Source organism: Oncorhynchus clarkii, chromosome 10, assembly GCF_045791955.1.
Source record: "Oncorhynchus clarkii lewisi isolate Uvic-CL-2024 chromosome 10, UVic_Ocla_1.0, whole genome shotgun sequence".
Classification (NCBI taxonomy): Eukaryota; Metazoa; Chordata; class Actinopteri; order Salmoniformes; family Salmonidae; genus Oncorhynchus; species Oncorhynchus clarkii.
In genome coordinates this window covers 22,657,239-22,801,417 of record NC_092156.1, presented here as the reverse complement: position 1 = coordinate 22,801,417, position 144,179 = coordinate 22,657,239, and the positions used below count along the sequence as shown (strand labels likewise).

At 42.5% G+C, this 144,179-nt stretch overlaps 3 protein-coding genes across 6 annotated transcripts; 2 read left to right on the top strand and 1 right to left on the bottom strand.

Annotated features, from left to right (window-relative positions):
* Positions 1-36,508: 36,508 nt before the first annotated feature.
* On the top strand, positions 36,509-81,165 carry LOC139418154 (junctional adhesion molecule 3B-like). Its single transcript, XM_071167386.1, has 9 exons — positions 36,509-36,629; positions 75,190-75,258; positions 75,408-75,521; positions 75,737-75,889; positions 76,619-76,821; positions 77,819-77,918; positions 78,449-78,578; positions 78,800-78,854; positions 78,933-81,165. The coding sequence occupies exons 1-9, from the start codon at positions 36,545-36,547 to the stop codon at positions 78,966-78,968; spliced, it is 945 nt and encodes a 314-aa protein (XP_071023487.1). The 5' UTR covers positions 36,509-36,544; the 3' UTR covers positions 78,969-81,165.
* LOC139418153 (non-SMC condensin II complex, subunit D3) lies at positions 80,087-117,330 on the bottom strand. Of its 2 annotated transcripts, XM_071167384.1 has the most exons (35): positions 117,257-117,330; positions 107,701-107,867; positions 106,703-106,865; positions 106,375-106,541; positions 106,078-106,242; positions 105,901-105,962; positions 105,712-105,799; positions 105,454-105,587; positions 101,850-101,922; positions 101,118-101,243; positions 100,789-101,041; positions 100,647-100,685; positions 100,471-100,563; positions 100,288-100,361; positions 97,927-98,061; positions 97,371-97,591; positions 96,920-97,111; positions 96,526-96,623; positions 95,611-95,720; positions 95,394-95,501; positions 95,121-95,235; positions 94,816-94,911; positions 94,315-94,553; positions 93,948-94,027; positions 93,695-93,832; positions 90,640-90,773; positions 90,269-90,474; positions 89,819-89,929; positions 87,737-87,898; positions 87,291-87,406; positions 83,379-83,467; positions 83,206-83,253; positions 81,523-81,585; positions 81,379-81,433; positions 80,087-81,292 (listed from the first exon to the last, which is right to left on the bottom strand). In XM_071167384.1, exons 1-35 carry the CDS (start codon positions 117,306-117,308, stop codon positions 81,220-81,222), a joined length of 4,245 nt encoding a protein of 1,414 aa, XP_071023485.1. In that variant the 5' UTR covers positions 117,309-117,330; the 3' UTR covers positions 80,087-81,219. The 2 variants fall into 2 exon arrangements, with proteins under 2 accessions (XP_071023485.1, XP_071023486.1); XM_071167385.1 differs by lacking the exons at positions 107,701-107,867; positions 117,257-117,330 and having other exon boundaries at positions 81,057-81,292; positions 106,375-106,537; positions 106,703-106,739.
* Positions 117,331-117,408: 78 nt separating this feature from the next.
* Positions 117,409-125,770, top strand: LOC139418152 (vacuolar protein sorting-associated protein 26B-like). Of its 3 annotated transcripts, none has more exons than XR_011635278.1 (7): positions 117,409-118,445; positions 119,179-119,335; positions 120,034-120,198; positions 121,525-121,700; positions 121,974-122,116; positions 123,284-124,530; positions 124,575-125,262. XR_011635278.1 is itself a non-coding variant. In XM_071167383.1 (6 exons), the coding sequence occupies exons 1-6, from the start codon at positions 118,223-118,225 to the stop codon at positions 123,422-123,424; spliced, it is 1,005 nt and encodes a 334-aa protein (XP_071023484.1). In that variant the 5' UTR covers positions 117,983-118,222; the 3' UTR covers positions 123,425-125,770. The 3 variants fall into 3 exon arrangements, 1 of the variants encoding a protein (XP_071023484.1); XR_011635279.1 differs by having other exon boundaries at positions 117,993-118,445; positions 124,597-125,770; XM_071167383.1 differs by having other exon boundaries at positions 117,983-118,445; positions 123,284-125,770.
* Positions 125,771-144,179: the final 18,409 nt, after the last annotated feature.

The window sequence follows — 144,179 nt, the reverse complement described above, 5'->3', positions numbered from 1 at the left end:
ATCCCACTTTTTCAGAATGAATATTAACTATATACTTTGTCAGCAGAGTAAATATAATGACAAACTGCAATATCGGCCACAATGTCATACAACTGCACAACAAATAGAGGGTTAATTTATCTTCAAAGTATAGTCAAACTATTCAGGACAATGAACTTACTGTTTTACCTAATCCACAATGATTTAAAATATGATTACTTTGCAACAAACAACTAGGGTATGGATTCTAAAGTTGTGTCGACCAGAAAGCAACACCATTTCTCAGTCTCTTACATGCTCTTACTAGCCCTATAGCGTACACGTTTCCTCCCAAATGTTACGCATACATTTATAACTAGACAGGCTGAATTTATGACAAAAAATTGCTTTCCAAGAACCAGAGGAGCATACCTGGCTAACAAGCAGTCGATCGCAGTGGTTTTGCACGTTTGGGGTTTATTTACAAAGAGGTGAATCAATTTTAATAAATTGTGGAGGGTCATGGTACACATTCAATTTACAGCAAAACACAACAAATGAATTAGTGAAATTAGAAATGCTGTTTAAATATAGTCATTTCAAATGCTTTTACGTTTTCGTTGGATAAGAGTGCTATTTCATGGAAAAGCTTTATGATAATGTATCAGAGCAAAGCATAGCAAACGCTTCTTAACTATGGTCTCAGCTAGAGTCTTAAAAAATAAGAGAATAAAACCTTTCACTTTATTAGCTATATTTGTCATCCAAGGCCTCTGCTATCTATTCTACAGTACACCTCCTACAAGACAATGATTGAAAACAACATACCCATGCTATATTCTCATCAGCATGAGAAACCAGACAATTTATGTCCTGAAATGTCTATGAAACGATAGTCTTGGACAATGTGTCATTTACAGTGGATGGGATGATTGAGTGAGCCACTCACAATCCTAATCCACATGAGATCGAGGCGATCTAAAATATATCCATGATAATTAGCATTAGCTCAGCAGGTCTCTCGCCATGGGTAAGCAAAGAGGGGGATGGGGAAAGGGATAATGCAATGGAGCAGACCCAAGTGGTACTGTAGCCTAACATACTGTACTGGAGCATCTGCAAGCATGGCAGGGGGCCAGTGCCTATCTCTCTCGCTCAAGCCGACTCGCCTCTCCGTGCAGATGTCAGCACGTCACATGCCCTGGATATGAGAGGAGGCGAGGGAGGGAGGAGGGCTGCCCGAAATCTGTCTCTGCGCCACCAGGGGAGTGGAAAGGGTACACTGACTACACACCATCGTTCTGATACAGGACACTCCCTCCCGACCAATGGCAGCCTTCCCTCCTCGGCCAGACTGGCCAAGTGCACGCCTGGCATGCTGGGGTGGTGGAGAGGGGGACAACAGCTGTGGGCGGTGGGAGAGACAGTCGCTCAGTCCTGGCAGGCCGGGAGGGACAGGTGGGCTGTGCTCATCCGAACGATCACTCGCATGTGTGAGGGGTTGAGCGGATCACCCTGGTCAGAGCCTCGCTCTTACATCACCTGCCAGAAATCCCAGGCATGGCAGCAGCTCTGGCTACTTGATAATCTACTTGTAACTAATGCCTGAAAGCGAGTAAAGTCAGATGGTTGGAAGATAGGCACTTGGGGCTTATAGATAAAGGAATTTGCAGGAAGTCCCCCTTTGACAGAAAAAATATAATCCTGTATGACAGTGTCTGAATGTTTGTTTCAAGTGATACTGTGAAATTGGGGGAAAATAAAGGTAAACTGGGATTAAACAACTGCCAAAAATAAAGAGTTCTACATTTTCCATGTGCCAAAGAATCTTTTTTCTACTGCTCCGTCTCCTTCAAGAAGAACACATGAGGACAGACTACTGAGACATTTGTCTTTCCTTCTTTTATTGAAAATAAAATCCCTATCAATCCCTGCTTCACCATAAGAGCTTTAAGATGAAAGGTGTAAGAGGTTTAGGCCTTTAATTCCCTGGAGAAAGCTCCTCTTATGTCCTTGGATATTACTACCTAAGAGCCTTGGTGTCTCCTCCATGTCACAAAGCACAGAGCATCCGATTGAATCAGCTCCCTTTAATCCTGCTTAATTTAGGTACGTAAACCACAAGGGTTTAACATTCCTATGACCCTGCCACCCAAATGAATTAAGGAATTGATTCTCTCCTTGTTGGCCTTCAACTAGATTCGGCTAAGACTGCATTGAGACACTTCGCTCTTGAATATTAGATGAAGGAAGTCATAATATTACGCTCATAAGGTTCTTCTCATCAATTTCTCCCTTTCTCAGTCACTCTTTAAATTTCTCCCTCCTCCCCTTTCTCACTTTGGCTCAATATCTGTCACAATAGCCACCTCACTCTGATATTAACTTATTTCTCTCTGTGCTTCATTTTCTCGATAGCCTTCTCTGTATTTGATTTTTGATCCACATCTTACCTCCCCTATCCTCCCTGAGGGGTTTTGAGGTACGGGGGTGAGAGCCAGCCGCAGCTGCCTCTTTCTTCCTCTGGCTGGGTCTCGGCCTGGGTGTGGAGGCATGCTGTCAGCTCCCATTACCTAATTGGAATTGAGATGCAGCTGGCCAGGGTTTCTGCCTGCACTGCACTCCTGGTGGAGAAGCTCAGGGCTCCAGCGCCCACTTTGCCTCAGATTCACCTCACACATGGGGGGAGTCAGGGGTGCATCCCCTGGGCTGTGTGGTTGAAAAGCAGCCAAGGCCAGTAGATGGAGGGAGAGAGTTCAGACCACCAGCTAGCTATATCTAAGAAGGTCAGCACTGTTTAATTGATATGCTTGGTCACGGTGCACTGGCAGAATGTATACATACTAGCTTACTTTATGAAACACTCTAGGGGCTTATTGTTGAATCTATACTGAACAAAAATATAAACGCAACATGCACAATTTCAAAAGTTACAGTTCATACAATGCCTTGCAAATGTATTCACCCCCCTTGGCATTTTTCCTATTTTGTTGCATTACAACATGTAATTTAAATCGATTTTCATTTGGATTTCACGCAATGGAAATACACAAAATAGTCCAAATTGTTGAAGTGAAATAAAAAAAATAAAAACGGAAAAGTGGTGAGTGAATATGTATTCACCCCCTTTGCTATGAAGGCCCTAAATAAGATCTGGTGCAACCAATTACCTTCAGAAGTAGCACAATTAGTTAGATTGCACACAGGTGGACTTTATTTAAGTGTCACATGATCTGTCACATGATCCCGAGAAAACCATACCCACAGTGAAGCATGGTGGTGGCAGCATCATGATGTGGGGATGTTTTTTATCGGCAGGGACTGGAAAACTGGTCAGGATTGAAGGAATGATGGATAGCACTAAATACAGGGAAATTCTTGAGGGAAACCTGTTTCAGTCTTCAAGACATTTGAGACTGGGATGGAGGTTCACCTTCCAGCAGGACAATGACCCTAAGCATACTGCTAAAGCAACACTCGAGTGGTTTAAGGGGAAACATTTAAATGTCTTGGAATGGCCTAGTCAAAGCCCAGACCTCAATCCAATTGAGAATTTGTAGTATGACTTAAAGATTGCTGTACACCAGCGGAACCCATCCAACTTGAAGAAGCTGGAGCAATTTTGCCTTGAAGAATGGGCAAAAAACCCAGTGGATAGATGTGCCAACCTTATAGAGATATACCCCAAGATACTTTCTGCTGTAATTGCTGCAAAAGGTGGCTCTACAAAGTATAGAATTTGAGGGGGTGAATAGTTATGCAAACTCAAGTTTTCTGTTTTTTTTGTCTTATTTCTTGTTTGTATCACAACAAAAAATATTTTGCATCTTCAAAGTGGTAGGCATGTTGTGTAAATCAAATGATACAAACCCCCCAAAAATCTATTTTAATTCTAGGTTGTAAGGCAACAAAATATGAAAAATACCAAGGGGGGTGAATATTTTCACATGCCGCTGTATAAGGAAATCAGTCAATTGAAATACATTCATTAGGCCCTAATCTATGGATTTCACATAACTAGGAATACAGATATGTATCTGTTGGTCACAGATAACTTTTTTTTAAAGGTAGAGGTGTGGATCAGAAAACCAGTCAATATCTGGTGTGACCACCAGTTATGCAGAACAACACATCTCCTTCACATAGAGTTGATCAGGTGGTTGATTGTGGCCTGTGGAATATTGTCCCAGTCCTCTTCAATGGCTGTGCGAAGTTGCTGGATATTAGCGGGAAGAGGAACACGCTGTTGTACACGTCAATCCAGAGCATCCCAAACAAGCTCAATTGGTGACATGTCTGGTGAATATGCAGGCCATGGAAGAACTGGGACATTTTCAGCTTCCATGATACATGTACAATTCCTTGCAACATGGGGCCATGCAATATCATGCTGAAACATGAGGTGATGGCGGCAGATGAATGTCATGACAATGGGACTCGGGATCTCGTCACTGTATCTCTGTGCCTTCAAATTGCCATCGATAAAATGCAATTGCGTTCGTTGTTCGTAGCTTATGCCTGTCCATACCATAACCCCACTACCCCCCATGGCACAACGTTGACATCTTTAAACCGCTTGCCCACACGCCATCATACACGTGGTCTGCGTTTGTGAGGCTGGTTGGACGTACTTCCAAAATCTCTAAAAGTACGTTGGTGGTGGCTTAAGATAGAGAAATTAACATTTAATTATCTGGCAACAGCTCTGGTGAGACATCTATGGCATTGTATTGTGTGACAAAACTGCACATTTTAGAGTGGCCTTATATTGTCCCCAGCACATGGTGTATCTGTGTAATGGTCATGCTGTTTAATCAGCTTCTTGATATGCCACACCTGTCAGGTGGATGGATTGTCTTGGCAAAGGAGAAATGCTCACTAACAGGGATGTAAACAAATTTGTGCACAACATTTGAGAGAAATAACCTTTTTCTGCGTATGGAACATTTCTGGAATCTTTTATTTCAGCTCATGAAACATGGGACCAACACTTTACATGTTGCGTTTATATATTTGATTGTGCAAATATCGTTGCCCGTACTCACCCAGCAATTTTTTTAAATTGTCACATACACCGAAGAGGTGCAATAAAATGTGTTGTTTTCCATAGTTGTATGGCGCTCCTGTAAAGCTTGAGGTATATTCTCTGGGTGACCTAAATATTGACTGGCTTTCATCAAGCTGTCCACTCAAGAAAAAGCTTGAAACTGTAACCAGTGCCTGCAACCTGGTTCAGATTATCAATCAACATACCAGGGTATTTACAAACGATTGAAATCCATCACATCTTTACTAATGCTTCAGAAATCTGCTCTAAAACAGTATCCACATCCATCGGATGTAGTGACCATAATAGAGTAGCCATGTCTAGGAAAATCAAAGTTACAACGGCTGGGCCTAATATAGTGTATAAGAGATCATACAATAGGTTTTGTAGTGATTCATATGTTGAAGATGTAAAGAATATTTGCTGGTCTGTGGTGTGTAATGAGGAGCAACCAGACGCTGCACTTGACACATTTATGAAATTGCTTAGTCCAGTTACTAATAAGCGTGCACCCATTAAGAATATGACAGTAAATACTGTTAAATCCCTGTGGATTTAATTGGAATTTAAACATTTTATGGTTGAGAGGGACGAGGCAAAAGGAATGGCAGATAAGTCTGACTGCACAGCTGATCGGCAAACGTACTGTAAACTGAGAAATCATGTGAATTTACTAAACAACAATAAGAAAAAAACATGAAAAACATAGAAATTATATAAAGAATGATAGTAAAACGCTTTGGAGGACCTTAAATTACATTTTGGCCAAAAACGTGAGCTCAGCTCCATCAGTCATTGAATCGGATTGTTCATTCATCACAAAACCATCTGAACTGATATTGCCAACTACTTGAATTATTTATTCATTGGCAATATTAGCAAAGTTAAGCTTAACATGCCAACAACACATTTTTAACCTACATCCATGCATAACTGACCCAATTGTGAAAGACAAGCATTGTAATTTTGAGTGTGGAAGAATTGAAAAAAGTATTGTTGTCTATCAACAATAACAAGCCACCTGGGTCTGACATCTTGGATGGAAAATTACTAAGGATGATAGTGGACTATATTGCCACTCCTATTTGCCATCTATTCAATCTAAGCCTACAGGAAAGTGTGTGCACTCAGGCCTAAAGGGAAGCAAAAGTCATTCCGCTATCCAAGAATAGCAAAGCACCCTTTACTGGCTCAAACAGCCGACCAATCAGCCTGCTACCAACTCTTAGTAACCTTTTGGATAACATTTTTTGGACCAGATACAAAGCCATTTCACAAATGATCAACTGACTTGCAGCGCTTATAGGGAAGGGCACTCAACATGTACAGCACTTACAAAAATGACTGATGATTAGCTGAAAGAAATTGATGAGAAGATTGTTCTAGATGATTTGTTAGACTTCAGTGCAGCTTTTGACATTATCGTTCATAATCTGCTACTGGAAAAATGAATGTGTTATAACTTTACATCCCCTGCTATAGTGTGGATCGAGAGTTATCTGTCTAAAAGAACACAGAGGGTAGAGTCGGGCATTCTCCAGGGCAGCTGTCTGGGCCCCTTACTTTTTTCAATCTTTACTATTGACCTGCCACTGGCACTGAGTAAAGCCTGTATACATGTATGCTGATGACTCAATAAAATACACTTAGTGTAAAAAACATTAGGAACACCCTAATCGAGGCAAAAGCTATGATCCCTTTTTGATGTCACTTGTTAAATCCACTTCAATCACTGTACAGTTGAAGTTGGAAGTTTACATACAGTTTACATACGCCAAATACATTTAAACTCAGTTTTTCACAATGCCTGACATTTAATCCAAGTAAAAATTCCCTGTCTTGGGTTAGTTAGGATCACCACTTGTCAGAATAATAGTAGAGAGAATTATTTATTCAGCTTATATTTCTTTCATCACATTCCCAGTGGGTCAGAAGTTTACATACGCTCAATTAGTATTTGGTAGCATTGCCTTGAAATTGTTTAACATGGGTCAAACGTTTCGGGTAGCCATCCACAAGCTTCCCACAATAAGTTGGGTGAATTTTGGCCCATTCCTCCTGACAGAGCTGGTTTAACTGAGTCAGGTTTGTAGGCGTCTTTGCTCGCACACGCTTTTTCACTTCTGCCCACAAATTTTCTATAGGATTGAGGTCAGCCATTTTGACTCAACTTTGGAAGTATGCTTGGGGTCATTGTCCATTTGGAAGACCCATAGCCTACCCAACTACAAGCTTTAACTTGCTGACTGATGTCTTGAGATGTTGCTTCAATATATCCACATAATTTTTTTCCCCCATGATGCCATCTATTTTGTGAAGTGTACCAGTCCCTCCTGCAGCAAAGCACACCCACAACATGATGCTGCCACCCACGTGCTTCACGGTTGGGATGGTGTTCTTCGGCTTGCAAGCCTCCCCCTTTTCCTCCAAACATAACAATGGTCATTATGTTCTATTTTTTTTTCATCAGACCAGAGGACATTTCTCCAAAAAGTACAAGCTTTGTCCCCATGTGCAGTTGCAAACCGTAGTCTGGCTTTTTTATGGCGGTTTTTGAGCAGTGGCTCTTGGAAGCTTCTTGGAAGAAGCCACTGCTCAAAAACCGCTATAAAAAAGCCAGCGTCCGTTCAGGTTACGTCGATATAGGACTGTGGATAGAGATACTTTTGTACCTGTTCCCTCCACAAGGTCCTTTGCTGTTGTTCTGGGGTTGATTTGCACTTTTCACACCAAAGTACGTTCATATCTAGGAGACAGAACATGTCTCTTTCCTGAGCGATATGACAGCTGCATAGTCCCATGGTGTTTAGACTTGCGTACTATTGTTTGTACTGATGAACGTGTTGCCTTCAGGCGCTTGGAAATTGCTCCCAAGGATGAACCAGACTTCTGGAGGTCTACAATTGTTTTTCTGAGGTCTTGGCTAATTTCTTTAGATTTTCCCATAATGTCAAGCAAAGAGGCACTGAGTTTGAAGGTAGAACTTGAAATACATCCACCTTCCGGCGCCGACAGAGATGGCCGCCTCGCTTCGCGTTCCTAGGAAACTATGCAGTTTTTTGTTTTTTTACGTGTTATTTCTTACATTATTACCCCAGGTCATCTTAGGTTTCATTACATACGGTCGAGAAGAACTACTGAATATAAGATCAGCGTCAATCATTCTTCTTGCCAATGTCCAGTCTCTTGACAACAAGGTTGATGAAATCCGAGCAAGGGTAGCATTCCAGAGGGACATCAGAGACTGTAACGTCCTTTGCTTCACTGAAACATGGCTCACTGGAGAGACTCTATCCGAAGCGGTGCAGCCAACGGGTTTCTCCACGCATCGCGCTGACAGAAACAAACATCTTTCTGGTAAGAAGAGGGGCGGGGGCGTATGCCTCATGGCCAACGTGACATGGTGTGATGAAAGAAACATACAGGAACTCAAATCCTTCTGTTCACCTGATTTAGAATTCCTCACAATCAAATGTAGACCGCATTATCTACCAAGAGAATTCTCTTCGATTATAATCACAGCCGTATATATCCCCCCCAAGCAGACACATCGATGGCTCTGAACGAACTTTATTTAACTCTCTGCAAACTGGAAACGATTTATCCGGAGGCTGCATTCATTGTAGCTGGGGATTTTAACAAGGCTAATCTGAAAACAAGACTCCCTAAATTTTATCAGCATATCGATTGCGCAACCAGGGGTGGAAAGACCTTGGATCATTGTTTCTCTAACTTCCGCGACGCATATAAGGCCCTGCCCCGCCCCCCTTTCGGAAAAGCTGACCACGACTCCATTTTGTTGATCCCTGCCTACAGACAGAAACTAAAACAAGAGGCTCCCACGCTGAGGTCTGTCCAACGCTGGTCCGACCAAGCTGACTCCACACTCCAAGACTGCTTCCATCACGTGGACTGGGAGATGTTTCGTATTGCGTCAGATAACAACATTGACGAATACGCTGATTCGGTGTGCGAGTTCATTAGAACGTGCGTTGAAGATGTCGTTCCCATAGCAACGATTAAAACATTCCCTAACCAGAAACCGTGGATTGATGGCAGCATTCGTGTGAAACTGAAAGCGCGAACCACTGCTATTAATCAGGGCAAGGTGTCTGGTAACATGACCGAATACAAACAGTGCAGCTATTCCCTCCGCAAGGCTATCAAACAAGCTAAGCGCCAGTACAGAGACAAAGTAGAATCTCAATTCAACGGCTCAGACACAAGAGGCATGTGGCAGGGTCTACAGTCAATCACGGACTACAGGAAGAAATCCAGCCCAGTCACGGACCAGGATGTCTTGCTCCCAGGCAGACTAAATAACTTTTTTGCCCGCTTTGAGGACAATACAGTGCCACTGACACGGCCTGCAACGAAAACATGCGGTCTCTCCTTCACTGCAGCCGAGGTGAGTAAGACATTTAAACGTGTTAACCCTCGCAAGGCTGCAGGCCCAGACGGCATCTCCAGCCGCGCCCTCAGAGCATGCGCAGACCAGCTGGCCGGTGTGTTTACGGACATATTCAATCAATCCCTATACCAGTCTGCTGTTCCCACATGCTTCAAGAGGGCCACCATTGTTCCTGTTCCCAAGAAAGCTAAGGTAACTGAGCTAAACGACTACCGCCCCGTAGCACTCACATCCGTCATCATGAAGTGCTTTGAGAGACTAGTCAAGGACCATATCACCTCCACCCTACCTGACACCCTAGACCCACTCCAATTTGCTTACCGCCCAAATAGGTCCACAGACGATGCAATCTCAACCACACTGCACACTGCCCTAACCCATCTGGACAAGAGGAATACCTATGTGAGAATGCTGTTCATCGACTACAGCTCGGCATTCAACACCATAGTACCCTCCAAGCTCGTCATCAAGCTCGAGACCCTGGGTCTCGACCCCGCCCTGTGCAACTGGGTACTGGACTTCCTGACGGGCCGCCCCCAGGTGGTGAGGGTAGGCAACAACATCTCCTCCCCGCTGATCCTCAACACTGGGGCCCCACAAGGGTGCGTTCTGAGCCCTCTCCTGTACTCCCTGTTCACCCACGACTGCGTGGCCACGCACGCCTCCAACTCAATCATCAAGTTTGCGGACGACACAACAGTGGTAGGCTTGATTACCAACAACGACGAGACGGCCTACAGGGAGGAGGTGAGGGCCCTCGGAGTGTGGTGTCAGGAAAATAACCTCACACTCAACATCAACAAAACTAAGGAGATGATTGTGGACTTCAGTAAACAGCAGAGGGAACACCCCCCTATCCACATCGATGGAACAGTAGTGGAGAGGGTAGCAAGTTTTAAGTTCCTCGGCATACACATCACAGACAAACTGAATTGGTCCACTCACACAGACAGCATCGTGAAGAAGGCGCAGCAGCGCCTCTTCAACCTCAGGAGGCTGAAGAAATTCGGCTTGTCACCAAAAGCACTCACAAACTTCTACAGATGCACAATCGAGAGCATCCTGGCGGGCTGTATCACCGCCTGGTATGGCAACTGCACCGCCCTCAACCGTAAGGCTCTCCAGAGGGTAGTGAGGTCTGCACAACGCATCACCGGGGGCAAACTACCTGCCCTGCCACCTACACCACCCGATGTCACAGGAAGGCCATAAAGATCATCAAGGACATCAACCACCCGAGCCACTGCCTGTTCACCCCGCTATCATCCAGAAGGCGAGGTCAGTACAGGTGCATCAAAGCTGGGACCGAGAGACTGAAAAACAGCTTCTATCTCAAGGCCATCAGACTGTTAAACAGCCACCACTAACACTGAGTGGCTGCTGCCAACACACTGACACTGACTCAACTCCAGCCACTTTAATAATGGGAATTGATGGGAAATGATGTAAATATATCACTAGCCACTAAACAATGCTACCTTATATAATGTTACTTACCCTACATTATTCATCTCATATGCATACGTATATACTGTACTCTATATCATCGACTGTATCCTTATGTAATACATGTATCACTAGACACTTTAAACTATGCCACTTTGTTTACATACTCATCTCATTTGTACATACTGTACTCGATACCATCTACTGTATCTTGCCTATGCTGCTCTGTACCATCACTCATTCATATATCCTTATGTACATATTCTTTATCCCCTTACACTGTGTACAAGACAGTAGTTTTGGAATTGTTAGTTAGATTACTTGCATTGTCGGAACTAGAAGCACAAGCATTTCGCTACACTCGCATTAACATCTGCTAACCATGTGTATGTGACAAATAAAATTTGATTTGATTTGATTTGAGGTACACCTCCAATTGACTCAAATGATGTCAATTAGCCTATCAGAAGCTTTTAAAGCCAAAACATCATTTTCTGGAATCTTCCAAGCTGTTTAAAGGCACAGTCAATTGAGCGTATGTAAACTTCTGACCGACTGGAATTGTGATACAGTGAATTTTAAGTGAAATAATCTGTCTGTAAACAATTGTTTACAATTGAAAAATTGAAAAATGACGTGTCATGCACAAAGTGTCCTAACTGACTTGGCAAAACTATAGTTTGTTAACAAGAAATTTGTGGAGTGGTTGAAAAATTAGTTTTAATGACTCCAACCTAAGTGTATGTAAACTTCCGACTTCAACTGTAGATGACTGGGGATGAGACAGGTTAAATAAGTATTTTTAAGCCTTGAGACAACTGAGACATGGAATCTGTATGTGTGCCATTCAGAGGGTGAATGGGCAAGACAAAATATTTAAGTGCCTTTGAATGGGGTAGGGTACTAAGTGCCATGTGCACTGGTTTGAGTGTGTCAAGAACTGCAACGCTCCTGGATTTTTCAGATTTTTTACAGTGTGTATAAAGAATGGTCCACCACCCAAAGACGATCCAACAAACTTGAAGAGACTAAACTGCTTGCTGTAACCTTGGATTGTAAAGTGTCATGGTCAAAACATATTTATGCAACGGTAGCTAAGATGAGGAGAGGTCTGTCCGTAATAAAGCGATGCTCTTCAACCGATCGCTGCCAGCACCTGCCCGCCTGACTAGCATCACTACTCTGGACGGTTCTGACTTAGAATATATGAACAACTACAAATACCTAGGTGTCTGGTTAGACTGTAAACTCTCATTCCAGACTCACAATTAAGCATCTCCAATCCAAAATTAAATTGAGAATCGGCGTCCTATTTCGCAACAAAGCATCCTTCACTCATGATGCCAAACATACCCTAGTAAAACTGACTCTCCTACCAATCCTTGACTTCGGCAATGTCATTTACAAAATAGCCTCCAACACTCTAATCAGCAAATTGGATGTAGTCTATCAGTGCCATCCATTTTGTCACCAAAGCCCCATGTACTACCCACCACTGTGACCTGTATGCTCTCGTTGGCTGGCCTTTGCTTCATATTCATCGCCAAACACACTGGCTCCAGGTCATCTATAAGGGTTTGCTAGGTAAAGCCCCACCTTATCTCAGCTCACTGGTCACCATAGCAACAACCACCGGGAGCACGCGCTCCAGCAGGTATTATTCTCTGGTCATCCCCAAAGCCAACTCCTACTTTGTCCACCTTTCCTACCAGTTCTCTGCTGCCAATGACTGGAACGAATTGCAAAAATCACTGAAGCTGGAGTCTTATATCTCCCTCACTAACTTTAAGCAACAGCTGTCAGATCAGCTTACCGATCATTGCACCTGTACACAGCCCATCTGTAAATAGCCTACCCAGCTACCTCATCCCCATACTGTATTTATTTATCTTGCTCTTTTGCACCCCAGTATCTCTACTTGCACATTCATCGTCTGCACTTTCACTCCAGTGTTAATGCTAAATTGTAATTATTTCGCCACTATGGCCTATTTATTGCCTTACTACATTTGCATACACTCTATATAGATTTTTCTATTGTGTTATTGATGGTATGTTTGTTTGTCCCATGTGTAACTCTGTGTTGTTTGAGTCGCACTGCTTTGCTTTATCTTGGCCAGGTCGCAGTTGTAAATGAGAACTTGTTCTCAACTGGCCAACCTGGTTAAATAAAGGTGAAATAAAATATATATATTTTTTAAAAGCCTGGAGGAATGGGCCCACTCCAGGACCATTGAGCGGACAGCGTCAGGCAAAATCATCCAGTTGTCTGGGCCCCCCCAGGGTTCGGCTGGGTCCGCTGCACCTCCAGGATCTGTTTCCCTATACCCCAGCTGAGTGCCGTCACCAGGCACGAGGTGAGAAGGATGGTCTCTGGCTCCGGGTGGTAACCGTGGGGTTATAGCGGCGAGACAGGGCATCCGGTTGACGTTCTTGGACCCTGGCCGGTAGGAAAGGGAAAAGTTGAACCGGGTAAACAGCAGGGCCCATTTCGCTTGCTTGGAGCTGAGGCACTTGGCGGTGCAGAGAATCTCCAGGTTTTTGTGGTCAGTCCACACAATGAATGGATGTATCACCCTTTCTAGCCAGTGCCTCCATTCCTCTAATGCCATCTTCACCGCGAGAAGCTCCCGATTCCCCACATTGTAGTTCCTCTCCATGGCGTTGAGGCGGTGGGAGAAGAAGGCACAGGGATGCAGCTTAAGTGCCAGGGTAGAACAGCCCCCACTCCGACATCATCCCAGGCATCGTCCTCCACCACAAACTGACAGGAAGGGTCAGGATGAACCAGGATAGAAGCAGTGGTGAAGCGGTGTTTAAAGTCCCGGAACGCCCGGTCAGCGGCAGAGCACCACCTGAGGTGGCTGAGGTGAGTGCAGACTGGGGAGGATGTAGGCTGAGGGAAATCCACCACCGCTCTCACCATCTCGGGATCCATCTGGACACTCTCAGCAGAGATGATGTTGCCCAGAAAGGCAATGTTGGAGCGATGGAACTCGCACTTTTCCACCTTAACAAACAACTGGTTCTCCAGAAGACGTGGGGCATGTGTTCTTGGGGGGAGTGGGAGAAGACGAGGATGTCATCAATGTAGATAAAGATGAACCGGTTCAGCATGTTGCAGAGAACATTGTTCACCAGAGCCTGGAACACGGCAGGGGTATAGTGAGGCCAAAGGGCAGATATTCATAGTGGCTGCTGGCCGTGTTGAAGGCGGTCTTCCACTCATCCCCCTCTCATATCCGCACCAGGTGGTAGGCGTTTCATAGATCAAGGATGGAGAAAACAATGGCCCCCTGGAGCGGTTCGAAGGCTGAGGAAATGAGTGGTAGCGGATAACATTTCTTCACAGAAATGTCATTGATTCCCCGGTAGGCAATGCACGGGCAAATGCACGGGTGTCCTTTTCTCCAAAAATAAGAAACCTGCGCCAGCGGGAGAGGAAGAGGGAAGAGGAAGTCCCCAATGTAGGTCTCCATAGCCTTGGTCTCTGGTCCCGGCAGAGAGTACAGATGTCCCAGAGGCGGCGTGGTGCTAGGGAGAAGGTCAAAACCACGGGAGATTTGATGAGCAGGAATTGAATGGTCTCGCTGTGATTCCCTGACACACGTAGGTTGATGGGAGTGGTGTTATAGGTGACCCGACCTATAGAGCGCTCGTCCAGCGCTCTAAAATCCATGGGAATGGAGAGAGGCAGAGTGGAGATGTTCGGCTCGGAAGCCAGTGCGGCGTCCAAAAAGCTCTCATTGGACAGATTTGGATTGGTTACCCACAGCAGAAGGACATGAAAAGGGGTGTGTGTAAGGGAAGCAGAAAAGTTCTCCATATGGCCCACAAGGGTACTCGGTCCAACCGGTGAGACGAGTCTTTTAACGGGCAAGAGGACACAAAATTACCAAAAGTCCCGCAATACAGACAGCTCCTTGTGTTGATCCTGTGTTGCCGTTCCGCTGGCGACAGCCCAGCTCTGCCTATTTGCAAAGGCTCGGGAAACAGTGCCACGGCCATCTTCGGTGACTCTCAAGGAAGGTTGGGAAATCTCGGGAGCTCTCGGAAACAGGACCGTCAAGGACTTCCAGGATGACTCGGAGGTGAGGTGGAATCCCTGGACGTGGGAGCGAAATCGAATTTCCACTCCATCCGTTGTTCCTGCAATCGCCCATCGATGCGGATGGTCAAAGCGATGAGGGATTCAAGATCTGTGGGTAACTCCCAAGCAGCAAGCTTGTCCTTAGCCTCCTCCGAGACGCCGTGCAGGACCATATCGAATAGTGCTTCCAGGTTCCACGCACTCTCTGCTGCCAATGTGCGGAAATCCACTGCATAGTCGGCCACTCTGCTGGCTTCCTGCCAGAGCTGGATTAGTTTCCGGGCAGCTTCTCTCTCAGAGAACAGGGCATCAAAGACCTTCCTCAGCTCTCCCACGAACCCCTCCAGACTCATGCACATGGCCGGCTGTTGTTCCCATACGGCGGTAGCCCAGGTGGTAGCCCAGACAACCCGTGTAATTGCTCCAGCAGCATGTCCAACGCCCGGTCATGGCGCACAGCCAACATTTGGACCCCCTCCATAAGACCACGAAGTGATTCCTCGTGCCTACCAATGGAGGCTTCTTGGAAGGAGATGGTGTTGCGCTGCTGGCCCGGGTCTGCTGGGTCAGTCATGGCCAGTTCGTACTATCAGGTATGAAGTTAAGACCCAGATGCAGACACGGTCGAATTAACAATGGTTTAATAATCCAACAGGGGCAGGCAATAGACAGGTCAAGGCAGGCAGGGTAAACCAGAGGTGGGGCAACGGTACCGGACGGCAGGCAGGCTCAGGGTCAGTGTAGGCAGAGGTCAATAATCCAGAGGTTGGACAACGGTACAGGTTGGCAGGCAAGTGCAGGCTCATGGTCAAGGGAAGGCAGGCTCAGAGTCAGGACAGGCAAGGTGTCAAAGCCAGGAGGTGAGAAAAAGACAGACTGGGAAAAGCAGGAGCTGAGACACGAAAACGCTGGTTGACTTGACAAACAAGACAAACTGGCAACAGACAAACAGAGAACATAGGTTTAAATACACAGGGGTTAATTGGGAAGATGGGCAACACCTGGAGGGGGTTGGAGACAATCACAAATACAGGTGAAACAGATCAGGATGTGACAGGTAGATGGGTAAATGTTTAAAAAGCATGCATTAAATATCCCTTTGAGCATGGTGAAGTTAGGAATATAACTCTGGACTTCACCAAAGGTGACTTTAAAACAATTACAGAGTTTAATGGCTGTGATAGAAAAAAACTGACGATTGATCAACAACATTGTAGTTACTCCACAATACTAACCTAATTGACAGATCAAAAAGAAGGAAACCTGTACAGAATAAAATATTACAAAATGTGCATCCTATTTGCTACAAGGCACTGAAGTAATACTGTAAAAAATGTGGCAAAGCAATTTACATTTTGTCCTGATTACAAAGTATTATGTTTGGGGCAAATCCAATACAACAATTTACTGAGTACCACACTCCATATTTTCAAGCATAGAGGTGGCTGAATAATGTTATGGGTATTTTTTATATTTTTTATTATTTCACCTTTATTTAACCAGGTAGGCCAGTTGAAAACAAGTTCTCATTTACAACTGTGACCTGGCCAAGATAAAGCAAAGCAGTGCGACACCCACAACACAGAGTTACACATGGGATAAACAAACGTACAGTCAATAACACAATAGAAAAGTATATTTACAGTGTGTGCAAATGAAGTAAGATTAGGGAGGTAAGGCAATAAATAGGCCATAGTGGCTAAATAATTACAATTTAGCAATTAAACACTGGAGTGATAGATGAGCAGAAGATGAATGTGTAAGTAGAGATACTGGGTGCAAAGAAGCAAAAAAATAATTAACAATATGGGGATGAGGTAGTTGGGTGGTGTCAAGGGTCGATGTGCAGCAAGTGGGATGGAGTCGGGCGCAGGACACAGAGGATGAGTAAAAACTGACTTTACTCAATACGACAACAAAAATAATTTCCACGCAGGGAAAACCATCCAGCTCACACAATGTAGCGACAGCTTAACACAGAACAAACACGCACAAAACCATGGGGGGAACCAGAGGGTTAAATAAGGAACATAATTATGGGAATGGAAACCAGGTGTGTACAATGAAGACCAAACAAATGGAAAATTAAAAGTGGATCGGTGGCGGCTAGAAAACCGGTGACGTCGACCGCCGAACGCCGCCCGAACAAGGAGAGGGTCTGACTTCGGCGGAAGTCGTGACAGATGGGCTATTTACAGATGTTCTATGTACAGGTGCAATTATCAATAAGCTGCTCTGACAGCTGATGCTTAAAGTTAGTGAGGGAGATATAAGACTCCAGCTTCAGTGATTTTTGAAATTTGTTCCAGTCATTGGCAGCAGAGAACTGGAAAGAAAGGCGGCCAAAGAAGCAGTTGGCTTTGGGGGTGACCAGTGAATATACCTGCTGAAGCGTGAGCTACGGGTGGGTGCTGCTATGGTGACCAGCGAGCTGAGATAAGGCAGGGCTTTACCTAGCAAAGACATATAGACATACCCCCATAGAGAGTGCCAGAGGTCCGGACAACAGGCCCTCCGATTTGACACACTGAACTCTATCTGAGAAATACAGTGGGGAGAACAAGTATTTGATACACTGCCTACTTACAAAGCATGTAGAGGTCTGTCATTTTTGTCATAGGTACACTTCAACTGTAAGAGACGGAATCTAAAACAAAAATCCAGAAAATCACATTGTATGATTTTTAAGTAATTAATTTGCATTTTATTGCATGACATAAGTATTTGATCACCTACCGACCAGTAAGAATTCCAGCTCTCACAGACCTGTTAGTTTTTTTAAAGAATCCCTCCTGTTCTCCACTCATTACCTGTATTAACTGAACCTGTTTGAACTCGTTACCTGTATAAAAGACACCTGCTCACACACTCAATCAAACAGACTCCAACCTCTCCACAATGGCCAAGACCAGATCAATCACCCTCGGTCTGGGGCTCCATGCAAGATCTCACCTCGTGGGGCATCAATGATCATGAGGAAGGTGAGGGATCAGCCCAGAACTACACGGCAGGACCTGAAGAGAGCTGGGACCACAGTCTCAAAGAAAACCATTAGTAACACACTACGCCGTCATGGAATAAAATCCTGCAGCGCACGCAAGGTCCCCCTGCTCAAGTCAGTGCATGTCCAGGCCCGTCTGAAGTTTGCCAGTGACCATCTGGATGATCCAGAGGAATGGGAGAAGGTCATGTGGTCTGATGAGACAAAAATAGAGCTTTTTGGTCTAAACTCCACTCGCCGTGTTTGGAGGAAAAAGAAGGATGAGTACAACCCCAAGAAAACCATTCCAACCGTGAAGCATGGAGGTGGAAACATCATTCTTTGGGGATGCTTTTCTGCAAAGGGGACAGGACGACTGCACCGTATTGAGGGGAGGATGGATGGGGCCATGTATTGTGAGATCTTGGCCAACAACCTCCTTCCCTCAGTAAGAGCATTGAAGATGGGTCGTGGCTGGGTCTTCCAGCATGACAACGACCCGAAACACACAGCCAGGGCAACTAAGGAGTGGCTCCGTAAGAAGCATCTCAAGGTCCTTGAGTGGCATAGCCAGTCTCCAGACCTGAACCCAATAGAAAATATTTGGAGGGAGCTGAAAGTCCGTATTGCCCAGCGACAGCCCCGAAACCTGAAGGATCTGGAGGTCTGTATGGAGGAGTGGGCCAAAATCCCTGCTGCAGTGTTTGCAAACCTGAAGAACTACAGGAAATGTATGATCTCTGTAATTGCAAACAAAGGTTTCTGTACCAAATATTAAGTTCTGCTTTTCTGATGCATCCAATACTTATGTCATGCAATAAAATGCAAATGAATGACTTAAAAATCATACAATGTGATTTTCTGGATTTTTGTTTTAGAATCCGTCTTTCACAGTTGAAGTGTACCTATGATTAAAAAAATACAGACCTCTCCATGTTTTGTAAGTAGGAAAACCTGCAAAATCGGCAGTGTATCAAATACTTGTTCTCCCCACTGTAGAGGCAGTCATTTGAGACACCAAGCCTGTTGAGTCTGCCGATAAGAATGCAGTGATTGACAGAGTCGAAAGCCTTGGGCGGTTATGATATTGTTTAGGACATTGAGCATGGCTTTCCAATCTTTAGGGATCTCAGACGATACGAAAGAGAGTTGAACAGGCTAGTAATAGGGGTTGCAACAATTGCGGCGGATAATTTTAGAAATAGAGGGTCCAGATTGTCTAGCCCAGCTGATGTGTAGGGGTATGCTTATCATCGTTAAGGACTAGGGAGTTTTTCAGTATACAAATTAAACGGAATGGAGCTAAGTACAGGTGAAATCCTAGAGGAAAACCTAGTTCTGTCTGCTTTCCACCAGACACTGGGAAATTAATTAACCTTTTATCAGAACAACAACCTAATATAAAAAGCCAAATCTACACTAGAGTTGCTTACCAAGAAGGCAGTGAATGTTCCTGAGTGGCTGAGTTACAGTTTTAACTTAAATTTGTTTTGAAAATGTATGGCAAGACCTGAAAATTGTTGTTTAGCAATGATCACTGGTGGGATTAGAAATGTTGTATTTTAGATATGTAGTGGTTTAATAGTGGTGTTTTTGCCTTAATTTGGTTGGACCCCAGGAAAAGTAGCTGCTGTCTTGGGTTTCCTAAATAAATATAAATATAGTGCCTTGCGAAAGTATTCGGCCCCCTTGAACTTTGCGACCTTTTGCCACATTTCAGGCTTCAAACATAAAGATATAAAACTGTATTTTTTTGTGAAGAATCAACAACAAGTGGGACACAATCATGAAGTGAAACGACATTTATTGGATATTTTAAACTTTTTTAACAAATCAAAAACTGAAAAATTGGGCGTGCAAAATTATTCAGCCCCTTTACTTTCAGTGCAGCAAACTCTCTCCAGAAGTTCAGTGAGGATCTCTGAATGATCCAATGTTGACCTAAATGACTAATGATGATAAATACAATCCACCTGTGTGTAATCAAGTCTCCGTATAAATGCACCTGCACTGTGATAGTCTCAGAGGTCCGTTAAAAGCTCAGAGAGCATCATGAAGAACAAGAAACACACCAGGCAGGTCCGAGATACTGTTGTGAAGAAGTTTAAAGCCGGATTTGGATACAAAAATATTTCCCAAGCTTTAAACATCCCAAGGAGCACTGTGCAAGCGATAATATTGAAATGGAAGGAGTATCAGACCACTGCAAATCTACCAAGACCTGGCCGTCCCTCTAAACTTTCAGCTTATACAAGGAGAAGATTGATCAGAGATGCAGCCAAGAGGCCCATGATCACTCTGGATGAACTGCAGAGATCTACAGCTGAGGTGGGAGACTCTGTCCATAGGACAACAATCAGTCGTATATTGCACAAATCTGGCCTTTATGAATGAGTGGCAAGAAGATAGCCATTTCTTAAAGATATCCATAAAAAGTGTCGTTTAAAGTTTGCCACAAGCCACCTGGGAGACACACCAAACATGTGGAAGAAGGTGCTCTGGTCAGATGAAACCAAAATTGAACTTTTTGGCAACAATGCAAAACGTTATGTTTGGCGTAAAAGCAACACAGCTGAACACACCATCCCCACTGTCAAACATGGTGGTGGCAGCATCATGGTTTGGGCCTGCTTTTCTTCAGCAGGGACAGGGAAGATGGTTAAAATTGATGGGAAGATGGATGGAGCCAAATACAGGACCATTCTGGAAGAAGACCTGATGGAGTCTGCAAAAGACCTGAGACTGGGACGGAGATTTGTCTTCCAACAAGACAATGATCCAAAACATAAAGCAAAATCTACAATGGTTCAAAAATAAACATATCCAGGTGTTAGAATGGCCAAGTCAAAGTCCAGACCTGAATCCAATCGAGAATCTGTGGAAAGAACTGAAAACTGCTGTTCACAAATGCTCTCCATCCAACCTCACTGAGCTCGAGCTGTTTTGCAAGGAGGAATGGGAAAAAATGTCAGTCTCTCGATGTGCAAAACTGATAGAGACATACCCCAAGCGACTTACAGCTGTAATCGCAGCAAAAGGTGGCGCTACAAAGTATTCACTTAAGGGGGCTGAATAATTTTGCACGCCCAATTTTTCAGTTTTTGATTTGTTAAAAAAGTTTGAAATATGCAATAAATGTCGTTCCACTTCATTATTTGTGTCCCACTTGTTGTTGATTCTTCACAAAAAAATACAGTTTTATATCTTTATGTTTGAAGCCTGAAATGTGGCAAAAGGTCGCAAAGTTCAAGGGGGCCGAATACTTTCGCAAGGCACTGTATATACGTTTTATGTTTTTCTGCATGACAAAATACATACATTTCCCAAATTTTGCTTTGATCATGTACAAGATGTGCCAGGGGAAAGGCAACCTCACTGTGTCTCTTTCTCCCACCCTTCAAACTCCAAACTGAATGCAAGGCATTGACATGACATGACTTGGCTTAAAAAATGTATTGGCTAGAAAAAAGTAATGGGATAGGCAGGAGGATAGAACAGAGCTCACTCCTGCCTGTGGACGTCACACATTATCTGCCCCCTTTTGGTGATTACCTTTGTTTTATTGTTAGCTAAGGTAAGCTGATCAGGATGGCTAACATACTGCATCTGAAACTGTTTTCAAAGTTTGATTTTCTAGCGAAACATGGTAATAGGAGATGGAAGACCAACACCTGAGCTTAGGGACCTACACCAAAGGAAGGGACATAAAATAACATAATCATTTCAATCTGATTGGCTCTGTGGCTGTGCTGCTAGCAGCCAACTCTACTGCTTCCCCTGCTTGTTGTTCTCCACCAGTGACAGCGTGTGGACAAGATTCTGTGACTGTGCCTAGAACAACTTGCCTATAGCACTCAACAAGCATGACAAATATGTGTCTCACATCCAAAGCCAGATAGCTCTTAAAACATTTGGCAGCTCATGGATCGATCTGACATTGAATGAACAATGGAGAATGAACATCAGCATGCACAATGCAAATATAAAAGAAAACTGTGAGATTTTGAAAGACCTACATTGTAGCTAGTTAATGCTACATCATGCTACCTAGGTAAACAGGAGTTGGCATTTCATGGCAACAATGAGAGTTCCAGCTCATCAACCAGGCCCAGGGGCACATATTAGTGATATCGTATTGTTTTGACAATATTGCAATATTATTTTTGCACTAGTTTGCTATATCTGCACCAAAAAGTATTTGTTCATCTTAGCTTGTTCTCCATCTTATTTTTAAATAGGGAGCCAGTTTGTTTTCAGCACTTTTATTTCCATGAATGGTCAAAACTAGTTCTCATGGCTCTCTTGTCCCTCTGCTGCAGACATATGGTGTGCAACATGTTCAGGACATCAAATCGCAATAAAATCACAGTATGGAATCGCAATACATATAGAACCGTGAGAATTGCAATGTATCGTATAGGCACCTTTTGTTCCGTTACAGCCTTATTCTAAAATGTATAAAATTACTTTCATCTAAAATTCAAAATGCACTCGCACATCTGAGCAAACTTTTTGTAGGTGCATGGCAACAGTTGAACAAGATGAATGAAAAAGGAAACCGCACACTGCTCTTGACAGTATCACTGATCTTTAACAAGCTTACGTATCGGCCTCACGGCCTTCGTCAGAGCTTATTAAAGATCAATGAAACTATCAAGAGCAGTGTGCGGTTTCCTTTTTCATTCATCTTCATCATCAATCTATACACAATACCTCATAAGGACAAAGCAAAAACAGTTTTTTAGATTTTTTTACACATTTACACAAAATAAAAATCAGAAATACCTTATTTACATAAGTATGCAGACCATTTGCTATGAGACTCGAAATTGAGCTCAGGTGCATCCTGTTTCCATTGATCATCCTTGAGCTATTTCTACAACTTGATTGGAGTCTACTTGTGGTAAATTCAATTGATTGGACATGATTTGGAAAGGCACACACCTGTCTATATAAGGTCCCACAGTTGACAGTGCATGTCAGAGCAAAAACCAAGCCATGAGGTCAAAGGAATTGTCCATAGAGCTCCGAGACAGGATTGTGTCAAGGCACAGATCTAGGGAAGGTTACCCAAAAAATTCTGCAGCATTGAAGGTCCCCGAGTAGACAATGGTCTCCATCATGCTTAAATAGACGTTTGGAGCCACCAAGAGACTTCCTAGAGCTGGCCACCCGACCAAACTGAGCAATCAGGGGAGTAGGGCCTAGGTCAGGGAGGTGACCAAGAACCTGATGGTCACTCTGACAGAGGTCCAGAGTACCTCTGTGGAGATGGGAGAAACTTCCAGAAGGACAGCATCTCTGCAGCAATCCACCAATCAGGCCTTTATTGTAGAGTGGACAGACAGAAGCCACTTCATTTATGAAACGAATTATTCCACTTACTAACAATCACACATCCATTAAGAGAATTACTTTAAAAACTGTAAAATTCCCTTGGATTGATGAGGAATTGAAAAATTGTATGGTTGAAAGGGATGAGGCAAAAGGTATAGCAATTAATTCTGGCAGCCCAAAAGTACTGAAAATTAAGAAATCGTGTGACTAAACTAAATATAAAGAAACTACACTATGAAACAAAGATAAATAATATAACGAATGATAGTAAAAAGTTTTGGGGAAAAAAGCCAACTCGGCTCCTTCATTCATTGAATCTGATTCATCACAAAGTCCACTGATATTGCAAACTACTTTAATTACTTTTTCATTGGCAAGATAAGCAAACTTAGGGATGACATGCCACTGACACTGCACATCCAAGTATATCGGACCAAATTATGAAAGACAAGAATTGTACTTTTGAATTACGTAAAGTCAGTGTGGAAGAGGTGAAAGAATTATTGTTGTCTATCAACAATGACAAGCCACCGGGGTCTGACAATCTGGATGTAAAATTACTGAGGATAATAGCAGATGATATTGCCACTCGTATTTGCTACATCTTCAATTTAAGCCTACTTGAAAGTGTGTACCCTCAGGCCTGGAAGGAAGCTAAAGTCTTTCCGTTAATCAAGAATAGTAAAGCCCCCTTTACTGGCTCAAATAGCTGACCAATCAGCCTGTTACCAACCCTTAGTAAACTTTTGGAAACAGATTTTCAGCATGCTTATAGGGATGGACACTCAATAAGCACAGCACTTACACAAATGACTGATGATTGGCTGAGAGAAATTGATGATACAATTATTGTGGGTGCTGTCTTGTTAGACTTAAGTGCCACTTTTGACATTATCGATCATAGTCTGCTGCTGGAAAAAAACATATATGTTATGGCTTTACACCCCCTGCTATCATGTGGATAAAGAGTTACTTGTCTAACAGATCACATATTGTGTTCTTTAATGGAAGCCTTAATGAATGCCCCAGGGTACCTGTTCAGACCCCTTGCTTTTTAATTTTTTTACTAACGACATGCCACTGACTTTGAGTAAAGCTAGAGTGTCTATGTATGCGGATGACTCAACACTATACACGTCAGCTGCTACAGTGACTGAAATGACTGCAACACTCAACAAATAGCTGCATGTAGTTTCAGAGTGGGTGGCAAGGAATAAGTTAGCCCTAAACTATAAGCATTGTATTTGGAACAAAACATTCACTAAACCTAAACCTCAACTAAATCTTGTAATAAATCATGTGGAAATTGAGCAAATTGAGATGACTAAACTGTTTGGAGTAATACTAGATTGTAAACTGTCATGGTCAAAATATATTGATGCAGTAGTAGCTAAGATGGGGAAAAGTCTGTCTATAATAAAGCGATGCTCTGCCTTCTTAACAGCACTATATCAACAAGGCAGGTCCTACAGGCCCTAGTTTTGTCACTCCTTGACTATTGTTTCGTCTTGCGGTCAGGTGCCACAAAAAAGGACTTAGGAAAATTGCAATTGGCTCAGAACAGGGCAGCACGGCTGGCCCTTGGATGTACACAGAGAGCTAATATGAATAATATGAAAGCCAATCTCTCCTGACTGAAAGTGGAGGAGAGATTGACTTCATCACTACTTTTATTTATGAGAGGTATTGACATGTTGAATGCACCAAGCTGTCTGTCGAAACTACTGGCACACAGCTTGGACACCCATGCATACCCCACAAAACATGCCACAAGAGGCCCCTTCACAGTCCCCAAGTCCAGAACAGACTATGAGAGGCGCACAGTACTACATAGAGCCATGACTACATGGAACTCTATTCCACATCAAGTAACTGACGCAAGCAGTAAAATTTGATTTAAAAAACAGATTAAAAAACACCTTATGGAACAGCGGGAGTGTGAAGCAACACAAACATTGGCACACACACACACACAATAACATACGCACTATACATACACATGAATTTAGTACTGTAGATTTGTGGTAGTGATGGAGTAGGGGCCTGAGGGCACACAGGGTGTTGTGAAATCTGTGAATGTATTGTAATGTTTTTAAAATTGTATAAACTGTCTTAATTTTGCTGGACCCCACGAAGAGTAGCTGCTGCTTTGGCAGCATCTAATGGGGATCCGTAATAAATACAAATACTCCTACTCCTTTTGCTTTGTCATTATGAGATATTGTGTGTCGATTGATGAGGGGGGAAAAAACAATTTAAAACATTTTAGAATAAGGTTGTAGCATAACAATGTGGAGAAATACTGAATACTTTCTGAATGCACTGTAAGTATGGTGATATCATATTGTGAGGTCCCTGGCAAATCCCAGCCCCATCAATTATGTGGAAACCCATTTAGAGACCAGCACCATGTGTACTTTTTGCTCACAGCCTATGATGTAATTTTCAATTAAACTGACGCACTCTTCCGTGTTCTGCAGAACAAAGTGAAGGATATTGGTTTCTGCCGTACCCGTATCAGCAACAAATGAAACCCCTGGAACTGCAGGGACAAGACTGATAGTTTCTTTGAGCAGAAATGCAATGAACTGGGCCTGGCAGAAAGTGAAACTTGTTTGATTTCGTTAGAGTTAAAGCTGATCTTATCGGATTGTACAGTCACAAATGGTAAGAGACAAATCACCTGGACAGCTCCTCAGCTTTTTGTTCCAGCATGACTTGACACAGACTGTTCCTGAGGCGACTAAGTCCTCACAATACCAGCCAAAACAGCATCCGTTGAGAGGTAAAATACATACAGACGAATGAAGAAATACAGTCAAACCCGGACTGATCAAGGTCCACTCTCATCCCTTGTCATCATCTCTATCGCATCAAGAGACTTTTAAAACTGATGGCCAACAGGGAGGAGTTTTATAGTTCAGTCACTGATTTGTGGACTTCGTTTACAAGTAAGTACAAGTGTTCATTTACTGCTCACTGGCATTTGGGTCGCTGTCTGTGGTGCTTAATGTAGCCTGTTAGTTGCGTAGGGCACAAGCTAGTAGGGCTTGTGAATTTTTGTCTAATTGTTGCGCCACCTACCTACTGCTGATGGCTGGTTGTGGTTGTTTGATGGTCATCTTTGTGATCGTGTCATACCGAGTGTTTGTGTGTGTGCGTGGGACTGAGAGACGAGGACTGGGGGAGGCTCAATAGAAAGTGCCTACACGGCTTCAGACCTCACCGCCCTGAGTTCCCTGAAAGATTTCCGTTAAAATGTCATTAACGCTCTGAGAATGGAAATTATAGGTTATTTGAAGATAATTAAATAACATTTTGAGAAATTTCAGTGAATGTTTCAAGAAGAATTTTAATAACACTGCTTGCTTGCTTATTTTAGATGATTTTTTTTTCAAAACTACAAGCACAGATAAACATTTAAATGAATTTGATTTGGAATTAATCGTGCTAACAGTTACTTTGACTTATTCATTGTGACACAACATCAGTGAGATTCAAACCTGTCTCTAATGATGGAATTAGTCCACTGCGCCACCACGATGGAGATAGCATACCATGTTTTTTTACGTATACAAAGCTGTTCATATAGTCTATTAGAAAGTCATGTCTTGTTTTTTGTTTGCATGGAGAGGAACTTATAAAGAGGATAGACAGCGTTTTGTTGAGGCGCAGAGAACGGAATGTTCCAAACATTTTCTTGTGATTTAATAGAAAGTTTTCTTAAAGAGTGGCTGAAATTACCAATTCTGCATGTGTTTTTTTGTTGCTCATTAAGAATTGTTTATTTTATTTGAGTCTATGGGGTGCGTTTCGATGTGGTGTGTTAAGTCCGCTTTATCGTGCCCTGGCAGTTACTGTTGTTTTCCCTCTTAAGGCATAGTAGCAACAACAACAGCCATTTTCACTTCCTCAAAATAGTCAATATTCAAGATAATCAAGACATTGTGAATTTATTTTGACATTTTTGCAGAGGTCTTAGTCGCACAATTTTATATCTACCTAAGGTGTATCTAGCTAAGGTGTTTGTTATTTAAAATAAAAAAACGAATCCGTGCCCTGCAGTATCGAGTCAGCTCTGTCTGGCTGCACTCAGGACAGATTCCCGAGTATCAGGTTTTTGGCTAAAATGTCCTGGTACTTGGTAAAGCTAATGATGCAGTAGACCTGAACAAGGTCCCCAGGACAAGTGGAAGCAAAATAGCCCCATAAAATCAAAGATCCACCACCATATTTTACCATAAGTATGAGATACTTTTCTGCATATGCTTCTGTTTTCCAACGCCAAACCCACGACTGGTATGTGTGTCCAAAGAGCTCTATTTTCATGTCATCTGACCATAGCACTACCTGGAGTTTGATAAACGGCATTGGCACTTGGATTGGAAACTGAGTTATGGTGAGGAAGTGAATGTTGTTAGCCTTCTTGGATAGGTGTCCCTTCTGAATAGCAGGAAAGACGGCATGAGAGAGGGCATGCCAAAATGAGTGACCTCCCGAACTGTGCAAACAAACCCCTGGTGGGTTACAGGATGCAAGGTACCGAAAAACAGAGTGTCACGACCTGAACTTAGTTATCTATGTTTTCAAAATTATTTTGGTTAGGTCAGGGTGTGACGAGGGTGGGTATGCTTGTTTTGTCATGTCTAGGGTTTTTGTAGATCTAGAGTTTTTTGTAAGTCTAGGTAATTGTAGGTCTATGGTGGCCTGAATTGGTTCCCAATCAGAGGCAGCTGTTTATCGTTGTCTCTGATTGGGGATCCTATTTAGGTTGCCATTTTCCCTTTTGGTTTCGTGGGTTCTTGTTTATGTGTAGTATGTTCGTCTTGTCATTTTGTTAGTTTGTTCAGTGTTCCTCATTAAAAGAAGAATGTATGCATATCACGCTGCTCCTTGGTCTCCTCATTACAACGAACGTGACACAGCCTTAGCTGAGCAATAAAAACATAGTTCGGGACAGAATCCAATGGCTGAATATGTGCAAAGCGCTCACATCAGCAGAGAGAAATTAATCACTTGTGTTTTAACCATGCATCTGTTGCCATTATTCAATGAATATTTTCATCAACCAATTAGGGACCACTGTCATGACTACCATTACCACAGCAGAATTCATTTAAAAAGACATTCAGCTAAAATTAGCAACATGGCACTGCTAGTATGTACCAGTAAGGAGTCATTAGGGTATTTCATATTATAGTTTAGCCAATGATAGCATATTAGCATGTTAGCATTATGTTTTGGTAACGTTGGATTTATAGCCTACTGAATAAACTCGACATTGTTGAGAAACGTTATAAAAAATCTGACTGATAAAAAAACGGATTTCACGAACAGATTATCTCCCGAATCAATATCAGCTTTTAAGATACTCTGCCTTTTTTCAAGACATTGGAAGATGTTATGTTAATGAACACAACATTTTATAAGGTTCTTTCCGTTTACTTATGAATGGAGGAAGACCTATTTTTCATCACCACTAGCAAATTTGTCACATGCCTCAGGTTTTTCACTTAATCTAGGAGTAATGGAGAGCTCCAAGTACATCAAGGTTAATGGCCAATATATATTTTTTGTCAGTACATGGTAGTTACAAAGCCTGTAGAAAGGTTCAGTGGAACCACAGTGTGGGTACACATAAATAATTGTAGAATTGTGTTTGAGCTCCAAGTACACTAAACTCTACATGTTCTGTAAGGGCAACTGTATTGCAGACACCTTCCCTTCTCTTCTTTCCTGCCTTTTTTAAAAACCCACCACTCACATCCCCCCGTTCAGATGACATCTTTATCCTTATGCTTTGTGTTTCACAAGTTATATATTATTGTACCTATTGATATAAAGATGCCCTGCTTTTGCTGACCTGAGGTTCTCGTAAGTAAGGGTTTGTGGATGTCTGCTTGGCTGATCTCATGTCAGCTCTTAGGGGGTGGGGGTTGACCCATCCGTTATCCCCCAGGCCCACCTCACTGACCACCTACCCAGAGTGCCATCTGGCACACATCTCAGAAGAGAGAGGTCTGTTGTTTGTTTGTGTGCAGAACTGAAAAACTCTTGCCCGCTATTCACCTCATGAGCACATTGTGCAGTGTATTTATTTATGATTTATTAAATAAATAATTTCTCCATCTCTACATCTTCAAAAGTGCAAATAGTTTCATATTTGGTCTGTTTTCTTTTCATCATACGCACAAACAGACAAGCAAACAACTAAGCGATGAATTCTATAACAGCTTTTCTGTTACTGTACGATCAAATCATGCTGGGATGTTTTAAAGTAGTGGAATGTGTATTCTCCTATAGCTATGCAAGGTATTCTATTAAGCGTTTGCCCTATTTTTTTTAAGTAATCGCCTGGTTAACTACAGGTTAAATAAAATGAATGAATAAATAAATGTTTGTTTTTATTACACAATTTGCACAGCTACAACTTTTAGAGTTCTTGTTTTTCAAGTCCCAGCAGCATAACGAAATTTGATTTGATTGGAAATAAAACAAAGTATAAAAAAAGGCATTTGGGAATTCCTAGTACTTAAGATGTTTTTTGTTCATCTAATTTTAGCATTGACTCGTGCTTTGTTTCCTCTAAGGTTCATGCTATATGGGTTTGCTGTGGGTATTTAGTGATAGGAAGGAGAATATCTACAGTGCTACATTAAGCAATATGTGTCTGGGAGTTGAGGGTCATTCCAAGTTAAACTGTAATGATAACAGTATGGTAGAAGCATCCTTGATATGCCCATGACAGATTTGTCGAGCACAAGAAGTGATTACTTGAGACACATCGTGTCCCCTTGGGAAAAAATGCCCTATTTATTTGATCTGAATTCTCATTTGCTTCCTATTTTTTCCCTCAATCCTTTTACCCGCTTAAGCCAGGTCCAAGTGGGAATTATAAATGAGCACGAAGGAGGAAAATATTACAGACCATGTCAGCCAAATCATCCTTTACTGGATATGAGTGTTTTTTCACAAGTAGTTTTATTTCTGTTCAAGATGCCTTTGCAGAAAATTTGGGTGACAAAAGCTTTCAGTTGTCCTGTCCATCACATTCTAAATATAAGACATGAAAGATCAAGGATATAAATACATTGACTGACTTGATACCCTTGTCTTCACCCTTCACCAATCAACTCTCACATTGGGCCCTGATTGCATGCCTGCCTGCTTCCCCGGCCCCTTGTGGAGACTGAGGATCAGTCTGAGTGCTGTGAGGGCTGTGGGTTTTCAGATTTCTCTTTTGGGCGTCCTTGACTCTGATAAGGGCTCCAAATGACTAAAGCCTGTAACATTCACACATTGTAATGTAATGGCTTTGCTGCTGAACCTTGTTTTGAAAGGACAAGACCTAGGGAACAGATATGGCCCTTTTTTATTTGATTAGACATTTCCTCTCTACTTTCTTCTTCTACTGTCTCGGAGGATTTGTTATTCAAAAATGACCTTACGAAACTACTAAGATGAGGTGTCATCTCTGGGAGCTAATGCAATTCTTCAGGTCTCGGGCAAGGTTACTCACAAAACTACCTCTACACTGGGACTGTTGAATTGACTATGTGCAGTATATCATTATTTGTTTATTTGCTATGTGCCTTGAGGGATTTTAGAAACCATGATACAAGACACGTTATCCATCCACTTACAGTATGTACTGTACATGCCTGGATGGGTACCTACCTACCTACCCATCGATACACTTAAACCTGATATATACTCTCCTACAAGTCCTTGAGTCAAAAGCATGAATCCAAATCAAATACTGCACAGCAGTGGAATATCAGGGAGGCCCTCTTAAAAAGAGATTTAGTCTACAGTGCAATATAAATTGCCTGCCCAAGGTGACAGAGAACCAGAAGGCTTTGCTTACGTACCATCTGGTGGCATATTTCACTGTTAGTCTACACCTGTTGTTTACGAAGCATGTGACAAATAAAATTTGATTTGATTTTCCTTGCAATAAAGAGGACAGTGAGATTCACAGTTTATAGTGCTAACGGATGAAAACATCTCAAGGTCGCGGCACCGGACCCAAATAAATATCACTGACAGACTCAGTGAACCCAGAGCGGCCGTGTAAAACAGACCACGGGAGGTAGTTTGTCTTCTGTCCGCTGCGTTTTACAACATGAGAATGTCACCGTAGCAGCAATCGAGCCAATGCCGCTCAGAGTCTAGGGGAATTATACAATGGGTGGGTCTAATCATGAATGCTGATTGGTTAAAACCGCATTCCAGCCGTGTCTATTCCACAAGTTACCACCAGCTAAATCTATGACGTTAAAATGCGTTTCTCAGCCAGTCGAAATCATGAATAATTTTTCTGGATATACTGTATACAAAGAAATGTAAATTGAAAAAAGGTAAAGCGAAACAAAATGCAACTAGTTTGCAGTCTTTCCAGCTTCAGTTTGAAGTGATTGTGTTAGCTGTGTTGTTGTTGGCTAGCTCCTCTGAACAACAGTGTCCTGACAAGAGAGCACATTTTCAATCGCAAGGGAAATCACGCATCATTAGCTCGTTGTTATGGATGTATCCAAATAAATGTCATTATAAACTGGGTGGTTCGAGACCTGAATGCTGATTGGCTGACAGCCATGGTATATCAGACCATATACCATGGGTATGACAAAACATGTATTTTTACTGCTCTAATTATATTGGTAACCAGTTTATAATAGCAAAAACGCACCTCGTGGGTTTGTGATATATGGCCAATATACCATGCCTAAGGACTGTGTACAGGCACTCCACTTTGCGTATCCATGGCATATTGGCCATTTACCACACCCCCTCCAGCCTTATTGCTTACTTATACAACAGGTGGGTTTAATCCTGAATGCTGATTGGTCAAAACCACATTCCAGCTGGTGTCTATTCAACAAGTTGCCACTGGCTAAATCTATGACATTAAAATGCCTATTTACTGTTCCATTTGACTGCGTAATCCACTGTCTCATCAACCCAGCCAGGCAATTTATAAACTTGATCTCCACTATAAAAAAATCTAGACATTATCTCACATCTATTTTAGACTAACATTTCATTTTCAAAAGTGGATATTTGTATAAACCTTGCTGTCTGTCTCTCCTACATTTGCAACGTTGTTTCAATATTCAAATTTGATCTCCAGTTGTCCCATAGTAATGAACTTGTCGGGACGAGACAGACTCAGCCAGTCAAAATCATGAATCAGCTGGCATCATTTTTATGGATATATACAAAAACAAGTCAATTTAAAAAATAGGTCAAATTAAGATTTGCAGTCTTTCCAGCTTCATTTTGAAGTGATTGTGTTACTGTAGCTGTATTTTTGGCTAGCTCCTCTGAACAACAGTGTCCTGATGAGTGAGCAAATTTTCAATGCCAGGCGAAATCGCGCCTCATTAGCTCATTGTTATGGATGTATCTAAATAAATGTCACTAGAAAACAGCTTAAACAAATGCAAATGTAGCTACTTTGCTGTTATTCTGGGCGCACTTTTTGCCGTAGCTGTAAGTTAGCGGTAGTTGGCTAGCTAGCAAGCAAGTAATAAGAACGCTGCTAGCCAGTATGGCAATGGAACATTTCGAACGAACGACAGAACAAAAAGACTGAACGACTGGGTCGCGTCTCTAGCAGCCCTAGATTTGTGTCGGGACTATATATTGTGGAAGGATGAAATGATATGAATAAATTAATCAATATAACGTTTTTAATGAAAATATGTCAATCATTATTGGAATATGTTGGTAACCCGTTGTATAAAAGTGATAATGCTCCCGAAGCCGGTGTTTGGAGGATATACTGGCAAGGTTTGCAGGCCCTCAACGAATATCACCTCCAAACACTGGCTTCTTTGGCATTATCACTTAACTAGAAAACAGCTTAAACAAATGGAAATGCAGCTACTGTTGTTATTCTGGCTGCACTGTTTGACGTGACTGTGTAAGTTAGCCGTAGCTGGCTAGCTAGCAAGCAAGGGATAAGAACGTTGCCAGCCAGTATGGTAATAGAACATTTAGAATGAATGATTGGGTTGTGTGCATACATACAGAACAAAAAGACAGAACGACTGGGTCGTGTCTCTAGCAACCCTACATTTGTGTCCGGACTATATCTTGTGGAACAATTAAATAGTATGAACAAATTAATAAAAAAGTATGTTTTTAATAAAAACATGTCAATCATTATTTGAATATCTTGGTAACCCATTGTATAAAAGTGATAATGCCCTCGAAGCCGGTGTTTGGAGGATATATTGGCATGGTTTGCCAGCCCTGGGGCCTAACAACACCCATGCCAATATATCCTCCAAACACCTGCTTCTCAGGCACTATCACTTAAATGTAAACTAAGAGTCTTGTGATATATGAAAACAGCAGCGCACACTCTGGAAAATGTGATTAAGATTTAGATCAGATACATTTGCATATTAATCCTTCAAATTGCATCTTTACATTTCTCTACAAAAGGGGAAGAGAGCATAGACACGATGTCAGAGTTATATTTACTTAGCTACGTAAGCCAGAGGACCGAACCAAAATGGTGGTTCAGATGGCTCAGTTAGTTGGAACATGGTGCTTACAACACCAGGGTTGTGGGTTTGGTTGTGGCGGCAGTAAAGGTGGGGGAGAATCGATCTGGCAACTGGAGGGCTGTAGGAATCAGATCCTAACAATCATCTACCGTTGAGCACAACTGTAAATTGCTTCAGATAAGCATCTGCTAATGGCCATATCATTTTTTATTATTATTACTTAGATGGAGTTGGAAAGGAAGATACATAGATACATGTAACCATCCCTCATGATGGTTGTTACAACGTCGAACAGTAGCATCTAACCTGACGCAATACACATCGCAACATCAATGGAGAATATATAATCAAACTAAATAGCAATTGTGTACACCTTCATGGGAGGACATTCATTTTGAAACTTTGTAAATTGCCGTTCCATTTTCACCCGACCTAGCTGACGGCCACATAAGTGACGCAGAGCAACATCCTCGGGTATATAAAAAATACAATACATCTGTATGTTTAGGGAAGGCTGTGACAGATGGGCTTCAAGGCAAGATAGGCTTCAAGGCAAAATCTTGAGGAAAAAATTATTCAAACATGAAAGTCAACATTTCGCTCTTCCTCACTCCGTTTCTATACGTCCGTTCTGCTGAAACATACCCTGAAAAAGCAAGCTGGGAATAAGAATGATGACCGTGAATACAATGTGGTCTCAGAGCCAAAAGCTTGGATTTAAAGTTGGTGGTTGAAGATATCCCTCTAGTGGTGTGGGGGCTGTGCTTTGGCAAAGTGGGTGGGTGGGGTTATATCCTTCCTGTTTGGCCCTGTCCGGGGGTATCATCGGATGGGGCCACAGTGTCTCCTGACCCCTCCTGTCTCAACCTCCAGTATTTATGCTGCAGTAGTTTATGTGTCGGGGGGCTAGGGTCAGTTTGTTATATCTGGAGTACTTCTCCTGTTTTATCCGGTGTCCTGTGTGAATTTAAGTATGCTCTCTCTAATTCTCTCTTTCTCGCTTTCTCTCGGAGGACCTGAGCCCTAGGACCATGCCTCAGGACTACCTGGCATGATGACTCCTTGCTGTCCCCAGTCCACCTGGCCGTGCTGCTGCTCCAGTTTCAACTGTTCTGGCTGCGTCTATGGAATCCTGACCTGTTCACCGGATGTGCTACCTGTCCCAGACCTGCTGTTTCCAACTCTCTAGAGACAGCAGGAGTGGTAGAGATACTCTTAATGATCGGCTATGAAAAGCCAACTGACATTTACTCCTGAGGTGCTGACTTTCTGCACCCTCGACAACTACTGTGATTATTGTTATTTGACCATGCTGGTCATTTATGAACATTTGAACATCTTGGCCATGTTCTGTTATAATCTCCACCCGGCACAGCCAGAAGAGGACTGGCCACCCCTCACCCACACCCTTGTTCCTCTCTAGGTTTCTTCCTAGGTTTGTGCCTTTCTGGGGAGTTTTTCCTAGCCACCGTGCTTCTACACCTGCATTGCTTGCTGTTTGGGGATTTAGGCTGGGTTTCTGTACAGCACTTTGAGAAATCAGCTGATGTACGAAGGGCTATATATTTGATTTGATTTGATGGCCAAGAAGAAATTCTGTCGTCTTAAGTGCTGAAAGTAAATCTGAGAATTCAGGATGTCTCTAAAGCGCCTCAATCATTCAAAGGACAAGAGAAAAACAATGGAAACAAAAGAGGTGGTTGGTTACATATTGTTTGTGCATGTAAGGGGGAAGGGGCTACAAGGGTTACTTTCCTCCACTGTATTTCAAACTATAAAGCCTGGTGCATCAGGTGCATATTGGGAATAAGTTTTATATTTGAGCTCTATTCACTGTCTGTGGACCTTGATAACATAGAACACATTTAAACTACTAGTAAAACGACCATTGCCCCCTTTTATGTATTAATACTTAGTACTTACATAGTTGTCTGATATTGAAAAACCATAAGAACTGTAAATTCATTAGGGAGAAGACACCATGACAACGCGAAAAGTGTAATGCAATGAATAGTCTTTTTTTCCCCTCCAGTTATCAATGCAAAGCACATTTAATAATATGTAATTGTCATAAAATTGCAAGCAACATATTTGGGCCACACACATTAGTGTGGACTTTCTAGTAGACACGATTCCAATGGTTGGCTTAGCTATATAAAAGCAATAACGATTGCGTGTCAATTGAGATTGACTGAGATAAATAGCTGATTCTTTCAAGCCTGATCTGCCTGATGACACAGCTGTGGGGTTCTCTTTAAATGCAGTTACAACGGACAGGATTAGGCCAGTAAAAAGAGCCTCCAATCAATGCTAATTAATCCCCTGTTTACTCTACACAATTTGAATAGTCAACAAAACATTCCAAAGGCCATTTGTTTTTAGGAAGGATGCCAATTGAGTGTTCTATTTTTAAGAATGGAATTTGTCTGGATATCTGACATACAAAGCCTACTCTGAAAATCAATTTAAAAAAAAATAGATTTGTAAATGTTATCATAATTGCACAGCACAGAATGTTGTCTGATAGAATAGAATGGGTAAAATGGGTAGCCTAATACAGTAGTCCCCGATCAGAGATTCGAGCTGCCTGGTCCACGGTTGTAAAACGTCTGGTCCTCCCACATCTTGTCAAACATACGTTCTTGACTGTGTGAGTGATGCTATCGGTAGCCATGGAAACCCGATACAATAGATTCATTCCCCCTGCCTCTCTCCCTGGCCAGTCCTCTCCATCCATTGAAAAGCTCTTGACTTTGCGCATGTACGGCCAAACTGAACATTGCATCGACTCCAAGATGGCGTTAACACGTCTGGCTTGCATTCTGGTCCTCCTCTCAACTCACTGTAAGTAAATACATGAGGACTGCGCTTTATTTCCCTAGCCTATTGCCGTTGCCGAGACATTCTGGACGAGACATTCTGGACGTGACACTCGCTTGTGTCATTTGAAATTAGCTACTTTGTTATTTGCGAGACGTGATCTGCGTAAGGATATAAGTGATCATTTCTGACCCAACTCTCTCAGTAAGCTAGCTATAGCCAGCCAGCTATTTTGTTATTAAAAAAATGATGTTCTGATTTAAATGGAGATATATTCAATTATAAAGTAGGCAATCGAAGATCAGAATTAAGAAATGGTTTGGTAACACTAGAGTCTCAAGCCCTGTTGTGTTGGCTCGTTGGAATGTTTGATCTATCCGAAGCCGGACAGTGCAGTTTGGCATTTGGAAGTATGTCTAGTTTATCGAACTCTTCAGAGATAGAAACCTTTCGCAAACTGCTCTACATACAGTTAGCATGTTTTAATTGGCTACAAACTTTACATTATGAAATAACAAGAAGAGATACAATGTATCCGTTAATTTAGAGGCTTGTTTTTTAAAAGGGGATGAGTCGAGTCCCCCTTTAGTCTGTCTCCTTACTTTCAAAAGTGTTCGACTGTAAATACATCTATAAATGTGTTATTGTCTAAGAAATAAGTATTTGATATAAATATACGTTTGCTTAAACGTTTTTAACGTGTTTGAATTGTGGTTGATAAAAGTTCAGACTCGCAGTATTCAGTGATGCGAGATAACGGTTTTTTCCATTGGGGAATAAAGACAGACAGTCCGCGGGAGGAGCCTATCTGAAAGCAGCAGGCAGCTCGCTTTGTCAGCGTTGAGAACTCTTTGAAGAGCGGTTCTAAAATGTAGATTTTGTAACTTTTTATTAGCCATTTCAGATTAAGCGATTTGTCTCGGCATGTAAACAGTTAGTGTTTTGGTTTGACCCTAATTAAAACATGAAATAACTATTAGAATTGTTTACAATTTGGCCAGATGCAGAGACAAATCATTAAGTTATGTTGCTGGAAGAGTATGATGCAATTTGTTCCCATGAAGCGCTCCCTCGTGTTTAACTCATGCATACTCAGATCCTTCTCAAAAAGAATGTTTAATCATTATGTTGACATTTCAGAGATACATTTGTATCAACTTCCACAATTGCTGATGTCATTGACATGCTAAATTAAACGAAATAGAACTCTGAATAAGAATAATTAAATAAAAACATTTTGAATTGTTCCCAAATGTTTCCTAATAGCCCATAGCAGGTGCTATAGCTTACCTCATATTAAAATTGTAATGAGAATTTTAATCACTCAAGTTATTGATAAATAAGTTAAGGCTACTGATATACACAACAAATAAGGCTAGATTATAGCAGGATCTTAAACAGTACCACACGATGGACTTGTGGTGGTCATTTGCTTTAGGGTTTAACTGTTTTTCCTGAAGTGCTAAGCATATATTGAATCCTTCTTGTAGAGAGACACACAGAACAAAAGGAGGCACAGACCTGTGTGCCTTCAGCCCCTCTGGTCATCCAAGTGTGTGGACTGGCTTAATTATCTGTGTATTTAAATATGGATAGCAAGAAGGCTGCTTCCAAAGATGGTGCTGGTCTTTCAATGTCGCCCTGGATTTAGACCTACTGAGAATCTGATTTAGTGTGTTTGAAGCCATGTTGCCTATTATTTTACAGCTTACCCAGTTGTTATTGTCTGAAGGCTATATACTATAGTTAGAGCTGGTTAACGTTGATTGTTGTTGGAAAGATTGTTACCACTCAATTACAGTTCTGAAAGAAAAACATAATTCACAATTTGAGGAAAATAACTTGAATCAGCTTTGTACATTTAAACACCTGTTACTATGTAATTTGATTTTATTGCTTAAATGTACAAATCTATTTGACCTCTTTTGTTATGCACATTCTTTTGTTGGTTTTAGGCTAATTCATCGTTGGCTTGTTTTTTGTCATAGTTTGAATGTATTTTGAATAGGTATGAGAGAGATGTACAGGTCTTTTAATAAGACGTTGGGCCACCACGAGCCGCCAGAACAGCTTCAGTGCGCCTTGGCATAGATTCTACAAGTACACTATATATACAAAAGTATGTGGACACCCCTTCAAATTAGTGGATTCAGCTATTTCAGCCACACCGTTGCTGACATGTGTATAAAACTGAGGACACCGCCATGCAATCTCCATAGACAAACATTGCAATAGAATGGCCTTACTGAAGAGTTCAGTGACTTTCAACTTGGCACCGTCATAGGATGCCACCTTTCCAACAAGTCAGTTCGGCCAAATTCTGCCCTGCTAGTGCTGCCCCAGTCAACTGTAAGTGCTGTTATTGTGAAGTGGAAACGTCTAGGAGCAACAATGGCTCAGCCGCAAAGTGGTAGGCCACACAAGCTCACAGAACGGGACCACCGAGTGCTGAAGCGCGTAGGGGGGACCAACTCCACATTAATGCCCATGAATTTGGAATGAGATGTTCAACGAGCAGGTGTCCACATACATTTGGTCATGTAGTGTATCTGGAGCTCTATTGGAGGGATGCGACGCCATTCTTCCACAATAATTTCCATCTTCTGGTGATTTGTCGATGGTGGCCGGAAACGCTGTCTCAGGCGCCGCTCCAGAATAAGTGTTCAATTGGGTTGAGATCCTGTCAAGACCTAGAAGTGCCAAGATATGTGGGAGCTTGACAGTGCTTAAAGTGGAACAGTACCAAGCCAATATAAACCAAGCCAATATTCTTTGATTTTTATTTGGACTTGCGTGTATTGTTTTGTATTGTTAGGTATTACTGCACTGTTGGAGCTAGGAACATCAGAATTTCGCTAAACCCACGACAACATCTGCAAAATATGTGTATGCAATCAATAAAATTTGATTTGATTAATATTAAGATATTTCCTTAATAGTCTTAGAAGAAGGACCTTCACAAATCTTAACCCTTCAGGTCCAGTCACCTCTATTTGAAGTTTGAGAATTATTGGCTTCTTTGACCTCAAGAAATGCATATTTATTCAGTGGCAGTAAAACTGGTTTCCAGTCTGAATAAAAGTGAAAGAAAGATCAATTACAATGGATGTGGCAAATGTCATTTCAGACTTGATAAATTACCCTTTAGCAAATGAGTGGGAAATTGATTAGGCTACTCACGGAGACATGACCAACTGAAATGTGAGAACCTGGTCTAGTTTTTTGCCCTATGGCAGCTCACAGTAAGTCTGCTTCAGACTCATACCTCTTTGGGTGAGAAGAGAAGTCCCTTATCTGAGGAGATATGGGAGAGAAAAGCAAGCTGCCTCCTTAAGCATGAAACACATCGAGTATCCCATTGCCGATAGACAGCCTATAGGTACTTTTCACAGTGGGAGGCCGTTCCTTCTCTTACCAGAACAAAAGCGGTACCTGCTTCATACCGACCTGTTAGCAACGAACCTATCGATCACAATCACAATGCTCGTCAGCGGCCAACAACGACTTTGAGACAACCAGAGAGCATGACCCCCCCCTCTCCATACATCCACGGATGAGCCAGTCACACTTCATATGCAATGTAGGCTATGGGATGGTAGCTAGCTAAGTGCACAGATGCAATGCACACAACACTAAATACTTATTCCAACTAGCTACCACTGTAGCTAATATTGACGTTATAATTAAATCACAATGGATTAGCTAGTTTCAATGAAACAGCTGCCTGTGTTAGCTGCCGAGTGTTGTGCAAGCCAGCGAATATGCTAACACCTTTGCTTAGCTAATGTTGGAGTATTTTCCCTTGATAAGTCTCTCCATCATGGCAAAATGTTTGGTCTCACACACACGCACACGCACACACGCACACGCACACGCACACGCACACGCACACACACACACACACACACACACACACACACACACACACACACACACACACACACACACACACACACACACACACACACGATGGAGGATAAGACACCCGTCTTTGCTGACTTAATTTAAACAAGAGCCAGATGACAGGTGTTTTCTTCATTGTCTAAAATGTGTGGCATTGCTGGTGGGGACGACAGGAGTTGATGAGTCCCAGGGAAAGTGCTGATAGCGCTTCCCCCCAGGAGGTGCTTGTTGTCAGATGCTTCCCTTCCCATCCACAGCTTGTGAGCAAATGTTTGGAGCACTCCCTGAATGGCATGCTGGAACCCCCGGGCGAGTCACATACAGCTTGACATTTTAGTGTAGAGAGAGTAAATGGCAGGGAAAAAGAGAAAAACGAATAGCAAGCCCAGAGAAGAGTGGCTGCCCAGCAAGCACAGAGAGTTAAGAGTTATTCCCAACAGACAAAGCAGTTGTGTGAGAATGGTAGACCCACTGTCCGTTTAAACTAGCACGGCAGCCCATGTCCTGTAATTAGGCTTGCAGCTCTAGCCTACATTTCCAGTTTGCTTGTAAAGCCGTCTGCAGTTAATCTATTCTGAGGTTAGGTTTTGACAACAGTTTGAATTGACATTTTGAATAATGTATTATGCACGATTAATGCAGATTCATCTCAGCATTTAGAAGTTACACTGAAGTTAGAGCTAATCATTGGCCAACAACAAGCCCATAATACTAGTTATCTACAGTACCTTCTGAAAGTACTCAGACCCCTTGACCTTTTCCACATTTTGTTAGGTTACAGCCTTATTCTAAAATTGGTTAAATTGTTTTTCCCCTCATCAATCTACACACACAATACCCCATAATAACAAAGTAGAAACTGTTTTTTTGACATTTTTGCAAATTTATAAAAAATGACAAACGGAAATATCACATTTACATAAGTATTCATATCTTTTACTAAGTACTTTGTTGAAGCACCTTTGGCAGAGATTACAGCCTTGAGTCTTATTGGGTATGATGCTACAAGCTTGGCACACCTGTATTTGGGGAGTTTCTCTCATTCTTCTCTGCAGATCCTCTCAAGCTCTGTCAGGTTGGATGGGGAGCGTTGCTGCACAGCTATTTTCAGGTCTCTCCAGAGATCGGGTTCAAGTCCGGGCTCTGGCTGGGCCACTCAAGGAAATGCAGAGACTTGTCCTGAAGCCCCTCATGCGCTGTCTTGGTTGTGTGCTTAGGGTCGTTGTCCTATTGGGTCGTTGTCCTTCACCCCAGTCTGGAGCAGGTTTTCATCAAGGATCTCTTTGTACTTTGCTCCGTTCATCTTTCCCTCGATCCTGACTAGTTTCCCAGTCTCTGCCACTGAAAAACATCCCCACATTATGATGCTACACCGTAGGGATGGTTCCAGGTTTACTCCAGACGTGACGATTGGCATTCAGGCCAAAGAGTTCAATCTTGGTTTCATTAGACCAGAGAATCTTGTTTCTCATGGTCTGAGAGTCTTTAGGTGCCTTCTGGCAAACTCCAACCAGGCTGTCATGTGCCTTTTACTGAGGAGTGCCTTCTGCCTGGTCACTCTACCAAAACGGCGTAATTGGTGGAGTGCTTCAGAGATGGTTGTCTTTCTGGAAGGTTCTCCCATCTCCACAGAAGAACTGTAGAGCTCTGTTAGAGTGACCATCAGGTTTTTGGTCACCTCCCTGACTAAGGCCCTTCTCCCACGATTGCTCAGTTTGGCCAGGCAGCCAGCTCTAGGAAGAGTCTTGGTGGTTCCAAACCTCTCCCATTTAAGAATGATGGAGGCCACTGTGTTCTTGGGGACCTTCAATGCTGCAGAAATGTTTTGGTACCCTTCCCCCAGATCTGTGTGTTGACACAATATTGTCTCTGAACTGTACAGACAATTTCTTTGACCTCATGGCTTGTTTTTTGCTCTGACATGCACTGTCAACTGTGGGACCTTATATAGACAGGTGTGTGCCTTTCCAAATCATGTCCAATCAATTGAATTTACCACAGATCGACTCCAATCAAGTTGTAGAAACATCTCGAAGGTTGATCAATGGAAACAGGATGCACCTGAGCTCAATTTCGAGTCTCATAGCAAAGGGTCTGAATACTTATAGAAATAAGCTATTTCTGTTTTGTATTTGTAATACATTTGCAAACATTTCTAAAAATCAGTTTTTCCTTTGTCATTATGTGGTATTGTGTGTAAATTGATGAGGAAAAAAACATATTTAATACATTTCAAGGCAGTAACGCAACATAATAAGACTGTAGCGTAACAACATATGGAAAAAGGGGTCTGAATACTTTCCAAATGCACTGTACCTTGGATAACCGCGCCACAAAGGACCATGCATGGGATAAAGGCAGTGAAGCACATGATTCCAACAATGGAATGGCCCGAAACAGCTGAGCAGGAGTGGGTGGATGGGTTTGGGGAGAAGGCACGAGTGACCAGAAATATCTATGGTGTCCCTCCCAAACCCCAGACACTGTTTGTTAGCAGCAAATGCGGCATTGTGAATAAAAAGCATACGGAGGAAAAAAACTTCTAATGTACTGTGAATTACTTCACTACTCCCACTCACCTGTTTTAAGTTGGTCTTAAAGAGAATGAAAGGGTAGTTGATTAAGAAATAAAGCATAACAGAAAAGCTGGATTTGAATGGTCTTTCATGAGATAGAAATCCACTTGAACTTCGCAGCAAGAACTTGAAAGGTTATTGAAGTAGGCACTACCCTGCTTTTATATATTTTTTCTCCTTTTGGTAAGCAGTAGCAGATGCTGAGGGGAAAGTTGAAAATGGACATGCTTATGTTCCAGGAATGGCAAGCACGTGCATTCTTCAAATGGTAATAAGACTATTGTGTGGAAGAGGCATTGATAAAAAAAAATAAAAATAGGTTTAGAGCCTGGCTGCTAGGCTGAAGGTAGTTGGCCAAAACCCCCCATGAAAATATAACATCAGCTTTGGGTCGTCTCAGATTTGTTGTTGTTGTTGCATTAAGCCCATCTGTAGGCCTTGGTGGAATTTTGGGGAATTTTGATCAAGGACAACAATTATTTACATTTCTCACAGATCTCACTTTTTTCTGTTGTGAGATATGGCATAATAAGTCTGGAAGTGATATTTCACCTTGTCAGTAGCAGTTGAAATCTGCTGTTTGTAATGCCAAGACATTATCATAAGATGTTTTTTCTGTGTCTGCGGGATCATCTTTGAAATGCTCATCAATTGGCTGTCTGAGTTTAGGGCAGTGTTTTGGTGATTTCCTGTTTGCCGATCTTTATCTGTAGTCACGTGATCCCTAGGGGAAGAACGCCGGAGTGGTTTTCCTCCCTGTGTTCATTCAATAGATTCAGACAGAGCCAGCATATCAATAGGTCAGGAGGAACCACCATCAATCACACATTGTGATGCTGTCAATATAGGGAAATAATTACAGATTCATTAATGGCAGGGCACAGATAATAGAGTGAATGCTGCTGAAGCACTGCCTGTCTGAAAAGACAAGGGAAGTCTGGGCTACATGCTAGGAGTCATAGCCAGATAATCGCTTTGGATTCTTCCTCTGTTTACCATACTGTCACAAAGGCAATTACTCTCTCTATAAATAGCCAGATGGCAGAATCATATGACAGCCTCAGGTGTTTGAACGCTGTTCATTCCAAAGCATTGGGCTTGTATTCAAGCAACTCTAAATATATGATTTGAGATTAAACATATTCATATCTAAAGCATAGTAAAATAGAAGCTATTAGCATTATCTGAAAATGCATTTGTTCATCTTAAATCTTCTCTCCAATTTTTTAAAATCAAATACACATTGACGACAACTGGCTAGTTCCAGCACCATCATCACCGCTTTTCTACCCTTCTAAAAAGGCAATTTGGCATTTTCAGCAAAAACACTTTTAGTTCCTAAAACAAGTCTATCACCAACAGCCCAACTGACAGTCAAAATACTCTCCTTCCTGTGATCTGCAGAACTGACAATGACTCCAATCCCTCGTAGCAGCCAGCTGAGTTCTTAAGTGTCTTCTACAGTATGAAGGGCAGATGACACCAGCCTTGTGATAAAAAAAGACATCCCAATCATTTTGTTGACCATAACTAATCTCTTGATGTAGGGCCTTGCGAAAGAGACCGGTATGCAAGAGCCATGTATGTGGTTGTACGGCCTCCGGGTAGTGTTGTGCGATTCTTGCGGTAAGACCTGACAAAAATGTTGGTGGTCATCCAAAGGAAGTTTTTATTTATTTATATTTTTTTTATTTAACCTTTATTTAACAAGGCAAGTCAGTTAAGAACAAATTCTTATTTACAATGACGGCCTACCCCGGCAAAACCCTAACGCGAACAACGCTGGGACAATTGTGCTCCGCCCTAGGGGACTCCCAATCACGGCCGGTTGTGATACAGCCTGGAATCGAACCAGGGTCTATAGTGACGCCTGTAGCACCGAGATGCAGTGCCTTAGGCCGCTGCGCCACTCAGAACCCATTGAGTAGCATTGCGGTGTTAGGTTCTAAATGAACAGTGTAAAAACTCACGGACGATTTGTAAAGCTCAAACCAAGTTTATTCACCCAAAGGGTCAGACAGCTGAAGAGACAAAGACATGTTTCCATCAGCACAAGTATATATACCCCAATTTGGATGAAGTCTCCTCCTTCCCTCTAAACATTACGTCTTTATTGCTAGGCAAGAAGTTAAGTGATGCAGGTAATTAACTGTTCCTTAATGTGACCTGACCTCGGCCCCCATTCCTCACTAATCCACAGCTCTCCACCCTTATCAGTGACTGCAACTATGTGATCGCCTTTCCTTTACTCAGTACATTCCAAGCTTAATTGACTCCACCATATACATTCCTCCTACAGATAACAATTATCTTTTGGTGTAGGAACCAGACTGTGGCATTCCTTATTTTCATAGGATACCTGATGATTAACAATATTTGCAAGATGGCGCCAACAGAGATGGTCGCCTCGCTTCGAGTCCTTAGGAAACTATGCAGTATTTAGTTTTTTTATGGATTATTTCTTACATTGTTACCCCAGGAAATCTTAAGTCTTATTACATACAGCCGGGAAGAACTATTAGATATAAGAGTGACGTCAACTTACCAACATTACGACTTTCCCAAAGAGGATCCTCTGTTTGGACCACCACCCAGGACAATGGACCTAATCCCAGAAGCTGACCCAAAACAACGGCGCAGCAGAAGGGGCAGATGGAGCGGCCTCCTGGTCAGGCTTCGTAGACATGCACCTTGCCCACCGCTCCCGAGTATACTACTCGCCAATGTCCAGTCTCTTGACAACAAGGTAGATGAACTTTGAGCAAGGGTTGCCTTCCAGAGAGACATCAGAGATTGTAACATCTTCTGTTTCACAGAAACATGGCTCTCTCGGGATATGTTGTCGGAATCGGTTCAGCCACCGGGCTTCTCCATGCATCGCGCCGACAGAGATAAACTCCTCTCTGGTAAAAGGAAGGGCGGGGGTGTATGCGTCATGATTAATGACTCATGGTGTAATCATAACAACATACAGGAACTTAAGTCCTTCTGCTCACCCAACCTAGAATTCCTTACAATCAAATGTCGGCCATATTATCTCCCAATTTTGGATAACTAGTCACTTTAAACAATGCCACTTTAAATAATGACACTTTAATAATGTTTACATATCTTACATTACTCATACCATATGTATATACTGTATTTTATACCATCTATTGCACCTTGCCTATGCCGCTCGGCCATCGCTCATCCATATATTTATATGTACTTATTCTCATTCACTCCTTTAGATTTGTGTGTATTAGGTAGTTGTTGGGAAATTGTTAGATTACTTGTTAGATATTACTGCACTGTCAGAACTAAAAGCACAAGCATTTTGCTACACTCACATTAATCTACTCACCATGTGTGTGTGACCCATAAAATTTAATTTGATTTTGATTTGATTTATTTCTAGTTTAGATGTCAGCAGTGAGCAGTGAGTAAGGGGGGTGGAGTAGGGGTTTGGTGCACCCTAAAATTAACTATCTGACTATCTATGTGCCAAATAAATTATCACCAGCTCAGGGCTCCAGTTATGCATTTGGTTTGCTAACTTGCTAGTTAAGTGGCTAGCTTGCTCGATCAAGCTTCTTGGTTACAGCAGAGAATCAATCCCCTCCTGGATCAAGATCCCTGCTGCCAACATTTTTTTCCATTCAGAAAGAAATAGTGGCCCTTGTGTGCACTGCCGGTAATACTGTATGGCACAGGAAAGATATGAAGGTATGAAAATCTGGAGTTCATCGTGACTTCTCACTGTAGTGTTTCTCACATTTCTACCCAAGGTGATCGTCCCAGATGCTTTATCAGCCCAGTGTCCATATGCCAGAAATGATTCATCATCAGGCAGAATCTCAGCATCAAGCTAAATCATTCTTATAACTATCTCAAGCTCAGGAAATGTAGTTGGCCTATGTGAAGGGATGTGCGAGTCTTGTGCTAAGGCCTGACAAAAATGTTGGCAGTCAGACAAAGGGAGTTTTTGTTGAGTAGCATTGCGGTGAGTAAGGGGGGTGGAGTAGGGGTGTTTGGGAGTTCTCTGTGACTTCTCACTGCAGTGTCTCTCACGTTTCTACCCGAGGTAATTGGCCCAGATGCTTTATCAGCCCAGTGACACAAATGCCACAAATGATTCATCATCAGGCATAAACTCGGCATCAAATCATGCTAAATCATTCTTATGACCATCTCAAGCTCAGGAAATGTAGTCCATTCAAGACTGCCATGCCATCCCAAATAATCCATCAAAGTATGACATGTTAGGTAATACAGTTTCAGTAATTTTGTCCAGAGGTTCTTATTTGGGTAGCTGATAGGTAGGCCTACAACCTACAACTACAGTTTCAAATTGAATGTATTTCACAATAAAGCCTCTCTCTTCAAACAAGGTATGTAGTCGTTAGCAAGTTCACTGAACGTCAGAATGATGGTGACTAGGCGATAGAGAACAGACAGAGCTACAATAAATTATTATTGATTTGTGTCAAACAAAGGAAGGCCTTAGTAGAATAAATATCCTGTTTACTTTTGGAAAGCCACCATTAGCATCCGACTTGCAATGTACATTTAGCTGACTGGTCAGATAGTGTTGGTAGATTGTAACCAGACCATCTGGTGACCTGGTGTTGGGGTTAACACTTGGGCTACAGTATTAGGCCTAACTGGTCAAAAGGATGATTTTATGCAGCAGAGATGCGACAGTGTAACATTAACTGAGCAAGTATAACCTCAGTAATTCCTTTGTCCCATTAATGCTCTTAATAAGGATACTCTTTATTTTACAGTATGCTATTTCCCTGGCACTTACTTAGAAATGACATGGTGAAATGGTAATCACTCAATAATTACTTAACTTAACTATTTGTTTAGTTTATTTGGGATTCATTGAAACAAGAAGCAGCATTAGTGTTGCTATATTTGAAGGACCAAAAAAGATCAATTGTTATCACATAATTTGACTAGTTCATACCAAGTAATTATAAGCAGAGACAAGACTAAGTATAGCTAGACATAAGAACATATCTTGATGATAGCTTTCAGCTGACCTAGTCTGGAGCACTTCCATTAAAACTTCATCATCAGTTAAGCCTGAGAAAGTGTCGGACCAAGCATGTATAAAATACTCAGTGAGCGCTGAAATATTTGATATCGAGCGACATTAATGGCATTTCCTAATCCTGTCAGAATGTATCACAGGGACGTGTGCAACCCTAGGTTTTTGGTTTGCCATGAGTCGTGCCTGAGAACACGGTAGAAGCCCAGATACAGCATGTACACAGTACAGTTGCCACACGTGTGTGAGTGCATACCCTGGGTAAGTGCCTGAGATATTTGTCGGCATGCCAGACATTGGTGGCGAGTTTGTAACATGGTGGCCCTAGACTGAGCTTCGTAAGAGGGTGTACTGCCTGTAGTACTTGCTTGTCAACCATGTTACAGCAAGCTGTAGAAAAAGAAAAACAATTTGAGTCATTTTTCTTGTGACTCAGAGGTTTGGCGGGCATTTGTCATCACTGTAACCGGACGCTAGACAAGGCCGCAGCCTCAGAGCTGTAGAGAGAGTTTAGGCATCCGTGTGCTTAAGAGTCCATTTTAGTAGCAGAGCCTATCGGGGCTGATAAGGGTGCTTGCCTGAACTGGTGACGTTAGCAGGTAAAAAAGAAAAAGAAAAGGCCAATGCGTGGAAGGTCACAGAAATTTGAATAGATTTTCATTAACACTGCCGTGTCAGCCATTGGAAAGAAAAAGAGAATAGGACAGAAAAAAAGATGTGGAACAACTCATCAAATTTGTCACATCTATCTCATTTCTAAGGCAGGAAGGTTGCAATTAAACTAAATTGTCAGTTTCTCAACATTCTAGTCCTATTCTAATGTGAAATGCAGCAGAGACATCCCAAAATGACCACACTATCTCATCTGCCATTTCCTCCTAGATAGGCCGACTTCCCGAGTTGAACATGTTTACACAATGGTCATTATCAGGTCTTACAAGATAACCTTAAAAGGAGCCAACAAGACCTTGGAGAGGTTTTACACAGGCAGAATAATCAGACATTATTATTGGGGATGATTGTGTGAGGCTTAAAAGAGATTCTCACAATGTGGAAAGACACCACAACAAAGATACTAGTACATTCACCATAGCCATATAGAAGAGGTTCATTGTAACGCTGGAATGAATTCAAGACCACTCTAGATGATATAGAGATATAGAAATTACGACTTGTGAACAAAGCAAATGTATCGTGGCAACATGGGAGATGAGAAAAAGACAGATTAAACTTGTCATTTTAAAACCTATTTAATCCCAAGAGAAGCAACAATAATACGTTTGAAGTCAGGATTATAATAGATTGTGATAGAAAATGACATGTTTTCTTTGTTATTCATCCATTTTGTCATGGCAGAAGCTCAAAGGATGAATATGAAGCACTAGGCCTAGATGCAGAATTTGTGGCGTCTCCACTGGACTAACATTCCTTTCTAAAAACAGTGCTCTGTCATTGATTGATAGGACCCTCTATGCATATACATTTCACACACACACACAGTCACAATTAACAGAAAGCTGTACAGCCTCATCCATTCATATCCTCCCTCCCCCATTTACATTTTAAGGCCCTCACTGTAAAAACCCAGATCTTAAAACATAGGCTGCTTGCATACCAATGTAGAATGTTGAATACAAACCATGAAAATAAATTGTTTTGAGAGATATATCCAGACAGCCCGCACATTTTAGATGAAAGTACAATGACCCTGGTGGAACAATCTGGTCAGGTGGCACCATAAAAAGATTTGCTACGCTTGACCTGTGTTCTTCATTTCCAGTATGCACTGCTGGTACGATGAAGACATGTCTTATAGTCTTTCTGAAAGAACAATGAGAGCACAGATGTGCGGCTCTTGAAATATTGAACGCATAAAACAGCGGAGTAACAGAATAAAGCCAACAAATAATTTATTGAGAAAATAAATAAGAATGGTAGAAAACATAAGAACAAAAGCCTTTTAGTAGGCAGGACGAGTTATTTTACGGTGCTCACACAGGGTCTCGGAGTGTGCCCTTTGGGTGAGGAAAGGAAAAACACAAAAGTTTACCCCCAGCTTCCTCAGACCCATCCATTCCGGTTGTATCCGGTTTGAGCCAGAACAATGCTCTTATGGGTTTGTGCATTTTCACCACACTTTCAGAGGGAATCTATATCTCTGGGCTGATGAGTCCCTCTAAATAGCCTCCGCCAATTCTCAGTGTAATTAATTCCCCGCTCTGAGGGTCATTCATGCGGAACTGGCCAACCATGCAGTTTTATTTCAGATCATCAACACTCAGGATCATCCTGCATTTGACTTTGGGCAGCATCCTGTGGTTTCAGGGCATAGGTTAGCCCAATGTTTCGAGACAGACCTGGGAATGACGGGGCTCGGAAGGTCTCGTGATCAAACAAACAGATCTACAAGTGGCCCCAGATGTGAGCAATGAAGGTAGCATAGAGTACTGTATGTAGGTTAAACCTACCAATGTCCACTCAATTTGACGGTTTCCCCCCAGAGTTTAGCTGGACGCTTGTTTAGACATCAGACAGCAGTTGGCCAATCGGTTGGAGACATCACTTATCAGGGGTGGGGTCACTATAATTGCTATGTGCAGCTGCAAAGATTCCATCGGAGTCTGGACATTCCATACTGGGAGCAATATGCAGACCAGTGACACTCCCCAGTAATTGACGGGATATTCTCCTTAGTGTGACTAATGAGTTTGGCCATAATTATTTCCCATTTAAAGGGCCATTTAAAAAAAAATCTTGGTTAGCTGAGTTATGCTAGAATTACTCAGCTAGGACTGTAATAATACTGTTAACCTGTATCATTAAAGTGCATCTTCCAAGGAATTCTCCATTGCATGATATACAGAAGATGAGAACAAGCATAGCAAGAGACCATAAGACAGAGAGAGACTGGTGATCGTTCTCTTTGGTTTGGAGATGGGGTTATGAACACACCTCAGCGGTGCACTACACTTCTGTCTAGTGAAAAAAGAATAAGGATTACCCCCGGATCTGGAATTCTCTCTCTGGATCAAGATCCAGATGCGAACATGTTTCTTTTTTGTGACTCCGTCTTGACATGTAAACAGTGTGTAATCTGCCATGTAAATCATTGTCTTTCAGAGCTTCAGAGAAAGGCAAACGGTATATTGAAAAAAGTCCCTGCCAATTTCATTTGTTTGTATGCAACTTTTTCCACCCTTAAATCTTGATGTGTCCCCCCGTTTTTCAATTTTAATTTTGAGGCAAAAAAATGGAGGGCAATCGAAGGTGGAGCACTTTTGCTTTATCAAACAGAACACCACAGAGCACTTAGGTTTGACTTAAGGAAAAACAGGCAGGTGACAAAGGTCAACAGCTGTCCTCTATTTTTTGCCATGAACTCACTTCTGTGACTCACCATTGTGTCCAACCACCAGGTTGCATTGTAACATTGAACAGTATGTCTTACTTCCTGTGATGGCATGAGTGTGACTACATTGCTAGCGTTAAATCCGGCCACGGAATGGGCTGCATGGAGCGCTCAGCAGTTTTGTTATGCGGCGAGTTTGTCCGGCATTTCCCATGGAAACCCGTGGGGAATTCCTCCCGAGCAGGTGATGGAAGCAGGGGTCCTTTGGGGTTGTCAGTGGTAGCATGAGGCTCAGATGGTTATCCCCTTGTCTCCCACCTGTTGCTCAGCAACATTCTTTGCCCTGCTCCTCAGACTGCCTATGCTAACTATTTGAGTCTGGAATATGCTTTTGTACACATGTTGTTCTAAAGGCCTGCTCACTGGGTCAGTCGCTGGGATCGCTCACCAGGGAACTGCACACTTTGATGTCGCAATCCTTCAAAGTACACCATTTTTGATATAGGAGAGCAATCCTTTTCGGTATAGGAGAGCATTGTGTTAGTATCTAGTCTGGAAATGGTTATGAAATAGTCCTAATTTATTCCGTTATATATCCTAGGTTGTGGAATTTAGCAGTCTTTAGAGTTGGGATAGTGGGTGGTAAGAATGCGTCTTCCATCAGAAAAGTCAGAACACAGTCATTTTGTGATGCCAAACATTAAAATACAAACCATACTGTAGTAAACACTTTAATTGACATTTACTACATAGACTATATCTTAGCAGAACAATATAATTGCCTCTGAGCACGGCACTTTTTAAAATATAATTTGGACAAGGGTATTCACACTAACAAGCAAGGACTATCAAAATGGACAGTAAATAAATGAACAGGGAAAGTTATGACTGTTGTCGTTAGTTGACCTCAAATGTGGTTCCGCTTGGAAACTGACTCTTTTCCCTGTCCACGCTTATCAAACCTCTGCATCACCTGTGACCAGTTGTTAGTGCTGAGTGATTAACAGAAATGTCAGTTATTTTTCATTTTTAAACAACTAATTGACCGATTATTTGAATTCCATTTAGTTCAGCTTTTTCTGGGCTGTGAGCTCAGTGCGCACATTGCACGTTTTCTCTAGAGATAAATCAGTTCAATCCCGAACTGTGCTATGTAGTAGCAATTGTAGTTTCCAACAGGCCAATATTCTACATAGTTTAGCTCAGAAAACGTTGGTAATTAGCTACAATGACCATACATGCCTACAATCCATTGCGTGCCTACTTGTCCAGTTTGTGTTTCTTTTAGCATGCTCCTTAAAAGAGAGAAGACTGAAGAATGCGTTATCGAGAGGGAGAGAGAGCAGTTGCTTCAGGTGGTATCTCTCTACCTGAAAATACATGATCTAAGTGATTGATAGTTGGTATTCAGCAGTCATAAAAGTATGTCTTATTTACTTAGAAGCTCTACTAAAATAATTGTCAGAGCATAGGCAGCAGCTCCATATAGATGAGATGTTGACATGGAATGAAAATAAAGTAATCAAATAAAACGAATGTAATATACACAACAACTGAAATATTTTATTAAAATAATGTGAATAAATGTTGGTTAATAAGTGAAGTAATGGGCAGTCACTACTATCATGGGACTTTTATCAATTGTTTCATTCGGATTATTAACAGAAACTGAACCAACCTCAAAAAGCACTAATCGCTCAGCACTACCGGTTGGTTGTCCCCACTATGTCAAAAGCTTTGGGTGACCTCACATTCTACACTCCCCCGCACTCACTCCACACTAACTGCTTACTAACTAACAATTAAACCGGCCAGAACTGCTGCCCACAGCATTTAAAAAAAAAAAAAATGTTTTACCTTTATTTAACTAGGCAAGTCAGTTAAGAACAAATTCTTATTTTCAATGACGGCCTAGGAACAGTGGGTTAACTGCCTGTTCAGGGGCAGAACGACAGATTTGTACCTTGTCAGCTCGGGGATTTGAACTTGCGCTAGTCCAATGCTCTAACCACTAGGCTACCCTGCCGCCCCATTTAACAAAATATAGAGCCATATTTATTGAGTCTAGGTCTACTTCAAATCTGGTCAAAATAAATATTTTGTTCAAGTATGGATCTTTTAGGTGGAGCAGGATATGGTCTGAACCCAGACTCCCTCATTCGATAGTAATGATTGTGGGCATCTCTACACCGGAATAAAATGTAGACACTACTATTTTGTCAGTAAATAAGTACAAAATAAAACAAGTCTAGTTTGAATAGTCTGTATGAATGCCGCACATGTAGTCTACATGTTCAAACCTCACCCCATGTTATTTGTTTTCTGAATCCAGTCTTGCGTAACTGCCTATCATTTTCAAGAGTCTATTCATGGAGTAATGGCGGCCTTGATTTAAAGGCCCTACCCTGTTGACATTCATCATTGCTACCGAATCACAGTGAAAGAAAGTGGAGAGAGGACACATTTTTCATTGGGTTGCCATAGTGCACTTCCTGCATGGCCAGTATATGCAAAAGAATGACTTTTATGGAAAGAAAGACATAACTGAGGTTAATTCTACCTACAAATATATAGATGTCTAGAGGTGTGAACCTTCATCTTTGAGTCAGCAAAGATGCTAGTTAATTCTGCCTACAGTTTCTGTTAATGCCAGTAAGAATTACATTATTAAAGGAATACCTTGCAACAGAATCATGGGTGATAAAAAATGCATCACATCATATGCCTGTTAACAACCAGGAAGTCATGAAACCACAGTATGAAACCAGAGTATTTTATGTAAAAATAACCAGCTTCACAGAGCTTAAGTGTCCAGAATAGAGAGATGAATATGGGGATGTATAGGCTATTTATGCATTCAACTGGGCTAACTGTCCAGGCATTCGGAGTTGCTGCCCCACTGCACAAGATGCCTTTGTTCAGGAGTGCAAACAAAAGGCAATTAATGAGATCGGCTATGGGGGGCCACTGCTGGAGAGGAAAACAATGGGAGCACTGGGATATGTGCTTGGCCTGCTGTTCTAGGGCCGATAGGATCTCAATGAGTGGTATGAATGTTGCCGGGAGGCCCATGATGGAGACTTTATGAGCTCCCTGCTGCCTTCTCACACACTCTGCCCTGTGAACACCACAATTGTGTTGCTAAAGAGTAAGTGACCGTCTCTGGCTGTGCTACAATGTGTTTCAGCCATTATCACATTGCCCAACAGGATCTAAGGCTATGTAGTAGATGACTCCCATTGGGAAACACAGACATCACTTTGTTAGATTTAGATATATAGGTTGTGAAAAGGCTCAGTTTTGTGAAACACTAGTGAGGGAAAGCTCAAGTGAGCCAATGAAGTCTGGCCAATGGCCTCGTCTCCAGAGGCAGTGTCACAGGGGACTCCCTTTCAACTCAGCTCTTTTCAGCACACAGCGAGCATCCTTTGGACCAGGAAGTGAGGCGGATTAAGGCTTTTGGCCTCACTAAGTCAACACGTCTCTGCTAGCAGTGTGACATTATTATTCAGCTGTCAGGCAAGCCTTAGCTCACCGGTATCTGCTACACACATTGGCCGGCACTAACAACAATGGCTGCTTATCAATGTAGCCCAGGCCAACGTGGCTGAGCCTAGTGTATCGGTTCAACGTGGCTGAGTCTAATCGAATCAAATAGAGTTGTATTTGTCACATGCGCCGAATACAACAGGTGAAATGCTTACTTACAATCCCTTAACCAACAATGCAGTTCAAGAAAAAGAGTTAAGAAAATATTTACTAAATAAACTAAAGTATAGAATACAATAAAAAGTACCGAGGTTATACACAGGGGTTACTGGTACCGAGTCAATGTACGGGGGTACAGGTTAGTCAAGGTAATTTGTACATGTAGGTAGGGGTAAAGTGACTATGCATAGATAATAAACAGCAAATAGCAGCAGTGTAAAACCAAAGGTGTGGGGGGGGGGGGGGTTCAATGTAAATAGTGTGGCCATTTGATTAATTGTTCAGCAGTCTTATGGCTTGGGGATAGAAGGTGTTAAGGAGCCTTTTGGACCTAGACTTGACGCTCCGGTACCGCTTGCTGTGTGGTAGCAGAGAGAACAGTCTATGACTTGGGTGGCTGGAGTCCTTGACAATGTTTTGGGCCTTCTTCTGACATCTATATAGGTCCTGGATGGCAGGAAACTTGACCCCAGTGATGTACTGGGCCGTATGCAGTACCCTCTGTAGCGCCTTACATGCTGACCAAAATAAATGTACACATACATGTTATTCAATCATTGCACCCACACTGCTCGCGCGCATCGAAGAGCGCCTAGAACTTGGTTCCCATCTCCTCATTGGTTTTTAGTAGCATATACCCACGTGGGTGATTGAAAGATAAACTGAGGAACACACTCCAGTCCAGTTGATAGTGGTAATGCAAATTAATGTTGGTTGCCAACTGCCATATAAAGTCTTAAGAAGAAGAAGCCTGAAGGAGGAGAGATTACTAGAAACAAACTCGGTTTACCCTTTTATCTGTGGATAAATTGTTGGAGTTTACCTTGGGCATTTCAGGTAAAATAACAACCCAATGTTTTTTAGCTAGCAACAGCAAGCAAGCTAGCTAGCTAAATTGCCATAAATGTTTAATGCTTTCGACTTGCCACCAAATTAATATAGTTTGTTCAGAGTTCATTTTGATATTTCAACCTGCGTTTTCTGATTGTTCTGGTGTGGGTGTACAAAATCACCATGTGCACGATGGTGCACACGTACATACGGCTTTGGTCTGGTCAGCATGTTAAGGTCGGATGCCGAGCAGTTGCCATACCAGGCGGTGATGCAAACGGTCTGGATGCTCTCGATGGTGCAGCTTTAGAACTTTTTGAGGATCTAGGGACCAATGCCAAATCTTTTCAGTCTCCTGAGGGGGAAAAGGTATAGTCGTGCCCTCTTCACGACGGTCTTGGTGTATTTGGACCATAATGGTTGGTGATGTGGACACCAAGGAACTTGAAACTCTCTACCCACTCCACTACAGCTCCGTCGATGTGAATGGGGCCGTGTTCTGCCCTCCTTTGGACTGTAATATATGATCATCTCCTTTGTCTTGCTCACATTGAGGAAGAGGTTGTTGTCCTGTCACCATACTGACATCCTCCCTATAGGCTGTCTCATCGTTGCCGGTGATCAGGCCTACCACTGTTGTGTCGTCAGCAAACTTAATGATGGTCTTGGAGTTGTGCTTGGCCACCCAGTCGTGGGTGAACAGGGAGTACAGGAGGGGACTAAGCAACCACCCCTGAAGGGCCCCCGTGTTGAAGATCAGCGTGGCAGATGTGTTGTTGCCTACCCTTACCACCTGGGGGCGGCCCGTCAGGAAGTCCAGGATCCAGGTGCCAACAGAGGTGTTTAGTCCCAGTGTCCTTAGCTCAGTGATGAGCTTTGTTGGCACTATGGTGTTGAACGCTGAGCTGTGGTCAATGAACAACATTCTCACATAAGTGAACAACATTCTCACATAAGTGCGAATGAGATTGCATCATCTGTGGATTTGTTGGAGCGGTATGCGAATTGGAGTGGGTCTTGGGTTTCCGGGATGATGGTGTTGATGTGAGCCATGACCAGCCTTTCAAAGCACTTCATGGCTACCAATGTGAGTGCTACGTGGCAGTTGTGATTTAGGAAGGTTACCTTCGCTTTCCTGGGCACAGGAACTATGGCGATCTGCTTGAAACATGTAGGTATTACAGACTCGGTCAGGGATAGGTTGAAAATGTCAGTGAAGACACTTGCCAGTTTGTCCGAGAAGCACCGAGTACACGTCCTGGTAATCCGCCTGGCCCTGCAGCCTTGTGAATGTTGACCTGTTTAAAGGTCTTGGTCACATCGGCTATGGCGAGCATGATCACACAGTCATGCATGCTTCAGTGTTGCTTGCCTCAAAGCAAGCATAAAAGGCATTTAGCTCGTCTGGTAGGGTTGCGTCACTGGGCAGCTCGCGTTTGGGTTTCCCTTTGTACTCCGTAATATTTTGCAAGCCCTGCCACACATGACGAGCGTCAGAGCTGGTGTAGTAGATTCAATTTTAGTCCTTGCCTGTTTGATGGTTTGTCTGAGGACATTGCGGGATTTGTTATAAGCGTCTGGATTAGTGTCCCGCTCTTTGAAAGTGTCAGCTCTAGCCTTTAGCTCGGTGCGAATGTTGCATGTAATCTATGGCTACTGGTTGGGATATATACGTACGGTCACTGTGGGAACGACGTCGTCAATGCACTTATTGATGAAGCCAGTGACTGAGGTGGTATACTCCTCAATGTCATTGGATGAAACCCGGAACAAATTCCAGTCTGTGCTAGCAAAACAGTTCTGTAGGGTAGCATCCAAATCATCTGACCACTTCCGTATTGAGCGAGTCACTAGTACTTCCTGCTTTAGTTTTTACTTGTAAGCAGGAATCCGGAGGATAGAAGTATGGTCAGATTTGCCAAATGGAGGGTGAGGGAGAGCTTTGTATGTGTCTCTGTGTGTGGATAAATGTGGTCTAGAGTTATGTTTTCCTCTGGTTGCACATATGACATGCTGGTAGAAATAAGGTAAAACGGATTTAAGTTTGCCTGCATTAAAGGCTCCAGCCACTAGGAGTGCCACTTCTGGATGAGCATTTACTTGTTTGCTTATGGCCTTATACAGCTCATTGAGTGCGGTTTTAGTGTCAGCATCGGTTTGTGGTGGTAAATAGACGGCTATGAAAAATATAGATGAAAACTCTCTTGGTAGATTGTGTGGTCTACAGTTTATCATGAGGTACTCTACCTCAGGAAAGCAATATCTCGAGGCCTCTTTAATATTAGACATCGCACACAAGCTGTTATTGACAAATAGACACACACCACCACCCCTAGTCTTACCAGACGTAGCTGTTCTGTCCTGCCGATGCATGGAAAACCCAGAAAACTGTATGTTATCCGTGTCGTCATTCAGCCACGACTCTGTGAAACATAAGCTATTACAGTTATTAATGTCCCATTGGTAGGATAGTCTCGAGCAGAGATCATCCAGTTTATTTTCCAGTGATTGCACGTTGGCCAATAGAACGGATGGTAGAAGCGGGTTACCAACTCGCCGACAAATTCTCACAAGGAACCCTGATCTTTTTCTTCATGCGAATTACGGGGATTTGGGCCTGGTCTCGGGGAAGCAGTATATCCTTCACGTCGGACTCATTAAAGAAGAAATCTTTGTCCGGTTCGAGGTGAGTAATTGCTGTTCTGATATCCAGAAGCTCTTTTTGGTCATAAGAGATGGTAGGAGCAAAATTATGTACAAAATAAGTTACAAACAATACATAGGAGCCCATAAAATGGCAGCCACCCCCTCCGGCGCCATTCTATGAATTCTAGCCTAGTGTATTGGGCCAACGTGGCTGAGTCTAGTCTAGTGTTTTGGGCCAACGTGGCCAAGCCTAGTGTATCGGGCCAAGATAAGGCATTACAAGCTGAGGTAATCGCTGGGGTGCTGAAAAAAAAGGTCTGTGTTAAAGGCCCAGTGGTGTCAAAAAAGTGATTTACCTGTATATATACACCTTTCCACAGGTTGTAATAATACTTTGAAATTGTGAAAATAATGATAAAGCCCTTTAAGTGTAAATGGTGTTTGATGGGATAGAGCTCTGAGGTAAATCACCAGGCGGTAATTTAGTTAATAGACAAATAAAAAAACATGTGTTGCCAACTCTTTAAACTGTCCAGGGACTTAACCCCAATACCTCCATGTATTATCGGAAGTTTACGTAAACCTTAGCCAAATACATTTAAACTCCGTTTTTCACAATTCCTGACATTTAATCCTAGTAAAAATTCCCTGTTTTAGGTCAGTTAGGATTACAACTTTGTTTTAAGAATGTGAAATGTCAGAATAATAGTAGATAGAATGACTTATTTCAGCTTTTATTTCTTTCATCACTGTCACGTTCTGACCATAGTGCTGTTATTTTATTATTTATTTTAGTATGGTCAGGGCGTGAGTTGGGGTGGGCAGTCTATGTTTGTTTTTCTATGTTGGTTTTTGTGTTCACCTAGTATGGTTCTCAGTCAGAGACAGGTGTCATTAGTTGTCTCTGATTGAGAATCATACTTAGGTAGCCTGGGTTTCACTTTTGGTTGGTGGGTGTTTGTTTCCGTGTGAGTGTTTGGGCCACACGGTACTGTTTCGGTTTTGTAAATTCCCGTCATTGTTTTGATTCAGTGCTTTCTTTGATTAAAATCATCATGAACACTTACCACGCTGCACTTTGGTCTGATCCTTACTCCTCAGAGGAGGAGGAGGAAATCCGTTACATTCACATTCCCAGTGGGTCATTAGTTTACATACACTCAATTAGTATTTGGTAGCATTGCCTTTAAATTGTTTAACTTGGGTCAAACGTTTCAGGTAGCCTTCCACAACCTTCCCACAATAAGTTGGGTGAATTTTGGCCCATTCCTCCTGACAGAGCTGGTGTAACTGAGTCAGGTTTGTAGACAACCTTGCTTGCACATGCTTTTTCAGTTCTGCCCACAGAATTTCTATAGGATTGAGGTCAGGGCTTTGTAATGACCACTCCAATACCTTAAATTTGTTGACCTTAAGCCATTTTGACAACTTTGGAAGTATGCTTGGGGTCATTGTCCATTTGGAAGACCCATTTGCGACCAAGCTTTAACTTCCTGACTGATGTTGCTTCAATATATCCACGTAATTTTCTTCCCTCATGATGCCATCTATTTTGTGAAGTGCACCAGTCTCTGCTGCAGGAAAGCACACCCACAATGTTGATATAGGACATGTTTTACTGTGGATATAGATACTTTTGTACCTGTTCCCTCCAGCATCTTCACAAGGTCCTTTGCTGTTGTTCTGGGATTGATTTGAACTTTTCGCACCAAAGTACGTTCAACTCTAGGAGACAGAATGTGTCTCCTTCCAGAGCGATGTGACGGCTGCGTGGTCCCATGGTGTTTATACTTGCATACTATTGTTTGTACAGATGAACGTGGTACCTTCATGTGTTTGGAAATTGCTCCCAAGGATGAACCAGACTTGTGGAGGTCTACAATCTTTACTGATTACTTTTGATTTTCCTATGATGTCAAGCAAAGAGGCACTGAGTTTGAAGGTAGGCCTTGAAATACATCCACAGGTACACCTCCAATTGACTCAAATGATGTCAATTAGCCTATCAGAATCTTTTAAAGCCATGAAATTATTTTCTGGAATTTTCCAAGCTGTTCAAGGCACAGTCATCTTAGTGTATGTAAACTTCTGACCCACTGGAATTGTGATACATTGAATGATAAGTGAAATGCACAAAGTAAATGTCCTAACCGACTTGCCAAAACTATAGTTTGTCAACAAGAAATTTGTGGAGTGGTTGAAAAACAAGTTTTAATGATTCCAACCTAAGTGTATGTAAACTTCTGACCTCAACTGTATCTGTGTATTGTTATGAACACACTGGCAAGAGTTATGGAGTGAACAAGCAATGCCCATGTTTAAACACCATTGCTTGAGTTTATATTTCAAAATGTCATCACAATCAGAATTTCTTGACCATAATATTTCACACAGAAACCAATTAAAACCCACAAAAGGATATTTTCCCTTTCTCGACACAACACAAATACATTCATTTTAATTGCACTTGGTAAGGCTGGGGTGGAAATTACATTCCTAATTAGGATTAAGGAAGAGGTCAGTCTGCTTGGACTAGAATGCGAGGTATTTGCAGCGAGAAGAGCCAATGCCATCTGTGCAGAGAGCAGCTAATTCTGGCACCCGATGTTACACAGATTTTCGTGGTAGGAGCTTCGCTACGAGCATAGGATTGACTCTGTCCCCTGCCCCAAAAACACTGTGTTGGGCTGAATTAGGCCCCTGGATCTCTTAAGCCCCCACCACGGTCTCAGAGAGCTCCCCACTTTATTTTGTCGTCCCAAATGTGTGGCATGTCATATTGTTTGCACTGGAGTGCCATGTCAGGGGCAGCATCCCCTCTGCTTTATGCCTCGATTTGCCTTGACAGGAGGCGTTTACAGCATCTCACTGGGGCCAGTCTGGGGTTGAAAAATGAGCCACCAATTGATGTTATTAAGGGATGATGGCCAAGGCTTCCCCAGCTGCCTGTGAAATGGTAGGAGATGTAGTGCTGCTACACTTACCTGCAACCAATTAGAAAACTGTGGGGGCCCAGCCTGCCGTTGACAGCCACTATAAATAGCCGCAAGGCTTCTCAAACGCTAACCTATTCTTACTTACTGAGGAATAACTCACAGACCTGCTGCCTCCGATTATCCACTACATCATCACTAACATGCACTGACACTGGCTCATATTACAGAATTGACTCAAAAACTGGCTAAACACAACCCATAGCAGGGCAGCACCACTCCTCCCCACTCTCACTTTCATACCCCCTTATAATGCTTCCTGTGTAAATATTGTGCCTGGATATAAATATTTGTATTAGCAGCTCCAAGCTTAGATTATTTTACCTGTCATCAGATCACGCTCTCATAGTTTTATTGATGTACAAATTACCTTGACTAACCTGTACCCCCGCATATTGATTTGGTACCGGTACCCCCTGTATATAGCCTCGTTATTGTTATTTTATTGTGTTACTTTTTATAATTTATTTGGTAAATATTTTCTTAACTCTTTCTTGAACTGCACTGTTGGTTAAGGGCTTGTAAGTAATCATTTCACGGTAAGGTCTAAAAATTTTGCATTCAGCGCATGTGACAAATAAAGTTTGATTTGATGTTATCAGGATTCCCTGAATTTCACGTTGCCCTTGGCAATGATTAGGTAGGTGCTTACTTAGACCGAATACGGAGAGATTACCTAAGAGGCAGTTATATAAACAGTATGCTTGCCATTTAATACAAGACAGGCAATAGCCTACATACTGGAAATGTAGGCCTGTGTTTTTGAGTTTAGCTCAGCAGAATAGTTTATGGAGAAAAGTAACAATAAATGCTTGAAATTGTGAGGAGAGATGTCTAACTGTCAAGTCTATGTATACAGAGGGTCTGTTGAGTGAAGATACACTACCAAAAGTATGTGGACACCTGCTCGTCGAACATTTAATTCCAAAATCATGGGTATTAATATGGAGTTGGTCCCACCTTTGATGCTATAACAGCCTCCACTCTTCTGGGAAGGTTTTCCACTAGATGTTGGAACATTGCTGCCGGGAATTACTTCCATTCAGCCACAAGCATTAGTGAAGTTGGGCACTGATGTTGCACGATTAGGCGTTCCAATTCATCCCAAAGATGTTCAATGGGGTTGAGGTTAGGGGTCTGTACAGGCCAGTCAAGTTCTTCCACACCGATCTCGACAAACCATTTCTGTATGGACATTGCTTTGTGCAAAGGGGGCATTGTCATACTGAAACAGGAAAGGGCGCATGACTCGAATGTGGGTGGCAATATTCTCCTCAAAGACCATTCAGAAAATGTTTGCACTCAATTGAATAGCACATTTTAGAGCACTTGACACATCTTATTCTAAAGTTAAGCAAGATTAGATCCCGTCCAAAGCTGGCAGAGCGAAAGTTCCACCCACCACTCCGTGGACCAGTCTTGTGAGTTAGTAAATACTCCGCTGGAGGACAAAGTGAGAGCGGACCAGATGCAGACGTTAATGCTGAAACAAAGTGACAGCTTCCAAGGCATTCAGTGACACCGTCACCCCCACTACCCCCTCCACTCCCTCAGTGGTTCTAGTCAGGCCTAGTCTTTGACATGTGTAGATCAAGAGGGCTCCATCCCTGCCATAAAGGGACAGGGGGCTGCCCTGGAATAGCAGGCATCACAGAGTGGGGCCTATTGCAGCCACACAAATTAAGAATAAATGAATACACAAAGAGCCCTTCCCGGTAACACTGAACTGTGTCAGAGTCGACGGGGAAAGATGGAATGCAAATGAGCTCACTCCAGATACACAGCCACAACTTCTAATCAGGTACCATTAGACACATACACAGTGCAGTTTCTCAGCAGTAGGTCTCTTACACAAGCATTTCGCTACACTCGCATTAACATCTGCTACCTGCTGTATGTGACAAATACATTTGATTTGATATTGTTTGATTTCGCATGATATTTGACATACAATTGAAGTTTGCTGCTCTCTTGCACTGTCACTACACTCAGCCCTCCTCTGTAAGATCAAGCCTGGTGACATTTGCTCAGCAGCTGAAGGAGTATCTGAGGCATTTTCTTTGAGGCTTGCGTTATCTTTGCTTGAACTGCACTATATTTAGTCACACTGGAATGAGGGAAGACTACAAAGCTCCTCCTGTACATTTCCAAACTTGAATTTGATTGCCTGTACGCATTTTCAGCAGACCTGTCATCTTTTCACAACAGTTGACAATCATCCAGAGACTGTTTCAATCATCATATAGATGCAGCCAATGTGACGGAATTCCAAGCTCTGGTATCCACTAGCAACACCAGCCTTCTGGATACAAAATGACTTTCTGCCGGTCCATCTGTAGCCTGTTCAGCTATTATGCAATTATGATAAGAGAGAGAAAAACAGCAACGGCAAGGCAAGTCTAGCATCAAACTGTGATTCGGGATAATAAGGCACAAAGATATGAGAATCTTAGGGCACTATCACAGCATATTGTGCTATCACAGCATAGCACTGCAATAGTCAAATTGTTTTAGTTGCCTAGGGTTACTTATTTGATTGCCGCCTCCTCAGATGCTGTTACTGCTCCTTGGGTTTCATATCTGTGACTGTCTGTGACAGCAGACAAACCTTTCATTTCAGAATATCTGGTCAGAGCTCAAGCTTGGTGGATGAACAGATGGATTCAGTGTTTTATTGAAACCAGAGGTTATTAGTGTCATTCAATAAGAACAGAAGTGGCACTTTTCGATAGGCCAAAGAAAAGAGATGAAAATTCAACGTAAGACTTATGGTATGGTAATAGTGGGCCCACGGTGGTAATCTTCAGTGCTTATGTAAAGAGGCTTCAGTGTGCCCTCGCCACTATGTATCCCCCCATCCCATAATGTTAAACTGTGGGTGGAAGGGTAAAAATAGGGGTGAGGGGGGGGATAAGAAAGTTGACCAGACAAGTCAGCTGGCGAGAGTGACCGCCACTGCCGGATGACCACAGCTGTGACCACACAACCTGCAGTCACTTGGCCTGCAAGCTTAGCCCTAAAACCAGTCCCTCCTATTGTTGTTGTTAGAGGTTGTTATTTTCACAGAGGACTTGAGGTCAGTTCAGCCACTTTCTCCCCAGCTCACACAAACAGGTGGGTCACCACCAGAGCTTCTGGTTACTGGTGGGGTAAGGGAAGAAAGTCTAGGAATTTGGATGTTTAGATACAGAAACTGTGGAAACTGGAGCATGATTTGTTTGGAATCAGTGCAAAATCTTTTCTTAGCAAGGAGCTTATGCTGTATGGAATGTAAATGTCAATTTATTAATTCATTAGTCTGGCTTTGCATCCAGATAGAGATTAGCAACTAAGCTAAGTGACAATTGGCATAGCCCAGGGGTAAAATGTTAAAAAAAAGTATTTTTTGAAAACTATCCTGTCTGACAGTCTTGTGAAAGCATTTGGATTTTCTGGGATAAACGTAACTCAAACCACAATCTGGTTTAGCATGCACATTTCATGAAGGGCCTGCCAGTTAATTTCTTGCAGCACCGACCAAAGAAAACTCTGTGTTCAAGTATGTGGTGACAAAAATTGTAACCTAGTTTTGCTTGCAAAGATAAATATTTACTCTCTTTGAAGGAATTCCAAGTGTTCACATAGACTCCCTCAGCTACAAGTAAAACACTCTCCAGGCCAAGATACTGTGGAGGTACAGGAGGGCAGTTACCCGGGTGGTTGAATTGGAGAATGTGTGACCCACTACACACCATGGACAACATGCAGCATTGCAGAGCCTTTTAGGGCAGCGGAGGGAGAAGAGTTCTTAAGTCTTGCGGAGTGTTATACTGGACTGTATATGTCTTAGCACTGGGATAGAGCCTAGTTTAACACAATCCACGTACGGAGTGGAAGTTGCAGAGCACAAAAACACATCCCATCCAATTGCCGTCGCTGACTGAGGAGGATAATGCATTGTTCCGTGGGCACCACTTGCTCAGCGAACAAACAGCCCTCCTCTTGTGGGAATTAAATGAATGCAGCAGTTAAAAAATAACAAGGAATATTATCTGCTTCATGCGCTGCTGAATGAACATGTTCAATGTTCACTGACGAGACGTGTCAATGCAGATTCTGCCCATTTTCCAAGTCCCATGTGATTGCTAATCATGTCTGTGTTCCAAAGGGGTGTAGCCTCACATGAACAAAGCTTCGAAAAACAGCAACTAGCAGATAATTTGCAAAACGAGGTACTTTGATGTCTGGGTTTTTTAAAGGGACGTGGGTGTATCTCGCGGAGGTGCTAGGCAGAATTGTTACTTTGGGGATTTCACTGGGAAGCTTAATGAACCCCTCCATTTATGACATCACACTCCTCTATAACTTTCTTTTACTAGCAGAAGGGGAAATCTTGTTGATTTTTCCAATAGTAACACCACAGAAAGCTAGGAGCCAATTCACATGCAGGCATCCATTCTCTCGTCCTCAGTTCAATTACCATCGCTCCATGTCATCTGTGTATAATTCTGAACGAAGCCAAGGGATAGCTTTTGTCTCCAGTCCCTCATCTATTGTTTTATTCAGCATCGCAAAGCCTGGGGTTTTATCAGGGCATTACACTAAGATTACCAAGAAGAACCAGCCGTCCCTCTTGAGAAGGGCGAGGGAGATTAAAATACTTCCATGCAGATTGCCAGATCGCACACAGCTGTGCCCTGCCAGGAAGACGAGAAAGAGAGAAGGAAAGACAGGGTAATGTAGGTCATGGAGCACCTGCATGGTTTGAGGGCTTAAACTACACACACAGGCACACACACACCGCAAATACCTGGCCATCTACTGTATATGGGGCGGCAGGGTAGCCTAGTGGTTAGAGCATTGGACTAGTAACCGAAAGGTTGCAAGTTCAAATCCCCCAGCTGACAAGGTACAAAATCTGTCGTTCTGCCCCTGAACAGGCAGTTAACCCACTGTTCCTAGGCCGTCATTGAAAATAAGAATTTGTTCTTAACTGACTTGCCTAGTAAAATAAAGGTAAAATAAAAAAATAAATAAATATGAAGACAGTGGGAAACACTACAGCAGCCTCTCAGACGCAGGTGTTAGGGGATGCATCATGGCACTGGGAAGCGGTCAAGACCTTAGAATCTTTCTCAGGGGAGGGCAGAGAGAGAGAGAGAGAGAACAGACAGGATGACAGAGGGGTCATAGGTCATAATGAGGCAGACAGGAGAAGGGAAGAGAGACAGGAGACATCTGTCCCACAGTGCACAGTCATCACTTCCTTATTGCCGCTTAGTCCTCGAACACTTTGCTGGCCACTGCCGCCTCTCCGCTAATGCCCCCATCAGGAAAGCTCCATCTATTGCCGTGCAAATGCTCAGGAGGATGTAATTGTTAAGAGGATGTATGTTCAACCAAGGTCCCGGCCTGCTGGATCTGCTCCATTTCTTGTTTTGTTCATCTAGCCTCACCTGCCAACCCTGGGAAATGATTAAGAATTCAGCCATCCTGCTTGCAGACAAGACTGTGTGTAAATTACCAAACATCGGGACTTGTCAGGGACAGTATATTTTCACAGTATTATTTAGTGTGTTGTTTAAAAAGCTGCCTTCTGCACTCACCAAGAGAGTTTTGACTTTAATATTGTGGTCTGGATGTAGGGACTTTAAAGTTATTAATTTTGACTAGGGTTTTTGCACCCTTTTTCCTGGACAGCTGCTTCTAAGGCAAACCTCACAACCTTTTATCGGAGTATCAAGCTCACTTAAGCACCAAACCTGCACCTAATACTGTCTTGAGTTATCAAGGAAGATGGAACAGGGGCTTGCCTAAGCTAGTCCATTAGCTGGTCAAAACAAAAAGAAAGCTGTTTGGTGAAATCAAAGACAAAATACTATTGTGCAAAGTGATATACAGTGCCTTGCGAAAGTATTCGGCCCCCTTGAACTTTGCAACCTTTTGCCACATTTCAGGCTTCAAACATAAAGATATAAAACTGTATTTTTTTGTGAAGAATCAACAACAAGTGGGACACAATCATGAAGTGGAACGACATTTATTGGATATTTCAAACTTTTTTAACAAATCAAAAACTGAAAAATTGGGCGTGCAAAATTATTCAGCCCCTTTACTTTCAGTGCAGCAAACTCTCTCCAGAAGTTCAGTGAGGATCTCTGAATGATCCAATGTTGACCTAAATGACTAATGATGATAAATACAATCCACCTGTGTGTAATCAAGTCTCCGTATAAATGCACCTGCACTGTGATAGTCTCAGAGGTCCGTTAAAAGCGCAGAGAGCATCATGAAGAACAAGGAACACACCAGGCAGGTCCGAGATACTGTTGTGAAGAAGTTTAAAGCCGGATTTGGATACAAAAAGATTTCCCAAGCTTTAAACATCCCAAGGAGCACTGTGCAAGCGATAATATTGAAATGGAAGGAGTATCAGACCACTGCAAATCTACCAAGACCTGGCCGTCCCTCTAAACTTTCAGCTCATACAAGGAGAAGACTGATCAGAGATGCAGCCAAGAGGCCCATGATCACTCTGGATGAACTGCAGAGATCTACAGCTGAGGTGGGAGACTCTGTCCATAGGACAACAATCAGTCGTATATTGCACAAATCTGGCCTTTATGGAAGAGTGGCAAGAAGAAAGCCATTTCTTAAAGATATCCATAAAAAGTGTTGTTTAAAGTTTGCCACAAGCCACCTGGGAGACACACCAAACATGTGGAAGAAGGTGCTCTGGTCAGATGAAACCAAAATTGAACTTTTTGGCAACAATGCAAAACGTTATGTTTGGCGTAAAAGCAACACAGCTGAACACACCATCCCCACTGTCAAACATGGTGGTGGCAGCATCATGGTTTGGGCCTGCTTTTCTTCAGCAGGGACAGGGAAGATGGTTAAAATTGATGGGAAGATGGATGGAGCCAAATACAGGACCATTCTGGAAGAAAACCTGATGGAGTCTGCAAAAGACCTGAGACTGGGACGGAGATTTGTCTTCCAACAAGACAATGATCCAAAACATAAAGCAAAATCTACAATGGAATGGTTCAAAAATAAACATATCCAGGTGTTAGAATGGCCAAGTCAAAGTCCAGACCTGAATCCAATCGAGAATCTGTGGAAAGAACTGAAAACTGCTGTTCACAAATGCTCTCCATCCAACCTCACTGAGCTCGAGCTGTTTTGCAAGGAGGAATGGGAAAAAATGTCAGTCTCTCGATGTGCAAAACTGATAGAGACATACCCCAAGCGACTTACAGCTGTAATCGCAGCAAAAGGTGGCGCTACAAAGTATTACCTTAAGGGGGCTGAATAATTTTGCACGCCCAATTTTTCAGTTTTTGATTAGTTAAAAAAGTTTGAAATATCCAATAAATGTCGTTCCACTTCATGATTGTGTCCCACTTGTTGTTGATTCTTCACAAAAACATACAGTTTTATATCTTTATGTTTGAATCCTGAAATGTGGCAAAAGGTCGCAAAGTTCAAGGGGGCCGAATACTTTCGCAAGGCACTGTATTTAGGTAAGCTTTTGTGGCTTTGTTTTAATGAGCACACAATCAACAGGTTTTTGTTTTATTTTATCATGCTGTACCATGAGATACTTGGCCTATATAATTCTCATTAACAATTGAACTCTGAGGGGGGAAGAAATGTCTGCAGTTGTGCAAATAAGATTGCATATAGCTAGAAATATATAGGAAAGTGGTGATTGATATTAATCTTTATTCTGCACCAATTCTACTATAGAATTGATTTTCTCAGTTGAGAATCTCTCCCTCTGTGACTATTCCAATCAAGGAGTTGACATTTCAAAAATACATTTTGCCACATAACCATGGCTGCAAGGGCTTGTCAGAGGAATTAGTGAGTTACCAAACAAGCAAATGCGTTTTTTCTACGTGGAGCTATTCTATTATTTCCGCCTGAACACTTTCAACTTGTCCCTCAATATTGTGGAATATGTGAATGACATGCAGGCTTTGACAAAACTATTTGATGTTTCAGTTTACAAATACAGTAGCTAATTTGACAGCTAATTGTGCAATGCTGGTGCATACAATTTGTATATTTCTGTCTTTTAATCAGTGAATTTAATCAGTGAAGTATTGTTAGAGAATACTGTTTCATACTGCTTTTATGCCATGTCACTTTTAATGCTTTATATATATATATAAACTCAGCAAAAAAAGAAATTACCTCACTGTCAACTGCGTTTATTTTCAGCAAACTTAACATGTGTAAATATTTGTATGAACATAACAAGATTCAACAACTGAGACATAAACTGAACAAGTTCCAAAGACATGTGACTAACAGAAATGAAATAATGTGTCCTTAAACAAAATAACAGTCAGTATCTGGTGCGGCCACCAGCTGCATTAAGTACTGCAGTGCATTTCCTCCTCATGGACTACACCATATTTGCCGGTTCTTGCTGTGAGATGTTACCCCACTCTTCCACCAAGGCACCTGCAAGTTCCTGGACATTTCTGGGGGAAATGACCCTATCCCTCACCCTCTGATCCAACAGGTCCCAGACGTGCTCAATGGAATTGAGATCCGGGCTCGTCACTGGCCATGGCAGAACACTGACATTCCTGTCTTGCAGGAAATCACGCACAGAACAAGCAGTATGGCTGGTGGCATTGTCATGCTGGAGGGTCATGTCAGGATTAGCCGACAGGAAGGGTACCACATGAGGTAGGAGGATGTCTTCCCTGTAACGCACAGCGTTGAGATTGCCTGCAAATGACAACAAGCTCAGTCTGATGATACTGTGACACACCGCCCCAGGCCATGACCGACCATCCACCTGCAAATTGATCTCGCTCCAGAGAACAGGCCTCGGTGTAACACTCATTCCTTCGATGATAAACGCGAATCCGACCATCACCCCTGGTGAGACAAAACCGCGACTCGTCAGTGAAGAGCACTTTTTGCCAGTCCTGTCTGGTCCAGCGACGGTGGTGGGTTTGTGCCCATAGGCGATGTTGTTGCTGGTGATGTCTGGTGAGGACCTGCCTTACAACAGGCCTACAAGCCCTCAGTCCAGCCTCTCAGCCTATTGCGGACAGTCTGAGCACTGATTGAGGGATTGTGCATTCCTGGTGTAACTCGGGCAGTTGTTGTTGCCATCCTGTACCTATCCCGCAGATGTGATGTTCGGATGTACCCGATCCTGTGCAGGTGTTGTTACACGTGGTCTGCCACTGCAAGGACGATCAGCTGTCCATCCTGTCTCCCTGTAGCGCTGCCTTAGGCATCTCACAGTATGGACATTGCAATTTATTGCCCTGGCCACATCTGCAGTCCTCATGCCTCCTTGCAGCATGCGTAAGGTATGTTCACGCAGATGAGCAGGGACCCTGGGCATCTTTCTTTTGGTGTTTTTCAGAGTCAGTAGAAATGCCTCTTTAGTGTCCTAAGTTTTCATAACTGTGACCTTAATTGCCTACCGTCTGTAAGCTGTTAGTGTCTTAATGACCATTCCACAGGTGCATGTTCATTGAACAAGCATGGGAAACAGTGTTTAAACCCTTTACAATGAAGATCTGTGAAGTTATTTGTATTTTTACTAATTATCTTTGAAAGACAGGTTCCTGAAAAGGGACATTTATTTTTTTCCTGAGTTTGTATAGTGTCAAGAAAAAGTATGTGAACCATTTGGAAATACCTGGATTTCTGCATAAATTGGTCAAAAATGTGATTTGATCTTCATCTAGGTCACAACAACAGACAAACACAGTCTGCTTAAACTAATAACACACAAACAATTATACGTTCACAATCAGGGTGGAGAAAGTATGTGAACCCTTGGATTTAATAACTGGTTGACCCTCCTTTGGCAGCAATAACCTCAACCAAGCATTTTCTGTAGTTGCGGCTCAGACCTGCACAAATGTCAGGAGGAATTTTGGACCATTCCTCTTTACAAAACTGTTTCAGTTCAGCAATATTCTTGGGATGTCTGGTGTGAAGTTCTCTCTTGAGGTCATGCCACAGCATCTCAATCGGGTTGAGGTCAGGACTCTGACTGGGCCACTCCAGAAGGCGTATTTTCTTCTGTTTAAGCCATTCTGTTGTTGATTTACTTCTGTGTTTTGGGTCGTTCTCCTGTTGCGTCACCCAACTTCTGTTGAGCTTAAATTGGCGGTCAGATAGCCTAACATTCTCCCGCAAAAATTCTTGATAAACTTGGGAATTAATTTTTCCGTAGATGATAGCAAGCTGTTCAGGCCCTGAGGCAGCAAAGCAGCCCCAAACCATGATGCTCCCTCCACCATACTTTACAGTTGAGATGAGGTTTTGATGTTGGTGTGCTGTGCCTTTTTTCTCCACACAATGTTGTGTGTTCCTTCCAAACAACTAAACTGTAGTTTCATCTGCCCACAGAATATTTTGCCAGTAGCGCTGTGGAACATCCAGGTGCACTTTTGCGAACTTCAGACATGCAGCAGTTTTCTTTTGGACAGCAGTGGCTTCTTCCGTCGTGTCCTCTCATGAACACCATTCTTGTTTAGTGTTTTACGTATCGTAGACTCGTCAACAGAGATGTTAGCATGTTCCAGAGATTTCTATAAGTCTTTAGCTGACACTAGGATTCTTATTAACCTCATTGAGCATTCTGAACCGTGCTCTTGCAGTCATCTTTGTTGGACGGCCACTCCTAGGGAGAGTAGCAACAGTGCTGAACTTTCTACATTTATAGACAATTTGTCTTACAGTGGACTGATGAACATCAAGGCTTTTAGATACTTTTGTAACCCTTTCCAGCTTTATGCAAGTCAACAATTCTTAATCTTCTGAGATATCTTTTGATCGAGGCATGGTTCACATCAGGCAATGCTTCGTGTGAATAGCAAACTCAAATTTGTGTTTTTTATAGGGCAAGGCAGCTCTAACTAACATCTCCAGCCTCGTCTCATTGATTGGACTCCAGGTTAGCTGACTTCTGACTCCAATTAGCTTTTGGAGAAGTCATTAGCCTAGGGGTTCACATGCTTTTTCCAACCTAGTGTGAATGTTTAAATGATGTATTCAATATAGACAAGAAAAATACAATAATTTGTGTGTTATTAAGTTTAAGCACACTATGTGTGTCTATTGTTGTGACTTAGATGAAGATCAGATCAAATTTGATGACCAATTTATGCAGAAATCCAGGTAATTCCAAAGGGTTCACATAGTTTTCCTTGCCACTGTATATACATATATAAATGTAGAACTTTTTACTCTCAGGGCCTAACTTGTGTTGTCTTTGTTTAACTAGAACTGTATGAAATGGATCACATCTCGAGAGACAAAACCCAAAATATTGCTATTAAAGATTCATAGCAATTAACATTAGCAATGGGGAACATTAAAGCTTTGAAGGCCTACACTAAAGAGTTACTTATAGTCCTTCCTTTCCATCACTCCCACTCCTGAACTTCACATTTCATTAAATGTTTCATCTTATATTAAGTTAAGCGGGTGAATATTCGCCTTTTTCAGCCCGTGGGACAATGTATAGCCTGTTGTTTAAACTGACGACATAAGGTAAACAAGCTGTGGTCTAGTAACGATCTCAGAGACCTTAGGGTAAGCAGCTTACCCAGTCTGCTTTAGAGGACGACCCCAAACAGCTCCCACACCCATGCGTGCTTTGGATAGTTAGCAGGGAACTGGTATGAGACTGACATTGACTTAGCAGGACCAGGGTGAGGGGGACAGGAAATACACCTACTAATGCCTGGGTGTGAGGAGAGTTTCCTGGGGAAAGGTCTACCAAAGGATCTGTAACCTTATGCTTTCAGACAGACTTGTCTCTTCAGGTCGCAGACTCGCCTTATTGTGTGAAAGAACTGTGTGGGGTCTTGCTAATTCATTGTGTCAGCAGAGTCCCGGTGAACTCAGCCGGTAAAAGGCTCTAAATGTGCTCCTGTCTTTTTAATGGACAGGGGCACTTAGGCCTCTTTCTTTAGACAGGGATGGGGAGCTGGGACGCAATGGGGCGCCAAGCCGGGTTACTGGATCAGTAAGGTTCCTGGAGGTAACCACTTAATGAAAACGCCCACAGAGTTGGAGTTGGTTATTGGTTTCAGTCAGGTGAAGTAGCCACTGGCCTCAGTCAAAGTGCGTCACCAGGAGAAACAATCTAATATAATGGAACAGTAAAGTTAGGGGTTGGCAGTGGGGAGTGGCACACAATGCAGGAAATAAAAAGGGATAGTTCACACAGATCACACTTGGTTTCCTTACCCTGTAAGCAGTCTATGGACAAGGTATGACAGAAATCAATTATTTGGTTTAGTTTCTCTAGCACTGTTTTGTGGCACAAGTCACATTCAAGTCATGGTACCGATATTAGCATATTTGGTGCATCATGTCCAAATCATCCGAAAGCATCTAAAATTGATAGTAAAGCTCCACAAAGTCACTTACAAATGATTTGAATACGATGTGTGAAAAATGCTAATATTGGCACCATGTCCTGAATGGAATTTGGAAACAGTGCCAGGGAAACTAAACTAAAGCATGGATTGCTGGCACACCTTGTCCATAGACTGCTTCCTAGGGTCGGGACAATACCAGTATCGCGATACTCGTTAGTATCGTGGCAAGGAAACAAAACACGAAGCAGATTGAACTTTTTTTGAAAAACAGCCCTAATGTTGAAAACAAGCATTATGTTGTCATCCAGAGTCACATGTATTTATTTTCCAAGCTACAGCACACAATATTATTCATATAGGAGGTTTTTAACAGACCAAAGAGTAAGGTCTGCTTCATGTTTGCATTTTTTTCCATGGAAAAAATATAGCGATACTGGTATCGTCCCGGCCCTACAGGTTAAGGAAACCAATATGTCAATTTGTAATTTGGGTGAACTATCCCTAGTAGGACATTCATTCACACTGACATGCAGTTCACTCAAGCTAACTGACCAAGCCTCTGTGACCCTGACCAGCAGCTACTTGAGCCTAAGCATCATCTGAGTCTCAGGGAGACTATTCATGGTTGTGTGACTGGGTTGGTATGCATGTGTGGAGGAATGGCCTGTCGGGATGATTCAGCAGTGCCCACTCCCATGGCCCATTACTGCCACATGGGCACTCGCGTCAGGCCCAGAGAGGGAGAGAGAGAGATGGGCCGGGCAGGCTGCTAGGCTGCCACTGGCATGGGAGAGCTCGCGCCGAGAAGGGCATGCGCCTCCCTGCACAATTACTCACAGTGCGTAGAAACTGTGCCCCCCCTTAAGTCCACGTCGGTTCGCCCCGCCAGACTAAAAATGGAAGGTAACAGATCCAGGCCATGGTACACTGGGAAGAATGAAGAATGCGTCTGGGTGGGGTGGTAGACTGGGAGTGAGGGGATTGATATTAATTTAGTTTCTGGAATTTTGGATGAGCTAACTGGTTAGAAACAACCTTAATGGGGGCGTAACAGCGAGCTCACCAACCATAGCCCGGCAAACAGGCACAGCTCGCACGTAGTTTGTGAGATCATCAGTGTGATGGCAAAGTTCGTGTGACTGTGAGACTTATGTTTCTTCCTCCTCTTTCCTGTTTTGCAGGTTACTTCAACGTGTTGGCAGTGATTCTGAAAACAACGAATGATGCGCCGTGGGCCAACGAGTTTGAATGTAAGAGCCAATAGAGATGTCGTAATGAATACACCGATGTGCTTGACTTTGACTTGACACTAAAGAACCACAACCACCAAACAACATCAATCCTTTGGTTCTTCATTTTGAAAGCCTTGCATCTAATTTCCTCTCTTCTCGTCTGGTAGCTATCGAATTGTCCTGTTTGATAGAGTCCATCTCCACAAACGACCCCAGAATCGAATGGAAGAAAATTAAGGATGGGGAGCCCAGTTATGTCTACTTTGAGAAGAAGATCTCAGGTAACAGACTCAATTGAGTGCTTTGTCAATGTCATCTTCACTAATATCAATATCAAAGTGACACAAAGGGACAAAAAAAATATCTGATCATCTTACAGAAACAAATAATTCCTGCTTTACAAACAGCAGTTCTGACTAATAATTCTGTTTTATACTCATCAATTATGTCTGTATTAAATCAGCGGGAACTTAGTGTGTTTTTTTTTCTCCTGCAGGAGATTTGGAGGGCAGAGCAAGGATCAGAGAGCCTGCAACATTAGTGATAACCAATGCCACAAGATCAGACTCAGCCAGTTATCGTTGCGAAGTCACCGCCCCAATTGACCAGAAAACCTTTGATGAGATTTTGATCAACCTTGTCATAAGAGGTAGGTATATCAGCCACTTCAACTCACATCTACTCAACACACCACTAGCTTTTTGCACCATAATCACAGTATTAGTTGTATTACCAAAGTAAACTGGTATACTATTGAAGCCAGAACAAATTTAAGACTTTACACCAACACAAAGATACATCACCCTGTGGCTATGACTGAAATGGCATGTTTGGGGAAGGAAGAATTGCCACTACCTCGCTGAAATTGCATGTTTGCCAAGTCATTTGCGATGCAGTTCTTTAATGCATCTCATAATTTCACTGCCAAAATATTTGCTCTTAGTCTTAAACCTTGTTGCTTTTGGAAGTTATGCTTCATAACATACAAAACACAATGAACATACTCATTGTCCCTACAAACAGCCTCAGAGGTTACTACTTTCAATGCTGTAAGCTGAAACTTGTTTGTAGGTCAGGCCAACTCTTTGGCACACGTATGAGGATGCGTTGTGACTGGCCTGTCCCTGCCGCAAAGGCGTGTTCTGGGCTATATAGGGAAACCTCTGAAACTGCATCCCCGCTAAATAGCATCGCTAAAGATGGAAAGTGCCGTGTGTTTAGTTGACAGGGTTTGGCACGGGGCAAAAGACGCGTACCCATTCTCAGAGGTCATTCATTGGCCTAGTAACTATAACCGAATGTGTATCATGGGTTGTGCTGATTTGACACGTTCAGATGCTGAATGTTGCCATTGCTGAATATGTGTTTGTGTCCACAGTGAAGCCAGTGGTGCCGAAATGTGCTGTCCCCAAATCGGTGCCTGTGGGGAAGGCGGCGGAGCTCCGCTGCGTGGAGGATGAAGGTTTCCCCAAGTCTCAATACCAGTGGTTCCGCAACAAGGAGGAGATCCCCGATGATCCCAAGACCAGCCCCAAGTTCTTCAACTCCTCCTACATGCTCAACGCCGAAACTGGAACCCTGGTAAGTGTGTGTTTTTGTGTGAGGACTGGGAGGGAAGGGGACTCTAGGGCAGGGTGAGGCTGTGGGGGTAGGTGTGGATATTTTGGGAAAACAGTTGATGGTGCACAGGGGATTGAGGCATGAGGGGAATTTGCAGTCCTCGTTGGCACATTCCTGAACTCCCTCTCCCCTGCTCAGCCAGACACAGTCAATGGCTCGCCCCCCAGGCTCTCCACTCAACCTTCACACTAGCCTCTAAAGGTTGGCCTGGCTGTCACTGACATACTTCCAGAGAGTCACACCCTATTACATGCTACACCGGCCCCTTTTACTTGAAGACCACCAGTTTACGGTGCCAAATCTGCGTTTCGTATCCAACTAACCAAAAGCCAACTAACTATCAACAGGACTAGAATTAGAGGACAAGACATCATTAGCCTGGGTTCAAATGTGATGGGAGACAGCATACGAAAACTGAAGGGATATCTGTTGAACATCAAAGCTCATCACAACTCATTTTGGTGACAGTTCCACCTAATCCCAATTGGACCTCGTTATAAACTGGCACTTTACCACATGCAGTAAAATATATTGGCACACTTGCAGGATTTACTATTTCTTCGAAAATAAGTTGACATTTGAAAAACTGTATGTTTTTACATGTGCATTTGTTTGATTTACAACTGCATAGGACCAAAACAACTAATAATTTAAACTAAAATGTTTCACTACAAAGTCCAAAAATAGCATGGACAACAGTTTTCTAAATTCTAATTAATTTGGTTGGAGGCAATGATTTGCATTTACTGTGTAATTTCTCAACTGTGGTGAGTTTGCAGGTGCCCAGGTTAAACATAGCCAGTCAGCCAGTTTTTAAAAGAAAAAACTGAACATTCTGAACACTGCACTCCATTGTACCATTGTAAAGTGCCACGGGTGCCAATATATTTTACAGCATCTGTACATACACCAGAACAAAAGGACACCGGTTATACTGTTGTTGGGTTTTCCTCTTCAGAAATTCAGTGCTGTCAGAAAGGACGACTCAGGAGAGTACTTCTGCCGAGCAAAGAACGACGCGGGTCACTCAGAATGTGGACCGCAGACGATGGAAGTCTGTAAGTCTGTTTGACAGCTGACACAGTTGTATACAAGTTACACAACACACTAGGGTTGGGCGGTATCTAGATTTTCATACCGTTTCTGTACCATACTGGGGTATACGGTATTAATGAATTTGCACACACAGGGGATGACATAAATAAAAACAAGCACAAAACAATTTAGTCAACAGGGATCTTGATCCAGGAGGGGATTGAATGTCTCTGCTGTAACCAAGAAGCTTGATCTTGACATCTAACCACTAGCAAGGTAGCAAACCAAATGCATAGCTGGAGCCCTGAGCTGGATATAATTTATTTGACACATCTTATATTTCATATAGTTTACTTAACTTAGTTATAAGCAATGGGTTAAACAGTATTGAAAATCACACTGTCGGTATTTTTTAAATACCCCAGTATACAGTATATCGCCCAAACCTACATGTTGAAGCATGTTATTCCAGTAGTCCGGTATTTCCTTCATAAAGAGCCAGTTGAAGATACCTCAACATAAATTCTTCATTCTTCCTGTTGTTTCTCCCCAGATAACATCAATATTGCCGGGATCATCCTGGGAGTGCTGGTGGTGGTGGTGGTGCTATTGTGTATAACAGTGGGCATCTGCTGTGCGTACAAGCGAGGCTACTTCGTCAGCCAGAAACAGACAGGAAACAAGTGAGTGAGACTTCCTCTTGAGCGGCGTCGGCAATGGGTCATGGCTCATTGAGGTTTAACATTTGCCGATTTAGACCTTATGAACAGCCTTGACTTCACAACTTGACCTGGTCAACTCACAGCATATGGTTTTATAACATGCATGGAACAATTCTTACTAGAAATGTGTTGTTTTTGCAACAACAAATGTCTTCTGATCATGTCTCCATTGTGTCTGACAGTTACAAAGCCCCAGCGAAAGGAGACGGAGTGGACTACGTCAGGACAGAGGATGAGGTGCGTAAAGAAAAAAACGAAATATTTTAAAAAAGGCAGTCCAACTTTTTCTTACTTGCTCTTCCCTTTTTATTCTAGGGCGACTTCCGACACAAATCTTCATTTGTCATCTGAAGACGAAGGGCATGGAAGGGAAAGGTGTGATACTTTGGACTGAACTCACTAAGTGTGTGAGATGACCAGTGAGCTGCCACAGTATGTGCCTTGAGCTCTCTGCACGTCTGAAACAATTCAAGTTTGCCAAAGGTGACAAGTTTTCACAAATCTATATAGAACTATTAACCATCGTTACAGACACATAAGTATTGAAACCCGCTTGTTGACCTTTTTATCACCAAACAACTTATTTTTGCTAAATTATGGAGATTTTTACGTTAAAGTTATAGCATGTTTCAATAAGGTTAACACTATCTGCTGGGGAAAAGCATTTATGTAAGATGTTCTGCCAGGAGGGGAAAAACATCTAGTTAAGCTCTGAAGAAAATCTAACATGACATATTTCTACTTTAAACATGTGCTTCAAACCTTTGTCATTTATATAACTTTTTTTTTTCTATCAGCAAAATTTGTCAGACTATTTTTGATGGAATATATTTTGAAATGCCTATAGATAAAGGTTTACTTTTTTAAATATTTGTAAAATACTAGCATACTTTTTTATTTGGTTGTGGGAAAAATAAGTTCCAACCACTCAGAATTCAGCTGTAAAATGTTCACCTTTCCTACCCTCCTCCACCCACCAAATCACTAAATGACTTGTTTTACCATAAAGGTTTGGTTCTAGAACAGTCTTACATATTTTATTTAAGGTTGGGATTTCCATGTTAATATTGAAAGTGAAATGTTGTTTGTAGATAGTGTCTTGGACAGTAAAAGGCTTCAATGAGTACCAGCCAAAAGCTGGGAAATACTGTATACAATCAGTGCTGCATATCCTTGATTTTAAGTGTCCTTCTATGCTTGAGTTTATCTTGTATATATTGAATATATTGTCCAGTTTTTTGTTGTTGCTGTATGTCGGGAATACATTGAGTATTTGTAATACAGGGTTTATGTTGGCTAAAAATTGTATATAGATAACTGTTTGTGTGTGTGCCCCCAAGGAGGCAATATGAAACTCTTCCCATGGTTTGAAAAATACATGGTCATGGTAGAGACGATCTGCCTAATGTTTGCACATAGGACATTTTACACTGAACAATCTTCTCTACACCAGGCAAAAAAACATAGAATTTCAAGTAAATGACCTAAGATGTTTGTCATTTGTCATTTCCCCAAATGAATTTATATCCAAGAGTTACAAAACATTACAAGATAGAGTAATTGCTAGGTGAAACCAATTAATGCAGATGCAAAACATTTTTTTACAAAACAGGTACTTAAGGTTTTCATTTGTACTTTGATAAAGCTCATTCCTCTTAAGTGCCTTCTGCCATTACAACAGTAGATCAGCTTTATGCCATCTAACACATTTTAACATTTTATTTTAAAAGGTATTTCTCAATCACAATACTGCAAAATGCACAAAAACCTGAATTGCATGTTTAATACTCTACGAACGGCGTTTGAGAGGAATGATGACATTAAGAATAATGGAACATTTTCCCCACCCAAATCATTTTTACATATCTGCTTCGTTCTGTAAATAGATTATTTTCTTTTAGCATTGTTTTAAAGGATTACACTTTTTCCATTGGAGTAGAAATAGAGATGTATTATGCAATAGTGCCTAAATAGTGGGAATTATTTTTGGTAGAGTAAAGACAAATAAGAAAATATACACAAAGTTTGTTAGCGGATTAAATAGATGGAGAAACACTAAAGCATGCAGCCTACATTTACCATAAAGGCCAGAAAACACTGGCAACTTCCAAGGCATTGAAAATAAGATATTTTTAAACAGCCCTCTTCAAAACCGGCAATATGTAGTTTTAAATACACAGTGAAAGAAATTACAATACATGTTCTATGGTTGGGGCTAGCTAAGCCAAATACTGACTGCCAATCACGCTTTTCCTCCAATCCAAGGTTGATGAGGTTCCAGCTATCCAGTATTGATAATCTGCCTCTAATTTCTCCAATACTTGAGGTTGGCGTTGAAATCATGTGAAGGTTCAAGCGTTTACACGTTTATTTGATTGAGAACATGATTTTTCTGAACCAAACTAATGTAACGCCCATCTCGGGCCTGGTACAAATCCTCTGAGAATTCTTGAACCGTATGTTAATGATTAATAAAACTCACTTCTAATATTCTGACATGGGTGCTGGATTTTCATTTACAAAAATAAAGAAAATATCAATACAATTTTACATGGGACATCAAGTGTGTTCAGTATAGACAGAAGAGAACATGAAGAAATAGCTACTGATGTATTTGTCTCGTTCTTTTTTGATTGAGTGGGGACTGCACGTTCCATTGCCTTGGCACTGGAGTTCTGAAAACACAAGAAATGAATTAGGTTAAACATTCCGACCATTATATGGTTTAAAGCTTACTTTGATAAAAAAAATAAGTACTTACTGCTGATCAGGTGAGATCAATTGAAGGACACGTCCTTCTTCTCCAGTCTTTGACCCTATGAAGAAGAAAAAACTAGTCAGACCAAACATCAGTGTCATCTTGTGGTGAAATGGCATCTGTCTAAAAGGTCAAAATGTTGCATACCTGTTCTCCGGTCACTGAAGATGGCGCTAACTCCTTCCCCGAATGTAACTTCATTTATGTTACCTGAGGAACATGTAATAGGGATATTATGTTGGGCAATTAGATTTTTGATATTTAATGTAAAGCATAAGGTTAGTAGTTTGGTTAAAGGGCAATTCCACCACTTTTCAACCCCATCTTCAGCACCAAACCAGTGTCTACATACTTTTGTATATGTAGTGTATGTGGATTCGGCTATTTCAGCCACACCCGTTGCTGACAGGTGTATAAAATAGAGCACACAGTCATGCAATCTACATAGACAAACATTGGCAGTGGAATGGCCTTACTGAAGAGCTCAATGACTTTCAACACGGCACAGTCATAGGATGCCACCTTTCCAACAAGTCAGTTTGTCATATTTCTGCCCTGCTAGAGCTGCCCCAGTCAACTGTAAGTGCTGATATTGTGAAGTGGAAATGTCTAGGAGCAACAACGGCTCAGCCGCGAAATGGCAGGCCACACAAGCTCACAGAAGGAGACCGCCAAGTGCTGATTCACATAGCGTGTAAAAATAGTCTGTCCTCGGTTGCAACGCTCACTACAGAGTTCCAATCTGCCCCTGAAAGCAACTTCAGCACAATAACTGTTTGTCGGGAGCTTCATGAAATGGGTTTCTATGGCCGAGCAGCCGCACATAAGCCTAATATCACCATGCGCAATGCCAAGCATCGGCTGAAGTGGTGTAAAGCTAGCTGCCATTGGACTCTAGAGCAGTGGAAATGCGTTCTCTGAAGTGAAGAATCACGCTTCACTATCTGGCATACTTTGGTCATATAGTGTGAAAACAGTACATTACAATGATCTGTGGTAAAATTTTTAAAAAAAGTTAAGGTCGTAAGAAAATTATCCTGTGACACAGGGTAGGATTAAAAGTTAAAAGAAACAATGATTTTCAAAACCTGCAACGGGTTTCTAGCCCAAAGGAGGGTATTTTATTTTTCCCCACGTCACTGCCAATCTAATAGTGTATCAAAATCACATTTTACATAAGTTGACACTGGTATTTCATTGGATACAATGAAAATGAGGTTGAAAAGTGGTGTAGTTCCCTTTTGAGGTTAGGGTTAAGTGTAGGGTTTGGCATAAGGTTAGCAGTATGGTTAAGGTTAGTTTTAAAAACAGATTTTAAGAAGATGGTAGAACGTCCAGCTTTGCCAATTGATGAATGACTTCAGTGAGTGGGAAATGACCACCTCGGGACAACGTTTTTTTTGTGTTGGGGTTTATCATGGGGCTGCCAGCCATCGACTTGTGGCCCAAAAGCAGGTCTTTTTGCTCTACATGAAGAAGCTTTCATTGAGTCAGTAAATTGTTGACAGTACCTGAAAACACTACCCACAGTGATATTCAGAAGGCTCCTTCCCCAACCACAAGGTTTCTTAAGACCCCAAGTACAAAGCTCTCCAATGAGGGAACTCTAGCAGGATCAGCATTATTGGGCACAATGGATGGTAACCACTGCATGATCAATGCATATAGAGATTGAATGTCTAGAGCAGTGTGATCCATGCAGTTCCACATGATACTCCTCATTCAATGTTAGCTGCTCTTGGGACATGCACACAGCCTATACACTTGGCATGCGGGAGGGTGTCTGACTCCTGAAGGAGGAGGATTCAGATCCGGGTTTGTCCAACTTACCCTGCGGGGTGCTTATAGCTCGATCGCAGACGCCTCCTTTCGGCTTCACTATAATAGTGGAACACAAGAAAAAGGAAAGAAATCTATCAAAAATGGAATCACATCAAGTCGGAGTTGGCTATTTCCATCTAGATCCGTCTAGTCAGCGGTGTGGTCATGAAAGGCGGCCATACCTGATCCATCCAGAGGTGTGAAGTTTCTGTCGCCGGTCACCATGACCCAGCTCCTGTGTGGCCCGCTCCTCTGCTTCGCTGGCTGACGCCTGGGGTTCGAGCACAACACCCAGATACAAGCTTAATTACGCTCTCCCATTCCACATAGCAGCCAGGTGTGCCCATAGTGGTGGTTGTAATAGAATGTTGTTGTAGGTGTAGCTGAAGTGACAATGGGAGTAATGCGTCTAGTGCCAGATCAAAAGGCGCAGTGCAGTCAAAAACATGTGTTTTATATACACATTTCCAGACTAGGAGTCTGGCATAATACTGTGAAAATTATGATTTTGAAATCACCTGAAGTTTCTGCCTGTTTTGGTGGGATGGAGTTTTGGCCTGCCTAGTGACATCATCAGGTAGTAAATTAGTTAATTAACAAATAAGAGTTCCAAACCTCTGCCAATAACAGCTAGTTCATGTTTCCCCTCCCCACTTAGACCCTTCCTAGCTAAACTCTTGCTTAAGAAATTGCTCTTTGCTAAAAATCTATTTGTTTTTCAACCATTTTAATTGAAAACAATCACAGTAATGTACTTAAATTGTTACCCAGAAATGATCGATCTATCTATATCTCTCTCGATAGAGATAGAGATCTATATCTATATAGAGATCTATCTCTATATATCTATATCTATATAGAGATCTATATCTATATATATATATATATATATATAAATAAAAAGGCTGCATTGGACCGAAGATTATTAGGCATTTAATAGCGCCATTTGAGATTGCTCAATCTGGGACTGGAATGTGTCCACCCCACCTTGTAGTACAGAGGATTCAAGGTGACGTAAAATGGGTGTAATATTTTCACACCAAGTATAAGTAGACTTAAGGCGGTAGGTAGGTACAGTGCATTCGGAAAGTATTCAGAACTTCTCCTTTTCCACATTTTGTTACGTTACAGCCTTGTTCTAAAATGGATTAAATTGCCGCCCTCCCCCAGGAAATCTACACAACACACAAAAAAAATAGGTTTAGAAATTATTAGCAAATGTATTAAAATTAAACTGAAATTACAGTTACATAAGTACTCAGTACTTTGTTTAAGCACCTTTGGCAGCGATTACAGCCTTGAGCTTTCTTGGGTATGACGTTACAAGCTTGGCACACCTGTATTTGGTGAGTTCCTCCCATTCTTCTCCGTAGATCCTCTCACGCGCTGTCAGGTTGGATAGGGAGCGTCGCTGCACAGCTATTTCAAAGTCTCTCTAGAGATGTTAGATTGGGTTCAAGTCCGGGCTCTGGCTAGGCCACTGAAGGACATTCAGAGACTTGTTCCGAAGCCACTCCTCCTTTCCCGACTGTGTGCTTAGGGTCATTATCTTGTTGGAAGGTGAACCTTCGCCCAAGTCTGAGGTCCTGAGAGCTCTGGAACAGGTTTTTATCAAGGATTTCTGTAATTTGCTCCACTCATCTTTTCCTTGATCCTGACTAGTCTCCCAGTCCCAGTCCCTGACACTGAAAAACATACCCACAGCATGATGCTGCCACCATGCTTTTACCATGGGGATGGTGCCAGGTTTCCTCCAGACGTGATGCTTGGCATTCAGGCCAGAGTGTTCAATCTTGGTTTCATCAGACCAGAAAAATCTTGTTTCTCATGGTCTGAGGTGCCTTTTGGCAAACTCCAACTGGGCTGTCATGTGTCTTACTGAAGAGTGGCTTTCGTCTGGACACTACCATAAAGGCCTGATTAAGGGAGTGCTTCAGAGATGGGAGAATCTTCCAGAAAAACGACCATCTCCACAAAAGGAACTCTGAAGCTCTGTCAAAGAGACCAACAGGTTCCTGGTCACCTTCTTGACCAAGGCCCTTATCCCTTGATTGCTCAGTTCGGCCGGGCGGCCAGCTCTGGGAAGTGACTTGGTGGTTCCAGACCACTTTTCGCTACCGTTCCCCAGATCTGTGCCTCGCCACAATCCTGTCTTGGAGCTCTACGGAAAATTCCTTCGACCTCATGGCTTGGATTTGCGCTGACATGCACTGTCAACTGTTGGACCTTATATAGACAGGTGTGCGCCTTTCCAAATCATGTCCAATCTATTGAATTTACTCCAATCAAGTTGTAGAAACATCTAAAGGATGATCAATGGAAACAGGATGCACCTGAGCTCAATTTTGAGTCTCATAGCAAAGGGTCTGAATACTTACGTAAATAATTTAACACATTTGCAAAATAATTCTTAAAACCTGTTCTCGTTTTGTCATTATGGGGTATTATGTAGATTGATGAGGGAAAAATGGAATTTAATACAATGTAGAATAAGGCTACCGTTGCAAAACATGGAATAAGTCAAGGTCTGAATAGTTTCCAAATGCACTGAATGTACAGTATAGGTAGGTAGCAGGGTTTCCGTTAGCCGGTAATTGCTGGCTTTTGGCCAACAAAATAAATCATGCACCCCGACTGTTGCATGCTGCCTTACGTGCCTGCCCCTACTGGTGAGGAGAGAGCGTGCGAGAGAGGCGCGCTTTGGGCTACTGTTGATTGCAAAGATGGAGGCCTTTTTAATTTAAGTAAAATGAAAAAGTTAGAGTATGCCAGGGTTTGCGTTAGGCAGTAACAGCAGTCTTTCACAGATGGAGCCTTTGAGTGTAAAATCTGTCTGACAGCGCAAGAGTTTCAAGACAACTGTGAACTCTGAAAAATCGAGGTCAAATAATGACTTCAGTGATCTTCAGGTCGGAGATCTAGAAAGAGGCCCGAGTTGGATGTTTTTTTGCTTGTTTTTCCCCGCCAGTTGTCTTGAACGCACTGAAGTTGGAAGTCAGTTCCCAACTGCGTTCCCAGTTGTTTTGAACACGGCATCAAAAGGCAACGGAAGGCAGGCTTTATCAGCGCGTCACACAGCACTTTGCAATGAGCCGAAGTCAGTATGCATTTTGAAAACATATACTTAATTGTTTGAAACCTGAACATTTTAGTACACATGACGCATGTCTTACCTTGCTTCAAGGTAGCCCATTAGATCACCTCCCTTTCTAAATTTTTAACAGATCATTTCATTGGTCACATGAAACCACTATCATGTGCAGTGCCCTTTTGCATTATGGAATGAACATTCACGCGTAGCCTGCTGCGCTTATAATGTGAAGAAATAGTTAATCAACTAAACATTTTGAGCTGTTGCATCAGACTCATGTAGCCTAGGCCTACTCGTTGTATGAATTTGGGATCCATCGTCTCAGAGTCCAGAGTCTGTTTGGAATAGGCCATGTCTTTCTCATAAACTTAAACTTTTAAACTATAGTAGATTGACATAGGCTAGTGATTTTGCTGTTTGTTACTGGTCTTGTTGGCTGAGGAAAAGTAAATGTGGACAGTTATAACATGTTCAAACAGAACAGAACACAACAGAATTCGGAAAGGACCGCACATCGTTGCATCCACAACTTGCATGTTCTAGTAATATCAATGACCATATTCTAAATGTGATTTAGAATAGAACACCCTAATCAGGTTACGCACCCAATGCATATGGATCAGGTACATTTATCAAATGTCCGGTAATTGAAAATGTTGCTGGTCAAAATGTCCAGCTCCACATTTTCCTAACGGAAACCCTGTAGTATGCCTATAGTAAAGAGAGATGTCATTCATATGGCAAAATATTTAGCTTGTCTATTCTCAGCGCGCCTCTCAAGGGTGCTGTTGGAGAGACGCATCTCTGCAGCACTCCCAACATTCCATCAAAAACATAATCAAATGCGCCTCCCGAGTGGCGCAGCGGTCTAAGGCACTGCATCACAGTGTTGCGTCATCACTACAGCCTGGGGTTCGATCCTCGATAAATAACAATTTTCCTAACAGAAATCCTAGTAGGTAGGTATGAAAACATTGTGCTTATATGCAGCTAAGAGCTGTACCTGTCTGACTGGGCAAGTCTTTGGGTGAGCAGGTGGCTGGGGCCGACGGGCTGGGGCGTGGCAAAGCCCGTTTGGAGGAGCCTGTGGGCAGAAGCAGGGGCAGGGGAGCCCAGGATCTGAGAGACAGGGAGGGGGACAATTATGAGAGTATGTATGGGATGTAGCCTGTAGACATTTAGACAATTGACATTGAGTCAGACATTTCTTCATATTCTCTATTTTACAGCCAGATATAGTAACTTTTAAAATTAATTTCCACTTCCACATCAATGCAAGTGAGATTGACTTAAGTGGAAGTTAGGCATCAAGGGGCAATTACTTCATTGCCAGCAGGGCTCCTGATGGATTGCTATTCAGGCTGTTCGCAGCAAAGAGTAATGGCTGTAAGAAAGTACACCTATCTAAAAAAGACAAGACCTCCCTCCATTACTAGGCCTAGTGCTTACCGGCGTGCCCCCAGAGGCAGCATCCCCTCCCAGGGAGCAGTGGGCCATCTGGGCTTCCATCTCCTTCTCATACATCTTCAGGTTGTACTCCATTTCTACCGCCAGCTGCTCGTCCGCTGCAAAGAACTCCTTCACCTCACTGCGGTAGTCCTGCATGGTCAGCTAGACAGCAGGGAGAAGTGTTATATCCCCTTAGGAGTTGGCCTTAGGAACAGATCTAGGATCAGGCTAGCTTGAGACCCAAAGGTCATATAGCCATTGGGTTTCATTACAGCACAGCCAATGTGCCAACAGCCCCGACACCCTGTCTAACCCTTAATAATCAGTGTGCAATATGCTTTTGGAAACTTCAGAAACTTCATATCCGCACCCAAAATAAATTTTACAAATACAGAAGATCCACTTACTGTGGGCTTCTTTAACACAGTTTTCCACGAGGTGTTTTGCATTGCACATAAGGATGCACATTTTAGTAAATTTGGCTGAGGACTAACAGACCTTCATTAACCGGTCAACAAAATTGTTTCCAAACAGTAAAATGACGTGACCAACAGGAAATACTATGCATGCATACATACACGGGTGGGATGTTTTTCATCAAGATGGAACAATAGAAAGCCTATCATCTTAAAGTCGAAAAGCTATTATTGAACACGCAACTGCAATTAGCGGAAAAACACTGGTCTAAACAGCGCACTTAATGCGAGCGGTTCCATATGTGACAGATGAAAATCCGTTAGAAACAACTAGGATGGGTTGCTAATATAACTACGATTGTGCCTTTAGCTTCTGGACAATGAAATAAACTTGTAATGAAAGCCAATGTTTGTCTTCTCTAGTTTACAACAGCCCTGTGACCGGCCTCTGCTTCACCATGGCTTTATGGTAGGCGGGAGCAAATTGTTAGGTTCTGCACCAGAGTCCCTCTCTGAAGTTGAAGAGCTACAGATGGTACTCTCCTCGGTGGCCTGTGTTTGCATGCTTGCTAACTGCTAGCACAGGCAGACTCCTGTGTCAGCTCCTTTCAATGTTTGCTGCAAACTTTTGGGGTAAGCGTCGCATTCAGAGGCAATAGTGGTTGGGCATGTTTTTCCTATACTGATTGCTTGAAGTAAAATGTTCAGGTTTCAAACAATGATACTGCCTCAAATCCACATTGCAAAGTGATGGGTGACGCACTGATAGCATGCCTACCATTGACTATCGCCTACGCACTCGAATGGGAGGCGTGCTTTAACTTCGAGTTGAAAGAAGAAAATTGTAGCTCTTTAAAATCATGGCCATCAAAACAGGTAACAATTCTAAATGCAATTCCACGTTATTTGTTGCGTAATGACTGGGCTTATAAAAGAACATGTTGCTCCAGTACCAGCTTTTTGAGGAGCTGCTCTTGCCCTGTGACCAGCAGCAATAAGCTATTCCGCTCCTCAAACTAGGCTCTGTATGCGTGATAAATAAGATGCATGACGACTACCCAAAATACACGCACCGATTTAATTCCACTAAATTATGCTAATTAACCTATAGATGAATAAGCATGACCAGTCATGTGTCTTTTCAGTAGCTTACCGATTAACATCCCTAGTTGCACATTTACCTGAACTATGACACTTCCTGAGCTAATGGAAACTCCACCGAGAACACAAAACATTGGCTCAAAGTGGTGTTTGACAAAAAAAAAAAAACTCTGGAAATCTGTATTTGCAAAGTTATTTTTGGATAATTATTAAGTTGAGTGTTCAAGGTTTCCAAAACTGTTTAGAAAAACAAAGAAAATGTTTCCAAATAAGTGTTTCAAACTTGACCAAATCACCTCAGCTAATCAAAAGGAACATTGAATGACTCCAATGTAGCGTTGGAATCAGAAGAGCCCTACTCCACTGTATTCACTATCCTGGTGGATAGAAACATTGTTATGGGATACATTTTGAACTGCAAACCATGCTCAGTCCTAAGTTCTTGCTTTTAATGTATTTTCAAAATTTCTAGGTTGTTTTAATATATTTTACATTTTTCTAATTTCGCTATCATACATTATGCTTGACAATGGATGACGATGGCCGTGTTCCCTCTCTGCCTTACCTGGAGGTAGCCCATGAGGTCCTTCAGGACTGGCGAGCGCTTCTGTTCCAGCATGCTCTTCAGATTAATGATGATGGGAATCATGCTCTCGATGAACACTTTCTTCTGGACCTGTGGGTGGATGGATGAACAGAGGTTTGTTAGTTAGCCGTTGGCCCCCTCTAGTGGCTTGGAACACAACATTTGTTGGTTTAAGTAGTGCTGGACAAATACATGTTTATTGTAAGTCACTTTGGATATAAATGACTGCTAAATAGTAATATTATCATTACTACTACTTGTTTTAGAATACACAATTGTGTGTCCTATTAAGACGTGTTGCATGTAAAATAATTAAAGAAAGCTTAAATTGCAACCAAATCCAAGTCCTGGCACCCCCTTTTCATTATACTAAAATTGTCATAATTTATTATTACTACTACCGCCACCATTATTCAAAGCTCAACATACCTGTGAGACCACCTTCTTCTGAGCCACCTGCATGACGGCCTTGGCCATGGCCATCTGCTCATCCTCCTGCGGCTCGTCACCACCAGCCCCCGCCGCTCCGCTCAGTGCTGACAGCTTGATCTCCTTGAGGCTGAGGATACCAAATGTCTCAGCCAGCACTGCCGCCCCGTCACCGTCCAGAGGCAGCTCCCCGTCCACGAAGCACGCTGAAGGGAATGGGGTGGAGGCAGAGACACAGCGAAAGAGCAGGAGAGGCAAAGAAAGCATATGGAGTGAGAGAGACAAAGGTGCATACATTCGAAAAGCGCTCACCAATACATATTTGAAGAGTACATGTCATTTCAATGTAGCCGTTTTCTTGGAGCGCTTACCGAGGATGTTCTGGCTGATCTTGATGGTGATGTTAAAGCGCTGGGCGTCTGTGAAGTGCACCAGCAGGAACCTATAAATCGTGAACCTCCTTTCTTTGTTCTGGGCTCCTTTAAGGGAGAACTTAGCCTTCTCACTGGGGGACAAACAGACATTTACTAGTGTTTCCCAACCTGTCATTGACTAGGGACTGGCAAACTACATAATTGCTATCGAATAGAATGACACCCTTAAGTCCATTGTAACACATGGCACACATTTCCAATTCGCACAATTGCTCAAATAGAATTGCCGGTTCAAAAGTCTAGCTAGTTCACAATTACACTACAACAGCAAAGAACAAATCCCATACTACTCATCCACGGATTAGAAATCATTTTTTACTGTGAAAATATCGTGTGACCATCTTCACCATCGGAGTAGCTGATCAGCAATATCTCAGAGTGCAAGTTCAGAATCACCAAATTAGAATAGTCCTCATCATCCTTGTAAACTCAGCAAAAAAAAAAGATCTTCATTGTAAAGGGTTTAAACAGTTTCCCATGCCTGTTCAGTGAACCATAAACAATTAAATGAACATGCACCTGTGGAACGGTCGTTAAGACACTAACAGCTTACAGACAGTAGGCAAGGATACTAAAGAGGCCTTTCTACTGACTGAAAAACACCAAAAGAAAGATGCCAAGGGCAATAAATTGCAATGTCCGTACAGAGATGCCTAAGACAGCGCTACAGGGAGACAGGATGGACAGCTGATCGTCCTCGCAGTGGCAGACCACGTGTAACACTAGCACAGGATCGGTACATCCGAACATCACACCTGCGGGACAGGAAAAGGATGGCAACAACTGCCCGAGTTACACCAGGAACGCACAATCCCTCCATCAGTGCTCAGATTCTCAGCCTATTGTGAACAGAGGCTGGACTGAGGGCTTGTAGGCCTGTTGTAAGGCAGGTCCTCACCAGACATCACCGGCAACAACGTCACCTATGTTAGGCTATCTGACCGCCAATTTAAGCTCAACAGAAGTTGGGTGACGCAACAGGAGAACGACCCAAAACACAGAAGTAAATCAACAACAGAATGGCTTAAACAGAAGAAAATACGCCTTCTGGAGTGGCCCAGTCAGAGTCCTGACCTCAACCCGATTGAGATGCTGTGGCATGACCTCAAGAGAGAACTTCACACCAGACATCCCAAGAATATTGCTGAACTGAAACAGTTTTGTAAAGAGGAATGGTCCAAAATTCCTCCTGACATTTGTGCAGGTCTGAGCCGCAACTACAGAAAATGCTTGGTTGAGGTTATTGCTGCCAAAGGAGGGTCAACCAGTTATTAAATCCAAGGGTTCACATACTTTCTCCACCCTGATTGTGAACGTATAATTGTTTGTGTGTTATTAGTTTAAGCAGACTGTGTTTGTCTGTTGTTGTGACCTAGATGAAGATCAAATCACATTTTTGACCAATTTATGCAGAAATCCAGGTATTTCCAAATGGTTCACATACTTTTTCTTGACACTATACAAACTCAGGAAAAAAATAAATGTCCCTTTTCAGGAACCTGTCTTTCAAAGATAATTAGTAAAAATACAAATAACTTCACAGATCTTCATTGTAAAGGGTTTAAACACTGTTTCCCATGCTTGTTCAATGAACATGCACCTGTGGAATGGTCATTAAGACACTAACAGCTTACAGACGGTAGGCAATTAAGGTCACAGTTATGAAAACTTAGGACACTAAAGAGGCATTTCTACTGACTCTGAAAAACACCAAAAGAAAGATGCCCAGGGTCCCTGCTCATCTGCGTGAACATACCTTACGCATGCTGCAAGGAGGCATGAGGACTGCAGATGTGGCCAGGGCAATAAATTGCAATGTCCATACTGTGAGATGCCTAAGGCAGCGCTACAGGGAGACAGGATGGACAGCTGATCGTCCTTGCAGTGGCAGACCACGTGTAACAACACCTGCACAGGATCGGGTACATCCGAACATCACATCTGCGGGATAGGTACAGGATGGCAACAACAACTGCCCGAGTTACACCAGGAATGCACAATCCCTCAATCAGTGCTCAGACTGTCCGCAATAGGCTGAGAGGCTGGACTGAGGGCTTGTAGGCCTGTTGTAAGGCAGGTCCTCACCAGACATCACCAGCAACAACATCGCCTATGGGCACAAACCCACCACCGTCGCTGGACCAGACAGGACTGGCAAAAAGTGCTTTCACTGACGAGTCGTGGTTTTGTCTCACCAGGGGAGATGGTCGGATTCGCGTTTATCGCCGAAGGAATGAGCGTTACACCGAGGCCTGTTCTCTGGAACGGGATCAGTTCGGAGGTGGAGGGTCCGTCATGGTCTGGGGCTGTATGTCACAGAATCATCGGACTGAGCTTGATGTCATTGCAGGCAATCTCAACGCTGTGCTTTACAGGGAAGACATCCTCCTCCCTCATGTGGTATCCTTCCTGCCGGCTCATCCTTACGTGACCCTCCAGCGTGACAATGCCACCAGCCATACTGCTCGTTCTATGCGTGATTTCCTGCAAGACAGGAATGTCAGTGTTCTGCCATGGCCAGCGAAGAGCACAGATTTCAATCCCATTAACACGTCTGGGACCTGTTGGATCAGAGGGTGAGGGCTAGGGCCATTCCTCCCAGAAATGTCCAGGAACTTGCAGGTGCCTTGGTGGAAGAGTTGGGTAACATCTCACAGCAAGAACTGGCAAATCTGGTGCAGTCCATGAGGAGGAAATGCACTGCAGTACTTAAAGCAGCTGGTGGCCACACCAGATACTGACTGTTACTTTTGATTTTGACCAACTTTGTTGAGGGACACATTATTCAATTTCTGTTAGTCACTTCTGTGGAACTTGTTCAGTTTATGTCTCAGTTGTTGAATCCTGTTATGTTCCTAAAAATATTTACACGTTAAGTTTGCTGAAAATAAACAGTTAATTAAGAGGACGTTTCTTTTTTTTGCTGAGTTCAGAAAGCAATTGGTAGCTAATATAAAACTACTTTTAGCCAAAAATAGGAGCATAATTGTACCTGGCCGCTTGAGGGAATTTGTTGTAGGTCTTGTGTTTCTCATAGGAGTTGAAGTGGAAGATGCACTCAATGAAGTGCTGTGAGAACATCACTGGGTTCTTCTTGAGCAGGAGGTGAACCAGGCAGTACTCACAAAGACTGGAATGGAAATAACTGTGATTAATTTACTAGTTCCCTCAGTTATGTTAATTTTTTGCCTTTTGTATTGAGTGCATTGGAACTGGTGACAGTGTACATAATGATCACCACTTACCTAGCAATGGTAGGGTCAGAATCCACCAGCACTGCAATGAAACGGAAGAACAGAGAGCCCTTCCATTTGACAAACTCTTCCTACAAACAGCAACAGAAACAATTCTTTATCCTCCTCCTGACAGTGACAGGTTTATTGGAAAAAATGTTTACATTGTGGCTTTAGCAAGATGAATTCAGGAAAAACAAGTATATATAATTCCAGGATTACAGCGACTGAGAATAACACTTAAGAGGGCATAGTCGTTTAAGAAGATTGATACATTTTAAGTCAATCAAGCCATAGTAACACTTAATTTTCTGTCAGTTTATTGTCCTCTGGCCACAACCGGTACAGCAGAGGGCACTGTATTGTTTCTGAGTCCTACCTGCAGCAGGTTAGTGAGCATGGTGAGGGTCTGCTTGCGGATGAGCGGCTCCTTATCGCGGAGACAGGCAGACACGTTGGGAACGTAGCGGTCAACCATGTTGGTGTAGCGCACGCACAGGTCACACATAACCACAACCACGTTGCTACGCACCGCCAACTCGCTGCACAGTTCCAGTTCGCGGGCGAACGCTGGCAGGTATTTGCGGGTCAGCTCCTCGTGCTGCAGGCACAGCTTACCTGGAGGGAGACAGGAGGGGTGGAGAGTTCGCGATCCAGTAATTTTTGGAGCAGAGTGCTTATGGTATGCTACTCTTCCTGGGGTCCAGCAAAATTAAGGCAGTTATACAATTCTAAAAACATTGTGTGTGTGCACTCAGGCCCCAACTCCACTACCATATATCTATAGCACAATGGTGTAGGGGCTAGGGGTTGTTTCTGGACAGTGTCTCAGCCAAAAATACATTAATTTCCAGGAAGGTGGTCTGAGGTGAGGTCATACCTAGCGTGATGACAGCATGAGCCCGGACACTGCTGGGCATGGAGGAAGCCTTAAACTGAGACAGAGGCTGGGAGCAGGCCAGTTCCTCTGACCCCTCTGTTAGAACACGAAACACACAAAACATGTATAGTAGAAAAAAACATTTGACATAGCTGTGAATGGACCAGAAGAACAATGCATAAGACTGATAAATTGAATGTGACCAAAGATACTGAACAGCTGATTTTACAAAAAGGTTTTTCCCCCCTGTAGCACTTAAGGGCTCCATAACATTCTAATATTCTCTGAATAATGTATTAAAATACCTGACTGTTGTTCCACACTGGAGGTGAGGACAGACTGGACCAGGAGCACAATGCGCTTGCCCACTTTGGAGGGACAATGCAGCGACGCCACGCCTAGTGTGTACAGGTGCTTTACCTGGCCGGAGGAAAAAAAATTGAGTAGGTAGATGGATGGGCAAGATGACCTCAATGAAGCCCAATTAATACACAAAATATCCAGTTTACACTTGCTTTGCAATAGTATTCAAAGGACCGGTCAATGAGTGATTCTGTTAATATGTTCATTTCTCTCACCACCAAATCCTCATTCAAATTCTGTGCTCCGTTTTCATTCAGGATGACGCCGGAAAGATACGCCTCACAGACCGAGACTAGTTCTCCACAGTGTTGGTTAAGGAATGTCTGCAAAGCATAATTTAAATTCTGGTTAGCGAACACGGTCCACATTAAAAGTTGGGAAGTGAGTTACTGGGATTTATTTGAATATTTGTGGCTCGCACACAAAAACTACCTGTGTGTCACTGACTGCCTCTGCCTTGCCCAGTCGACACAGAGTCTCCACACTGGCACTGATCACCTCCAGAGGCATTTCAAAGCTCTTCAGCCAGGTAATAATGTCCTCTGCCATTAAAAAATATAAAATAAGTTAGATTCACAAACAAGAATTAAGGATAGCTAGGGTCAGGGCTATTTCCAGACCACATGATGCGACCAGGAATAAATCTGGACCCTAGTTATAGTCAAGGGCACAGAATTTCTGCCAATCAAGAAAAACTCCTACAATAGAGGGGAGGGAACCAGGGCCTACATTTTTTTTATTTTAAATAAAATAAATCTACCAGTCACTCAGATTTCTTTACCAGCCAAAATGTAATAGTAAGAATTAATGTGGTATATTGCTAAATTTCATTCCATTTTAACCAAAATAACAGAGACAAAATATTCAGCTGCCCCTTTAAGAACAGGTTGTTACCATAGTAACATGGCCACTCCAGTCATATGAGAGATTTGGGTTCTGACTAGGGCATCTCTTCACTGAAGCAGAAGACTCAAACTAACATTGAAAAACAACCGAGCTTGTGAACAAAACAATGTAAATAGCCAAGAAACACGAGGACAAAGTCTCAATTTGTAAACTTGAGTAAATTAGACAAACTTTTATGCTTGTGCGCAGCACCTCCAAAACTAAATCATTCAGCACTTCACTCAGTATGCACGGCTCCTCTCCTCTGCTGCTTGAGGCAAGATATAGGATGCATATTTCTTTGTACGATTAGCAGATATGAAACCACGTGGCTGGTGAAATACACATTCTTAGCTATAGCTAACTCTAGAAATATTTGGTAGGTGTTAATTTTACGTCTTGAAGGAGCCATCTTGACAGCTCATCCTGTGTCATCCAATTCAAAGCAACTTGGACACCCACCGACAATCCTGCTCTTGGTGTCTTCGTTCAGATGCTCGCCAATGTCACCGATCACGCACAGGATATGGCAGGATGTTGCCACTGTGACGTTCTTTGACCTAGAAAATAAAACATTCAGTAAAATATTTGACAAGCACAGGAGATGGGCTGTTTGAAAATACGCAGCGTCCCTTTCTTGACGTAATGACCAGTCTGTATAGTGACTGGACTGGTGAAAGCCATGTGAAACCTCTGCTTTCACCAATCACGTTGTCTAAGGTAAGGAAACAAAGGAACGGAGGAAGAAAGGATGCATTGTCTTAGTATTAAGACAAGGCCAGAGAGCGGGCCGGATACAGTTATTTACAAAAATAAATACTGTAAGATATTTATCAATAGCCTGATCTACACTGACCTGACCAGGTCGTCCCAGGCGTCCAAGATCTTTCCGTAGTCGAGTCGGGGGCAGGAGCTGGCCACTTTGGAGAGCAGCAGCCACGCCCCGGCCGCATGCTCTGCCTCCGTGTGAGAGATGAGGTTGTTGATGAAGGCTGCAGTGAACTTGTTCTGCTTGGACCACACCGTGAAGGCCCTGCTGAAGTACCGGCTGTAGAGGAGGAAAGCAAAGGTTTAATCTTTTTTTTTTGGTCCCCACTTACACTATGGAAGTTAATTGTTTAGGTCAAATTTTTGTTTGAATACGATTCATACATATTTAGTATAATATTGGCTGTTGGGAGGTGTTCCTCACTTCTGTCCAATTAAATTATTTCTGGACATTTAGCGGACCACTTTTGGCTGAATAGCACCCCCAGACGCACTTAATTAACATGAAGTCTCTGAAAGCAGCATAAATGTGCACCTACCCAAGGTCTTGGCAGTGGTCACACAGCAGGCCCAGCAGGTTCCAGGTCAGTGTCTGCTGGGCATCCCTGTAGCTGTAGGAGCCATGGCTCTTCACCTGGCTGAGGATGGTCTGCTCTAGGCACTCCAGGGCTTTCTCCTGGACCGAACTCTCTGCGTCCACCACGGCCGGCACCACGCCCCGCAGCCACGCCTTCTGTACCAGGCTGTTCTCTGGGTGGGCCTGAATAGAGGGTTAGCCCCAGGCACAAAGATATGAGAAACATATGGAGGAAAGAAAAGAGTGTGCTTGTGAATGACTGAAGTTGACTATACAGACCAGAGATCTACAAGGCTCCTAGACCTTATGAGCCGGTTTCCTGGACCATGGAAACTCCATAGGTGAATAGGATGGAAGTGTTGATCTGCTCATGAACAATATGGCAGAAGCTCAACTAGACTAGGGCAGTGTTTCCCAACTCCAGTCCTCAAGTACCCCCAACAGTACCCTGGACTAGAGGGTAGTAGAAGGAGAGGCAGTGAGCAGTGCCACCCAGACAGACAGAGCTAGCTACTCACAGTGAGGAGATCCATGAGGCACTGCAGGGCCTTCTTCTTGACAGACAGGGCGGGGTCACGGGTGCGTTCCGACAGCACAGTCAAATTCCCCTCACTGAGCATGATCACGTTGTGCTTCAGCAGGCCCATCATCGCCTGGACACAATGAGGGTTAGTGAGATTTTAAAGAGCGGGTTGGTCGTATTCGCACACCTTATATTGCCTCAGCAGGTAGAATGAGTAACAAGCAAGAAATGTGCATTCCACAATCTGTGTTTGAACCATTTTTTTTGGGGGGGGGGGGGGGTTCTACTAAGCTAACATATGGAATTATTTCAGGATGGTCATACAAAGAATCAATTAGATACTCTATTTTGAATGCTAGGACCCTTTATTATTTGATTAAACATTGAATTTGGTCTTACTGCCAGTTGCCCATAGAAACACATTGAATAACAGGGTCACACATGGAAAAACTGTCCACCAAAAAATCTAGAAAGAAGTTTGTTTTGAGGTGCCTGTCCTATATCTGAGATAAGAAAGGTCAGGAAATGCATTTATTTTTGACATATTTAACCACTTTTCTTTTTAGGTACTAAACTACTTCCATATACAGTACTGTGCAAAAGTTTTAGGCAGGTGTGAAAAAATGCTGTAAAGTAAGAATGATTATATTTATCAATTAAATAAATGCAAAGTGAGTGAACAGAAGAAAAATCTAATTCAAATCCATATTTGGTTTGACTACCCTTTGCCTTCAAAACAGCATCAATTATTGTAGGTACACTTGCAAAGTCAGGGATTTTGTAGGCATATAGTCAGGTGTATGATTAAACAATTACACCAAACAGGTATAAATTCAAATTCAATATGTAGGTTGAAACAGAAATCATTAACTGAAACAGCTGTGTAGGAGGAATAAAACTGGGTGAGGGACAGCCAAACTCAGCTAACAAGGTGAGGTTGCTGAAGGCAGTTTACTGTCAAAAGTCATACACCATGGCAAGACTGAGCACAGCAACAAGACAAGGTAGTTAGTTATACTGCATCAGCAAGGTCTCTTCCAGATGCGCTGTCCAAACTCTTTTGAAGCAGCACAAAGAAACGGGCAACGTTGAGGATCGTAGACACAGTGGTCGGCCAAGGAGCTTACTGCAGCAGATGAGACACATCATGCTTACCTCCTTTCGCAACCGGAAGATGTCCAGCAGTGCCATCAGCTCAGAATTGGCAGAAAACAGCAGTGGGACCCTGGTACACCCATCTACTGTACGGAGAAGTCTGGTCAGATGTGGCCTTCATGGAAGACTTGCAGCCAAAAAGCCATACCTCCAACGTGGAAACAAGTCCAAGCGACTCAACTATGCACAAAAACACAGGAACTGGGGTGCAGAAAAGGGGAAGCAGGTGCTCTGGACTTAAGCCAAAATGTGAAATATTTGGCTGTAGCAGAGGTTGTTTCTTCTCCGAAGGGCTGGAGAGTGGTACACGAATGAGTGTCTGAAGGCAACATTGAAGCATGTTGGAGGCTTCATGCAAGTTTGGGGCTGCATTTCTGCAAATGGAGTTGGGGATTTTGTCAGAATTAATGGGCTCCTCAATGCTGAGAAATACAGGTAGATACTTATCACACAATACCATCAGGGAGGCATCTGATTTGCCCAAAATGTATTCTCCAGCTTGACAACGACCCCAAACATACAGCTAAAGTCATTAAGAACTATCTTCAGCGTAAAGAAGAACAAGGAGTCCTGGAAGTGATGGTATGGCCCCCACAGAGCCCTGATCGCAACATCATCGAGTCTGTCTGGGTTTGCATGAAGAGAGAGCACCCGAGGCTGCCTAAATCCACAAAAGAACTGTAGTTAGTTCTCCAAGACGTTTGGGCCAACCTACATGCCGAATTCCTTCAAAAAAAATGTGTGCAAGTGTACCTATAAGAATTGATGCTCTTTTGAAGGCAAAGGGTAGTCACACCAAATATTGATTTGATGTAGATTTTTCTTCAGCTCACTCACTTTGCATGTTGTTAATTGATAAATAAAATAATTCTTACTTTACAGCATTTTTTCACACCTGCCTAAAACTTTTGCACAGTCCTGTATACATCCTTTCACCAAAACAATATTTAAAAACCTGGAACCAGGGTCCCTACAGGCGAGTCTTGTGAGCATCCTAGAGTGTGTTCGTGAGAGTCTCACCTTTCCATAACAGGGCCTGAAAAAGTGGGCAGGCCAAACTGGCTGATTTTTATATTATGCTAATTGACTCAATATGGTTAATGGCATACAACCATGCAAGAGAAGCCTACAACTCTTTAAGTCAAGTCAACTACTGACACACTGTACAGTACACACATTAAACAAAGACAGAAGTACGTACCTGCAGTGCACACTTCCTCACGTTGGTCTTTGGGTCACTCACACGGCGCTTCAGTAAAGCCATTGTGTCCTTTGCTAAAGAAAACACGAGCATCACATTACCATCAAATACTGAAATCATGTCCCATCAAACAATGTTTTAAATAAACACCCAAAAAGCCTGCAAAAAAATATATATACTTACACTCAAAACTTGCATGGTCATTGTTTGTGATCTCAATAGTCTTGAAAGGTAAAGTCTTGAAAGTTTTTTGGGTTGTCTGTGAATTTAAAGTGCCTAAAAAAGGAGCAGGGCACATTGAGTAAACAAACAAAAATATCCAACTATATTACTGAATTTAAAGCTGTTGTAGAGCTTACCATCAGAACCTTCACCATCCAAGACAGTCAGGGCAGATGCTAAAATTGATAGAAATGTCAAATTAGTTTAGTATGCAACTAGTATTTGGTGCTTTGTGCATGTGTACATGCATATGTAAATGTGTGTGTGTGAGAGACGCACTGGTGGAGAAGAGCTCTTTGATGCTGCGTGTGGCATTCATGGAGGGCAGCTCCAGGCACTGGGCCAGGCAGGTAAGGGCGTGGCCTCGGACTGTAGGCGAAGCGTCTGAGCGACGGCCAAACACTATGTTGTGGACCAGGAACCTGTGAGACAGGAAGGAGGCTAGTTCTGCGTCCAAATTCTCATTTGCTTCCCTCTCTGGCTGTTCCATCAGAGCCATGGACACGTCCAGTGCAAACATCCGGTACGCCACCTAGGGGCAGAAAGTTCAGATTCAGTTCAAAGCCAACAGCTCAAATCCCAACTAAATCATACGTGACAGCGCTTACCTTTGATTGTCTGGAGTAATCAAACAGCCACTTTATGAATGACGCGTAGTCTCCACAGGGCATTTTGGCCAGCAGCTTGGCAACGGCCTGGGCTCCACGCGTACGGTAGTCTGTCTTGTCCACCATCTGGAAAAAAATCATGCCAGGACAAAGCTATTATCTAATGTGATCCAATGTCTTTATTTTTTATTTTCTGTTCTAACATTTCTCCCCCTTTTTGGGATTACGATCTTGTCTCATCGCTGCAACTCCCCAATTGGCTAGGGAGAGGCGAAGGTCGAGTCATGCATCCTGTGAAACATGAACCGCCAATCCGCACTTCTTAACACCTGCTCGCTTAACCCGGAAGCCAGCTGCACCAATGTGTCGGAGGAAACACTGTTCAACTGACAACTGAAGTCAACCTGCTGGCGCCCAGCCCGCCACAAGGAGTCGCTAGAGAGCGATGAGCCAAGTAAAGCCCCCCCGGACAAACTCTCCCCAACCCGGATGACGCTGGGCCAATTGTGCGACGCCCTATGGGACTCCTGGTCACGGCTGGTTGTGACAGTCTGGGATTAAACCCCAGGCTGTAGTGACGACACAAAACTGCAATGCAGTGCCTTAGACCACTGCGCCACTCAGGAGGCACCCAACATCTTTTCAAGGAGTAAATTATTTTAGACAGAGTTGGATTAGTTCCGAATTTACAAAAAATGTATGGATTGCATTTTAAAGTAAATGTAGTTTTACCCGGAAGGATATGTGCTGCAGGAGGATCCGTAGAAAGGGCAGCGCTGGCTCTTTCAGTTCATCAACAACGTGACTATGATGAGACACACAGGGTGAGATCCATTACAGCAACTAGTGACATGCATTTCAAACTGCAAACAAAATAATTCAAGGGTTCTTACAAGTCCATACAGTTAGTTTTTTTAAAACACTTTTTGAGGGGGCTTTTTAAAGATTCGACATACAAACAGGTAAAACAAACTATCCCCTACTGCAGGTGTTCCCAAACAGCAGGGTACGGTTTCACCCCCCCTCAAAAAAATAAAAGTAAAATATTCTATACATTTTTTGGGGGGGCTTTTTCCAGCTTTCAACTAATTCTTGAAAGTTGTAAAAGTAGAATGCACAAGTGCATCACAAGTTTTCCTTGGCATGACAGTCATTGCATACCTTAGAGGGCCATGTCTAGATCAACTAGCCCATGTCAGCTGAATTTTTTTAGCCCATAGATTGTTGTAATGCTTGAGTGACTCAAATATCACATGAATACAAAATGTATATAATTCCAAGAATTTGAACTTTAAAACTGCTAGATTTTCTCTGCGCCTCATGGGGCATAGCGGTCAGAGCGTTGGGCAAGTAACCGAAAGGTTGCTGGATTGAATCCCCGAGCTGACAAGGTAAAAATCTGTCATTCTGCCCCTGAACAAGGCAGTTAACCCACTGTTCCCCAGTAGGCCATCATTGTAAATAATAATTTGTTATTAATTGACTTGCATAAAAAATGTAAATAATGAAGTGTAGAATTACAGGAAATAGGTTTTATGCTGGAAGGGGGGACACGAGTGAAAAAGTTTAAGAACCCCTGCCTTACTGCATCAGATGAAATGTAAAAAAAAATGATATATAAACATACACAGTTGAAGTCGGATGTTTACATACACCTTATCCAAATACATTTAAACTGTTTCACAATTCCTGACATTTAATCCTAGTAATAATTCCCTGTCTTAAGTCAGTTAGGATCACCACTTTATTTAAAGAATGTGAAATATCAGAATAATAGTAGAGAGAATTATTTATTTCAGCGTTTATTTCTTTCATCACATTCCCAGTGGGTCAGAAGTTGACATGCACTCAATTAGTATTTCGTAGCATTGCCTTTAAATTGTTTAACTTGGGTCAAATGTAGCCTTCCACAACAAGTTGGGTGAATTTTGGCCCATTCCTCCTGACAAAGCTGGTGTAACCGAGTCAGGTTTGTAGGCCTCCTTGCTCGCGCACATGCTTTTTCAGTTCTGCCCACAAATTTTGTATAGGATTGAGGTCAGGGATTTGTGATGGCCACTCAATACCTTGACTTTGTTGTCGTTAAGCCGTTTCTCCACAACTTTGGAAGTATGCTTGGGGTCATTGTCCATTTGGAAGACCCATTTGCAACCAAGCATGAACTTCCTGACTGATGTCTTGATGTTGCTTCAATATATCCACATAATTTTCTTCCCTCATGATGCCATCTATTTTGTGAAATGCACCAGTCCCTCCTGCAGCAAAGCACCCCCACAACATGATGCTGCCACCCCCGTGCTTCAAGGTTGGGATGGTGTTCTTCGGCTTGCAAGCCTCCCCCTTCTTCCTCCAAACATAATGGTCATTATTGCCAAACATTTCAATTTTTTTTTCCACCAGGCCAGACAACATTTCTCCAAAAAGTAAGATCTTTGTCCCCATGTGCAGTTGCAAACCGTAGTCTGGCTTTATGGCAGTTTGGAGCAGTGGCTTCTTCCTTGCTGAGCGGCCTTTCAGGATATGTCAATATAGGACTTGTTATACTGTGGATATAGATACTTTTGTACCTGTTTCCTCCAGCATCTGGAGAGCATCTGCTCTCAAGGATGAACCAGACTTGGAGGTCTAAAAAATTTTTTTGCTGAGGTTTTGATTGATTACTTTTGATTTTCCTATGATGTCAAGCAAAGAGGAACTGAGTTTGAAGGTAGGCCTTGAAATACATCAACAGGTACACCTCCAATTAACTCAAATTTTCTGGAATTTTCCAAGCTGTTTAAGGCACAGTGAACTTAGTGTATGTAAACTTCTGACCCACTGGAATTGTTGATACAGTGAGTTAAGTGAAATAATCTGTCTGAATTTTTGTGGAGTGGTTGAAAAACGAGTTAATTGCTCGAACCAAAGTGTTTTCAAACTTCAACTCTGTCACATACATACCTCTCTATCTATATACATACACATATGTACAGTGGGGCAAAAAAGTATTTAGTCACCAATTGTGCAAGTTCTCCCACTTAAAAAGAGGAGGCCTGTAATTTTCATCATAGGTACACTTCAACTATGACAGACAAAATGAGGGGAAAAAAATCCAGAAAAATCACATTGTAGGATTTTTAATGAATTTATTTGCAAATTATGGTTACCGTGGCTTCTTACTGCATTCGCGTAACAGGCAGGCTCCTCGTGCAGTGCAATGTAATCAGGTGGTTAGAGCGTTGGACTAGTTAACTGTAAGGTTGCAAAATTGCATCCCCTGAGCTGACATGGTGAAAATCTGTTGTTCTGCCCCTGAACAAGGCAGTTAACCCACCGTTCCTTGGCTGTCATTGAAAATAAGAATGTGTTCTTAACTGACTTGCCTAGTTAAATAAAGATTAAATATAAAAGGTGTGTAATTTAAAAAATATATATATTTTTTTTAAATCTTCCAAAATCGGTGTCCAAAAATAGATTTCCGATTGTTATGAAAACTTGAAATCGGCCCTAATTAAAAAAATCGGTCATTCCGATTAAATCGGCCGACCTCTAGTATGTATATACACAGACACACGTGTGTATATATAAATGACTATTCCATGGTAGCACTCACACCGATAGCCATGAAATGCTTTGAAAGACAAAATAAATTGAATGTTCTAATATATAAAAAAGTTGTAAAAAAAAAACAAAAAAAAAAAAAAAAAACTGAACCATGCATGATAGCACCAGCTGTTCCGAACAATCTGTTCCATCAGCCTTATTAACCGATGTGAATAAGGCCTTTAAACAGGTTAACATTCGCAAGGCCAAACGGGAAAATGGGTCTGTACTACATTTAAAAAAACTTTCTGTACTTCTGTCAAATGTGTCTACTGCTTGAGAGAGGATAAAGTCTCAGTGCAGCCGATGTCCCAATAATTATAGCGCGAGAACACAGCCTCCTCACAGCCTGCTCCACTTACTCATTGCTAGCTCTAGCCTGTCCTGATGATTACCATTATGTAGTACATTTTTTTTGATTGTATGTCAAATTGATTGTATGATTATATAATGCATACATTAAAATATCAAATGTAATGATATTGAACTAAAAAGATCTGTCTGGATCAAGTGCCATTCTGTGACTACGGCTAATATGCCCCCCGATGTCATTTTGGTATTGTGATGGTTCCGAATTTTGTGATACTAAACTTGGTATCAAAATCAAAACACTAGTCTACACGTGTTGTTTATGAAGCATGTGACAAATTGTTTTTTGGACATATCCTCCTGTTTCCTGATCATTCCAGATGGACATGGAGTGAAAGAGAGGAAGCTTGTTTATTGATTCACGTTGTGTATTGCCATTCCTTACCTGACAAAGCCAATGGCCTGATCCCGGGCAGCGAGGACAGCTTGGGTGGCCATCATGAGGGAGGGCTTGCCACTTTCCCCTTTGCTCATCATGAGGATCACATAGAGGACTCTGTGGAAAACCCGGCGCAGAGACTGGAGAGACAAGTCAATTCAACAACAAAGAACCAGAGCTTAAACTCATTACGATAGTAAGTCTGTAGTAATGTTTTGACCAAGGAAGATGTGTATGTATGTATGTATTTATTTTCCTCAATACCACTTTCTCATCCCCATGATTTGAAGAGCAGAGCAACCACAATCCGTAATAGGCCAACTCAGGCATTGTCCTCATGTCATCGATATCCCTGGGCACAGATCAATTCAATTAAAAAATATATATATAAAAAAAATGAAAATATTGAAGTTCACAAAGGATAATGAAGTGTATGTATGTCTGTGTACTTACTGTCCAGCACCAAAGCTCAATTCTCCAATAACAGGCTCAAAGTTAGTCAGCTTGGCAAACATCTAAAGTTGACAAAGAAGATCCAGCTTTTAATGGTGTAACTGCTCAACATTTTAATGGACAACGAGGTCAAAATCACCTAGCCTATAGATAGATACTGGCACTGTCCAGAATTACCTGTACACAGTTGTCTGCACTCTGTGGCTCATCCTTCAACGGAAATTTGAGGAGGAGCCGGAGGAGGCTTTTCACCAGGAGGACGACTCCCTCTCTGATTTTTAGGAGGTCCTGTGGAGACAAATGGACCTCCTCGTCTTGTTCCTCATCCTCATCTACGTCCATCTGTTGAGTGAGAGACAAGACAAAAACACTATTAGAATGAACAAGGTGAGTAGCCTTGGCAAAATTAAAAGATCATTGAGATTTGATCAGACATAAAGGCAATGTAGTATTTCCAGTATATCTGTGACAAACCTCATCATTGTCTTTCCTGTGTGGTTTGGACCTTTTGCCGTCAGCCTGAGAGCTCTTCAAAGTGTCTTTCTTGCGCTTCTTGACTAAGCTCTGGGGCCAACAGTTGCTCACGGTGTTCAAGCAAGTGTCGAAGAGGATTTGGTGGAACATTTTGTTGACCACACTACCTGTGGAAGACAGACAGAAAGGCAAGACCAAGAGACAAACCAGAGTAAACACACATTCACAGGGTAACATCCAGCCCAAAGGAAATTATTTTCACCCATCCACATTAGAAGTCCTAATCAAACTTGCTTCAGAATTTTACTTAGTACAGTACAGAAAATACCTGGGATTCCCAGTAGCAGTAAGTAGAGGGAGGATGCCTGTAGAGCGCTTAGCCTTTGCTGAACGCTGGCTGTTTTGGACTTCCCTCCCAAGACAAAGTACGACAGCACCGCCACAAGTGACTTGACAGAGACCCCATTGTCACCGAACACTGTCCAGACACTCTAAAAATATAATCACGGAATCAAGGGAATGATAAATCAGAGTACATTCTATGGATTGCTTCTCTGTAACAGAAAGGTTCCCAACTTTCTAGTCAAACCTATCTGTAAATTATTCAGCGTTTCCCCTATATGCATGTAGCAGTGGCGCAACGCTGCTTCTAAATCATGGCCTCCACTGCACAATTTTTTATTATAATGTAGATGTATGCCCCAGGAAGACCCCAAACACTGTCCGCCACAGGTCTCTTATTTTCATACTAAACATAAGACATGGTATTACACACTCCTGATTTGTTAACTAACCACAAGACCAGTATGAAGTTGATAGAAAAAAAAAAACATGCATTTCAAGATGAAATTCACACGAGAGGAAACAGCTCTACTGTCCACTCCAGCACCTTTGTTATTTTTTTTGTGGATGAAACTGAGCATGGTCTTTTCTGTTTGGCTGTCCTTAACCTCAAGTACTTGTAGCATACCCTTTTTAAAGCTGGAATTGTAATGTTGAAACTGACAGGTCCGTTTAGGATATTACAATAACAAAGAAGTCAATGCAACCAACACTGACACATCATTGCACGTGCGAAAGAACATCAGAATATGTACCACATTTACCGACGCACGTCATATTCTGATGTTCTTTCGCACGTGCAATGTGTCAGTGTTGGTGGCATTAACTTCTTTGTTATTGTAATATCCTAAACGGACCTGGCAGTTTCAACATTACAATTCCAGCTTTAAAAAGGGTATGCTACAAGTACTTGAGGTTAAGGACAGCCAAACAGAAAAGACCATTCAATTTTCAAGCTAAACTCTTTACTAAAACAGTTCTTACTTGTGATGCGCCATCAGTTCCTAAAGGGGACACCGCAGTGTCAGTCATATAGGGTAGCAGGTGACTGTACAACGTTTTGAATTCCTTGGATCCATTTTTTATGACAATGGCAGCATCCAGTGGTTCAGTTTCAGTGAATTCAAAATCCCACACAGCATCAACCCAACCTGCACAAAAAACACCAATGAATATTAGTTTCAACTCCTTACTTGATCCCAAACTCTGAACAATGAATGCAAGACTGACTTGACATGATAATAAATCAGCTAGCTATCATAGGTCAATTCCTTGCCAGCTGGAGCGGAAAATATTTTTGGCATCTCAGATTGAAGTTCCTATGTGAGAATTGACAGAACAATGGTATTCAGTATTGTAGGAATACTCACATAGGAACTTCAGTATTGTTGTAATTGTCATTATTACAAATAAAAAAAAATAAGTTTTGTAATTTTTATATAAAATCGGCCAATTAATCGTTATCGGCTTTTTTGGTCCTCCAATAATCAATATCGAAAAAAATATAATCGGTCGACCTCTAACAATGATGACACCAAGATGTCTGTATCATGTACAGTCCACAGATCATAGGATGCAGTGGTGGAAAAAGTACCTAAATTGTCATACTTGAGTAAAAGTAAAGATGCCTTAATAGAAAATGTAAAAGTCAGACAGTAAAATACTACTTGAGCAAGTCATAAAATACTTGGTTTTAAATATACTTAAGTATAAAAAGTAAGTGTAAATAATTTCAAATTCATTATATTACGCAAACCCTAAAAAAATATTTATAGACACTGCTCAAAAAAATAAAGGGAACACTTAAACAACACAATGTAACTCACTGTTACACACTGTCACAGTCATACGCTGGACCTAGTTTTGTCCCATGGAATAAATGTTGTGGATCTTAATGTTTTTCCTCATAATCCTGGACTATCGGACCACCATTTTATTACGTTTGCAATTGCAACAAATAATCTGCTCAGACCCCAACCAAGGAACATCAAAAGTCGTGCTATAAATTCACAGACAACACAAAGATTCCTTGATGTCCTTCCAGATTCCCTCAGTCTACCCAAGGACGCCAGAGGACAAAAATCAGTTAACCACCTAACTGAGGAACTCAATTTAACCTTGCGCAATACCCTAGATGCAGTTGCACCCCTAAAAATTAAAAACATTTCTCATAAGAAACTAGCTCCCTGGTACACAGAAAATACCCGAGCTCTGAAGCAAGCTTCCAGAAAATTGGAACGGAAATGGCGCCACACCAAACTGGAAGTCTTCCGACTAGCTTGGAAAGACAGTACTGTGCAATACCGAAGAACCCTTACTGCTGCTCGATCATCTTATTTTTCTAACTTATTTGAGGAAAATAAGAACAATCCGAAATTCCTTTTTGATACTGTCGCAAAGCTAACTAAAAAGCAGCATTCCCCAAGAGAGGATGACTTTCACTTTAGCAGTGATAAATTCATGAACTTCTTTGAGGAAAAGATTATGATTATTAGAAAGCAAATTACGGACTCCTCTTTAAATCTGCGTATTCCTTCAATGCTCAGTTGTCCTGAGTCTGCACAACTCTGCCAGGACCTAGGATCAAGAGAGACGCTCAAGTGTTTTAGTACTATATCTCTTGACACAATGATGAAAATAATCATGGCCTCTAAACCTTCAAGCTGCATACTGGACCCTATTCCAACTAAACTACTGAAAGAGCTGCTTCCTGTGCTTGGCTCTCCTATGTTGAACATAATAAACGGCTCTCTATCCACCGGATGTGTACCAAACTCACTAAAAGTGGCAGTAATAAAACCTCTTGAAAAAGCCAAACCTTGACCCAGAAAATATAAAAAACTAATAGGCCTATATCGAATCTTCCATTCCTCTCAAATTTTAGAAAAGGCTGTTGCGCAGCAACTCACTGCCTTCCTGAAGACAAACAATGTATACGAAATGCTTCAGTCTGGTTTTAGACCCCATCATAGCACTGAGACGGCACTTGTGAAGGTGGTAATGGCATCGGACCGAGGCTCTGCATCTTTCCTCATGCTCCTAGACCTTAGTGCTGCTTTTGATACCATTGATCACCACATTCTTTTGGAGAGATTGGAAACCCAAATTGGTCTACACGGACAAGTTCTGGCCTGGTTTAGATCTTATCTGTCGGAAAGATATCAGTTTGTCTCTGTGAATGGTTTGTCCTCTGACAAATCAACTGTAAATTTCGGTGTTCCTCAAGGTTCCGTTTTAGGACCACTATTGTTTTCACTATATATTTTACCTCTTGGGGATGTTATTCGAAAACATAATGTTAACTTTCACTGCTATGCGGATGACACACAGCTGTACATTTCAATGAAACATGGTGAAGCCCCAAAATTGCCCTTGCTAGAAGCATGTGTTTCAGACATAAGGAAGTGGATGGCTGCAAACTTTCTACTTTTAAACTCGGACAAAACACAGATGCTTGTTCTAGGTCCCAAGAAACAAAGAGATCTTCTGTTGAATCTGACAATTAATCTTAATCTTAATGGTTGTACAGTCGTCTCAAATAAAACTGTGAAGGACCTCGGCGTTACTCTGGACCCTGATCTCTCTTTTGAAGAACATATCAAGACCATTTCAAGGACAGCTTTTTTCCATCTACGTAACATTGCAAAAATCAGAAACTTTCTGTCCAAAAAAGATGCAGAGAAATGTATCCACGCTTTTGTCACTTCTAGGTTAGACTACTGCAATGCTCTACTTTCCGGCTACCCGGATAAAGCACTAAATAAACTTCAGTTAGTGCTAAATACGGCTGCTAGAATCCTGACTAGAACCCACAAATTTGATCATATTACTCCAGTGCTAGCCTCTCTACACTGGCTCCCTGTCAAAGCAAGGGCTGATTTCAAGGTTTTACGGCTAACCTACAAAGCATTACATGGGCTTGCTCCTACCTATCTCTCTGATTTGGTCCTGCACATACGTACGCTACGGTCACAAGACGCAGGACTCCTAATTGTCCCTAGAATTTCTAAGCAAACAGCTGGAGGCAGGGCTTTCTCCTATAGAGCTCCATTTTTATGGAACGGTCTGCCTACCCATGTCAGAGACGCAAACTCGGTCTCAACCTTTAAGTCTTTACTGAAGACTCATCTCTTCAGTGGGTCATATGATTGAGTGTAGTCTGGCCCAGGAGTGGGAAGGTGACCGGAAAGGCTCTGGAGCAACGAACCGCCCTTGCTGTCTCTGCCTGGCCGGTTCCCCTCTTTCCACTGGGATTCTCTGCCTCTAACCCTATTACAGGGGATGAGTCACTGGCTTACTGGGGCTCTCTCATGCCGTCCCTGGAGGGGGTGCGTCACCTGAGTGGGTTGATTCACTGATGTGGTCATCCTGTCTGGGTTGGCGCCCCCCCTTGGGTTGTGCCGTGGCGGAGATCTTTGTGGGCTATACTCAGCCTTGTCTCAGGATGGTAAGTTGGTGATTGAAGATATCCCTCTAGTGGTGTGGGGGGCTGTGCTTTGGCAAAGTGGGTGGGGTTATATCCTTCCTGTTTGGCCCTGTCCGGGGGTGTCCTCGGATGGGGCCACAGTGTCTCCTGACCCCTCCTGTTTCAGCCTCCAGTATTTATGCTGCAGTAGTTTATGTGTCGGGGGGGCTGGGGTCAGTTTGTTATATCTGGAGTACTTCTCCTGTCCTATTCGGTGTCCCATTGTGAATCTAAGTGTGCGTTCTCTAATTCTCTCTTTCTTTCTCTCTCAGAGGACCTGAGCCCTAGGACCATGCCCCAGGACTACCTGACATGATGACTCCTTGCTGTCCCCAGTCCACCTGGCCGTGCTGCTGCTCCAGTTTAAACTGACCTGAGCCCTAGGACCATCTGACATCAAATCAAATCATCAAATCAAATGTTATTTGTCACATACATGGTTAGCAGATGTTAATGCGAGTGTAGCGAAATGCTTGTGCTTCAAGTTCCGACAATGCAGTAATAACCAACCAAGTAATCTAACTAACAATTCCAAAACTACTGTCTTGTACACAGTGTAAGGGGATAAAGAATATGTACATAAGGATATATGAATGAGTGATGTACAGAGCAGCATAGGCAAGATACAGTAGATGGTATCGAGTACAGTATATACATATGAGATGAGTATGTAAACAAAGTGGCATAGTTTAAAGTGGCTAGTGATACATGTATTACATAAGGATACAGTCGATGATATAGAGTACAGTATATACGTATGCATATGAGATGAATAATGTAGGGTAAGTAACATTATATAAGGTAGCATTGTTTAAAGTGGCTAGTGACATATTTACATCATTTCCCATCAATTCCCATTATTAAAGTGGCTGGAGTTGAGTCAGTGTCAGTGTGTTGGCAGCAGCCACTCAATGTTAGTGGTGGCTGTTTAACAGTCTGATGGCCTTGAGATAGAAGCTGTTTTTCAGTCTCTCGGTCCCAGCTTTGATGCACCTGTACTGACCTCGCCTTCTGGATGATAGCGGGGTGAACAGGCAGTGGCTCGGGTGGTTGATGTCCTTGATGATCTTTATGGCCTTCCTGTGACATCGGGTGGTGTAGGTGTCCTGGAGGGCAGGTAGTTTGCCCCCGGTGATGTGTTGTGCAGACCTCACTACCCTCTGGAGAGCCTTACGGTTGAGGGCGGAGCAGTTGCCGTACCAGGCGGTGATACAGCCCGCCAGGATGCTCTCGATTGTGCATCTGTAGAAGTTTGTGAGTGCTTTTGGTGACAAGCCAAATTTCTTCAGCCTCCTGAGGTTGAAGAGGCGCTGCTGCGCCTTCTTCACAATGCTGTCTGTGTGAGTGGACCAATTCAGTTTGTCTGTGATGTGTATGCCGAGGAACTTAAAACTTGCTACCCTCTCCACTACTGTTCCATCGATGTGGATAGGGGGGTGTTCCCTCTGCTGTTTCCTGAAGTCCACAATCATCTCCTTAGTTTTGTTGACGTTGAGTGTGAGGTTATTTTCCTGACACCACACTCCGAGGGCCCTCACCTCCTCCCTGTAGGCCGTCTCGTCGTTGTTGGTAATCAAGCCTACCACTGTTGTGTCGTCCGCAAACTTGATGATTGAGTTGGAGGCGTGCGTGGCCACGCAGTCGTGGGTGAACAGGGAGTACAGGAGAGGGCTCAGAACGCACCCTTGTGGGGCCCCAGTGTTGAGGATCAGCGGGGAGGAGATGTTGTTGCCTACCCTCACCACCTGGGGGCGGCCCGTCAGGAAGTCTAGTACCCAGTTGCACAGGGCGGGGTCGAGACCCTGGGTCTCGAGCTTGATGACGAGCTTGGAGGGTACTATGGTGTTGAATGCCGAGCTGTAGTCAATGAACAGCGTTCTCACATAGGTATTCCTCTTGTCCAGATGGGTTAGGGCAGTGTGCAGTGTGGTTGAGATTGCATCGTCTGTGGACCTATTTGGGCGGTAAGCAAATTGGAGTGGGTCTAGGGTGTCAGGTAGGGTGGAGGTGATATGGTCCTTGACTAGTCTCTCAAAGCACTTCATGATGACGGAAGTGAGTGCTACGGGGCGGTAGTCATTTAGCTCAGTTACCTTAGCTTTCTTGGGAACAGGAACAATGGTGGCCCTCTTGAAGCATGTGGGAACAGCAGACTGGTATAGGGATTGATTGAATATGTCCGTAAACACACCGGCCAGCTGGTATTGTCCTCAAAGCGGGCAAAAAAGTTATTTAGTCTGCCTGGGAGCAGGACATCCTGGTCCGTGACTGGGCTGGATTTCTTCCTGTAATCCGTGATTGACTGTAGACCCTGCCACATGCCTCTTGTGTCTGACCCGTTGAATTGAGATTCTACTTTGTCTCTGTACTGACGCTTAGCTTGTTTGATAGCCTTGCGGAGGGAATAGCTGCACTGTTTGTATTCGGTCATGTTACCAGACACCTTGCCCTGATTAAAAGCAGTGGTTCGCGCTTTCAGTTTCACGCGAATGCTGCCATCAATCCACGGTTTCTGGTTAGGGAATGTTTTAATCGTTGCTATGGGAACGACATCTTCAACGCACGTTCTAATGAACTCGCACACCGAATCAGCGTATTCGTCAATGTTGTTGTCTGACGCAATACGAAACATGTCCCAGTCCACGTGATGGAAGCAGTCTTGGAGTGTAAAGTCAGCTTGGTCGGACCAGCGTTGGACAGACCTCAGCGTGGGAGCCTCTTGTTTTAGTTTCTGTCTGTAGGCAGGGATCAACAAAATGGAGTCGTGGTCAGCTTTTCCGAAAGGGGGGCGGGGCAGGGCCTTATATGCATCGCGGAAGTTAGAGTAACAATGATCTAAGGTCTTTCCACCCCTGGTTGCGCAATCGATATGCTGATAACAAGACTCCCTAAATTTTTTCAGATTAGCCTTGTTAAAATCCCCAGCTACAATGAATGCAGCCTCCGGATAAATCGTTTCCAGTTTGCAGAGAGTTAAATAAAGTTCGTTCAGAGCCATCGATGTGTCTGCTTGGGGGGGATATATACGGCTGTGATTATAATCGAAGAGAATTCTCTTGGTAGATAATGCGGTCTACATTTGATTGTGAGGAATTCTAAATCAGGTGAACAGAAGGATTTGAGTTCCTGCATGTTTCTTTCATGCCACGTTAGCCATAAGGCATACGCCCCCGACATGATGACTCCTTGCTGTCCCCAGTCCACCTGACCGTGCTGCTGCTCCAGTTTCAACTGTTCTGCCTTACTATTATTTGACCATGCTGGTCATTTATGAACATTTGAACATCTTGGCCATGTTCTGTTATAATCTCCACCCGGCACAGCCAGAAGAGGACTGGCCACCCCACATAACCTGGTTCCTCTCTAGGTTTCGGCCTTTCAAAGGAGTTTTTCCTAGCCACCGTGCTTCTACACCTGCATTGCTTGCTGTTTGGGGTTTTAGGCTGGGTTTCTGTACAGCACTTTGAGATATCAGCTGATGTACGAAGGGCTATATAAATAAATTTGATTTGATTTCCAAGTCAATCACACTTCTGTGAAATAAAACTGTCCACTTAGGAAGCAACACTGATTGACAATAAATTTCACATGCTGTTGTGCAAATGGAATAGACAACAGGTGGAAATTCTAGGCAATTAGCAAGACACCTCCAATAAAGGAGTGGTTCTGCAGGTGGTGACCACAGACCACTTCTCAGTTCCTATGCTTCCTGGCTGATGTTTTGGTCACTTTTGAATGCTGGCGGTGCTTTCACTCTAGTGGTAGCATGAGACGGAGTCTACAACCCACACAAGTGGCTCAGGTAGTGCAGCTCATCCAGGATGGTACATAAATGTGAGCTGTGGCAAGAAGGTTTGCCGTGTCTGTCAGCGTAGTGTCCAGAGCATGGAGGCGCTACCAGGAGACAGGTCAGTACATCAGGAGACGTGGAGGAGGCCGTAGGAGGGCAACAACCCAGCAGCAGGACCGCTACCTCCGCCTTTGTGCAAGGAGGAGCAGGAGGAGCACTGCCAGAGCCCTGCAAAATGACCTCCAGCAGGCCACAAATGTGCATGTGTCTGCTCAAACGGTCAGAAACAGACTCCACGAGGGTGGTATGAGGGCCCGACGGGCTTGAAGTCAAACAGTGCAATGCTTGAAGCACAGCAAAGAGCTGCTGGCAAATGCAGGAAAGTGCTGTTTGAATGAATGCTTACGAGCCTGCTGCTGCCTTCCACCGCTCAGTGAGACTGCTCTATCAAATCATAGACTTAGTTAGAATATAATAACACACAAAGACAAGCCTTAGGTCATTAATATGGTCAAATCAGGACACTATCATTTCGAAAACAAAACGTTTATTCTCTCAGTGAAATACGGAACAGTTCCGTACTTTATCCAACGGGTGGCATCCCTAAGTCTAAATATCGCAGTTACATTGCACAACCTTCAATGTTATGTCATAATTATGTACAATCCTGGCAAATTAATTTTGGTCTTTGTTAGGAAGAAATTGTCTTCAGTTCAGTTCGCAACGAGCCAGGCAGCCCAAACTGCTGCATATACCCGGACTCTGCTTGCACAGAACGCAAGAGAAGCGACAACTTCCCTAGTTAAAATAAATTAACGTTAGCAGGCAATATTAACTAAATACGCAGGTTTAAAAATATATACTTGTGTATTGATTTTAAGAAAGGCATTGATGTTTATGGTTAGGTACACATTGGTGCAACAGTGTTTTTTTCACGAATGCGCTTGTTAAATCATTACCTGTTTGGTGAAGTAGGCTGTGATTAAATTATAAATTAACAGGCACCGCATCAATTATATGCAACGCAGGACAAGCTAGATAAACTAGTAATATCGTCAACCATGTGTAGTTAACTAGTGATTATGTGAAGACTGTGTTTTATAAGATAAGTTTAATCTTAACTAGCAACTTACCATGGCTCCTTCCTGCACTCACGTAACAGGTAGTCTGCCACGCAGTCTCCTCGTGGAGTGCCATGTAATCGGCCATAATTGGTGTCCAGAAATGCTGATTACCAATTGTTATGAAAACCTGAAATCGGCCATTCCAATTAAATCGGTCGACCTCTACTTGCTAGCTAATTTGTCATATTTAGCTAGCTTGCGGTTGCTAGCTAATTTGTCCTGTGATGTAAAATAACAACTCAATATTTATATGAAATGCACAAGGTCCTCTACGCAGCCAATTAATCCACACATAAAACAGTCAACCAAATTGTTTCTAGTCATCTCTTCCTTCCAGGCTTTTTCCTTCTCGACATTATATTACGATTGGCAACTTTCAAAATTAGGTGCATTACCTGACCTTGTTTGTCTTTCAGTCACCCACATGGGTATAACCAATGAGGAGATGGCAAGGGAATACCTGCTTCTATAAACCAATGAGGAGATGGGAAAGGCAGGACTTGCAGCACGATCTGCGTCAGAAATAGAACTTCTATTTTAGCCCTTAGCAACTCTGACGCTCGCAATAATGAATAACATAGATTTCCACATTTATTTTGCAACGCACGCGAGCGGTGTAGTCAGCCTGTAACGTTACTTTATTCCAAACATCGATTCTTACGCCTACGTCATGATGAAACTTTGTCAAGTCATTATTGTTGTAGGTAAATGTGAGAATTATTAGCTAAACCCTGACTATTTCTTTGTTAAGTACAGCGAAATTTGACATTTGTTCCTACGTTCTGGAATGTTCAGGTAAAGTTGGCAACTTAAATTTAACAAGTGACAATTGGAACTGCACGAACACAGTTACATTTTATAACAATACAATGTCACGTTAGCTAGCTAAGTCGATAAAAACCTGCCACAATAGTATTGGTAAAGTTTTAGATAAGTTCACATCACTGAAGTTGGTGACACAACATATTAGTACCTAACAGTAGCTAGCTGGCTAGCAAAAAACAGGCATAACACGCTACGTCAGGCGTTCACGCTAGCTAGATAGTATCGGTTCTCTTGCAACTTGGCACGGCAAATTCGTTAAAATATCAATAATATAAGCAGGCCAATTATTATTTCCGTACTACTTAAATACACATATAATTTCAAATGAGGACTTACCTCCGGAGACGTCTTTCAATTTCAGAAAATCTAGCGCATGTATTAACTCCATCTTTCTTTGAATAAACCCGCCAACTCCTCTACAGTCTCGCCCTTGACCTACGTCATCGTCGGTTATATTTACGCCAGAAATGTGGCGTCGAAATTGCGCAGAATCTGACGCCGACAGCTTTGGTTGACAAATATGTTTTTATAAACCGGGTGGTTGGGAGCCCTGAATGCTGATTGGCTGACAGCCGTGGTACGGATATAACAAAACAATATTTTTTTATTCTCTAATTATGTTGGTAACCAGTTCATAATAGCAATAAGGCACCTCTGGGGTTAGTGGTATATGGGCAATATACCACAGCTAAGGGCTGTATACATGCACTCCGCATTGTGTCGTACGTAAGAACATCCCTTTGCCGTTGTATATTGGCCAAATACCACAGCCCCTAGGGCCTTATTGCTTATATATTGTTTCATTTTGCCACATCTAGAATATAATTATTTTTCTTGATGTAGGTGGTTACTTTCTTCTAGCTATAATGGATAATAAATAAATTCATTGAGCAAGGGGGTCAGGAAAGTCACAAGAATTTAAATGAAAAATGCAATATTTCTCTGTGATCTGATATGGTGTCAGTGTGAAGTTGGCTATAGCTATCCAAAATGATTTGGCCATTTCTATCTGTAGAATATCTGCATTCAATTACACTTTACACTGATCCCGAGCCTGCAGTTACACGCATGCGCATTTAACAAGGAAACGCTACAGTGGGCATTGCAATACTGCTGTAATTGGAAACATTCAACAATCGCTCCAATTAGTTTCGTATCATAGGACAGACAGCACAATCTAAATTCCGGAGGAAATCACTCGTAAGAAGCATTTGGAATACAGTAACGTAGGAGTTTTGTTGTACATGCAAAATCTACAAAGGCTTGTTGAAAAAGGCATAGGCTCCGAAACAAGGTCCAGTGATGAGTTTCTTTAGTTTTGGTCAAAGTGCAGAAATCGATATCGTTTTGAAAGACGCTGAGACAAGAAAGAAAGTTGAACATAAGACTGAGGATGGGAAAAAGGACAAATATTTTCTGTTATATGATGGTGAGACAGTATCTGGAAACGTCAACGTAACACTTAAGAATCCAGGGAAAAGACTCGAGCATCAAGGCATCAAAATTGAGTTTATTGGGCAGATTGGTAAGTCTGTGACACAGCACTGCCAAAATAACTTAATAAGCTACACAGTTATCCATGGGGCAAAACATGGATTTTCTTCAATTAAGAAGTCTCTATTCGTGATGTTGTCATCCTAATGAATTGTCAAGCTGATTAAATTAACTATCTGTGTTGATTGATTGATCAATGTTGTAACTGTAGCTCGATGACCCAAGTCATATGACATACATGTATGTGCTACGTGTGTTGCCCGTTGAGAGAGAAATATATGTAATCACCAGCTGGTCTTTAGTTTGCTTTGAGTATGTTACAATTGATATGCAACGTTTTAGTCGATGAGTGAACGTATTAAGCCATGCCATGCTCATTAGTCTATTCACTGCACGCTGCATGGGCACGGGTTAAAACGTTGTGCCCTGTGGTTGGCTGTGATATAAGTGATAAACAGAAGCACTATTGTGCCACAGAAACTCTCCTACAGTAGATTAGTTATCTGCCTGGTCAGAAGTTTAGAGATGTGTGAGAATCATGATACTAACTTCACCTGTCAGTTACACTTGAACATAAATGTGGCCTATAGCATAGGTCCTTTATAGTTACATTGTAATAAACGTTAATACACAGTTGTAAGATGCAGTAACCAGTTGTCATTTGTAGCACCTTTTAAAGGGATAGAAAGTAATCTGTAAACTCTTCTAGATTATTTTTCACCATTGAAAACTGGTGACTCTAACAACTATTTCTCTCTTGTCAGAGCTTTACTACGACAGGGGGAACCACCATGAGTTTGTGTCTCTGGTTAAAGACTTGGCCAGACCGGGAGAGCTAACGCAGTCCCAGACCTTTGACTTTGAGTTTACACACGTGGAGAAACCATACGAGTCCTACACAGGCCAGAATGTCAAATTACGGTAAGCAAGTATCTGGCAACAATCCATGCATGAACCATTTGTACAACATTATAGGTCAAAATCAATTACCCTCACACACAATTTGAGTTCCATCACTAAATGCGATTTCACTGTTATTTCATTCGCCTAATAATAGTGCATTCTAGTTGTTGTCTTTGGTAATGGGGAATTGTCAATGGATTGCATGTGATTCTAGGCCATTTAGTTAAATGTAATAATTTTAAGCATTGTAAAGCTGATTGTCTGTGATAAAAATGCCTTTGTCCAAAAGAAGGGACCTCTAGAGTGCCATTTAAAGAGTTCTGCAGTCAACAAAACAGAATTGTTGCCTTGGCAAAACAAGGAAATAGAAACAGAAATAATAGAATCTGAAAATAGAGATAGACTGGAGCCCAGTCTAGAGAATTGCCATTTCTGATGTCTCCAGTACAGTGTATATCTACAGTAGCTTAACTTCTGTACATATGTCAAATATGTTAACATGAGAGTATCATTTGTCTGTAGAGTGAAATGCAAATACAGTTATATCAAAGCACAGACTTCACCTGATTTCTACTGTGTCTCACCAACTATTTGTGGTTTTTATGGGTAGAATGTGACTCCTATTGGAGACTTTCTGAATTGTTCTTTGTGCATCATGCATTTATACCCATTAAGTAGATTAGTTGATTTTCTGCCTCTTCTCTTTTATATTTCAGCTACTTTCTGAGGGCAACGGTAAGCCGGAGACTGAACGACATCAGTAAAGAGATGGACATTGTCGTGCACACGCTCAGCACATACCCAGAACTCAACTCGTCGATCAAGATGGAAGTGGGAATCGAAGACTGTCTACACATTGAGTTTGAGTACAACAAGTCCAAGTATGACTGTTACCATGGTTTATCATATTTGGAAAAAAAATCATGTTTTTGAATGATGAGATAGCAGAGCATTAGGGAAGTCAAACTTAAGTCTCCCTGGTTCAACTTCCCTAAACTCCTATGCTAATAGCATGTTTATATTTGTATTTATTATGGATCCCCATTAGCTGCTACCAAGGCAGCAGCTACTCTTCCTGGGGTCCAGCAAAATGAAGGCAGTTATACAATTTTACAAACATTACTATACATTCACAGATTTCACAGCACACTGTGCCCTCAGGCCCCTACTCCACCACTACCACATATCTATAATACAAAATCCCAGTGTACGTGTGTGTATAGTGCATATGTTAATTAACATATGTTAATATGTGTGTGTATGCATGTGTCTGTGTTTGTGTTGCTTCACAGTCCCGGCTGTTCCATAAGGTGTATTTTTATCTGTTTTTTATATCTAATTTTACTGCTTGCATCAGTTACTTGATGTGGAATAGAGTTCCATGTAGTCATGGTTCTATGTAGTACTGTGTGCCTCCCATAGTCTGTTCTGGACTTGGGGACTGTGAAGAGACCTCTTGTGGCATGTCTTGTGGGGTATGCATGGGTGTTCGAGCTGTGCGCAAGTAGTTCAAACAGACAGCTCGGTGCATTCAACATAAACATTTTTTGGGGCTCGCAAGTGGTCTAAGGCACTGCATCTCAGTGCAAGAAGCGTCACTACAGTCCCTGGTTCGAATCCAGGCTGTATCACATCCGGCCGTGATTGGGAGTCCCATAGGGTGGTGCACAATTGTCCCAGCGTCGTCCTGGTTTGGCCGGGTAGGCTGTCATTGTAAATAAGAATTTGTTCTTAACTGACTTGCTTAGTTAAATAAAGGTTAAATAAAATATATCTAAAAATATATATATTTATGTTAGCTCTCTGTGTACATCCAAGGGCCAGCCGTGCTTCCCTGTTCTGAGCCAATTTAAATTTTCCCTTTTTGTGGCACAAAATTATGGCCTGTAGGATCTGCCTTGTTGATAGTGCTGTATCGTATGATTTTTGAGGAAAAAACATCTGAATGTAATAGGACATTTGAAGTAGCTTTTGTCGCAAATTAAACACTGATCAGTTTGAGGCGAGTGAAACATTGTCAATTACTTGTTATGACAACTTCTGTCATTACTGTTTATTAGCATTGGATGGAAGTGGATAGTTAATCAAAACCAAAGTGTGGATTTCGGTCTCTCCTTGTCCATAGACTGCTTTCAAGGTAAGGAAACCATAACCTAAATATGCCATTTAAACAGTCCCTTTAACTGTGAACTGTCCCTTTAATGCAGATACCACCTAAAAGATGTAATCGTGGGAAAGATTTACTTCCTCTTGGTACGGCTCAAGATCAGACACATGGAGATTGACATCATCAAGCGAGAATCGACAGGCACGGGCCCAAATGTGTACCATGAGAATGACACCATAGCCAAGTATGAGATTATGGACGGAGCACCAGTGAGAGGTAAGTGGCACCGACAACCAGTGGAGGCTGGTGGAAGGAGAAACCAGAGGAAGGGCTCATTCTAATGGCTGGAATGGAACTGTATGTTTGATAGTTTTCCGTTGACTTTATTCCAGCCATTACAATGAGCACATCCTGCGGATTCTCCTTTTACCAGCCTCCATGCTGGATTTACACAAACAATGGGCATGGGACTTGGATTGAAAACGTCTGACAAAAAACATATATTTTACAGTGAACTATCACTTTAATAGTATGGCTTTTGTCTTTCAGGCGAGTCCATCCCTATCCGACTATTTCTGGCTGGCTATGAGATGTCTCCTACAATGAGGGACATCAACAAGAAGTACTCTGTGCGGTACTACCTCAACCTAGTACTCATAGATGAGGAGGAGAGGCGTTACTTCAAACAGCAGGTACATGCAGATACATAGTAGAGACAGTATAAACAGTAAACACACAATAGAGATAGAATGGCAGGCAGGTAGCTGCTGTTGTTCTATTTGATCTGATTGGTGACAAATTTGTGGTTCATGTCAAGGTCAGCACATTGTTCATTTCAACTCTGTGTATGGGTGCTGTGTAACAGTAGGCTGTAACAAAACATTTATTTGTATTGGGATGTAAAGAAAGGACATCAAATAGAGGTCCTATCATACCTGTATCACACCATAGCAAATTGTAACATGAGGTGTACACCAAATCAAATGTATTTATATAGCCCTTTTTACATCAGCTGATATATCAAAGTGCTGTACAGAAACCCAGCCTAAATCCCCAAACAACAAGCAATGCAGGTGTAGAAGCACGGTGGCTAGGAAAAACTCCCTAGAAAGGAAACCTAGAGAGGAACCAGGCTATGAGGGGTGGCCAGTCCTCTTCTGGCTGTGCCGGGTGGAGATTATAACAACATGGCTAAGATGTTCAAATGTTCATAAATTACCAGCATGGTCAAATAATAGTAATCACAGTGAACAGGTCAGGGTTCCATAGCCACAGACAGAACAGTTGAAACTGGAGCAGCAGCACGGCCAGGTGGACTGGGGACAACTAGGAGTCATCATGCCAGGTAGTCCTGAGGCATGGTCCTAGGGCTCCGGTACTCCGAAAGAGAGAGAGAGAGAGAGAAAGAAAGAAAGAGAGAATTAGAGAGAGCATCCTAAAATGCACACAGGACACCGGATAAGACAGGAGAAATTCTCCAGATATAACAGACTGACCCTAGCCCCCCGACACAAACTACTGCAGCATAAATACTGGAGGCTGAGACAGGACGGGTCAGGAGACACAGGGGGGACGGGTCAGGAGCCCCATCCGATGATACCCCCGGACAGGGCCAAACAGGCAGGATATAACCCCACCCACTTTGCCAAAGCACAGCCCCCACACCACTAGAGGGATATCTTCAATCACCAACTTACCATCCTGAGACAAGGTCGAGTATAGTAGGCTGTGTGTTGGTGAGTGCAGTAGTTAAACTGGGATGTGTTCATTATCACAACGGGAAATAAAAATGGACGTTCTTATTGGACAAGTCCAGGTAGTCTCTCCCCGTTTCATTCTGTTTTATTGCCTTGTTCTAGGAAATCACTCTGTGGAGGAAGGGGGACATGGTGAAAAAGAGCATGTCCCACCAAGCAGCCATCGCCTCACAACGCTTCGAGGGCTCATCCAGTGCAGAGAAAGCCCTTGCTCAGGCCCAGGCTAAGGAACAGGAACAGTAAAACTCCAGAATAGCCTACACTCCATCGCTTTGTACAGGTGTGTGTGTCTGTGTGCATGTACAGTGTGTGTGCGTGTGCGATGTAGTGTACATTTCTGTGAATCTATGAATGTGAAAAAGAATGTATGTGTTTTTTCACTGCATCTATGAATGTGTGTGTGTTTGTCAGAGCATCTTTGAATGAGAGCATGTGTGAGTTGATGTTCAATATGTGAACATCAGCCATCTTAGGCATATATTTCTACCCTCACCCATTTCAACATCGCCATCTCACCACAAACACTGATGGCACTTTCTACAACAACTGCAGTTGAAAAGGGATGACAAATTTAATGTTTAAAGAAATAAGGCATCCTCGTGGTATATTTAATTAACTTTTAGCAAAGTTTTTCTGCCGTATTGATTAGCATAATATGCTTTTTTATTTTCTTTGAAATAGTGATTTCTTAACTCGAAACAATGGTGAAAACAGCTGCTGTTGACATAGCTTCCTTTAGGCATCTCTTAATGAATACTTGTCTTTGGCAGTTGGACTCAATGGACATGCAAGACCTCTTAAGTCCTGTTTACACCTTGCATTAACATGTGGTCGTCATCCGATCAAGATTATCAAATCACTATCTGATCAAGGTCTGTTCCGTCGACACAAAAATGTGTGTCTCATCCGTCCACTGTATGTGGACACTGGACACATGTTAGCGGCAGGTATAAACGTGGCTTTAGAATCAGAGAATATGCTAAATGTTTTTTTATCGTGCGAAATGTCATGCAAATAGGGAACATTTTGGGAAAATGACATCAACTATCAGCATTGCATTCCATTCCATCATAAAAAAAAAAACATTCCATTTCAAGCTTTGTGTCATTATCAGTAGATGTAAACAGCAATGTTTTATTCTTTAACATAATCTTTTTTTATGTATTTGATCTTTTAGTAGCATTATACATGTTCTGGGTTCATCTATCTGTTAGAAATGTAAGCCAGGTGGCTTATGTCCATTAACATTGGCCAAGTTCGTTTTGCATGGCCCAAGTGTGGTGACACTGATAGTTTTTTGGAACTAATGGCTTTCACGGTTGTGGCTTGAGGGAGAATTAATGTAGCAGGTTAGGAGAATTAACATGGCAGATAAGAAGAATTAACGTAGCAGGTTAGGAGAATTAAAGTAGCAGGTTAGGAGAATTAAAGTAGCAGGTTAGGATAATTAATGTAGCAGGTTAGGATAATTAATGTAGCATGTTAGGATAATTAGGTTAAGGTTAGGAAAAGGGTTAGGCTGAGATAAAATGTACTCCACCTTACCGTAGAAGCCATCAGTTCTGAGAAACCATCAGTATACCATGCCGGTTCTTCTCATTTTAGACCATTCCATTGCTCCTACTGAAGTCTCCACCCACTCAAAACTAACTTACCCACTGCCACTGCTGCTCATTTGTGTGAAAGGTTTTGGTGTAAACTTTCCAACCTATGAACCAGAAATAAGAAATTTAAACCATTCATTTTTATTTGCACTAGATCCAAATTATGTGAAATCAGTCTGTTTTCTGTCAGTAATTGGTTTGAAAAGTACCTAGAAGACATTGCCAGCATTGGATAACTTTCTGCCTAAGGGTTAATTGCTTAATGGCTCTAGTTAAATTCTAGAAACAACCTCACCGCTTGTTTTTCCTGTCATCTCCAACCATTTTACACCAGGCACATGACTTCCGGTCTGAATGCACTGAAGTCCTCGTAAATTGTGCCTTCACTGTAGGGCTCAGTGTAATTTTGATTGGAAATAATTTGAAGAAACAGAGAATGTGTCAAAAGTAAATAAATTTGCAAACATTTCTAAAAAACAGTTTTTGCTTTGTCATTATGCGGTATTGTGTATAGATTGATGAGGGGAAAAAACTTTATTCAATTTTAGAATAAGGCTTTAACGTAACAAAATCTGGAAAAGTGAAGGGATCTGAATACTTTCCGAAGGCACTTTATTATGGCCTTTAACTAGACTTTGGGCTAGATTAATTCAGATTGAACTAGCCGACTCCCACATTGCTGTTGTTTTGACAGTGTTGGGGGTGGAACTGGGTTAGAGCTGTCAAATCCACAAAAGGTTCCTGGCATTATACCTGCAACCCCAATATTGTTATTGGCTGCATAGAGTCGCATTAATATAAAGCCCATGCAGCCATGTTATGCTTTATTAATGCTAAACAAAGGTTCTTAAACATATTAGAGAATGATGGATTTAATTCAAAATGACTCAAAAGAAAGGTACATAAATCAAACATAAATATCAACATAAAGATATCATACAAACCTTTAAAACTACAGTCTGCAAATAAAAATAAATACAAAAAATGTCCATCCTGCCACTTATTTGAACATACAGCTGAGGGATGGGAAAATATTACACCACATAGTCAGCGCTCCAGATGCAAGGACTGACCGGTTTGAAGCTATACAGTCATGGCCAAAAGTTTTGAGAATGACAAATATTAATTTCCAAAGTTTGCTGCTTCAGTGTCTTTAGATATTTTTGTCAGATGTTACTATGGAATACTGAAGTATAATTACAAGCATTTCATAAGTGTCAAAGGCTTTTATTGACAATTACATGAAGTTGATGCAAAGAGTCAATATTTGCAGTGTTGACCTTTCTTTTTCAAGACCTCTGCAATCCGCCCTGGCATGCTATCAATTAACTTCTGGGCCACATCCTGACGGATGGCAGCCCTTTCTTGCATAATCAATGCTTGGAGTTTGTCAGAATTTGTGGGGTTTTGTTTGTCTACCCACCTCTTGAGGATTGACCACAAGTTCTCAATGGGATTAAGGTCTGGGGAGTTTCCTGGCCATGGACCCAAAATATCGATGTTTTGTTCCCCAAGCCACTTAGTTATCACTTTTGCCTTATGGCAAGGTGCTCCATCATGCTGGAAAAGGCATTGTTCATCGCCAAACTGTTCCTGGATGGTTGGGAGAAGTTGCTCTCGGAGGATGTGTATGTACCATTCTTTATTCATGGCTGTGTTCTTAGGCAAAATTGTGAGTGAGCCCACTCCCTTGGCTGAGAAGCAACCCCACACATGAATGATCTCAGGATGTTTTACTGTTGGCATGGCACAGGACTGATGGTAGCGCTCATCTTGTCTTCCCCGGACAAGCTTTTTTCCAGATGCCCCAAACAATCGGAAAGGGGATTCATCAGAGAAAATTACTTTACCCCAGTCCTCAGCAGTCCAATCCCTGTACCTTTTGCAGAATATCAGTCTGTCCCTGATGTTTTTCCTGGAGAGAAGTGGCTTCTTTGCTGCCTTTCTTGACTCCAGGCCATCCTCCAAAAGTGTTTGCCTCACTGTGCGTGCAGATGCACTCACCTGCCTGCAGCCATTCCTGAGCAAACGCTGTACTGGTGTTGCCCTGATCCCACAGCTGAATCAACTTTAGGAGACGGTCCTGGCACTGCCTGGACTTTCTTGGGCGCCCTGAAGCCTTCTTCGCAACAATTGAACCGCTCTCCTTGAAGTTCTTGATGATCTGATAAATGGTTGATTTAGGTGCAATCTTACTGGCAGCAATATCCTTGCCTGTGAAGCCTTTTTTTGTGTTAAACAATGATTCCAAGCACCACCCTCCTTTTGAAGCTTCCAGTCTGTTATTCGAACTCAATCAGTATGACAGAGTGCTCTCAAGCCCTGTCCTCGTCAACACTCACACCTGTGTTAACGAGAGAATCACTGACATGTCAGCTGGTCCTTTTGTGGCAGGGCTGAAATGCAGTGGAAATGTTTTTTGGGGATTCAGCTCATTTGTATGGCAAAGAGGGACTTTGCAATTAATTGCAATTAATTTGATCACTCTTCATAACATTCTGAAGTATATGCAAATTGACATCATACAAACTGAGGCAGCAGACTTTGTGAAAATTTATATTTGTTATTCTCAAAACTTTTGGCCACGACTGTATATTGTTTGCAATGGTATTGTTTACAATCAATTGAGTAAAACAAGCTCCTGATTTGTATTTTTCAAAAATGTATGACTATATATCCTTCATTTATGAGAGACAAATGGATGTCCCAATCCTACACTGTAGCCTTAAGTATATTTACAGAAATGTGTATTTGGATCTAACATAAATGTAATTCATCTTTCATAGCAAGCTATAAGGTACTATCCCAGTTGTGAAAGGGAATGTTAGTATACAGACAAAGCTGTATATCAAGGCTCAGGAGAAGACCCAGATGCAGACAGTTTCGAAGTAGCAAAAGTTTATTACAGAAACAGGGGGGCAGGCAAATGACAGGTCAAGGGCAGGCAGAGGTCAGTTGTCCAGAGCAGAGTCCGAAAGGTTCAGAACGGTGGGCAGGCAGAATGGTCAAAAAACAGGAAAGCTAGAAAACAGGATCTAGAGCAAGACAGAAGCATGGGAAAACCACTTGTATGCTTGACGAAACAAAATGAACTGGCAACAGAGAACACAGGTACAAGTACACTACAGACCCGGAGCACTCAACGTCCGTAGCCATGAAGTCCTTTGAAATGTTGGTAATGGCTCACATCAGCACCATTATCCCAGAAACCCTAGACCCACTCCAATTTGCATACCGCCCAAACAGATCCACAGATGATGCAATCTCTATTGCACTCCACACTGCCCTTTCCCACCTGGACATTAGGAACACTTATGTGGGAATGCTATTCATTGACTACAGCTCAGCGTTCAACACCATAGTATCCTCAAAGCTCATCACTAAGGTAAGGATTCTGGGACTAAACACCTCCCTCTGCAACTGGATCCTGGATTTCCTGACTGGCCGCCCCCAGGTGGTGAGGGTAGGTAGCAACACATCTGCCACGCTGATCCTCAACATTGGAGCTCCCCAGGGGTGTGTGCTCAGCCCCCTAATGATCTCCCTGTTCACCCACGACTGCATGGCCATGCACGACTCCAACACCATCAATACATTTGAAGACGACACAACAGTGGTAGGCCTGATCACCGACAACGACGAGACAGCCTATAGGGAGGTCATAGACCTGCCCGGTTGGTGCCAGAATAACAACCTATCCCTCAATGTAACCAAGACTAAGGAGATGATTGTTGAGTACAGGAAAAGTAGGACTGAGCACGCCCCCATTCTCATCGACAGGGCTGTAGTGGAGCAGGTTGAGAGCTTCAAGTTCCTTAGCGTCCACATCAACAACAAACTAGAATGGTCCAAATACACCAAGACAGTCGTGAAGAGGGCACGACAAAGCCTATTCCCCCTCAGGAAACTAAAAAGATTTGGCATGGGTCCTGAGCTCCTCAAAAGGTTCTACAGCTGCACCATCGAGAGCATCCTGACTGGTTGCATCATTGCTCGGCCTCTGACCACAAGGCACTACAGAGGGTAGTGCATACGGCCCAGTACATCACTGTGGCTAAGCTGCCTGCCATCCAGGACCTCTACACCAGGCAGTGTTAGAGGAAGACCACAGCCACCCCAGTCATAGACTGTTCTCTATACTACTGCATGGCAAGCGGTAACATAGTGCCAAGTCTAGGACAAAAAGGCTTCAACATTTTTACCCCCAAGCTATAAGACTCCTGAACAGGTAATCAAATGGCTACCCTGACTATTTGCATTGTGTCCCCCCCAACCCTCTTTTTATGCTGCTGCTACTCTCTTTCTACCATATATGCATAGTCACTTTAACTATACATTCATGTACATACTACCTCAATTGGACCGAGCAACCAGTGCTCCCGCACATTGGCTAACCGGGCTATCTGCATTGTGTCCCACCAACCGCCAACCCCTCTTTTACGCTACTGCTACTCTCGTCATCATATATGCATAGTCACTTTAACCATATCTACATGTACATTCTGCCTAACTAACCAGTGTCTGGGCAATGTAGCCTCGCTACTTTTATAGCCTCTCTACTGTATATAGCCTGTCTTTTTACTGTTGTTTTATTTATTTACTTACCTATTGTTCACCTAATACCTTTTTTGCACTATTGGTTAGAGCCTGTAAGCAAACGATTCACTGTACGCACGTGACAAATAAACTTTGATTTGATTTGGTTAATAATGGGGAAATGGGCAACACCTGGAGGGGGGTGGAGACAAGCACAAATACAGGTGAAACAGATCAGGGTGTGACACTGTAGACTAAATGCTCATACAGGATACAAGTACACACTGTTAACTTTTACCTTTTAATTGTTGTATTTTGTGTTTTGAAAATGGTTTTTAATCATATTTCTCTGATTAAAAGAGAGCCTGAAATTATATGTTTTTATTCAATGCCTGGCTTGAACCTCTCATGATGTGACACACAAACATGATCACTAGGGGGCAGGCTTGCATGTACTCCTGGTTAGACCTTCAATGTCTTTGAAGACCTTATTCCCATCTCTCTGTGAGGGTCTGGGGTAATATATTTTCAACCATTCAAACACTGAGGGTGCAAGTGGCTCCCTTTCATTTCCTTCATCTGTAATGTTGAAAGATGTTAAAATGAAATTCAAGTGAAATTAAATTCCTGAAATATTTCTACCTAACCTGTGACTCCAAAGGAGTGCAAAGTAAGAAAAGGAGACAAGGAAAGGAAGTCACTGTAGACTATTAAGATGCACCCTAAAGTGCATGCACATTGTTTCATTGTGAGCGTCTTTAGTCCTGGCAGAGGCTGGCTGCCAGATGAGATGAACAGTTTAGTAGATGCGGTCTAAGAGGTTGCTGATGGAAGAGCAGTCAGTCAGTGGCAGCTGTCTACAGAACCTCATCCATGCTAAGGTTATTGGTATTGATTGAGCAGAAGCTGCTGACCAATGTATTTTTTTCAGTTGAGGAATGAAGCCATCAGGAAAATGTGTGCTGTGTTTTTCAGTGTTGATTTTTTTCAGGAAAATTCCACTTATGGGCCTGAAGAGCTAAAGCCTTTTCACACAGTATTAGGCTCCAGCCCAGAAACTTGAACTGCAGCCATATTAACAAATTGTTAACCGTGAAAACCAACAGTGGCGGTGTATGGTCTTCTCCGGACCCGATTGCACGTTGGGGTTCTCCTTATTCAATCAAAACTGGTATCCAGGTGTTGCTGATAATGTAGAAAAAAAGAATTTACTCTACTAGAAAAGAGAACCAAAGCTTAAAGGCCCAAAGCTATTCCTATTTGTTTAAACATGATTTCCTTTACATATGTGACCTTGCATTACCTATTGTAGTCACATTAAGGGTAATGTATCCTTGAGTTTTATGGTTTGTTTGATTTTACGTTATGCAGAAGCAGTGGCGATTTTAGCATGTCAATTCTTGGTGTGGCAAACAAAAGCCACTACACAACACAGCACTAAACAATACATGAATTGCACTATAATGGTGACAAACAGTGCCCACAAAAATAAAGCTGTCCCAACAACAGAGCTTTCTTTTCAGCACCAGGGAGTGAATCCTTACCACCGCTACACCTGGCTATCAGCAGAGCCTTGTCTGTTCACTTGAACAGAAGGTGGCACGGCGATCCTTCTTGTGGGCAAATTTTGTCATCAAAGTCTGCCATTCTTATGGTGCTTTCAAGACAACTGGGAACTCGTAAAAAAAAAAAAAAAGGTTGAATCATAGCGACAGTGATCTTCAGGTCGGAGCTCTAGAAAGAGGCCAGAGTTCCCGACTTGGAATTCCCAGTTGGATGATTGTTCAAACGTATTTTCCCAGTCGGAGCTAGTTTTTTTCAGAGTTCCCAGTTGTCTTGAACTCACTGAAGTCTGAGTTTTCCCAGTTCCGAGTTTCCAGTTGTTTTGAATGCGGCAGAAGTCATACTGGATTGACAGAATGGCAAATGTATTCAACCTTTTCTGGCCTATTGTGTTACATGTGAATGTTTATCCTTTTAAGCTTAGAAAAGAGACCCTTAAACCCAGACTTGGACCACACACCCTCTCCAGTGAATAGCAGGCTAGTGATTGCAGTTAGGCACTGATTCCTTTCAAACCACTCATTGTTGAATTTGCGATTTCCAACTGGTTGTGTATTGTTTATGTCCAATGGCCGGTGAGCACCGATATGTTTTATCTATAATTTCTCTTCATATGACAATGTTTGAAAAGGATTTGCCAGTAGATTGTCCACTTTATTCATGATGATGACTGCTTGTCTAGCTTGTTAGCTAAGATTTCGAAAATATGATGTTGACATGATCAGTCCAATCAAAGCTACGGTAGATATAACGTGATTTGACGTAATTTTATCTGTGGCCAATGGGCACCCCCAGGGGGCTTGAATTTTTGGTGACGCGGTGTCCCCATGAGTGACAGAACACTGATCACGCCAATCACGGCGCAACTAGAGAACATTTCCAACCTCTACGCTCTGTATTTTCCACTGGCTGCCCCACCACAACTGAAAGCACTGAGCTAGGCTGAAACATCTGCCTTACTCAAGAAAGCAAAAAAGAGATCATGTTTGTATGCAGCTTTTTTTTAAACATTATTTGCAAACTGATATGTGACATGTATTAATGCCAAAATAACATGCAAAACAGGCAACAACAATAAAAAAAACAACATTTAAGCTAAACAGGTGGGGCTCAAAACCTGCCCTGAATGACCGGTCGCCACTGTGCAGCTGTCACATTTGAGAGGAACTGTGAGGTGGGTGGGGGGTTGAGGGATTGGCTTGTCCTCTCACAATTCTAACCACCTCTAGTGCAACCCAGCTAACACATTTGGTTCTTTGGAAGTTGTGGGAATGTACATGTTTGGTTTACCATTGATTCTGGGAACGAAGCCATAAGTATCCTGACCGGTAAACAGAGCTTTTTAAACGTTCTGGGAACGGAAGTGAAAATGTCTGTTCTGTGAACGTACATTTTTTTAGGCTGCAGGGAAGTTCTGAGAACTTTCTGAAAGTTTGCCTGGAAGGTGTTATAATTGTTCTGAGAACAGAAATTATATGTCAAGTTTTTTTAATAACTTCCTTAAAACATTCACTGAACGTTTCAATAAGACTTTTAATAACACTGATAGCTTAGTTTGGGTTACAGTGCATTCGGAAAGTATTCAGACCCCTTGACTTTTTCCACATTTTGTTACATTACAGCCTTATTCTAAAATCTATTAAATATTTTTTCCCTCATCAATCTACACACAATACTCATAATTACAAAGCAAAAACTTTTTTTATAAAAAGAACTACTAAAATATCACATTTCCTTAAGTATTCAGACCCTTTACGCACCTTTGGAAGTGATTACAACCTTGAGTCTTGGGTATGACGCTACAAGCTTGGCACACCTGTATTTGTGGAGTTTCTCTCATTCTTCTCTGCAGATCCTCTCAAGCTCTGTCAGTTTGGATGGGGAGTGTTGCTGCAAAGCTATTTTCAGGTCTCTCCAGAGATGTTCGATCAGGTTCAAGTTCTGACTGGGCCACTCAAGGACATTCAGAGACTTGTTCCGAAGCCACTCCTGCGTTGTCTTGGCTGTGCTTAGGGTTGTTGTCCTGTTAGAAGGTGAACCTTCGCCCCAGTCTGAGGTCATGAGCGCGCTGAAGCAGGTTTTCATCAAGGGTCTCTCTGTACTTTGCGCCGTTCATCTTTCCCTCTATCCGGACTAGTCTCCCAGTCCCTGCCACTGAAAAACATCCCCATAGCATGATGCTGCTACCACCATGCTTCACCGTAGGGATGGTGCCATGTTTCCGCCAGACATGACGCTTGGTATTCATGCCAAAGAGTTCAATCTTGGTTTCATAAGACCAGATAATCTTGTTTCTCATGGTCTGAGATTCTTTAGGTGCCTTTTGGCAAACTCCAAGCGGGCTGTCATGCCTTTTACTGATGAGTGGCTTCCGTCTGGCCACGCTACCATAAAGGCATAATTGGTGGAGTGCTGCAGAGATGGTTGTCCTTCTGGGAGATTCTCCCATCTTCACAGAGGAACTCTGCAGCCATGTCAGAGTGACCATCAGGTTCCTGGTAACCTCCCTGATCAAGGCCCTTCTCCCCCAATTGCTCAGTTATTGCCGGGCGGCCAGTTATTGGGAACCTTCAATGCTGCAGAATTGTTTTGGTACCCTTCCCCAGATCTGTGCCTTGACACAATCCTGTCTCGGCGCTCTACGGACAATTCCTTCGACCTCATGGCTTGGTTTTTGCTCTGACATGCACTGTCAACTGTGGGACATTATATAGACAGGTGTGGGCCTTCCAATAAATTTAATTTACCACAGGTGGACTCCAATCAAGTTGTAGAAACATCTCAAGGATGAACAATGGAAACAGGATGCACCTGAGCTCAATTTCGAGTCTCATAGCAAAGGGTCTGAATAGTTATATAAATAAGGTAATTCTGTTTTGTATTTGTAATACATTTGCAAAACATTCTAAAAACCTGTTTTCGCTTTGTCATTATGGGGTGTTGTGTGTAGATTGATGAGGAAATATGTTCGGCGTTGTGTTAGAAATATTTTTGCTAATTTCACTATCACAATTATTGCCACACCTGCTGGCGCTGTGCTCCATGGCGAAATATGTGGTTGCTTCATGCTGTGTATTTATGGTCTATTATGTATTGCCTTGGAATCAACTCCAATTCCAATGTTAGTCAGTTATAGTTTGTTAAATGGCTTACATAAATGAAATAACAAAATGTAGAGCTATCTTCACAAAATACATAAACTTGAACCCATTTGCAGTCCACATTGTTCTAAGTAATTGCATGGCTAGTATTCACACTGATATAGGCGATAGGCCTACTGTAAATTGCATTATGGCTGTGCATGGACACGCCAAACATTGTCAATAAGCAAGATTAAGTTCAATATTGATAAGGCCTAAAAAGAGAATGAATCATTCTAATCAAATTCTAAACAAAATAGGATGTGTCACACTTACAGTCACCATTATTTCTTCCCGTGGGCATATAATATTAAAACAATGCAGAATATGGAGTTTTACGCACATCCACACTTTTCACAGTAGCTAGACAAAGATCCAATATAAAGAGAAAGGGAGAATGTCCACTCACCGTTATACTGCTCCTAAATCCTAAATAGGCCTATGTTTTATTACCATAATCAGAACAATTTTACAGATCAGATCGTATTCACGCATTTCCAGAAGTTGCATTGCAAGCGGACGATGTCTCCATAAAACCAGGAAGGTGAAACATTCTAATAAGTTTGGTTGTAATAAAATTTAATGAAAAACAAGCAGTTTCAAATAAAAAAAATACATGTAAAATGCAATGATATCTTACAATCGCCAGGATAAAAAGACACACTTTGCTTTTGAACAAGCCTTCGTTATATAAGTACCTAGGTGTCTGGCTAGACTGTAAACTCTCCTTCCAGACTCATATCAAACATCTCCAATCTAAAATCAAATCTAGAGTCGGCTTTCTATTCTGCAACAAAGCCTCCTTCACTCACGCTGCCAAACATACCCTAGTAAAACTGACTATCCTACTGATCCTCGACTTCGGTGATGCCATCTACAAAATAGCTTCCAATACTTTACTCAGCAAACTGGATGCAGTTTATCACAGTGCCATCCGTTTTGTTACTAAAGCACCTTATACCACCCACCACTGCGACCTGTATGCTCTAGTCGACTGGTCCTCGCTACATATTCGTCGCCAGACCCACTGGCTCCAGGTCATCTACAAGTCCATGCTAGGTAAAGCTCCGCCTTATCTCAGTTCACTGGTCACGATGGCAACACAAACCCGTAGCACGCACTCCAGCAGATGTATCTCACTGATCATCCCTAAAGCCAACACCTCATTTGGCCGCCTTTCCTTCCAGTTCTCTGCTGCCTGTGACTGAAACGAATTGCAAAAATCGCTGAAGTTGGAGACTTTTATCTCCCTCACCAACTTCAAACGTCTGCTATCTGAGCAGCTAACCGATCGCTGCAGCTGTACATAGTCCATCGGTAAATAGCCCACCCAATTTACCTACCTCATCCTCATACTGTTTATTTATTTACTTTTCTGCTCTTTTGCACACCAGTATCTCTACCTACACATGACCATCTGATCATTTATCACTCCAGTGTTAATCTGCTAAATTGTAATTATTCGCCTACCTCATGCCTTTTGCACACAATGTATATAGACTATTTTTTTTCTTCTTTTTTCTACTGCGTTATTGACTTGTTTATTGTTTACTCCATGTGTAACTCTGTGTTGTCTGTTCACACTGCTATGCTTTATCTTGGCCAGGTCACAGTTGTAAATGAGAACTTGTTCTCAACTAGCCTACCTGGTTAAATAAAGGTGAAATAAAAAATAATAGGCCTAAGGGAGGGCTTGGGTTTTGAATAATATATGAAACAGAAAATAAGCCATTTTTACAGGTTACAGATAACTTTTAAATACGAGGTTCACCGGTATTCACAGAGGTACGCATCTCTCGTTTCATGATGAGCATGGAGGGAGTTTTACGCAAATCCAAAACAGGACCTGCATGGCTAAAATAATGTGGACCTGCCTACAAATGTAATATTTGAATAAAGCTTTGCAAAACCCTTCATCGATAGTCCTGACTACTTTTGCGGTAGCATTGGGCAGACAAAAAAAAGCCTTAATTGAGAGGAGGGGAGGCTATGCTTGGTCTTTAATCAAATAAAATGGGAAAAACACACGTTTTTTATGTTTCTAAATATGAAGTATTCAGGCCCCAAAAGCACATTGGGCTACTCTTGTTTCATGTGCATATGGACAGTGTGCGTCACGGTTGGATAGGGGCGTTTCCGTAACCAACTGCATTACCACTAAAACCATCTTACTGTAAATCCCCATCAGCACTGCCTGAAATTAGCTGATATAAGACAGGTAAAAACACCAGTGCGGCAGTTTTTGCATAATGAAATTGCAAACTAACCTGTGTTTCACACTAGCGCCAGCTTAACACCAGTCGAAAATAGAGCCCTCTAGAAAGACAGTTGAAGTCGGAAGTTTACATACACTTAGGTTGGAGATATTAAAACTTGTTTTTCAACCAATCCACAAATTTCTTGTTAACAAACTATGGTTTTGGCAAGTCAGTTAGGACATCTACGTTGTGCATGACACAAGTCATTTTTCCAACAATTGTTTACAGACAGATATTTTCAATTATAATTCACTGTATCACAAATCCAGTGGGTCAGAAGTTTACAAACACTAAGTTGACTGTGCCTTTAAACAGCTTGGAAAATTTCAGAAAATTGGGTCATGGCTTTAGAAGCTACTGATAGGCTAATTGACATCATTTGATTCAATTGCAGGTGTACCTGTGGATGTATTTCAAGGTCTACCTTCAAACTCAGTGCCTCTTTGCTTGACATCATGGTAAAATCTAAATAAATCAGCCAAGACCTCAGACAAACAATTGTAGACCTCTACAAGTCTGGTTCAACACCCACACCGGGGTGGGTGTTGTTATGGTGACCAGTGAGCTGAGATAAGACAGAGCTTTACCTAGCAAAGACTTATAGATGACCTGGAGCCAGTGGGTCTGGTGACAAATATGTAACGAGGGCCAGCCGACGAGAGCATACAGGTCGCAGTGGTGGGTGGTATATGGGGCTTTGGTGACAAAATGGAAGGCACTGTGATAGACTGCATCCAGTTTGCTGAGTAGAGTGTTGGAGGCTATATTGTAAATGACATCGCCAAAGTCGAGGATCGGTAGGATAGTCAGTTTTACGAGGGTATGTTTGGCAGCGTGAGTCAAGGAGGCTTTGTTGCGAAATAGGAAACCGATTCTAGATTTAATTTTGGATTGGAGATGCTTAATATCAGTCTGGAAGGAGAGTTTACAGTCTAGCCAGAAACCTAGATATTTGCAGTTGTCCACATATTCTAAGAACCGTTCAGAGTAGTGATGCTAGTCGGGCGGGCAGGTGCGGGCAGCGATTGGTTGAAGAGCATGTATTTAGTTTTACTTGCATTTAAGAGCAGTTGGAGGCCACGGAAGGAGTGTTGTATGGCATTGAAGCTCGTTTGGAGGTTTGTTAACAGTGTCCAAAGGGCCAGAAGTATATAGAACGGTGTCATCTTTACCTACGTCCGACAAAGGCCGGTTGAGGGCACATCGGACGGAATTACATCGGCAGACCAGTCGTGATGGTTCGGCGGGGCTCCGTGTCAACAAAGTGTCCAGGCCTATTGGCAAAAGAGATATTATAGCTGGAGTAATTTAGTTTGCCAGCCGGGAGATGCGCCTGGCTCGAGGCTAACTGGTGCTAGCTTCGGGACAAGGGTGTTAGCCACTATAGCCACTCGATAGCAGCTAGCTAGCTGCGATGATCCAATGCAAAGGTCCAGAGCTTACGGCAGGAATCCGGTGATATCTGCTAACCGTGTGTATGTGACCAATGTGACCAAAATGTTATTTGATTACAAAGGTTTGACTCAGGGGTGTAAATTAGATATTTCTGTATTTCATTTTCAATAAATGTATTAAAAAAATCTGAATATATTTTTTATTTTTGTCATTATGGGGTGTAGATGTGTGTAGATGTGTGAGAAAAAAATATTTAATTTATTTTGAATTCAGGCTTTAACACAGGAACATGTGGAAAAAGTAAATTGCACTGCATCTGAGAACTGCTGTATATGTTTCCTAATGCTTGGTGAGAGAGTGGTTGTCCTATGGTTATTTTGCATACAACCTTCCCACAACGTTCTGGGAATGGTGCAGGATAGTTGCATGGGTTTGAAACATTCTCAGCACATTTAAAGAATTTGACAAAAAAACACATTTTCTTGGTATTTCATTACTTAGACAGAATGTTTCCGAACAGGTCAAACATGGTTACACTTAATGCATTTTTGGTAATGTTCTAGGAACGTTCTCCAACTGATTTGAAATAGGGAATGTTCTCAAATAGTTCAGAGAACATTATGAAACAACGTTGTTCTGTGGAAATTTCAGTACTTCAGCATAACGTTTCCTACAGGTTTCCTCGTGGTTCTATTTAATGTCATGTTCTCAGAACATTAAGATAACTTTTTTTTTAAACACAAGAAAACTACTAACATGGAATTATTTTAAGATGGCCATACCAGTAATCATTTAGATATTCGATTTTGAGTTTAGGACCCCTTATGGTATCAAAAAATATATACAAAATTATTTGATGAAACATTGAATTTGGCCTTATTGCTATTAGCCCATAGAAATGCATTGAATAACAGCTTCATACATGGATAAATAGATAGTCCCCCCCAAAATCTAAAGGAAGTTTGTTCTGTAGTGCCTGTCCTATATCTGAGAGATATAAGAAAGATCAGGAAACTATATATATATTTGATGTATTTAACCCCTTATTTTAGGCACTAAACTATCTCCATATATATACTTCCATTCATTTTTTAAAAATGGTACCCGGTTACCTTCAGACTAGTCTTGTTGGACTTGTGTTCATCCTAGTGCAAAACAACCAACATGTACGTGTTCGTGAGAAACTCATCTTTACACAGACGGGTATTAGTGTGTAGCCCAAACGGTTCAGATGCTGCATACAGAAGTTGGCAGATTGGATCTAACGACTTCAGAGTCTTATCTTTCCATAGAGTGGTCATAATAGTATATAAAGTGTTCGGATGCAATACACGTTTTGTGAGAAGCCCGGTTTTCAGGATGTCTCATGGTCTGACAAACACCGCTCTAGCTCTGCCACTTTTCACCGCAGATGCGGAAGGGCGACATCGGCGGATGCAGTTGGTTGCCCATGCAAAAAAACATATCTCTAGCTTAAACGGACAGATTTTGATGGGGATTTTTGATGGGAATTTTTTTGTGGGGCCACGGACATCGACTCTAGGTTTGTTTTTATAAAACCTCCCAGGAAAACGTTCAGGGAACCATAGTACAACGTTCCCAGAACTTTCTTGAGACCTCTAGAACAGGCCAAAATTTCACTTCCTTTCTCAAAACATTTAAAAAACATTTGGATTTACCGGTCAGGATACTTTGGCTTTGTTCCCAGCACCAATGGGAAACCAAAAACTTACGTTCCCCACAACTTCCGGCGCCGACAGAGACAGAGATGGCCGCCTTGCTTCGCGTTCCTAGGAAACTATGCAGTTTTTTGTTTTTTTACGTGTTATTTCTTACATTAGTACCCCAGGTCATCTTAGGTTTCATTACATACAGTCGAGAAGAACTACTGAATATAAGATCAGCGTCAACTCACCATCAGTACGACCAAGAATATGTTTTTCGCGACGCGGACCCTGTGTTCTGCCTTACAAACAGGACAACGGAGTGGATCCTATGCAGCGACCCAAAAAACGACTCCGAAAGAGAGGGAAACGAGGCGGTCTTCTGGTCAGACTCCGGAGACGGGCACACCGCGAACCACTCCCTAGCATTCTTCTTGCCAATGTCCAGTCTCTTGACAACAAGGTTGATGAAATCCGAGCAAGGGTAGCATTCCAGAGGGACATCAGAGACTGTAACGTCCTTTGCTTCACTGAAACATGGCTCACTGGAGAGACTCTATCCGAAGCGGTGCAGCCAACGGGTTTCTCCACGCATCGCGTTGACAGAAACAAACATCTTTCTGGTAAGAAGAGGGGCGGGGGCGTATGCCTCATGGCCAACGTGACATGGTGTGATGAAAGAAACATACAGGAACTCAAATCCTTCTGTTCACCTGATTTAGAATTCCTCACAATCAAATGTAGACCGCATTATCTACCAAGAGAATTCTCTTCGATTATAATCACAGCCGTATATATCCCCCCCAAGCAGACACATCGATGGCTCTGAACGAACTTTATTTAACTCTCTGCAAACTGGAAACGATTTATCCGGAGGCTGCATTCATTGTAGCTGGGGATTTTAACAAGGCTAATCTGAAAACAAGACTCCCCAAATTTTATCAGCATATCGATTGCGCAACCAGGGGTGGAAAGACCTTGGATCATTGTTACTCTAACTTCCGCGACGCATATAAGGCCCTGCCCCGCCCCCCTTTCGGAAAAGCTGACCACGACTCCATTTTGTTGATCCCTGCCTACAGACAGAAACTAAAACAAGAGGCTCCCACGCTGAGGTCTGTCCAACGCTGGTCCGACCAAGCTGACTCCACACTCCAAGACTGCTTCCATCACGTGGACTGGGAGATGTTTCGTATTGCGTCAGATAACAACATTGACGAATACGCTGATTCGGTGTGCGAGTTCATTAGAACGTGCGTTGAAGATGTCGTTCCCATAGCAACGATTAAAACATTCCCTAACCAGAAACCGTGGATTGATGGCAGCATTCGTGTGAAACTGAAAGCGCGAACCACTGCTTTTAATCAGGGCAAGGTGTCTGGTAACATGACCAAATACAAACAGTGCAGCTATTCCCTCCGCAAGGCTATCAAACAAGCTAAGCGCCAGTACAGAGACAAAGTAGAATCTCAATTCAACGGCTCAGACACAAGAGGCATGTGGCAGGGTCTACAGTCAATCACGGACTACAGGAAGAAATCCAGCCCAGTCACGGACCAGGATGTCTTGCTCCCAGGCAGACTAAATAACTTTTTTGCCCGCTTTGAGGACAATACAGTGCCACTGACACGGCCTGCAACGAAAACATGCGGTCTCTCCTTCACTGCAGCCGAGGTGAGTAAGACATTTAAACGTGTTAACCCTCGCAAGGCTGCAGGCCCAGACGGCATCCCCAGCCGCGCCCTCAGAGCATGCGCAGACCAGCTGGCCGGTGTGTTTACGGACATATTCAATCAATCCCTATACCAGTCTGCTGTTCCCACATGCTTCAAGAGGGCCACCATTGTTCCTGTTCCCAAGAAAGCTAAGGTAACTGAGCTAAACGACTACCGCCCCGTAGCACTCACATCCGTCATCATGAAGTGCTTTGAGAGACTAGTCAAGGACCATATCACCTCCACCCTACCTGACACCCTAGACCCACTCCAATTTGCTTACCGCCCAAATAGGTCCACAGACGATGCAATCTCAACCACACTGCACACTGCCCTAACCCATCTGGACAAGAGGAATACCTATGTGAGAATGCTGTTCATCGACTACAGCTCGGCATTCAACACCATAGTACCCTCCAAGCTCGTCATCAAGCTCGAGACCCTGGGTCTCGACCCCGCCCTGTGCAACTGGGTACTGGACTTCCTGACGGGCCGCCCCCAGGTGGTGAGGGTAGGCAACAACATCTCCTCCCCGCTGATCCTCAACACTGGGGCCCCACAAGGGTGCGTTCTGAGCCCTCTCCTGTACTCCCTGTTCACCCACGACTGCGTGGCCACGCACGCCTCCAACTCAATCATCAAGTTTGCGGACGACACAACAGTGGTAGGCTTGATTACCAACAACGACGAGACGGCCTACAGGGAGGAGGTGAGGGCCCTCGGAGTGTGGTGTCAGGAAAATAACCTCACACTCAACGTCAACAAAACTAAGGAGATGATTGTGGACTTCAGGAAACAGCAGAGGGAACACCCCCCTATCCACATCGATGGAACAGTAGTGGAGAGGGTAGCAAGTTTTAAGTTCCTCGGCATACACATCACAGACAAACTGAATTGGTCCACTCACACAGACAGCATCGTGAAGAAGGCGCAGCAGCGCCTCTTCAACCTCAGGAGGCTGAAGAAATTTGGCTTGTCACCAAAAGCACTCACAAACTTCTACAGATGCACAATCGAGAGCATCCTGGCGGGCTGTATCACCGCCTGGTATGGCAACTGCACCGCCCTCAACCGTAAGGCTCTCCAGAGGGTAGTGAGGTCTGCACAACGCATCACCGGGGGCAAACTACCTGCCCTCCAGGACACCTACACCACCCGATGTCACAGGAAGGCCATAAAGATCATCAAGGACATCAACCACCCGAGCCACTGCCTGTTCACCCCGCTATCATCCAGAAGGCGAGGTCAGTACAGGTGCATCAAAGCTGGGACCGAGAGACTGAAAAACAGCTTCTATCTCAAGGCCATCAGACTGTTAAACAGCCACCACTAACACTGAGTGGCTGCTGCCAACACACTGACACTGACTCAACTCCAGCCACTTTAATAATGGGAATTGATGGGAAATGATGTAAATATATCACTAGCCACTTTAAACAATGCTACCTTATATAATGTTACTTACCCTACATTATTCATCTCATATGCATACGTATATACTGTACTCTATATCATCGACTGTATCCTTATGTAATACATGTATCACTAGCCACTTTAAACTATGCCACTTTGTTTACATACTCATCTCATTTGTACATACTGTACTCGATACCATCTACTGTATCTTGCCTATGCTGCTCTGTACCATCACTCATTCATATATCCTTATGTACATATTCTTTATCCCCTTACACTGTGTACAAGACAGTAGTTTTGGAATTGTTAGTTAGATTACTTGTTATTACTGCATTGTCGGAACTAGAAGCACAAGCATTTCGCTACACTCGCATTAACATCTGCTAACCATGTGTATGTGACAAATAAAAATTTGATTTGATTTGATTTGATTTGAATCAAATGTGCTAGCTGGGAGGTCTCTGACCTCCTCTCTGTATGCCGTGTCATCACCGTCAGTGATCAGGCCTATCACTTTCATGTCATCAGCAAACTTGATGATGGTGTTGGGGTTGTCCGTGGCCATGCAGTCGTGGGTAAACAGGGAGTACAGGAGAGGACTAAGTACACACCCCTGAGGGGGCCCCCATATTCAGGGTCAGCGTGGTGGAGGTGTTGTTGCCTGCCCTGACCACCTGGGGGCGGCCAGTCAGGAAGTCCAGCATCCAGTTGCAGAGGGAGATGGGGTTCCAAGCTTGGTGATGAGCTTGGAACAGGACTATGGTGTTGAATGCTTAGCTGTAGTCAATGAACATCATTCTCACATAGGCATTCCTCTTGTCCAGGTGGGAGAGAGCAGTGTGAAGTGCAATTGAGATTGTCTCATCTGTGAATTGTTGGGGCGGTATGCAAATTGGAGTGGGTCCAGGGTCTCTGGGATAATGGTGTTGATTTGTGTCATGACCAGCCTTTCAAAGCATTTCATGATCACATATGTGAGTGCTGTGGGACGATAGTCATTTAGGCAGGTTACCATGGAGTTCATGGGAACAGAGACAATGGTGATCAACTTGAAACACGTTGAAATTACAGACTTGTGTCTGTATCAGTATCTGTGCTGCCATGGTGTTATAATAGTGCGTGAAGCCGTTACATGAGCACGTGTTTCTATTCCTATGTCGGCTATGAGCCTTCCAAAGGGGATTTCACCTCCACTACAGAATCAGATTAAACCTAGTCAGGGATTAGGGACAGGGAACAGGTCAGGGACTGACGAGGAGCTGAGTGGGTTTACGTTGTGTGGGTGTGTGTAAAGCCATCTGTAGCTCACAGGGTGACAAAAACCAAGTTGGCAGCAATCCCTCTACAACCGTCTTCTGACATGGTGGAATAGAGGTGTATTGCTGCCTGTTTGGCATTCTCTCAATCTGTCACTGCCTTTCAGTCTCTATCTCCCTCTGTCTCTCTCTGTCGCTCTCTGTCTCTCTCAATATTTCTATCACGGACCTATGATAAATACAGATATACACTAAGTGTACAAAATATTAAGAACACCGTCCTAATATTGAGTTGCACTCCCCCCGGGGCATGGACTCTACAAGGTATCAAAAGCGTAACACAGGGATGCTGGCCCATGTTGATTCAATTGCTTCCCACAGTTGTGTCAATTTGGCTGGATATCCTTTGGGTGGTAGACCATTCTTGATACACATGGGAAACAGTTGAGTG

What these genes read in the sequence shown, in the direction of transcription:
- LOC139418154 (XM_071167386.1), top strand. Translation starts at nt 36,545, where the DNA reads ATGTACGGCCAAACTGAACATTGCATCGACTCCAAGATGGCGTTAACA. An exon ending in GATCAACCTTGTCATAAGAG is followed by an intron (nt 75,890 to 76,618) that starts GTAGGTATATCA and finishes TTGTGTCCACAG; the next exon opens with TGAAGCCAGTGGTGCCGAAA. An exon ending in ACGCCGAAACTGGAACCCTG is followed by an intron (nt 76,822 to 77,818) that starts GTAAGTGTGTGT and finishes TTTCCTCTTCAG; the next exon opens with AAATTCAGTGCTGTCAGAAA.
- LOC139418153 (XM_071167384.1), bottom strand. Translation starts at nt 117,308, where the DNA reads ATGGAGTTAATACATGCGCTAGATTTTCTGAAATTGAAAGACGTCTCC. An exon ending in ATTGAAAGACGTCTCCGGAG is followed by an intron (nt 107,868 to 117,256) that starts GTAAGTCCTCAT and finishes TTTTTTGTGCAG; the next exon opens with GTTGGGTTGATGCTGTGTGG. An exon ending in GATCAGCCAGAACATCCTCG is followed by an intron (nt 90,475 to 90,639) that starts GTAAGCGCTCCA and finishes CATTCCCTTCAG; the next exon opens with CGTGCTTCGTGGACGGGGAG.
- LOC139418152 (XM_071167383.1), top strand. Translation starts at nt 118,223, where the DNA reads ATGAGTTTCTTTAGTTTTGGTCAAAGTGCAGAAATCGATATCGTTTTG. An exon ending in TGAGTTTATTGGGCAGATTG is followed by an intron (nt 118,446 to 119,178) that starts GTAAGTCTGTGA and finishes CTCTCTTGTCAG; the next exon opens with AGCTTTACTACGACAGGGGG. An exon ending in GGACGGAGCACCAGTGAGAG is followed by an intron (nt 121,701 to 121,973) that starts GTAAGTGGCACC and finishes TTTGTCTTTCAG; the next exon opens with GCGAGTCCATCCCTATCCGA.